At 51.0% G+C, this 121,896-nt stretch overlaps 2 protein-coding genes across 2 annotated transcripts; both read left to right on the top strand.

Annotated features, from left to right (window-relative positions):
- The first annotated feature begins 653 nt into the window (after nt 1-653).
- LOC144179456 (lysM and putative peptidoglycan-binding domain-containing protein 1-like) lies at nt 654-63,959 on the top strand. The gene is made up of 3 exons (XM_077707813.1): nt 654-881; nt 21,463-21,716; nt 61,307-63,959. The coding sequence occupies exons 1-3, from the start codon at nt 708-710 to the stop codon at nt 61,455-61,457; spliced, it is 579 nt and encodes a 192-aa protein (XP_077563939.1). The 5' UTR covers nt 654-707; the 3' UTR covers nt 61,458-63,959.
- Nucleotides 63,960-77,830: 13,871 nt separating this feature from the next.
- LOC144180066 (uncharacterized) lies at nt 77,831-79,482 on the top strand. The gene is made up of 2 exons (XM_077708474.1): nt 77,831-77,839; nt 78,538-79,482. The coding sequence occupies exons 1-2, from the start codon at nt 77,831-77,833 to the stop codon at nt 79,480-79,482; spliced, it is 954 nt and encodes a 317-aa protein (XP_077564600.1).
- The last annotated feature ends 42,414 nt before the right edge of the window (nt 79,483-121,896 follow it).

Genomic DNA, 121,896 nt, shown 5'->3' with positions numbered 1-121,896 from the left:
CAGCGGCGCGCTTTCCCTCTAGAGTCAGTATATTATCTCTATGCCTTCGCATGCTTTGGCTGAAGCCTTGGGTGAAACTAAAGGAAGTGACGGCTACGTTGACAGAAACTCTATCATCAAACAAACGCCAAAACGAACCTACCGCTGCAGTTGGGCGTACTTGCGCAATAGTGATAAAAACACCTTACCGCAGTGCATAGCTTTTTGATGCTACGCGATAAAAGTAAAAACAACAAAAAAAGCCCACGGCTCAGGAAGTGACGAAAATGTCTTTATCACGTGACTTTTGGCTGTGACGTCACGACCTCGATCTGTTGATGGCCGGTCAGAGCGTCCCCCCCCGGGTAGGGTCACTAGCTTATTTAGTGGCTTAACCCCGGGTAGAGTGAACTCCCCCGGGGGAAAGGATCCCCGGGGTGCAGCAGCCTTTGCCAATTTCATCGAAGATAGGCTAGATAGCGCACGCCGTGATCCCCATTCAAAGAGGAGGTCTTTGATCATCATCATCAGCATTATCGTTTAGTGTCGAAGCAAATTGCAGCGCTTGGCAGCAGTTAGCTGCAATTATTTTATTTAGTTGCAAAAGTGCATTCATAAAGTTTTTTAACAGAGTATTCGAATTCCAATGTGTTTTGCGACGTTTTTATTTTGCATTCAAGCCAAGCCAAGCCAGGCTGGCCAAGTGACGGGACGGTGGTCCTGCGGTGATGTCCGCCTCTGGCACTGGGGCAAATGAGACAGCCTTGCTCGGGAGTTTCGCAAGAAAGCAGGTGAAATACGGTAGCACCTGCAAGTATGTTTCGCGTAGTGGCAAGACCATTAAGCACGTCGTGCAGCCGAACGACACGCTCCAAGGCATAGCGCTGCGTTACGGAGTCACGGTAAGCATCGGCCCTGCAGTGTCTGTCTGCTTTGGCCCTGCTGGAATCAGTGCTCCGCAAGAAACTAGACTAGTGCTTCGTGCGCGAACTCGCGGTTTGGGGACTGGCGGCTAGGTCTGGCGAATTGCTAGCGCTGCGTGAAACTCGGGGGCCCGGGGGTTTAAGTTGTGGGCAAGAGGACTGTGATTTGGGCGAGTTGGTGACCGTTCATGATTGACAAACCAGAGCGGGAAAAACACTGCACAAAAAAGGAACGAGAAGTAGACAGGACAGCGCTGCAAGTTGTGGGCTGCAACCCCTTGCGTTCCGGCGAATGAAAAATGCAGATTACAACGGGAACTATCCGGCTGTGTCTAGTGAGAACCAGACTTGGCGCCGAGGCCAGAAGTAGGTCGGCGAAGAAAAGCAGCTGGAAAGCTGCTTATCTGTGCTGACGCCCCGAGCTCGCGGAAGAAGTGCGTGCAAGATGAGCCCAAATCTGCTCGTTCTGGTTTTCATTCGATGAGAGGGGCCCGTCTTGTCAGAGTTCAATGGCGTGCAGTATATCTGCACTGTGTACGCGCACGGTGCTGGTTGGCACCGCAGGGCACCGGACGCTTTGGTATTTTCCGAGCTGGGGCACGAGTGAAGTGCTCACATTGAGAGATAAGTGTGCCGAACTGCAGTTGTTTCCCCTAAGGCACAAAGTTACGGAAATGTTTTTATTCCCCTTTCACGGTTTCGGGAGCAGAGTTTGCGCTACGTGCGACCGTAGCCGCGTGCAAGCGTAACTGACAGATCGTTAGCTGAGCCCCGCCTGTACGGCTTTCCGGCGTGATAGTGACCGTAGGCCCTCGCGTGAACCCGGTGGCCATTGGCACGAGGACAAAGCGGCTAAAAATACGGAATTGGTTGCTTTTACCCGCGCGTGTGTAGTCTGCTTTGAACGCGTGTTATTTACTTTCCAGCCGAACAGGTAGTTGCAGTCAAGGTCTAGCATTTCCAACGTGTCGCACGCATGCATGCTTATCTACACCCTTCTCGGTGCACCTTATCACAACGACCAGAGATAAGCAGGCCGCAATTGTCGCCTGCTGCTGACACAGCTGCCTCCGATGGGCATGGCCAGTGCTGCTAGGGTCACTGTTGTGGCACAAGGGGAAAGCTCGCTCTAGGTTTCCTCACTTTATGGGAGCAGTGGAATGGCTTTTGACGCTGCGACGCTCATCGTTCTGAACGCTTGTATCTGTATTTGGGCTGGTATCCAGTCACTAAAGTTTGGGTTTGGGCTAGTTGGTTCATAATTAAACTGGGAACCAGCGCTTTGAACGAGAACAGCGAGCGAGAGAATAAGACACAGACACTAGCGCTAGTGTCTGTGTCTTCTCTCGCTGTCCGCGTTCAAAGCGCTGGTTCCCAGTTTAATTAAAGTTTAACTGGTATCCAGTGCCATGCAATACTTTTGCTTAACAATTTTATGCCTTTTGTGCCTTCATCTCAAAACTGATGCAAGATGAAGACTTTACTCATCTAACAGTTGTTTTTGGTGATCTTGCACAATCCTTTGGGGAGCTACGGAAGAAAATGTTTACTTGCAAATATGTTTCACCAGAATCACTGCTGCACAGTGTTGCATCCGGGAAGGCCTACCCGAGCCGAGCTCCGTCGCCTCCGACATGCGTGTGGTAGCGTGGTTTGAAGCGAGCGGCCAGCCAATGTTGCTGCCTCAAAGAAGACCAGAAGCCGAAGGCTAACGTAACTCTTTTACTTCATAGGGAGAGATGAGCCGAAGCCAAAGAACAATGCCCCGACATCAGGATTCTCAAGTTGATTCTTTCCCAATGCAATAACCCTTTGGAATTCACTGCCCGACAGTATAGTATCATGCACTGACCGCGCATCTTTTCGTAAAAAATTGGACCACCATTATACCCCTCACTGCCACAACCTTTTTTTTTTACAGCCAGATCTGAGGCCTCTCAGTTGGGAATATTTTTCACGGACACTCAAAAAACTTTTTGCGGACTCGGGCAGAGTGACAGCATTTATTCACTGCCATAACAGGAATGAACTAAGCGCTTGGGGGGGGCCTCATTTATACCCAAAGCGCCAATGGTCAAAACAAGCGTTCCTTCTAGATTCTGCACACGACATGAACGGCACAGACACACACAACACTCTTTCCAGAGTTCGTGAGCAGTCGGTAGTAGCGGCGCACGCTGAGTCCGAGAAAGGGGAGAGAGAAAGTCTCTGCGGCGGCTTCCGCGTCCTTCGGACAGGTTGAAGCCTGCCTCGTCGGCCAACGGCGGTATGAATTGCGCCGATAGCGAGGCGCCTGCGATCCAGACGTGTCGCAGCTTGTTTGAATTGTCGGCTGCAAGTGTGAGTCACCAACAGGGGGGGCCTGCTTGAAAGGCGCACTTAGTGGAGGCTTCGCCGCACAGCCAAGGTGTATTGCGGCGGGCTGATTCGTAACAACAGGTACTGCAGGAAGCATGTCGCTGAGACTAAAAGAACGAAAAACAATGAAATTTGCATCTTGGTACCATGTGCATGATTATTTATCATCTCCATTATCCAGCAGGCCTTGTTACCCCTTGAAAGAGGTGCATTTGTTGCCGCTTTGATGCAGCACTATGACAAGAAGCAGACTGAAATCTAAGGTTTGACAAAAACTCGTCTGGTCGGGGGAAAGTAGAAGAAAATGGATATCGCCGACCAAAGGTTTAGTTAAAAAGGCTAAAAAGACATTAAAAGGCGCGAAGCTCGAAGCTTTTAAGAAGTGCGTCGAAGTAATCACCCCAGGCATCTTGCATACGTAGGCGGGAGATTGCCTGCATTGTGGTTCAGTGTTTTTTCCGTAGTTTGAATCATCAGGGACTCAAGATATCGGCGTGACAGCCATTTGCTTTCTCTGGCGATAACTGACGCTTCGTCCCAGCCTATTTTGTGTGTCGTGGCTTCCACGTGTTCCGCAAGCGCATTCGACGCAATCTTCCTGTTTTTCACGTCATTCTTGTGCTCACGCAATCTTCTTTCAAAGTTGCCGCTCCCGCCAATGTAGCAATAGTCGCAGTCGGCGCAGGGAATTTTGTAGACTACCCCAGGGAACTTCTCTTTCTTGATTCCATCCTTGACAGCCACCAGCTCGTGCCTCAGCTTGCGCGCGGAGACATGAGCGACGTGCACATCGTAGGAGCGTAGAACCCTAGCCAAAGACTCGCTCACGCCCGGCACGTAAGGGATCGCCGCTCGGCTTCGGCAAGGAGGACCAGCGGGTTCTGATGGGCGTGATGACTGTCGTACACGGAGTCCCCGAAATGCTTGGGGTAGCCGCAATTGCCGAGTTCTCTGCGCACTTGGCGTAGATCAGCAGCCTCGTCTTCTGGCCGTGAGCAGAGGTGCTTGGTGCGTTGGGTAAGGGAAGCCCCGACAGAGGGCTTATGACAGGCTGGATGAACAGAATTAAAATGGAGGTAACGTCCAGTGTGGGTTTCTTTTCGGTAAACCTTGAACGAAAGGCGATTGCCACGACGTTCAACCAACTTGTCCAGGAAAGGAAGACGGCCTGCAGCCTCCTCTTCGACAGTGAATTGAATAGATTCCTCCATGCCGTTCATGTGTTCCGTAAAGGCAGTTAGCGAGTCCCTTTTGATGATGCAGAAACAATCGTCGATGTACCGCAGAAAGACCTTGGGTTGTGGTTCGAATGAAGACAGTGCGCGCGTTTCCAATGCTTCCATGGTAAGGTTGGCAGTTGTTACTGAAATAGATGCGCCCATGGCTGTGCCATGGACCTGCTTGTAGATCGCCCCCCGGAAAAGAAAATAAGTGTTCTCGAAACAGAACTGCAACAGCTTCAGGAGATCTGGTTCTTCAAAGGGGGTTGACTTCACACATTCACCGTTATACCGCCTGTCGGACTATTTGCACAAAGATTTTGCAGCACTCGGTGGAAAAGGTTCTACCTTCATACGCAGCTCCTCCGATTTTATTGAAAAGGTGCGCGACGTCACGGTGGACGACGACGAGATAATGGTGTCCTTTGATGTGAAGTGACTGTTTACCAGCATACCCGTGGATTTGGCGGTGGAGGTTTGTCGGACTGCCCTGCAACATGACGATGGTTTGGGTGAAAGAGCCCCCATCGAAGAGCCAGATCTCCTGAAGCTGTGGCAGTTCTGCCTTGAGAACACTTATTTTCTTTTCTGGGGGGCGATCTACAAGCAGAGATACAAGCATGGCGATCTACAAGCATGGCACAGCCATGGGCGCATCTATTTCAGTGACAACCACCAACCTTACCATGGAAGCATTGGAAACGCGCGCACTGTCTTCATTCAAACCACGACCCAAGGTCTTTCTGCGGTACATCGACGATTGTTTCTGCATAATCAAAAGGGACTCGCTAACTGCCTTTACGGAACACATGAACGGCATGGAGGAATCCATTCAATTCACTGTCGAAGAGGAGGCTGCAGGCCGTCTTCCTTTCCTGGACGTGTTGGTTGAACGTCGTGGCAATCGCCTTTCGTTCAAGGTTTACCGAAAAGAAACCCACACTGGACGTTACCTCCATTTTAATTCTGTTCATCCAGCCTGTCATAAGCCCTCTGTCGGGGCTTCCCTTACCCAACGCACCAAGCACCTCTGCTCACGGCCAGAAGACGAGGCTGCTGATCTACGCCAAGTGCGCCGAGAACTCGGCAATTGCGGCTACCCCACGCATTTCGGGGACTCCGTGCTACGACAGTCATCACGCCCATCAGAACCCGCTGGTCCTCCTTGCCGAAGCCGAGCGGCGATCCCTTACGTGCCGGGCGTGAGCGAGTCTTTGGCTAGGGTTCTGCGCTCCTACGATGTGCACGTCGCTCACGTCCCCGCGCGCAAGCTGAGGCACGAGCTGGTGGCTGTCAAGGATGGAATCAAGAAAGAGAAGCTCCCTGGGGTAGTCTACAAAATTCCCTGCGCCGACTGCGACTATTGCTACATTGGCGGGAGCGGCAACTTCGAAAGAAGATTGCGTTGAATGCGCTTGCGGAACACGTGGAAGCCACGACACACAAAATAAACTGGGACGAAGCGTCAGTTATCGCCAGAGAAAGCAAATGGCTGTCACACCGATATCTTGAGTCCCTGATGATTCAAACTACGGAAAAAACACTGAACCACAATGCAGGCAATCTCCCGCCTACGTATGCAAGATGCCTGGGGCGATTACTTCGACGCACTTCTTAAAAGCTTCGAGCTTCGCGCCTTTTAATGTCTTTTTAGCCTTTTTAACTAAACCTTTGGTCGGCGATATCCATTTTCTTCGACTATGTAAGAAACAGACTGACAGAAAATTGCGCGAGACACATGCACGACTTCAGCAAGCGATTGGCATGCAACTGATCGTTAGGACTGGTTTTGGCATTGTACGCTTGTCTGAGCAGGCTCACGACGTGTGACTGGCGCACCAGATGCAATCGTGCCATTGTTGTGACCATCACTGGCCGCAGCCAATGAGAGCCCAAAGGTTGAAGTTTTGTTCAAAGCTTCGAGGAGGAGCTAGTGGCAGTTTCGAGTGTTTCGAGAGGAGCAGTGCGGGACGCGCTTGCAGTCTCGCCTCCGACAATACAGAACCTGGTAGACACATGTTGCCAGCGGTACCAACAGTATGGACGAGCGGAATCGTCGGTGTTTAACGCCCCCACACCACATTACTGAACATGTAAAGTGCAATGTAGTAGCACTATTCATTTTCACTTCAAGTCGATTGTTTTCTTTTCCTGCTCGAATTTCTATTGCACATATCTGAATCAGCCGGAGAGCTCCCCCACAGGGAGGCAACAATGCAGTGGAAACAGTGAGCGGAGTGATGCCAACGACGCATACTGCATGCACGCATGGGGCCATGTGTCCCAAGTTCACACATATGGCTAGCTGTGGCGACTATCGTAACGATCAGTCGCATGCCAATTGTATGCTGTAGTCATACATGTGTCTCGTGCTTTAAGCTCATGAAGGAAGACATGATGGTAGTTAAATCGAATTTAGGCTTAACATTTTTTTGCTGAACTGTTATAAACTACACTGGTGTAGCCAGCGAGAGAAAAAAAAAAAGGCCACCCGTAAACAAAGCTTTCGCATGAAAAGACCAATGATTTCAACTTTACAGTGAAGGAAACTCAGAAAGTTGTTCTCTTACATTGCAATTTTACAAACCGTGTTTTGTTTTCCAACATTTTTTGAAGCAGCACTGACACTAACTTTTGGTGTTCGCTTCCTTCACTCAACAGAGAATACTCTGGCTGAAATATGAGCTGCTTGCGACACGTGGAATGTCCATTAATTTGGCTTCATTAATCGCGCCAGCAGAACAGCTCACGGAGGGGTGCGCAGCAAATTGACATTAGAATGACATCACACTGTGGTAGGGAAAAGAAGACCCTGTAGCCTTGTGCCCCCGGTATTCAGCAGAAACTCGTGACGCCACTGCACACGTGCGGCCCGGCGAGCGGCATCTGGGCGCTGGCGCGTTCACGAACTGGTGCATGTAGCCCGAGCTACGGGCCAGAGCTGCTGCTCAGACAGGCATACTTGCCAACAAGGAGCCGATATTATTGGCTAGAATCACAATAGAAGTTGCCATCAGTACTTCTATTGAAAGCGGTCACCAAACAATGGCCGCATTGGTGGGCCTCAATGTCTTCAGGCAGCTCGCCTGCTCTGTTCCAGCCGTGGGGCGGTCGAAGCACCACCTCACTGGCTGGCCTGGCCAGCATCTGCAGAAAATGGTGAGGATTTTGGCATACGCACTTTCCGGGCTGGAAGCGATGGAAACTGAACCTGACGATTTTCAGGCCGTTGTGTGATGTTAATCATCACGCGCTAAGATATTTAAACTGCTGTTTCGGATTTGCCAGGCATCAATAAAAGCAATAAAAAGGGAACAAAAAATTTGGTGTCAGTACTTCTCTAACGTTTACTATTCCATCAGACGCAAAGTGCTTAGCCTTAAGTCAGGGCTTGTTCTGTTGCATTCTGTGAGCGACAGTGTTTCTTTTTTCAAGCTACTATACCATTTTGACCATGCTTCTGTGTTAGCAGTATTTGTCAATGTAATTAGAGCAGAAGTTCAATGGAAGTTCTCATGGAATGAAGTAACTGGCGTCAATCATTTTTACATATTATGCTGAAATTAGACAGACACTGTTCTAGCCCATTAGTTCGCTATTAAAAATGATTGTATTGTGGAAAATTTTGTGAAGTGTCTGGAAGGTGTGCATCATACTGGAATTTACTGCATTTTTTTCCCCCTGCTGTTGACAACAGTCGACCGCTTTCTAAGTACCCGGCACTGGGCGAGCATGTTGGCAACACTGTGTGACCGCTGACATGTTTGATGATAAGCGGTGGTGCCGCACTGGCAAAGGGAACGTCAGGACACCGCTAAAAACACATCAGGTGCCCCTAGCTGATAGAATTATTTTCCCTGTCGTTGGCTGGAAATCTAATCATTCTGCAATACCGACACTGACAGATAAATCCTAAAATTTGATTCAACCAGGAACGTCAAGAACGTCAAGGCGTTTAAGCAGGGTTTGAACTGAAAAAAAAAAAAAAAAGCTGGCTTGGCTCATGTTTGGGTGAAACCAATTCATTTCGGTTCAGTTCCGCTTTGACTAAGTCATGTACTAAACTGGTTTGCAAACCAGTTCCATGACTTCAATTAGAGCGAAGCGCAAAAAAATGTTGTGTAGTTTAAAGCAACCATAAAAACTAAATGCAATTATGGTTGATTCAAAGTACTGCTTTTCCCATTAAAAGTTGTGCACATCTCTCTCTAAGCAGTTGGACCAGATATTAAAGAAGACAGATGAAGTAGTGATCATTTACAAGCTGCTTTACCACCCAACCCTTATGTTGTTTGCTTGACTGCATAAAGCCACAGCCAAGAGACATGACGGTGGGATATAATTTCTGCCGTTTCCTTCTTCATCTTCGTTTTTTTTTTGTTAAGATAGCAATATCACCTCTTTATCACCTCCCAATACTCCTCCAGTACCAGTGTCACAGCTTTAAAACTGTCCATTTCCCTTCCGTCACATGTATCGTACCGTCATATCGTTTGTGCCTCCTTCAGGAAGCGTTAATATTGTCACGGGACGGGACAATACCCGCGCCGGCATGGCCCACCACTACTGACGATAAGGAAGAAGATGGGTGCGGGGTGCAGCGAGCCCGGGCTCGGAATGGCTGCCTGTAAATAGTCGTGTAAATACATCGCTTCATCGCCCCATGGTTCGTGTCATCTGCCGCCACGTTACATTTGGTGGAGTGTGCGGGTTCGTCATCCTCCTCCTGGCCCCAGCATCGCATCGACGTGGACGCAGCCGCCAAGGACAACGGAGCCGCGCCGGGCCGCCCCAGCCCAGTCGAGACCAGAACAAGACGATGTCCCCCGCCCCGTGTCCTCAGCCCAGCCGAGACCAGCCCACCCTGACGCGCCGACGGTGTGTTCGCCTGCCCTTCCGTCCAACGTGGCTCAGGGACCTTGGGTGCTTCGTCACGGCTGACGCCATTGCTGTTGCTGGGCCAAGCATCGTCGTCGTCATCCTCATCCGTGGTGGCAAGTGATTCGTCACTGCATTTTTCATCTCATCCGCATTCAATCGCCAATTTTCCTCGTCGTCGACCGGGACGGTCTTCATTGACCGGGGAGGTGATGTCACGGGACGGGACAATACCCGCGCCGGCATGGCCCACCACTACTGACGACAAGGAAGAATATGGGTGCGGGGTGCAGCGAGCCCGGGCTCGGAATGGCTGCCTGTAAATACATCGCTTCATTGCCTCATGGTTCGTGTCATCTGCCGCCACGTTACAATATCATCCGAAATCCAGGCACGAACTATTAAAACCATCCTCTGCACATCAGCGCGCCTAAATCACATTCACCCAATAGCACACACACCCGGCCGAACATCAGCATTCTCAAGTTGATTCTTTCCCAATGCAATAACCCTTTGGAATTCGCTGCCCGACAGTATAGTATCATGCACTGACCGTGCATCTTTTCGGAAGAAATTGGACCACCATTATCCCCCTCACTGCCACAACCTTTTTCTTTTACAGCCACATCTGAGGCCCCTGAGTTGGGAATATTTTTCACCGACACTCAGAAAACTGTTTTTACAGATTTTATTGCCCCTTGGAAACTTCTACCCGTGTCATGCGACTTGTCATTTGTTAAAATTGATCAGAACCGAGCCCCTCAGGCCCTCATACAACACTTCCTAAGTCTGCAACACAAATATCAATGCACAGAACTCTACACTGATGCATCCAAAATACGCTCTGCAGTAGAATGTGCGGCACTTGGACCAAACTTCTCCTGCTCAAAAACAATGAACCTAAACGCAAGCATATTCACTGCAGAAGCATACAGTATTACTATGGCTGTTGAACACATAATACAAAGCATAATACCTATGTCAGTTATATACACAGACTCACTTAGTGTTGTAACGGCTTTATCGTCTGGCAAAAGCCACAAAAATACATATTTCAACCAGCTTCTAAAAACTATTATGTGTGCGTGCTCCATGGGGCTCCAAATTACAATCTGCTGGGTCCCCGGCCATTGCGGAATAGTTGGCAAGTAGTCTGCTGACGGACAAGCAGCTGCCGCCACCCACCGTGATGAGATTGACGGGACCTTACGCTGATCTAAGGGCTCTCATCTGGCGCAAACGCCGCAAGCAATGGCAAGAAGAATGGGGCACACAGACAGAGAACAAACCATGTAATTAAGCCAAAAATAGGCAAATACATAACAGACAAACGGAACAGAATCATTGAAGTTACACTTTGCAGATTACGTATAGGACACATTCTTACCTTTTAAATGGCACACAAAGACCACAATGTTCGAGATGCGGACAAGCACTACCGTTATTCACATCCTTGTTGAATGCAAAGAACACAACGCTGACAGACGCAAACACTTTCCAGAACTCTACACGCACCACATCCCAATTCACCCAGCACATTTCCTTGCAGACCATCCCATGTTTTCATGCAGTCGTGTTCTGGAGTATTTTTCTAGCGTCGGATTTTTACAAACAATTTCATATCAACCCTCATTGTTTCACCGCTCTCCCTGTGATGGGAACTGCATAATCACTGAAAGCTGAACTGCATTTAAGAAACAATAGCGCAAAGGACGGGATGAAGGAACAGGTCCTTTGCGCTATTCTTTCTTTAAGTATGTTTAACCAACTCGCCCACATCAAGCTCCTGTTGAACTGCATTTCCATTCACCAATTATAGTTCTTAGCGGTATGGCCCTATACACCAATCATCATCATCGTCATCACCAGCCTACTACGCCCACTGCAGGGCAAAGGCCTCTCCCATTATTCTCCAATTACCCCCGGTTCTATGCTAACTGTGACCAATTTATCCCCGCAAACTTCTTGATCTCATCTGCCCATTGAACTTTTTGCCGCCCCCTGCCACGTTTGCCTTGTCTATACTCGGTTACAACTCAAGAACGGCACCACCTCATGTAGTGTATCACTCCGCCAAAGCGCCGGACCCGTGAAGTCAGTGCGCGCGCGTTTTGAAAGGGGTTTGCTATGAATGCGTGATATCGTCTGCCTTGTCTCACGCAGTTTGTTTGTCGTCACTGGAGTCGTTTATAAGCATATTAGGTCAAAATAATCACGGGGACGGCTCACACCATGCTCAAAATATTCCCAGTAACGCCCTACTTGCGCCGCGCGGAGAAACATCCGGCTACGGTGATAAGGCACAGCGGCAACTTCCGGTGCCGTTCTTGAGTTGTCACCGAGTATAGGGATTGACTCACTTACCCTTAATGACCAACGGTTATCTTGCCTTACATGTCCTGCCCATGTCCATTTCTTCTTAATTTCTACTAATATGTCCTCAACACGCGTTTGTTCCCTGACCCACTCTGCTCTCTTCTTGTCCCTTGATGTTACACCTATCATCTTCCGTTCCATTGCTCGCTGTGTCATCCTGAGTTGAACCCTCTTAGTGAGCCTCCAAGTTTCTGCACCGTAGGTGAGTACCGGTAAGATGCAGCTGTCATACACTTTCTTCTTAAGGGACAATGGTAGGCTGCCATTCATTATCTGAGAATGCTGGCCGAATGCACTCCACCCCATTCTTATCCTTCGAATTATCTCTGCCTCATGGTTGGGATCCGGGGTCACAACTTGGCCTCAGTAGATATATTCATTTACTGCTTCCACGGCCTCTCCTCATATCTCAAACCGCTGTGCTGTCCCGAGGTTATTGATCATTACTTTAGTTTTCTGCATAGTAATTTTCAGGCCCACGGTTCTACTCTGTTCGCCCAGTGCGGAAAGCATGCTTTGCAATTCCTCCCCCAAGTTACTTAACAAGGCAACGTCATCAGCAAATCTGAGGTTACTCAGGTATTCTCCATTAACCCTTACTCCCACCTGTTCCCAATCCAACGTTCTGAATACTTCTTGTAAACCTGCTGTGAATAACATTGGGGAGATAGTGGCTCCTTGTCGGACACCCTTCCTTATAGGTATCTTACTGCTCTCCTTATGGAGGATGATGGTAGCTGTGGACCCATTGTAGATATCCTCGAGTATTCTTGCATGATGCTCATCTACACCCTGTTTCTGTAATGCCTGAATGATTGCTAAAGGTGTCGACCGAGTCAAATGCTTTCTCATAATCTATGAAGGCTACATATAGGGGTTCAGTATACTCCGCGCACTTCTCTATCACCTGATTGATCGTGTAAATATAGTCCATTGTTGAATAACCTTTACGGAACCCTGCTTGTTCTTTAGGTTGACTGAAATATAAGGTTGCAGAAATTCTGTTAGCGATTACCTTGGTAAGTACCTTGTAGACGACTGACAGTAAGCTGATCGGCCTGCAATTTCTCAAGTCCTTCATGTCGCCTTTCTTATGGATTAGGATGATGTTCGCGTTCTTCCAAGATTCCGGTACCATTGCGGTCATTAGGCATTGCGTATACAGGTTTGCCAGTTTTTCAAGTACAATTTCTCCGCCACCCTTCAAGAGGTCTGCTCTAATCTGATCGTCACCAGGTGCTTTGCCCCCTTTCATTTCTTTCAAAGCCTTCCTTACTTCTTCGGTCGTTACTGGTGGGATGTCTATCTCCTCTGAACTACTGTCTCGTTCGGCATTATCCTGTATGTCCCGGCTACTGTACAGATCCCTATAGAACTTTTCGGCCACTGTGACTATTTTATCCCTATTTGTGATGAAATTGCCTTGCTTGTCTTTAAATGCATACATCTGATTTTCCCCATATATATATATATATATATAATATATTATTTTTATTTTTTGTGGGGAAAAGTACACCAATAGGTTGCTTTTAATGAAATGGCCCCCTACACCACTCTTTAACCCTTTTACTTAAAGAAGTATACCCACAAAGAAATATACAAAACCGTGGTATTTGGTGCTCTTTGGCCAAGCTGCCCTTGCGCCAATAAACAGCACATACAAAAACAACAACCACCATCATCACCACTCCGAACGTCAATGCTGATTCATACTCCTTACTAGCTTGAACCTGTGCAATTGCTCTTCCTTGTCATTTCTTTTTCTGCGTTTTTTTTTTAGTCTTGTAACTGAACCTGCGTATTCAGTATTAGTTTTCTCTTATCTGCCTGTTTTTTCAGTTGTGCTGACTGATGCATGTCAGTCACTGTTATTTTGTAGATGCCCAGTTGTATTTATCTTGTACTTATTCATTGTCTTCCAAACATGCATCCTTGTGTAATACCTTTGGGCCCTTAAGGAACTAAGTGAAATGAAATTGTCGGGTACCGCGGGGTCGCAGCGCAGCGCAAGAGAGAAAGTACCAGCGTGGCAGGCTTTCGGAAACGAACTGTCCGTGCTGTGCTGGCGCACCAAGCACGCGCCGCTCGTTTTTTTATTCTCGTCTTTCATAGCCGGCGCCATGGCGCCGGCTAAGAGTGCCAACCAGAGGGCGCTACAGGGCCCCCCGCCCAGACGGAATGTCGAACGTGACGCGATGGCGAGGCAGGCGGGCGTTGGTTTTGGGGGCGAACAGTGGAGTGTGTAGGCCTGCGATGTCTGCGCGGAGTTCGTTGGGTGGCGTCTCGAGGTAGGCTGGTTTGAGGCGGTCCAACGAGACGACTTCTTCGCGGCCATTCAAGAGGATGGTGGCGGACTTCTGGGTCTTGTTAAGGACACGGTACAGCCCATCGTAGGAGGGGGTAAGAGGCGCCTTTACAGCGTCCCGCCTGAGGAAAACGTGTGTCGAAGACGCCAGGTCGGGATGCACAAAGATGCGGTGGTCTGAAGACCGAGGTGGGACCGGTCGCAGGTGCTGCAGGCAGTCCTGCAGGCATTGGAGGTACTCAAGCGGCTGGGGCGAGGAGGCCGTAGGGACGAACAAATCGCCAGGAAGCCGCAGGGGTGCGCCGTAGACAAGTTCAGCAGTAGAACAGCCGAGGTCGCGACGAAGGACGGCACGCAGGCCAAGAAGCACTACAGGCAGGTGATCAACCCAGTGCTCTCTATCCAAGCGCGCATAGAGACCACTTTTTAGCTGGCGATGGAGCCGCTCAACGATGCCGTTGGCACAGAGATGGTATGCCGTGGTGCGGCGGTGTTTAGTGCCAAGCAAGCGGCTGAGGGAAGTGAACAGGGTACATTCAAACTGCCTGCCTCGATTCGTGGTAACAATGCCGGGGCAGCCGAAACGGCAAACCAATGTCGAAACGAAGGCTTTTGCGACCGTTTCTCCATGATCGGAATTGGTACGGCTTCGGGCCAATGGGTGAAGCGGTCAATCATGGTGAGAATGTACCGGCAGTCACGGGAGGGAGGAAATGGTCCGACCAAATCGAGATGCACGTGGTCAAAGCGACAGCTAGGTGGCAAAAAAGGCTGCGTTGGGGTCTTCGTGTGGCGGTTCACCTTGGCTGACTGACAAGCGAGGCACGAACAGGCCCACTGGCGGACATCAGTGTTGATGCTCGGCCAGACGTACCGCTGTGTAATGAGGCGCTGCATGGCTCGGATGCTGGGGTGGCAGATGTCGAAGAGCGAGTGAAACACAACAAGACGAAAGGCAGCCGGAACGAAGGGTCGAGGCGCCGCCGCTGACATGTCACACCACAGTGGGCCAGGCACGAACGGATGAGGCACAAGTTGTAGACGAAGGGAACCCGGGTGGTCCCGCAGTGCTTGCAGCTCAGGGTCTTCAATCTGCGCCTGAGCTAGGCGTTCCCAGTCCACAGCAGACGCAGCACTGCCGATGGAGGTAATGCGTGAAAGCGCGTCAGCAGCCTCGTGTTCGGTACCTTTGATGTGCCGATTGTCCTTCGTGAATTCCGAAATATAGGCGAGCTGACGGAGTTCCCGTGCAACGTACTTGGATGAATTTGTACGGAAAGCGTACGCCAGAGGCTTATGGTCCGTAAGGACGTGAAAGGACTGGCCCTCCAAAAAGTGCCGGAAGTGCTGGATGGTGGCGTAAATGGCGAGCAGCTCACGACCAAAAACGCTGTAGCGCGTCTCGGCAGGTTGGAGCTTCCGAGAGAAGAAACCCAGCGGGTGCCACTCGGAATCGATTATCTGCTGAAGAACAGCGCCGATTGCAAAGCTGGATGCATCCACCATGATGGGAGTGGGGACGTTGGTTCTCGGGTGGATGAGAAGCACCGAATCGGCGACGGCTTGTTTAGCAGCGTTGAAAGCGGCTTGAGCTTCGGGCGACCAGGAAATCGCGGATGAGGAGCTCTTTGTTGTGCGAAGAAGCTCAGTCAGTGGATGCAGAAGTTCGGCGCAGTGGGGTATAAAGCGTCGCGAGAAATTCACCAGGTCCAGGAACTCACGAAGCTGGCAGAGGCTGGTAGTTTCGGGGAAATCCTTCACGGCTTCAACGTGAGAGGGTAAAGGGCGAATTCCCTGCGCCGAAATATGATGGCCCAGGAACTCGAGCTTGGACGACCCGAAGACGCATTTCTGGGCGTTGACAACCAGGCCAAATTGTTGAAGGCGTTCAAAGAGTTCTCGGAGGTGACGCTCGTGATCTTGTGAAGTGGGACTCGCGACGAGGATGTCGTCAATGTACGCAAATACAGCCGGAAGGCCGCGCGTCACCTCGGCAATGAACTTTTGAAATGTTTGAGCGGCGTTGCGTAGCCCAAAGGGCATGCGCACATACTCAAACAAGCTGAAGGGTGTAGTGATGGCCGTCTTCGGGATATTGGCAGGCTCGACGGGGATTTGGTGATATGCCTTGACAAGGTCCACTTTGCTAAAGATAGTGCACCCTTCCAAGTGGCTTGTGAAATCCTGGATGTGGGGTAGGGGATAGCTGTCGTGGACAGTCTGAGCGTTGAGCGCCCGGTAATCGCCGCACGGACACCAGTCTCCACTTTTCTTAGGAACCATATGGAGTGGAGACGCGTGGTTGCTGGATGATGGGCGGATAATACCGAGTTCCAGCATGTGCTCGAATTCGCGTTTAGCAGTCGCCAGACGCTCACCGAAGAGGCGGCGCGGCCGAGCTGCGACTGGGGAACCACGCGTGACGATGTGGTGGGTAACGCTGTGTTTGGGTGGCTGCTTTAAGTTGCAGGGTCTCGTAACCTCAGGGAAGTCTTGGAGGATTCTTGCGTACGGCGACGAGGGGAAGCGTGCAGATACCAGTTGGAGCGACAGTAGACAGTACGCCCAGGATGGAAAGGCGCGTCTTGCTGTCAATCAGGCGATGGTGACGCATGCTGACGTCTAGGTCAAAATGGGTGAGGAAATCGGAGCCGAGGATGGGCTGATTGACGCCGGCTACTACGAAGACCCACCGGAAGGCACGCCGCAAACCAAGGTCGAGGGTGAGGGACCGCAGACCATACGTGGCGATAAGGGTAGAGTTCGCTGCACGAAGCGTAGGCCCAGGTGACCTAGAAGTTCGGTCATCCTTGGTGGCTGGTAATACACTGACCTCAGCACCCGTGTCTACAAGGAAGCGCAAACCAGAAATGCGATCCGTGACCAGGAAAAGGCGGCCGGGTTGTAAGGCGAGGTCACATGCCGCCATCAGTGATCTTGCGTCTCGTTTCCCGACCAGCTGCATGGGGAAGTGCAGTGACGGGCGCGCTGCTGGAAAGTGCGATGGTACCAGCAGATAGACAAGCTTCGAGGCCTGCGCGAGCAAGAACCTCCCGGGGAAGACGAACGACGGCTAGGACGTGGGGAGGAGCCGCATCGGCGATCAGAGGACGTCCTAAGCGCTTCAATGGAAGCGGCGAGTCGATCGATCCGAGCCTCTAAACGGGACACGGCCGATGTCTCTGCTGTCGAAGCGAGGGTAGCGACTGAGGGAGAAGTCGCGTCGTGAACTCTATTGGCAAGCTCGGCGGCGCGGTCGAGGGTCAAGTCCCCTGCAGCAGCTAAAACGATGTGAGTGGACTGCGGCAAGTGCTGCAGAAAGAGCTCCTTTAAAAGTTCACCGTTCGAGTCCACGTTGCTCGCGCCTACGAGCTGTCGCATGGTGTTGAGCAGCTGGGAAGGGCGGCGAACTCCAAGCTCTTCGGGGGTGAGCAGGTGCCGGAGGCGCGCGCTCTCGGACGCCGTGGTTCGGTCCAGAATACTCTGCTTGAGCCGCTGGTACGGAGCATCGTTCAAAGGTGCACCGATGACGTCTGCCACTTCATCAGCTACCTCAGGCGGCAGGTTGCAAAGCAAGTGGCGAAACCGAGTAGTCTTTGAGGTGACGCGGTGCAGATCGAAGACGGCTTCGACCTGGGCGAACCAAACGTGTGGGTTCTTGCGCACGAAGGTGGGCAGACGGAGCTGTATGACTGCGACGTCTGGCGGCCGCGAGGAAACGTCAGGCAAAAGAGGGCCCGAGGGCGCGAGGTTGCTGGGGTTGGTCATGTCTTAGTCCGGAGTCACCAGTGTCGGGTACCGCGGGGTCGCAGCGCAGCGCAAGAGAGAAAGTACCAGCGTGGCTGGCTTTCGGAAACGAACTGCCCGTGCCGTGCTGGCGCACCAAGCACGCGCCGCTCGTTTTTTTATTCTCGTCTTTCATAGCCGGCGCCATGGCGCCGGCGAAGAGCGCTAACCAGAGGGCGCTACAAAATTATCTCAATGGCAATCGGGCCATAACGCTGACTTGTGTTGAAACACCTGGAGTTTGGTCTGCATACGGGTGTATGCGTACATCAGCAGGGGACATGTTTAAATACCAGCGGTGTGCTTTTCTTGGCCAGTTGAGCAGCCAGAAAAATGCGACCTGTGAATTGGATTGTTGGGTCAGCTGGGATAGCAGTGACCTTTTGGAGGGTGCAAGCCCAAGGTGTGGCTAAAGTGGGCCAATGCTCAGCCACTGGTCACATTTTGGGTTAGCTATTCCACTGAAACCCTTCCGCTGTGCAATTAAAAACTGAAGCACGAGACGGGGCCCTCTTTGGGGAGGTGCTCCCCCTCGGGAACGAGTAGAGGCGGCAGCACCAGAGTAGCCAGTAAGGCTGCATCTCCGAGCACATAGGTACCAAGCAGGGCTGAGAGGGACAGTGCGGGACCGGTCTGCAGGTGTCATATACACTGGCACCAGGCACTCGCTGCCTTTGGAGTGATGAATAACTCGAACGCACGAGATGGGTGTTTTCTTTTTGGTTGGCGGCTTTGACGCCCCCAAGCTGCTGCTGTACTGTGAAGCGCACCATATATTGCAGGGTGGCAGAGTAATTGAGACCACCTGATCAGGGCGTCCAGGGTGGGTGATCTTGCGGGCCACACTTGTTGGGCAATGCAACAGGTGTGCACGTTTCGGGTGTGGGCCTTTGATGCTGTGCGCGGTGTTGTGGCCTGATGGCTTCTACACAAGGGGAGGAGAGCAAAGTTGATGTTCTGTGCCACCTTGCAGGCTACCGGGGGTCATTTGCGCAACCGCATTGGTGCGAGCCCCTTTCCCCCAACTGCGACCACGAAGGGTTACGAAGTTGGTGGTGCATGAAAGGCATTCACCGACAAATCAATTATTTCTTTTTTTGGAGTGTGCTAAAAAAATTTATTTATTTATTTATTTATGTGTACTGCAATCCTCTGGAGGGATTTTCGCAGGTGGGTACAAAAGACGGAAACATTAGCATATAACACCAGGCAAACAAATGGAACAGTCACTCACATTTCACATAGTAGGCAGCCATATAACACAAGTAAAAAAAAAGAAACGTCACTTGCGTTTTACAAACGTAATCAAACGTAACAAAAATAGTACAGATGAAACATCAGTCTCATTTTATGAAAAGAAAACCAAGCTAGCACAGAAGTAAAATTATTTTCTCTGCTTTTCTAGACCAGCAGCAAAGGATGCTAAAGATTGTTTTGTAACTTGATGGTTATTTAAATTATTCCAATCCTGCACAGTTTTAGGGAAAAAAGAATATTTGAAGCAATTATTGCGGGTACGGAACGGAGTTATTGTACGAACATGGCGTTGTCTAGTGGCGTAACCTGAAGAAAATGAAATAATTTTTCCAATATCTATCTTGTAATGCCCATTAACTAATTGGTATAAATATTTTAATCGGGATATGCGGTTTCTTTCTGAAATTGAGGGTAAGTTAGCTCTGACTAACAGTTCAGTTACCGAGGTACGTCCATAACTATTATATATGAAGCGAACTGCTCTTCTTTCTATTTTTTCTACTTTATGAATGTTAATTTGAGTAAATGGATCCCAGATCACCGCTGCATAATCAAGTATGGGTAGGACTATTGATTTGTAAGCAAGAATACGGACGGATGGAGGTGAAAGTTTCAAAGTCCTTCGTAAAAAGAAGAGTTTCTGATTAGCCTTGGAAGTTACTATGTCAATGTGTTTTGTCCAATTAAGATCGTTTGTTATCCATAACCCAAGATATTTGTAGGATTGAACCTTGGAAAGAATGGCATTGTTTGCAAAGTATTGAAAATTTAATTGGTTTTTCTTATAAGAAATGGACATGTACACCGTTTTTTCAAAATTGATTGACATTTGCCAAGCCTCGCACCAGGAAACAACCTTGTTTAGCGACTCGTTTAACAAAACTTGGTCCTTTGGGGATTCTATTTCAGAGTAAATAATGCAATCGTCCGCATAGAGCCTAATATTTACAGGGATATCATTTACTATGTCGTTAATATACAAAATAAATAGAAGGGGACCCAGAACCGACCCTTGGGGGACGCCAGAGTCTATAGCAACCCTGTGAGAGGAATGATTTTTAAAAACTACAAATTGTTCCCTATTTTTCAAGTAGGCCGATATCCATTTAATAAGTTGATCATTCCCGAGAATTTTTTCTAATTTGTATACTAATTTATTGTGCGAAACCTTGTCAAAAGCTTTTGAAAAATCCATAAAAATTGCGTCGGTTTGTTTGCCATTAATAATTGAACTAGCGAAGTCGTGTATTGTTGATACCAATTGTGTCGTTGTTGAAAACCCTTCCTGAATCCATGCTGATGGTGGTTTAAGATATTATGTTCATCCAGAAAATGTGAAATACTATTGTGGATAATGTGTTCGAGAAGCTTACAAACGGTTGATGTTAGCGAGACAGGACGATAATTTTTGACACTCTGCTTGTTTCCTGATTTATGGATAGGCTTGACTCTGGCTGTTTTCCAGTCGTCCGGAACCTGGCCCTCGCGCAGCGATTTTGTAAAAAGAACATGGAGGTACTTCGAGATCCATTCAGCGTATCTCTTTAAGAAAGCGTTAGGGATATTGTCGGGTCCACAAGATTTTCTGATATCAAGTTTCACAAGCATGTTCAATATGCCCTGTTCACTAACAACAATATCGGGCATTCGCGGCGAAATAGTTTCAAAGATCGGTAATACAAAATTGTCACAAGAAAAAACGGATTTCAAATGATCGTTTGGTTTGGGCTTTTTCAAAAATACCGGTTCAGTTCTGGTTTTCGGTTTGGTTCCATTTTGAAACACTACATTTAAGTTATGTTGGGGTGTACTGCATTTGGAAGTAATTTTAGCTGAAGGCCTGCTTGAAAGGTACGCTGTTACGGTGTAGTTGTGGCTGTCCTCAGACTGGTAGGTAAGTGCTACGAGTGTCGGGTTCTGCGCAGGGGTGGACTTGCTGTTTCTTGACGTGTGCGGCTTCCTGTTTATATATACGGTTGCAAAAAATGAGTGAAGCAATGAGTAGGGATGTTTTTTTTTTGTTTGTTTGTTTTCACCTGCAGTGGACTTGTTCCCTGTGCATATTGTAGGGGAATTTTCTGGGTCTGCATGAAACAGCAAATATTTATATTTAGCAGTGTGTAACTGCCAGGGTGTATGCAATCAATTAATCCTGTCAGAACAAGTATGCTTGCCACAAAGCTACGTAGTCGTAGTACATGTTACTGATAATACACAAAGGGAAGTGAAATCACTAAAATGAGTTTTGCCTTCACATTTTCACTAGAAACTTGCAGACGATTGCATGAACAAGATGCTTTGTGGCAGCCTGGATTTGACAGCAGGCGTTGACACTAGTGCGAGCAGTGGAAGCAGGGGGTGAAAAGTGCTGGCTGTGCAGACGGAGGAGCTGAAGCGGGCCAACCGCCTGTGGACGAGCGACAGCCTGTTCCTGCGGCCCTGGCTGGCTGTGCCTGTGCTGGAGGCCCATGGGGGCGGCCTGGGCGCTGCACCCCCCGGGGGCGGTGACGGCACCAATGGGCCCCCGAGGGAGCCCCCCTTGCAGCCGGACGAGAGCATGACCGACTTCCTGGGCCGCATCGACAGCTCCATTGCCCGCTCGCGCAACCAGCTGCGCCTCCTCTCCAGCACCAGGTGAATATGTGTTTATCTCGGCATGGTTGCTGATCCCTTAGGCCATCATAGTAACTTGATATCACGCTACAGTATGCGCAGAGATGCTAAAAACGCATTCCAACCAAAAGAAATATCAACATTAGCAAGAGACGTGAGTGCGAATGCCGTGGCTCAGAATTTAAAAATTGCGCGCTTGCGGAGCCCCACCTTCTGAATGCAAAACGAACCTTTTTGCGCCGTAAAAACGTTCCTGCGTGTGAACAAAGCACAAAACGTACTCTGCACTCCTTCCCTGCTCTTTGTTGCTGTGGCTGGTTTTGGCGGCGTGCGAATAAAGCACTAAACGTACTCCGCTTTCCACTGCTCTTGAGGTTCCGCGACTTCGCCATTACGGTCATGGTTTTGTTCAGCTGTGTTCCGACCTTTTTTTTTGTGCTCCCAGTGCGCGCCGTACGATGGGCCGGTACATGAGCTACACAGCCGGATTTAAACTGAAGGTGGTTGAGCGTGCGTTGATGCATATGGAAACCGCGCGGCTGGCCGGCACTTTGTGTACGCTACGGGCGAAAACGAGGTTTTTGGGCGGGGAACAGGGATCGCCATGTGTTTCGTGGGTCCAAAGAAGGGAAGTTTCCTGGTGTAGGAAAAGAAGTTTTGGAATGCCTTGATAGCACGCAAGACGGTGCGCTGTGGGCCGACAGCAAATGTGAGGCGGCAAGCGACTTTACTAAGGAGGATAGCTCCATGGCGAGTAGGAACCCACTAGCATGTTGCGAATAAAAAAGAAATTTGGGCAGGCGCCTCGTAGGCGTTGTGAAATCCCCCCCCCCCTCCCCTCACCCCGAGATGGCTGCCACGAGACCAGTCTGTCTTGATTTTACCTAACCGGCCAAACTGCTTCCGCTCACTGACTAGCCAGAGTCACTGTTAATTATTGATAGTGACGCTGGCTAGTCAGTGAGCGGAAGTGGTTTGGCCGGTTAGGTAAAATCAAGACAGACTGCTCTTGCGGCGGCCATGATGTGACACTAATTACGCTGTCGGGGCACGTTGGCGAGCGAGTACGGCAATTTCACGATGCCTGACGTTGTTACCGAGCTTCACGGATACGGCACGCATACCAATGCATATCGCAGCCGGTCTCGCGAGCGCAATAGCTGCGAAGCGCACTGCACGGAATTACCAGTCTCCGGTAGGTGGGGAGATTTCACAACGCCTACGAGGTACCAGCCGAAATTTGATTACATAGTTACCTACGTGTTTTAATGAAAATGGCAAGGCTCTGACAGTGCTTCTCTTAGCAGCTTTATTGTATGAAATTTCAACCTTTAAAACTGTTGCAATTTTTTCCCGCATAATGAATCCTCCCCCCAAATTCATGCGAATTTTCTGGAAAAAAGGTGGGTTCATTATGCGAGTAAGTACGGTACAGGGCAAAAGACATTTTCATTGATACCCACGATGGCGGCAGCAAAAATCCCCTGTGCTACATAAACTTGCTTATCCACCTTCTGCTGGCATTAAAATTGGATGGGTAACATTTAAAGCATTTGCTTTTTCAATTTTATACGTGCATTCACTGCTGCTTTGTGAATTTCACCAAGGGGTCCCCAAAGCTTCCATGCTTGTGGCTACTTTCCTCGAAGCCGTACAAGAAAATTGGGCACTCCTTTGTTTACACCAGTCGTGTCTTTGGGTGCCGCTTACTTCCCCTCGCTGTCGGCAAGCGAAGTTGCCTTGCGCTTGAAGGGCGCTTCATGGCGGCCCCTCAGTGGAGTCACAACGACCGGAGCAAGGGGAGGCTGGCTGAGGCATGCATCCCATGGGGAATGCTTTAGGAGAGGACACGGCGATGGGGTGCGTGTGGCTGTTAGTCACCATTGCAGGGGGGGCATTTTGAGAGGGTTCCCTGGGTAACATGGATCCTTAACCACGATCAGCCTTGCTCGGGAGGCCACATTCACTCACAAGATATGGATGGATTGCTCTGGACTGGATCAAGTTGCATTTCAGGTGCAGTTAGTGACCATGGCAATGCTTCTGGCTCCTTTCAATTTTGAGCCTGATGGTAATGCGGACACAGATTTGAACTACTTTTGGTGAAAAAAGGTGCGTATTAGAGTCGTGCAAATACAGTACTTGCTCAAAGTGCAACAAGCACTTATCAGCATTTATTCACCAACAAAGTTTGGCATTACAGCACCGTTTTTCGACATTTCCCACACCATTCTGGCTTGCGAAATAGCTCATGGCTATTTACCTATGACGGACACTCCATGCTGCCACACAGCCAGTGAAGAAACTGCAGTTCAAGCTGTTTGAGCTGCAAGCAGAGAGACAGAAACATGTTCTCATCTGAGAAATCTCCCATATTTTACATGGGCACCCAAACGAAGCGGAACAGCTAGATACGGGAAACAAAAACCGCTTCGGTGCTTTGTGCGAGCGACATGCCCAATCACTGGAGTCCTTTTCCCAAAAAGAAACTCGTTGTCGAGCACTGTTTATGGCAGGTCATTTTTACGGTGAACGTGGACCAAAAAGCCTGGCCTTGAAATTCAAAATCAATGTCTGCTACACTGGCCGAGGATACGATGCTTGGTTCATGATCTGGGGCCTCGCCCCTGCAGCTGACGCCTGCCCACTGCTGTGAATTCATCCTGGTATCATCAGTTTTCCCTGAAAGACGCAGCTGCAAAAACAAAAGCAGTGGCCGTTGCTTCTAAATTAGAGGCAGTCATGTCTTGGCAATTTCAGTGGCTGCCAATCGGAGCTAGTGGTGTGGTGCACATCCATGAGTGAAGCTTAGGTGCGCCAACTGACACGGACGAGAAAGGGAAGCGACACCAGCGCGTACTATCAACTGAAAGTTTCATTAACACTGAAAGCACTTAGACCCAGCAAGCAGGCACGTGTGTCCATCGAACATGCCGCACATGAGGACAGCCCCTTCCTCTCCTCTTTTTTTCCTTAAGAAGTAACACTTCTTTATCTAAAATGCCCCGTGACGGGTGAATTATACATTGCGAACCCCTAATCCGAATGTGGAATGCTTTGGCACGCTCCCGGGTAGCACGGTCTCTGTGTTTAGAAAGCGCCTGTGTGTCTGTGAAGCATGGTTCACAGCCACAGCCTGCACAGTGGTGTGCTCCCTTAGAGACATTGAGACAGCGGCCGGTCTGGCCAACGTATACCCGTCCACAGGACATAGAAAGGCCGTACACAACGTCCGTCTTGCGCTGAGCGAACTGGAGTCTGTCTTTAATCAAACAACCATGTGAGGAAACACTGTCTCTGGAATCGAGCCTGTTGCTCACCATACTGCATTATCTACCCAGCTTATCCCCGCCGGGAGAGAAAACCACCTTAACCCCGAATCTTGAGGCGACCGCCACTTTGTTGATCCGGTCGACATTCCGTGTGCTATGAGTGAACCCTTTCACTTGTTTGCCGGCAGGTGACGTGGAGCACAGCGTTCTCCAGCCGAAGTATTTGCGCATTAAAGCTTTGTTGCTCCAAGTGATATCAATACTTGTTGAGAGAGGATTTGAGGCACGTGTGGGCTATCCCATTCTTAACTAGCTTTGAATGAAAAGAAGCGAATGCTGGAACGGGGCACGTACATCCAACATGCATGATGCTCCGGCAAACGCAGCTCGAGGTCAAGAAATTCCAAAGTGCCCTGGACGGGAACCTTGCCAGTGAACTTCAAACCTTCACCATTTGCTTTAAAGACATCAAGAACAGCACATTTAAAGGACTCAAGTTCTACGCCGCTGCCCAGGACCACAAAATCATCCACATACTGAAAAACCTTTCTAGCCATGCCGTGCAATCCAAGCTGCAAATCACGGTCTACCCTGCCCAGAAAACTGGGGAAACCTTTGACCCAACGCGCACTCCTGATTCCTGTAAGGAGGCCTTATCTTTAAAACCCCAACAGTACTGTTAAGGTCAGCAGCTCCAAAGCGCTGGTCTCGTTTCCCTTTCTCGTCCCTGTGTAAGTTTGCGCTTAATCTTCACTCGTGGACACCAATCGAACAAGCAAGATTCTGTGACGTTCTATGAGAACAGTTTCTGCCAAGTGGCTGGGGAGTTTTGTTGGATAAGTTTTCTTTAATATGCATTATTTATTCGAAGTTTGCAATAAAATTGGCATCATTGTTATCGGGACAAAGCAGTCTTCCGAGTGAAGCAGACTTGTCTTCATGGCCCGTTTCCACCTCTTACCACACTTTAACCTCAGCCTGTGTACTCCCACTGGATAGGTCGCCAATTACCCCGCTCCTCCCCGCACGGGGCACCTTGAGTATTCATGGTGACGGTGAGCAGCGACACCGCGGACTCCGAGCTCCCAACATAAACCGTGTCCAACCGTGGCGAGGTGTTTAAAGGTGAAGGGTAGAAGCCGTAAACGGTGGCCGTCGGAGCCTTGGTCAAGCTCCGGCCGATGGGCTCCCTGCCTGTCTACCAGGCAGGGAGCTCCGGGACCTCTTTGACTACCAGGGTAAGGTCAAAGGAGAAAGTACCCCCGTCTCCCTGCTTTTCAATGTATCACATGGCATTTTCCAAACCCCCCCCCAAAACGTGATCGGCCCCCGAAAAGGGGCCGCACCGAAGTTTCCTTTCCTCCGTTGCCGTCGTTAACCTTTCCTGAACCGAACCATTTTTCTCAATTTCTTGTGATGGAATCCCTCAATCCAACCCACCCTCTTGCATCTCAGTCAGTCTTCTTGATCGCCAAGTATCTTGAAGCCATAGTAGGAAAATCGTATAAATGCAAAAAACAAAGGTCTGGTGAACTCCTAATTGAAATAAATGACAAGCAGCAGTCTGCAAAGCTTCTAGCTCAGACTAGACTGGCTGATCTTGACATCCGGGTCACACCCCATCGGAGCCTCAACAGCGCGCAGGGTGTGATATCCGAGACAGACCTCCTGAACGAAACCGATGCGGATCTCCTTGCCGGCTTGAAGGATCAGGGCGTCACTGCCGTGAGACGCATCACTATCTGTAGAGACGACAAGGAGATTCCCACCAAGCACATCATCTTGACCTTTGACCGCGCAGTTCTCCCACAACATATATATGCAGGTTTTATCCGGTGCTCAATACGTCCGTACATCCCGAATGCGCGGCGCTGTTTTAAGTGCCAGCGGTTCGGGCATGGTACGAACTCTTGCCGTGGCCGAACGACGTGTGCGAAATGCGCGGCGCACGATCATCCTAGTGACAACTGCCAATCCGATACCCTCACCTGTGTAAACTGCGGGGGACCGCATGCAGCGTACTCCCGCAAGTGCGAAAAGTTCCAACTCGAAAAAAAGATAATCAACATCAAGGTAACCGAGAACATCACCTTCCCAGAGGCGAGAAAGAGGTTCGCCTCTTTCCCTCTGGGGAGGTACGCTGACGCGGCTCGCCGGGGGGCGGAGCGGCGTCTGGTGTCCACAGGGACCCAGTTCAGCGAGTCTGACCTGGTCCCGCCCCCGCCCCCCGCTGGGTTGCCTCACGCAGCCCAACCCGGCACCACGCCGCTTGCTGAGGCAGCAGCAGTTGTGGCGCAAACCACTCCTGTCGGGACCGGTGCCGCTCCCGCCTCTGTCTCCCCGTCCTCCAGTGCGTTGGAGGGTACCGAGGTGATGGACACCACGGGCCCCGCACCGGTTCCCACCGCCACCGCACCGCCCGTGCCACCTCTGGCACCCCGGACGCCCTCGGCGGTGGCGTCTCAAACGAATGGCTCCCGAGGGGGGGCCAAGTCCGGGGGGCCCGGTCTGTGGGGCACCCCTCGGACATCCGACGATGAGATGGATGTCGGGCCGTTCCTGCTTGCAACGCAGCGCAAGGAGCGGCCACCGACCTCCAAGCCTACAGACAGGCCCAAAAAGCCCAATCCCATAGTAACAGCCCCGAAAGACGACACATGAACACACACGAACACACACACTCCCGTCATTCTTAAATTTAAATAATGGGAACAGAAAACATCATTCAATGGAACTGCAGAGGCCTCCTTAAAAATCTTGACGATGTGTATGAGATTCTGCATGCCAGTCAGCCAAGTATTATGTGTCTCCAGGAAACCCACCTCAACTCTAAACAAACAAATTTCTTAAATAGGTACATGGTATTCAGAAAGGACAGGGTTGGCTGCACCCACTCTTCAGGAGGTGTGGCCATTATCGCCTTGAAATCATTAGCATGCCACCCTCTCTCTTTAAACACTGTCCTCGAGGCTGTAGCGATCCGTACGATAATATTTAACAGGTTGATAACGGTATGCGCCATCTACATTCCTCCTGATCATGCACTTTCGAGCTCTGATTTCGAGGCGCTGGTCGACCAGCTTCCCGAACCATACATACTAACAGGCGACCTTAATGCGCACAACTCTCTTTGGGGCTCCTCCAGAACGGATGCCCGAGGTCGCCTGATAGAGAAGTTTCTTACATCCTCCGGAGCATGCCTTTTCAACAAAAAACAGCCTACATACCATAACTTAGGACACAATACATACTCGCATCTTGACTTGGCTATTGGTTCCGCAGTACTCTTTCCATGTCTTGAGTGGGGTGTGGGCACGGACCCATATGGTAGTGACCATTTCCCCACTTCATTAACGTATGTAGGTACAGGCCCAAGCAGTCCATCTTCCCATAAAAGGTTTAATGAATCAAAAGCAAACTGGAGCACATTCACACAAACATCTCAACTACACCACACATCCATAAAACACCTACACGTTGAGGAAGCCGCCCAACTCGTCACCCGCCGCGGTGGCTCAGTGGCTAAGGCGTTGCGCTGCTGAGCACGAGGTCGCGGGTTCGATTCCCGGCCGCGGCGGCCGCTTTTCTGATGGAGGCGAAAAGCAAAAACGCCCGTGTGTACGAGATTTCGGCGCACGTTAAAGATCCCCAGGTGGTCAAAATTAATCCGGAGCCCTCCACTACGGCGCGCCTCATCGCCTGCGTTGCGTCGGCGCGTTAAACCCCACAATCAATCAATCAATCAATCGCCCAACTCGTCACGGCGCACATCCTCGACGCTGCCGAAAAGTCCATTCCCCAGGCCTCCAGTGGGTCCCGCACCCCAAGGAGGCCCTGGTGGAACGAGGACTGCAGGCGGGCGCGAGAGGCCCAGAACAAGGCGTGGGGTGTCCTTCGCCGGTACCCCACGTCACATAACCTCATTTCTTTTAAACGGGCAAAGGCTTTTGGGAAGCGAGTGCGTCGTGAGGCGAAAAGGGAGAGTTGGCGCACCTTCCTCACTTCCATCAACTCATACACTGACACACACAAAGTCTGGACACGAATACGAAAACTAAAAGGACAACAGACACACAGCCTGCCCCTGGTTAGTACAACAGGGGACACACTGGAAGACCAGGCTAACACACTTGCACAACACTTCGAACACGTGTCCAGTTCAGCAGACTACACCAACACTTTCATTAAACACAAAGCATCATGTGAGAAGAAGTCCTTGCGAGACACTAATAAGTCGAACTCGTCCTATAACACCCCCTTTTCACTTCATGAGCTGAAGGTCGCACTCGGTACTTGTAAACCTTCAGCTCCAGGTGCAGACAGGATTTCATACACAATGATACAACACTTACATGCAGACACACTTGAAACACTTCTTCACCTCTACAATAAAATATTTCTTTCGGGGCACTTCCCACGCTCTTGGAGGGAGGCCATAGTAGTGGCTTTCCTAAAGGAAGGGAAGGACCCTTCCTCTCCCGCCAGTTATCGCCCCATTGCCCTGACAAGCTGCCTGTGTAAGCTCTTCGAGAAGATGATAAACAGGAGACTCGTGTACTTCTTAGAGTACAACGGTCTTCTCGAGAGCTGTCAGGCAGGCTTTAGGGTGGGGCGATCTACGAACGATCAACTCGTTGCGTTAGAGTCATTTATTAAAGATGCTTACCTCCATAAGCAGTACTGTATGACAGTATTCTTTGATCTTGAAAAGGCGTACGACACTGCTTGGCGGTACGGCATCCTCAGCGATTTGAAGTCCTTTGGTATGTAGGGTAACATGTGGAACACGCTTGCCAGTTACCTCTCTGAAAGAACGTTTCGCGTGCGAGTTGGAACTGCACTCTCTAGAGTTCATGTGCAGGGAAACGGTGTTCCGCAAGGTGGAGTTTTGAGTTGCACGTTGTTTATTGTAAAAATGAACTCTCTTTGGAAGGCTCTGCCACCAACCATTTCCTGCTCAATCTATGTAGATGACGTGCAATTATCCTTTAAGTCTTGTAACCTGTCTATCTGCGAGCGCCAAGTCCAGCTTGGTGTTAACAAGCTAGCTGGCTGGGCAGATAGCAACGGTTTTAAATTTAATCCAGTGAAGTGTACTTGTGTTTTGTTTTCGAAAAGGCGCGGCATTCGGCCGGATCCAGATATCAAACTCAATGGTGTCTCAATTCCAGAAAGAAATGAACACAAGTTTTTAGGTGTAGTCCTTGACGAAAAGCTCTCGTTCATTCCACACATAAAACAACTTAAACATAAATGCTTAAAGGCCATGAATATACTCAACGTTCTCTCCCACTCTTCATATGGGGCTGACAAACAACTTCTTTTACGTGTTTTTACCAGCCTGATAGGTTCACGATTAGACTATGGAAGCGTTGTTTATGGGTCAGCAAGTAAGACATCCCTCAAAATGCTGGACCCAGTGCTTCATCTGGGGCTCCGGTTGGCATGTGGCGCCTTCCGGACTAGCCCGGTCGAAAGCCTCTATGTGGAGTGTAATAAGTGGAACCTACAACGTCAGCGAGCATACACAGATCTCCTTTTTGCTTTTAAAATTTCATCTATGCCACACCATCCTTTTAAATCGGCTTTTTATGATACGTCTATGACTGCACTACTCCTAAACCGACCATCGTTCTCTGCGCCCTTCTCTTACAGAGTTAGAGAGGAAGCGTCAGAGCTTTCTGTCTCCTTTTTAGACACCATACAAAGTTCTCAAACAGAATTTATAGCACCATGGCATCTCCGCCCTGTATCATGCGACACATCCTTCACACATGTAGATAAACACAGAGCTCCCACATGTGCAATTCTGCAGCACTTCTTGTATTTGCAGCAGAAGTATCAATTTTCTGAATTTTATACGGACGCCTCTAAAACTGCCATCTCTGTGTCCTGCGCGGCGCTTGGGCCCGGCCTTAATGTCACTAGAACTCTTAACAGTAATACCACTATCTTTACGGCAGAGGCTTATGGTGTACTTCTTGTTGTTAATCATATCCTTCAAAGTCACATCCCACAATCCATTATATATACAGACTCCCTCAGTGTCGTGCGGGCGTTGTCGTCAACAAAGTCTTTAAAAAATCACGTTGTAAATCTAATAGTCAAGGGTATTATGTCTGTGTATGTCCACAAATTTGAACTAGTCGTTTGCTGGGTCCCTGGCCACTGTGGTATAGCCGGGAACGAAGCAGCGGATCGAAGGGCCGCTGCTGCTACACTCTCGAATACAGTAGACATAACCACATTACCCTACACCGACGTGAAACCACACATCAGACAACAACTTCGCAAAACATGGCAAACACACTGGAGTGAACAAACCGACAACAAGTTACACGTACTAAAACCACACTTGGGACCATACACCACCGACACACGCAATAGATACACTGAAGTCGCCTTGGCTAGATTACGGATAGGCCACACTCACGCAACGCACTCGCACCTGCTCACTGGATCTCCAAGACCTCTGTGCAGCAGGTGCGGAGAGGCCCTATCCGTGATCCACATCCTCATAGAATGTAAGGCACTCGACACTACACGACGCAAACACTTCCCTCAACTACACACACGACATATTCCACCACACCCATCATACTTCTTAGGAGATGATGCCATGTTTCCTGTTCAGCGCACCTTTAAGTTCCTATCAGAAGTTCACTTTTTACAACTCATCTCATACTACCCATAGCTTTACCCCTGGTCCTATACACAAGCCACCTTATTTATCTTTTAACCACTCTTGTTCTTCACCCTGGCCCTTTACACCAGCCGTACTCATAGTTTTTAACTGATTTTATTTCGTGTTGTCTCCTCATCAAATAACTTTCTGTTTGGCGCTCTTTGCCCGTGTCGGCCTTGCGCCAATAAAATCAAACCATCATCATCATCAATTACCCCGCTCCTGTGCTAACTGCGACCAATTTATCCTCCCGAACTTGTTGATCTCATCTGCCCATCTAACTTTCTGCCGCCCCCTGCCACGCTTGCCTTCTCTAGGGGATCCACTCTGTTACCCTTAATGACCCACACCCATTTCTTCTTCTTAATTTCCAGTAATATGTCCATAACACGCATTTGTTCCCTGATCCACTCCGCTCTCTTCTTGTCCCTTTATGTTACACCTATCATCTTTTATCCCATTGTCCTCAATTTAAGGGCAACCCTTTCAGTTCCTGCCTCGTAGGTGAGTACCGTTAAGATGCAGCTGTCATGCTGCCACTCCTTATCTGAGAGCAGCTGCTGAATGCAATCCACCCCATTCTTATCCTTCTCTGCCTCGTGGTTGGGATCCGGGGTCACTGCTGCTGGGCCTAAGTAGGTGTGTTCGCTCACACCGCTGTGTTCTCCCGAGGCTATTGCACAGCAGTTGGTAAAGCTCAATAGTTGATTAAACACTGGTCAGCCTAAATTCAGACAGGGACGAGAGACGAAGCACAAGCGCTGACACTACCAACTGAATCTTTATTACATTTACGCCCTCTAGCCACGTGGTCCCGGAGCAACAGTGCGCAGGAATAGTTTTTCTTCATCGGTTAGCGCAACCGACGCAGTACTTACACAATCGTCAGCGCTCTCTTCAATTTCCATAGCTTCGATGATTTCGCGCGCCAGCCTATCGTTGTTTTTATGCATGGCAGGGGTGAGACAGCTGCGCATATTGCGCCTTTCTGATACAATTCCATTTTCCTGCGCCAAGCTGCTCCAAAAGCACGAAAGTGGCGAAAATTGCGCCAAACTGCTCCAGAAGAGCCCCAACGGCACGGATTTTGATGCTCATGTCAGTTTCGGCGGGGACAAAAGCCTCCCGCATCCTGGTCACTGCTTTTATCGTTGGTCAATCGCAAACACAGAAATGGCACAAATAAAAAGACTGAAACGAAGCAAGTGATAGCTTCTAAAACTCGATTCGCTTTCCGTCCGGGTTCGCAGAAACGGCCTTCTCGATTAGGCTTCGCTGTGGCAACAAACATGTCCGCCGCCTGATCTGGCTGCTACCAACGCGCTCAGTGCGTATCGCCGATATTTTCCCTGGTTTATTTTACGCTATCAGCTGAGTTCCAGTCTATTCATTCTATCTGTTGTGGCTCTGAACAGTGACGTTAATGCAAGGATATGGTTTGAGATTGGTGCCAGATTACGGGAAGTTGGGCAGCTCGGAAAAAAGTTAATTGAAATGTGGGGCCTACGACTTTGGCGTGGTTTGTCCTTGAGTGCGAAACGCGGCGCGCGCGTCTATAATCGGGTTCGTGAAGTGAATTTTTTGGCTTGTTGTGCTGTTGTAAAATGTTGAGGTGTTGCTGTGCTTCGAAGCGTGATCGCGAGCCTCGGGGATGGAACGGTCGACACGAAAGTTGCGGGCTTTGCTGCGGCGCCGCGACCTGTTCAGGCAGTGCCCAATAGCTGCAGGACTACACGGTTGCCATAGAACGTGACTATAACACTTGATGTAGGCAAAGTGAAATTTAATGCCAAAATCTAGGTGGCTAAACATTGACGCTACTCAAATGACCATAGGGTGAACCTGTGCCCCGGGGACTGAAACGGGTAGAAAGGTAGTGTTGGGCTATGCGACCGAAAGTGGTTGGGCTATGCGACCGTTAGCTCGAAGCTGCTCAACTGTTGCCGTGACTACAGTCGTTCGTACAACACAGCCTGGGATTACAAAAATAATTTTAGCATTAAAACAGCAAAAAAACGCCACAATTGCGGATCCCTTAAATTTGATAAGAGTTTTAGCAGTCCGTCTGTTCCATCGTGTTACGTAGTTACCGTGCTCATCGGGACTCGTCTGGGCACTTGGGCATTCGTAGCTGTAAGGGGATTAGTTGCCCGCGCCTCCTCGCCCTTCCGCGCGCGCAGGCGCAGACCGGTCCTGGTCAACCCGGTAACAAAGTAAGCAAAAGAACATACGGACTGCTAAAACTATATGTTAACGGCAGTTTTGTTGTCAGTGTTGCGTGCAGGCGCAATACAATATCACCAGTTAGGAAAAAGGCAGTGCAGTTAGTACTTTGTGATACTCTTAAAAACTCTTTCAGGTAAGGCTGTTTGAGTGTTCTGTGTATTCAAAACTGATTGAAATGTGCACTTGACCCTGCAAATTGCTGAAATAATGATTTTTTAAGCTCACAAGACGATGTATTAAATGTCCCTAACTGCTCCAAATCAAGATTCTTCTGCTCCAAAATAGAAATTTTGCTGCTCCGAAAACTGCTCCCAAATCTGTTTGGGCTGTCTCACCCCTGGCATGGTAATGACATCGTGGAAGGCACCTTCACACTTGGGGCAATCTCGGAGGTGCATGGCCAATGTCCTGACGGGACGTTCTTTGTTGAGGCCTTGTGCTCTCGAACTCGATCGTTGACACAACGGCTGTTCTGGCCAATGTAGCTTTTCCCGCACAATAACGGTAGCCTGTACACAACCCCCCGCACACATGCTGTGTACTTGATACGGTGGTTGGTTGTGCACTGGCTCGCTATCATTGGGTGGTTGATGCGGCGGCACATGGCATACCCCTTGTTTGGGGCTGAGCACGCAATCCAATTATGATCCAACTAGCTCAGATTCTGCCTATTCTAAAGCTCATTAGCCTCTTAATGCTCAATAGCCTCTTTAACCTCCATATGTTGCAAATTGCGAGAACATCGTAGATTTTAAATGTGCCATATAATGGCACATTTAAGGGGGCAGATGTTTCTTTGGGGCCTAAAAAGCGGTCAAAAAATCATTTTCTGAAAAGTGGCATTTTCAGCATCCGCAGCCATTTTTCTATTCGTCTGCAAATTTCCTCATCACATGGCACCATATTTTATTGTAAATGGCATTTTAAAGTGCACTTTACAGCTTAGTTCACGCAGAATTCAATGGTGAAATGGCACTTTTCTTGCAAGGCGAAGCTAGCATTTCGCCCTCGGATATCTCAGGACCCAGAGCAGCTACAACTGTAATGTTTTGCTTCTGATACCTAAATCTGTGGAAGGTACAATGTTGGAAGATACAACAAATTTTCCAAATGGAGGTTTTGGAAAATTATAATTGTGTTCAAATGACACCACCTGTGAGCCATTTCTGGCAGAGTGCAGGAGGAGTGAAGTTCACTGTGTTGTCAAATGGCCAAAAAAAGCTAAAGCGAAAAAATTCTTCCAACGTTGTATTCTTTAGTCATTTGTCTGCTGAGCCATGGTGTAATAACCATTCTGTATGGCTTGATTATTTTGTAATTGTGACCCCAAATAATCATAATTATCTTAAAAAATAATCGACTTGCAAAAAATATGCAGATTTGAAATCAGCACAAAAACTCCATAATACTGTGCAGTTTCATTAAAATTGGTTGGTAAATAAGAATGAATAGCTCAAAGACCAGTCTGCCCCCTTAAATGCAAATAACTAGCTTTTCACAAATCAGCATGGATTTGGGCAAGCGGTCATGTCAAACTCAGTTATTCGAACTAGTAACAGACTTTCGCAAAGCCTTTCATACCAAGCATTACATCGATGCAATTTTTATTGACCTGTCAAAAGCTTTTGATCATGTGTGTCACAACCGTCTACTGCTGAAATTAACTGCTCTAGAACTTTATGAAAGTGTAACTAGCTGGGTAAAGAATTTATTAGGGCGGTCATAGTCAGTCACCTTAAACAACTGTGTATCAAATGGCGCATGTAATAAATAAGGTGTTCTGCGGGGCTTTGTTTTGGGCCATTTGCTTTTAGATGCAGAGCATCTGATTGACTCGCCTTGTCCCTCCGGCGTCGGTGGCGGCGGCGGCGTTGTCCGCCCCTCCCCCATTCTCCTCGCAGCGCCAGCTGCGCTCTCCGCCGCTCACCCCCTCTCCTCTCCGATAGCGAACACTCTCTCGCGAGGGGCATTGGATTGGATTCGATTCGATTGGCTTGGCTTGGATTGGATTGGATTAAAGTGGATTGTGTTGCGTCATAGCCGCGGCACGTTGCATCATAGCCGCGGCAGACGCGCTGGGGCCGGCGCATGTGCAGTACTCTCTCTTCCGCGGTTTCCTCTCCTTCGGGCGCGCTGCGCATATAACCGGTGTGCCGTCCTCCGGCGAAGCAACATTCACGCTTGGCTGAAACACCTAGAGTCCACGCCGCTTTACAAGTACGCCAACGTCGTCATCGACTGGGACCGGCTTACGCAGTCCCCTCAACGTTATGAGCGCTATAAAACGCGGTCCCTTCGCCGCTCCGCCTATGCGTTGCATCTACACAGGGGTTCCCGCGAGGGGAGGAGGGAGTTTTTTGTTCTTGGCTTATATAGCTGATACAGTGACTAACATCACTTCAACCACATGGAATTTTGCTGTTGTGTTTTGTACAGGCAGATAGCTACACCGGATGACGTTACTATTCTTCAGGACAACCTCTCTAAGCTCATTGTTTTGTACAGACAGACAGCTACACCAGATGACGTTATCAATCTTCAGGGCAACCTATCTATGCTCGTTGAGTGGTGCAAGATTTGGCAAATGCAGCTGAATACTGAAAAATACAAACACTTTGCATTTTCTATGCTTTCTAGAACACTTATTATTGCTTATGCAGTAAACGGTACTGTAATTGGGAATGTAACGAGATTCAAATACTTGGGTACATCTTTAACTTCTGATCACTCATGGCAAAACTTAACTTTCGTTAAGCTTTCACGAACTGGTTCTGGCCAATGACCTTTTCCAGTTTGTAAACGAACCCACTAGAAAAGGGAAAGAGCAAACTTCTGTTTTAGATTTACTATTTGCAAACAGACAATCACTTATCAAAGATGTTAATATCATCCCAGGCATTAGCGACCATGACTACGTTCATGCCTATTTGTCCCCGCTTAACTGCAAAAGAGTGCACACCAATCCGAGAAAGGTATTTTTCTATAACAGAGGTGATTACGCAGCTTTATCGGAAGAAATTCAGTCTTTCCTCCCAGAATTTAATGAACTGAGCCACTCACTTACTTGCAATTCATTATGGGACGCACTGGAAATTAAATCGGAACACTTAGTAGAAAAATATGTCCCTAGTAAAGTTATCTCCCATAAAAAACGGGCTGATAAGCCATGGATGACTCGAGATACTTTGCTGCTATAAAGAAAAAACGTCGTCTCCTGAACGCGTACAGGAAAAGTAAAAACCCAAGCATTTTAGATGCTATTAGGAAGCTTGGCAACGATATAAAGAGTCGTAACAAAAACTCCAAGGAGAAGTACTTTTGTTCTCTAGGAACGAAGCTTAAAGAAAACCCCAAGGAAATGTGGAAATTTGTTAAATCCCAGGGCAAGGAACCTACAGGGGTACCCAGCCTCCAAGTTGATGGTGAAATACTTACGGACGACTCTGAAAAAGCTACTTGTCTTAATCATTATTTCAAATCAGTCTTTGCACCCCCCTATTCAGGAAACCTCCCTCCTGTGCCTGAAACGATAGACCAACCTATGGGCCCCATAATTATCACTTATAATGGTGTCCTCAATCTGCTTAAAAATGTTAAAGTTAATTCAGCTGGTGGACCGGATGGCATACCGGATTATGTTTTGCATGCTTGTTCTGAAATCATTGCCCACTTTCTGGTTACCTTGTTTACCATAACGCTTGCTACCGGTGAACTTCCTTGTGACTGGAAAACCGCTAATGTGGTCCCCATTCACAAAAGCGGCTCCAAAAGCAACCCCGAAAATTACAGGCCCATTTCCCTTACAAGCGTGTGCGGAAAAATTCTTGAGCACATAATTTATAGTGCAGTAATTAAACATTTAGAAAGCAATAATTATTTTACAAATTATCAACACGGTTTCCGGGCTGGCTTTTCCTGTACGACTCAATTGGTTGAATTTAGTCATGACATTTTCTCCTCACTTGACCAAAACGAACAAAGAGATTGCGTATTTTTAGATTTTAAGAAGGCCTTCGATTGTGTTCCTCACGCCTTGCTTTTACACAAACTATCTTTTCTTGGCTTAGACTGCAGTGTAATGCAATGGATAAGGGTTTATTTGGAAAATCGCACGCAGCGCGTTGTTTTGCATGGGTGCCAATCTGAAGCAGTGAGTGTCTCTTCCGGTGTTCTGCAGGGGTCTGTTCTGGGGCCTCTGCTTTTTCTTGTTTTTATCAATGACATTGTAGCTGATCTTAACTGCAAAGTGCGTCTGTATGCTGACGACTGTGTCATTTATCATCGTATAACTAGTTTGCATGATACATGCCATCTTCAAAACGATCTACATTCAATTCAGCGCTGGTGTAAAAAATGGAAAATGACGTTGAATGCAATGAAATGTCAGCACATTACTTTTTCGCACAGTCGTAAACCCATTATGTCGAAATATGTTCTTGACAATGTGCCCCTTAACACAGTTACAGATTTCAAGTACCGTGGCATTTACTTCTCATCCAACCTCTCCTGGAAAAGACAGGTTGAACATATTTGTTCTTCTGCCTCCCAAACGCTTAACTTTCTTCGCCGCAATTTCAGGGCTGCCCCTCCTAAACTGAAAGAACTTCTTTATTTCACCCACGTAAGGTCCATCATGGAGTATGCGTGCGCCGCTTGGGACCCGCAACTTGCCTACTTATGCGAAATGTTAGAACGTGTACAAAACCGTGCCGCCTGTTTTGTCACGGGTGATTACAATTTCCGATCCAGTGTTACATTACTTAAAAACCAGCTTAATTGGGAAGCCCTAAAAGAACGCAGGCAGCATGTCAAACTTAATTTGCTTTATCGTATCTATTTTAAAAAAACTGGCATTGATCCTGGCGTTTTTCTGTTTCCCCCACATTTTGTATCAAGACGGCGTGACCATAGTTGGAAAATTCGTGACATGCCTTGCCGTACAAATGTTTTCAAAGATTCGTTCTTTCCTCACACCATTAGTTTGTGGAATAAGTTGCCAAGTGCTGTAGTTGATTGTACCACTGACGTGCTTTTAGTAAGTATCTGTTAGACTTGTAGTTCAGTTTTTATTTTTGTATTTGTGACGATGTTCAGCGATGTGTTGTAGCCTGACTACCACATGTATATGACCACATGTTCAATTTTTCAATTTCCCCCCTGCTATAATGCCATCTTGGCGCTGCAGGAAATTAAATAAATAAAAAAATAATAATAATACCGTATTTACTTGCATAATGAAACGACTTTTTCAGAAAAATCCGCATGAATTCGGGGGAGGGTTCATTATGCAGGAAAAGGTTGCAACAGATTTTATAAGGTGAAATTTCATACAATAATGATGCTGAGAAAAGCATTATCGAAACCTTAGCTTTCTAGTAAAATCATCATCCTTATCATGAGACACTAGCTTGGGACACGCACATTCAAGAAGTGGCGAAGCGCTTACAGGTGGTGTGCAGTTACCTTTATTCTTTTCAATTTGCATCAGATAGCGCAATCAGAAAAATGGTGTACAAATCATTGGGAGAATGAATAGTACGATATGGGTTAACTATCTCACAATACCAGCTAAACATGGAACCGTATAGTAAAAAGAATATCTCACAGCATTTCGTATGGAATGCTCCTTCAAGGAGAGGACAAAGATTTAATAATGCATCAACTGAAATGCTGTACGAAGGAATAAGTTTGTGCAAAAGACAAGGACGTAGAGATGTAAGGACAAGACGAGCGCAACTTGCTGCGCTCATCTTGAACCAACTAGCCAGCAATCAAGTTCTACTAGAAATGCTGCTTGTTGACAAACAGTTTGCCTTTGATGCACTTTGCAAACATTATTTCTCAAATACCTTTAAAGTGGACAACAAAAAACAAAGACTTTTGCGCCGTATTGAAAAATATATAATTCCTCGCGTTTTTACCAATTATGGGAAAAGAACACAACCTTCTCTTTTTAATAAAGCCCTTGAAAAGAACGTGCAAAGTTCTGTGCAAAGAACGAAACGTGACCTCGCGCCTTTTACTTGAATCAACTTAATTCACTTGATACACGTTAATTCACTCACTGATCCACTTTAATTTACTTGGATTCAAGTTTGACTCCAATTCCGCTTGAGTCACATTGATTCCTCTCCCTCTGCTTTGTCTTCGTAATTCACTTTGGTCTTTCTGAATTTAGTTGGGTTCATGTTCATTTATTTTATCTAACTCAATTTACTACTTTATTCACTGTTAGTTGCGTTAAATCCTCACAATTTAATTCGCTTCGTGTTCATTTTTAATACGCTTGGGTTCATCTTAGCACACCTTGACATCTGTCAGTTAAGTTTGATTCATCTTTATTAACTTGAAGTTACCTTGATTCACTCAGAAATCCACCTATTTTAATCCCTTTTTAACTCGCACTCATTCTTGTTATTTTCCGTGTCTTCTTAATTCACTTTTGTTCCGGTTATTCAAATTTCATGTTTTTTAATTCACTGGTATTATTCCTAATTTGCTTTTTCATCCTCCTTAATTTGCATTGTCATCGCCTAATTCTAAATCTTCACTCTGATTCGCTCTAACTGCCTTTAATTCCCTGGAGGCATCCAGGGGCTTTTTTATATGATGCCTGATGACTGCCGGTTTTCGCTCAAGGGCTGTGAAGGTCGACGGAATGATTAGACTCATAAGCTTTCTCTTTATCTCATTTACACTGGTCACGTTTATCCATTTTATCGTATAGTGAAGTTATCAATATAACAATGTTGTGCTCCAGCAGCTCTTTTCCCTCTATGCGAGATACGCAACATCATCCCGCATGACCCTCCGCTCACTTTGCTCAGGAGAGAAATGCATCAGTGAGCCTTCGGTGGCATTAACTGATAAAGAGGTAGCGTTTCTTAAAGGAGCACTGACACGAAAATTTTATGTTACTCTTTTATTGCTTTTATCGATGCTTAATGGTCTGGTGAACCTGAAACAGCACTTCAAATACTCCAGTGCGGGGTAGTTACTTACATTGAACGGCCTTAAAATCATTTGTTTCAAATTCCCGCGCTTTCATCCCGAACGGCGCATATGACAGAATCCCGGCCTGACCTTACTGCTTTGTGCGGATGTCACCGGCGCCCGCATGAGAGGATGCAGCGCCCACTCACCGCTCGTGGGGCCGCGCGCGTGAAGTGACGTCACGAGTTTTTGATGAGCGCTGTCGCGTCACTTCTTTTGGCTTCACGGGGTGATGTCACGCTGATGTCCATTTGCTGAGTGCCGCTCCGTGCGCTGCTTCGTCGGGGCGATGAATGAGATCCAATTGAACTATGTTTTTCGCGTCGCAAACCGCTCATATTTCAGCCAGGCTATTCTGTTGAGTGAAGGAAGCGAACTGTGCAATAATATTGATACAGGGTAAAGCTGTGTTTACAATGGTGTATTTACGATACAGTGAAATCTCGATATAACGAACTTCAGGGGACCGTGGAAAATTGCTCGTTATTCTGAAAGGTCGTTATAGTGAAAATCGCAAAATGTAAGAAAACAAATAGTATTTTAATGCCTAAAACGACCTACGTGTACAGCAGTGCATCCTTGGAGTCATTTTTCACAAAAAAAAAATGCACTAGTGATCATGAAACAATGCACGTTTATTTAAAGTGGTTGGCGATTTTCATCTAGCGCGAGTAGCACAAGCTTCCTAGCACGAAGGACTCAAACTCTTACACATTCCTGGGGAGTGAATCAGTGGCCGTGCGATTTTTCCCCGCACATGTGCGGAGTTTTTGTATGCTGTCCACCACATCCGCAGTCGTCGCGTGCTCGTCGTAGTCTTCGAGTGCTGCTGCGGCACCCTCAGAGGTATCGTTGTTCATGCCATCCTCGCAGCCATCCTCACTTCTTCATCCTGAACGCTCACGGTCTGGGCAATGTCCTCTGTTGTCAGCTCCGCTGATGTCCGTGAAGATCCAGCAAGCCACGTGAGCAGCGGCGGAACGTAGAAAAAGTTGGGGTGAGCGCGAATAGCGCGGACGCGGCTTTCGGGACGGAGAAGGCTACCCATGCTTCATTTTTTCTCTTCTCCTTACCTTTTTTCTCCCTCTTGCATCGGCTGCCGCATTCCGCGGAGCAAGTTGCAAGACGTCCTCTTCTTCGCTGCGCTTTGCCGTGTCGTCTACTAGCACACTGCCCCGGTTGCCGCGATTGTTTAACGGACTTCTAAGAGTCTCCGGCCTTGAAAATATGAGTTCGTAGTACTGAGGTGTTGTTAACATGGCACGGAACTAAATAAAACGATCGTTATTTTGAAACGTTCGCTATTCTGAAGTACGTTGTAGTGAAATAATTTTACATTAAAACTATAAGCAGTCGGCGTGGGATTTCTTAAACGCTCGTTAATCTGAAAAGTTCGTTAATGTGGCGTTCGTTGTACCGAGGTTTGACTGTACACATTCAGAGGCTAGTTATAACAAACCACGATGGAAGAGAGCACCGTGTAAGCCAGGGAGCGAATGCGCTTCACCGTCAGCGTCCTCTTCATCTCTCTTCTTGATGATGATGCCCGCTAGCACGGCACTTGAATGCCGTCCTATTTGTGGGGAATCTAATTAATGCCCCGTAACACAACCCCCCGGTGGTAGGAGCGCCGTCTCGGTGCTTGTCAGGGTAAAGCTGTAGGTTGCGAGCGGTATGGCTTAAGACGCGCGACGTGGACGACGTCTGTTTGTGGAGAGCGGGATGAGTCTGACGGAACCAGCGGGGTGATTTCGTAATTGACCTCCGTCACTTGGCGTACGACACGGTAGGGGCCGTAGTACCTGGCTAGAAGCTTTTCCGAACGCCCTACACGGCGTGCAGGACACCAGAGCAGCACCAGGGATCCAGGTGCAAAGTGGCGGGTGCTGTGACGGCAGTCGTAGCGATCCTTTTGAGAGCGCTGGGACGAAGCGAGCCTGACGCGAGCAATATTGCGGGCAAAGTCAGCGCGGGCGATGGCGTCTTGTGCATATACGGAAGGTGGCAGAGGGTGTTGAAATTAGAGTGTCCAGTGGTAACGTCGGCTCTCGGCCGAATAGGAGGTAGAAGGGAGAGAATCCGGCAGTATCAAGGCGCGACGAATTGTAGGCAAACGTTATGTAAGGTAAGGCAAGGCAAGGTCCCAATCACCATGGTCGTCAGAAACGTACATTGACAGCATATCTGTTAAAGTCCAGTTAAGGCGCTCTGTGAGGCCGTTGGTTTGAGGGTGGTAGGCGGTAGTAACCTTGTGAACGGTTGTGAACGGTCGTCGTCTTGTAACAATATTAACGCCGAAAATTGGTGTCAGGGCTCCTTTAATGCCGCCTAAGATGTCAACGGTGTGAGAGAGAGTTCTGTGGCGATGTTGGGTTTTTGAAGAGGTGAGGGGATCACCCATCTGCGGGTGCGTCGTTTTTAAGTATTTGTGGGAGTTCTTCCAATAAAATTTTGTTGTAAGTCCAGTGACTGTCCTTGTCTTGCCTTCCCCTTGTGTAGCGTGTTTTCACTGGTTTGACCTCAAAGCATGACCACTTGAACGATAAAAGCCGCGCTAGGAAATCACGCCGTTGGCCAACTACCAAACCGGCGCATAAACTCGCAGCCCGCAACGTAATGACGGAATCATTACGCAGCCGTTTCTTTCGAGCGCAGACGCACGACAGGAACAATGACGCAGCAGCGATGCGCGCAGAGCGGCGCCGATCGAGTGTTGTAGCTTTTGCGGTCTGTACAACCACATCCCCTCTATGTAATGCCCTGACTAGGGTACTGAAATAAATAAATAAATAGTTTTCAGGTGCAGCACAAAAAGTAAGAGAAGTAAACAAGGGCAACGATGAAATCCATAAGCAAAGCAGGCAGTGTCATGCTCTGTGTCGTTTCTGCGGCTGTGCACAGTGGCAGTTGTGTTTCCACCATAGTCTTTGGTGATCAGTCAGCGGAGCAATGCAAGCAAATGAGCTGTGGCACGGCATCTGCTATTCCTAACTTGTAAGTGCGTGGAACTTTTTCACTTGTAAGCTATTATAACGGGCACTAACGCAAGGGTAACTGCAAAGTTTCATGGGGCTGCAACTGCTTTTTGTGGAGTGCATATCATCTAGCTCACACGAAAGCCAGCATTTTATACAGTGGGTAAGCACAAGGTGTTTCTAAACAAATTGGTGGAAATAATTTTAATTGGGCGCTAATCTTTTTGAAATCAGAAAGGTGGTGCCATGTGGCATCTAAATGGGACACTACTGTTCGTGTGCAACCATTTCCATTTCAGTTTCACTCAGACTATTAATAAAATTATTAATTGGGTGTATTAAAAAACCGTTACGGTTCTTTAAAAATGCTATTTTGTCCCTATAACAAACGCACCAAATACAGGGTTCGTGCGGGTCCTTGAAATCCATGAAAACCCTTGAATTCAGAATCAGGAGTAGCATTTTCAAGGGCCTTAAAAGTTTTTGAATTTTTACAGGTCCGTGAAAACCCTTGATTTTGGAGTGAAATTAAGAAGACCACTCTGCGTACGAAGAAATGTATTCCTACACCGCAAATTTTTGCCACGTTTTTACAAGGAAACGTTTGCGTTTCAAACAGAATACACTTAGCAGATAATTTTAAACGCCTGGCTACGCTGAAATCAGTTTCCGTTTTGAAGGGCCTGGCTACGCTGAGATCAGTTGCGGTTTCAAAGGGTCTAGCCGGATCCATATCCAATCAATCCCTTTGTGTTTTGTTTGGTAGTTGCGTTGTTCTCTCTTGTAGCTCGTACGTTCGGCGTGCTTTGTGTGGCGTGTAATGTGTGCGGTAGAAATTACTGCACGCAGTCACTGTGAGTTAGGATAATGCCTGGTAAATCCAAGTTTCAATGCTCGTGGCTGAACAATGACAGTTATAGGCACTGGCTTACACTGGACCCGGCGAATCCACATCGGGCGAAATGCAAGCCTTGCGCGAAAACATTCAACATCGCTGCTATGGGAGAGTCGGCGCTGAAAAGTCACGCGAAAAGCGCCAAACACAACGGGAAGGGGAAGGCAGCAGTGAGTAGCACCATGCAGAACTTTTGGTGTCCGTGGACCCTACACCATCACAGTCGACGGATTTTGACAGTAGGTCTCTTCGATGTGGCTTGCTCTGGCTGCACTAGTTGCGAAAAGTGCCGGCCGGTGTCGCGCACGTGCAGTGCAGGTGCAGCCATGACACTAGCGCACACCGGACACAACCAAAACGAGGGCACAAGTGTAGGCCTGCAGCAGCTGGGAGGCGCGAATGTGCACTTTGTGCATCGCGAGCATGGATCGGCTGTCAGCCACGGCACTTTTCCAGGCGGCCGCGCAGCTGCTCGACTCCGACAGCGACGACGACACGGAGTACAGTGATCCGTGCAATGACTCTGACGAGTTCGACACCGTGTGCGTTTGTACGCGAAGACGCCGATCGTGTGCCTGGCTACGAGCACATTGTCAGCAGATGCAATGAACAAGAATTCAAGAGGCTGTTCAGGCTGTTGAGGGAGACGTTTGATTGCCTGAACTCCAGGTTCAGCGATTCGGCCTACTATCCGAGCGCAGTGCAAGGCCGGCAACAAATATCAGCTCAGAAGACGTGCCTCATTGCGCTTGTGTACATCGGCTCGAAAGTGTCGATGTATGCGATCGGAGACAAGTTCAACGTGACGGAGTCGTCGGTGCATGCCTGTGTCACACGGGTCATTCACTTCCTCCATGCAATTAGCGCTCAAGTCATCAGCTGGCCAAGTAGCGTGGAGGAAGTGACACGCATCAACACCGGGTTTCCAGCCAAGAGCGGCGGAAACCCGGCAACATAATTTCCATGCAACATAATAGCCATAACGGAAACATGGTTGAAAGAAAAAGAATTTATCAACATGCCTAATTATAACTTCCTTTCACTACCTAGAACAACCGATTCGAGAGGGGGTGGTGTCGCACTTTACTTGTCTACTGCAATAAAATATAAAGAACTAATTGAGATAACGGAAACAAAAAGTGAATATGAAATGATGTTTGTCGAGCTCGATGCAGAGATAACAATCGGGGTGATCTACAGGCCACCTGGCTCTCGAACACAGGTTTTTCTAAAAAGGTTCGAAGAAATATTGCGACACTTTGCTACCATGAACACAAAGGTGATAATTTGTGGTGATTTCAATATTAATACAGCAGATTGTTCAAGTACTGATTATCAAAACTTGCTCTCCTCATATGCCTTTGAAAACCACATTACACGCCCTACTAGAGTGACTGACATCTCTTCCTCGATCATCGATCACATTCTGTCTAATTTTTGTCCGGACTCAACAGAAGCGGGCGTTATTGCGGAAAATGTCGCTGACCATTATCCCACCTACATCATTGCCCCAAACACTCAAATTTCGAAAGTTAAATCTACAATACATAAATCACAACGATGGGACTATGTAAAAACAAGAACAATAATGCAACAAAGAAGCTTTAACGAAGATATCGATACTGATATTAACTTATGCTATGAACGATTTTCTAAAACATTACAACAAAGCTGTATCAAAACAGCGAACAGCTTGCGTAGAGCATTGCACTTCTCAACTCCCATTTGTCCCTGGATGACGACTGACTTAGGTACTTAAAGGAATTAAAAAGAGAGATCACTGGCTGAGTAAAATGAAACAACACAAAGATAATAATTATTATAAAGAACAATATAGAATTCTGCGTAACCTGTCTCTCACTGATACGCAAGCCGAACAAAGGTTATTATAGTAAATTAATACTAAAAAATAGCGGCAACTCAAACGAAATCTGGCGCATCATAAACTCGGTTATAAAGCCTTCGCACAAGCTTAGCACACTTCCTGATTTGAGCGTTTCAAGCTGCGACCATGCTACGCTTGCTGCGCAGTTCAATGATTTCTTTGTTAATATAAGCAACCAGATAAACACCTTCAGGGATGAACAAACCCCCATGCTACCTCCGCCGATTATTAACAGCTTCGCTTTCAGAGAGATAATCGCCTCAGAAATAATCAATCTGAGTAGAAATATGCAATCAAAGAAGGCAATGGGTCATGACGAAATATCGATTAACATATTAGAACATAACATTGACATTTTGTGCTACCCGCTGGAAAAAATATTTAATAAATCTTTTTTGACTGGAGCTTACCCGGAGCAGCTAAAAATTGGGAGAGTATATATAAAGGAGGTGATCCTAATCTAATTGAAAACTACCATCCTATAACAATTTTATCTTGTATTAATATGTTGTTTGAGAAGTTAATAGCAAAGAGGGTAATGGAATTCATTGAAAAATACGATATCTTAACAACAAAACAACATGGCTTCCGAAAAAATTACTCATCCACAACGGGAGTTAGTGAAGTTACAGAAGTAATTAACCAAGCCCTAAATAATAATCGTTTTACAATAGGCATATTTCTTGATATTCGAAAGGCTTTCGATTCCGTTGACCACAACCTTCTGTTGCAAAAACTCGACCGTTATGGGTTTCGAGGGCCAGCTTTAGACTTTTTCCGTAGTTACATGAGGAACTGCAAACAGTTCGTGCAGATAGCTGACAGCAAAGCTGACTTAAAAGCTGTCAAAGCTGGGGTACCCCAGGGGTCTGTACTCGGTCCTATATTATTTTCTCTATTTATCAATGACTTCCCAAATTCGCTAAGACATGCCGAAACCACTATCTACGCCGATGATACAGCTTTACTCATCTCTGATCGCAATTTAAAAGAAGCCAAAACTTTAGCAAACCTAGAATTACGTAATATATTAAAGTGGTTTACCAGTAATAAGTTAGCTCTCAACATTACAAAAACAAATTATATAGTCTTCTGGTCTAATTGAAAAAATGTAACAGTAGATTGCAAATTATTCTTGGGAAATACCGCACTTAGTAAGGTTGAGCAACATAAATATTTAGGAGTAATAATTGACAAGTCGCTAAACTGGGCACCCCATATAGAAGCACCTAGCAAAAAGTTGTCGTTTGGTTGCAACACATTAATTCAAGCACGGAAACACTTTGACAGTAAAACACTACGATAGTATTTTCCACTCTCACCTTACGTACTGTATAGAGTCTTGGGGATTCACATATGCGTCATATAATGACAATTTTGCGAAACTCCAAAAGAGAGCGATTAGAATATTGACGTACGCCCTTACCACTGCACCATCATCCCCGATTTTTTCAAAACTTAAAATCATACCATTTATTGTAGCAAGAGACTTCAAGACAACATTACTGGCCCAAAAAATGCTAAACACACCTAACCGGTCATTCAATTTCATACAACCCAAATTAGATACCAGACACGCCCACCAATGCAACTTAAATTTACCAAAAATACACAATGTATATGGTTGGCGCACCATTTCTTTCTTGGGAGCCAAACTATTAAATAATATTCCAGTCGAATTAAAACAAAACACACATAGCACTCATTCGTTAAAAAAAAATTGGGCCCATCTCCCCACGAGGGGGGACTCGTTAACGTTAGTGTTTGGGGGGTGGTGGTGGGGTGGTAGTGAATGTGTTAACAATTATTGCTTATTACTAATAATTATTATTATTTCTTTGATATATTAATTATTACTTTCGTGATTTTGCGACTCGAGTCCCCCCTCGTGGAAAGATGGGCCCAATTTTTCTTTTTTTTTGTGATGCAAGAAGTGAAGGCAAGGAGTAGGTTGTTGTAAGTCGTTATTTATTTATTTGTTGCTGTTGTCGTTGTATTGGACGCTGAGAATGACGGCTTTGTGGTCGCTAAAGTGTACTGTTAAGGGGTCTTTAATTAAGCAGTGGTCGTGCGTTGCAGCAACTGGTGGAGACGAGATCGATGCAACTGCTGCCGTGTATCAGCAGCTTCTTGACGTAGTTTGAATGAGTCAAGGATATAAGGCGCATTCGTAGCCTTTGATTCTGTGTCGCTTTTGTGGCGCAGTGGGAAGAGCACCATGTACCTCGCTTTCCGCCCACAGGGTCGTGGGATCGAAACCAGGCGCCGATAACTATTATTTTTTTTTATAGTGTAGTGGGAGGGGTGCGGATGGACAACAACGCTGCACCTGTTGTTGAGAGTGAGGAGGGTACGGGGGAGAGACGCGCACCTGTGCCTTGCCGTGACGCGCATGCGCAGTGAGCGTGTGGACGCCGCCGCCAACGGTCGAGGGACATCGTGCGACTAAGAAACGCTCCGCATTTAAAAATACTTCATGTCTGAGCTTTATGCTTCACCGTGTTAAATTTGCACAATATATTTTTCTCGTGCACATTGTATTTTATCTTTGTATTATTGTGTTGGATTGTGTTTTTTGTGTATATTATGTTATGGATCCATTACTAGCCCTGTCGGCTGTGGATCCAGATGACTTCTCACCTATTTTTTGTATCTGATTTTCTTCATGAAATAAAGATTTCTGATTTCTGAAAGGGCCCTCGGAATGCCATTGGCTGCATCGATTGGTCGCATATCGAAATACCGACGCCAAGTGAATCGGCCCACTCGTATTTCAACCGCAAGAAGTGGCCTTCTATCATCTTGCAAGGCATCTGCGACAATAGAAACAAGTTCCGAAACGTTTTCATCAGGTTCCCGGGCTCGGCGCACGACGCCTGCGTCCTGAGAGAGAGCCCCTTCTTTGAACGCGCAGCCGTCGAGTGCGGGGAAAGCTACATTCTTGGGGACAGCGCGTACCCCTTGATGCCATGGCTCATGACCCCATTCAGGGACGAGTGCACATCTCCCACGTGGTAAAGCAACTTTAATAGGCAACATAGCCAGCAGAGAGTGGCCATTGAGAACGCCTTCGGCCTCCTGAAACACGTTTTAGGAGGCTCTACGCCGTAGACGCCAGAACTTTTGAGCAGTCCTGCTGCATTGTAATGGCTGCGTGCGTTCTGCACAACTTCTGAACGACGAGAGAGACTTCCTGCTGGAGCTGACGTCCTTGCGCCATGATGATGATGTGGGCAACGATGCCTCCGAAAGGGACTTTGACTGCAACCAACCAGGCTACGCCCAGGCTTTGAGAGATTTCATTGCCAAAGAGCAGTGCTAATTGTGGACACCCCTGCCCTGCCAACGCAAAGTCGACATGAATATGCCTTGTGTTACCGCAAATCCGACATCACGCAAACTGCTATGTTGTTGAACTGCATCCACTGTGAAAGACTGGGAACTGCATGAGAAAGTGTGGTGTTCACATCATGTGCAAACCATGTGCATAGAGAACATTTGTGTGAAAACAGAGTTGGCAGTGCTGTAATTTGCATGAAATTAAAAAGTGTGCAGTCCTGACAGGCCGTCTTTATTGTTCGTTTCACTTGTCAAGTCCTCATGAGGTCCACCTCCACCCTCAACTGGCACTGGCAAATCTTTGGGGGGGTCCTTCGGCTGCAGTGCTGGCCCTGTTGAAAGTTGTGCACAAACGTCACACCACTCACAGACAGCACTTTGCTTGCACCATGCAATTTTCACTTACCCTGGGTTCCCTCCTGGTAGGATTGTCCTCGCTATGTTCCTTCTCTAGAACTGCGGCAAGCTCCCTGTGTGAACATTTCAATGGTTAAACAGGTTCATGGTGTCCCGAGGTGACTCAGGGTATGAGGGATGCCAGAACTGTTGAATAGTTCAATAAATAATTCCAACTTACTCCTCGTGTGCGCAACTTGTGGGGGAACGGCCAGTGGAAGTGTTATTTTTTTTGCCTTATATGATCGGTCCAAACTCTTCCGTTTACTTTCCACTTGGGTGGCTGTCATATTGCATAGGAACTCTTTCTTAATGAGCTTGGTTATTTTAATCCAGAGCTGTTTTCTTGTCCTAAACACAAAAGAAAAGCACAGCTGAAGTAATGCATGGGTAAAGTAACACTTGACTGACACGAGGCGCATGCTAGGGGTGCACAACGTTTTATTTATAACTTTCTTAGTAAAAATGCGCTGCTATTAGGTGCCGTTCTATCAGAACATTTGTATTTCGGCTGTCACATATTTGAAGCACTTGAAGCAGGAGGAAAAGATGTGTGAACTTTAGCATTCTGCGAATAATTTTAAATTGCTTGGAACTAGGAATTCGAGCGACAATGCCAGCACCCCTGTACAGTTCATTTGCAGCTACTGCGTTCACACAGCGCGGGGGGAAATTATGGCGTCCTGCATGTAATTCTGCACACAAAGGATCATACCGGAGTGTTCTGCTCTTTTCCACCAAGTCCTTGAGCACGGTGTACTGGGCGATGAAGAACTTCGTCCTCCGGGCGCTGCACAGTTCCACCTCATCTTCAGCCAGTGCGGCCGCACCATCATCGCCGTCCCTGCAGGCGCAAGTCGGCGGTTGCGCCGGAGGGGGCAAATTCTCATCGCCCCCTGCCGTGAACCGCAACGTTACGTGCAAGCAAAAGTATACACCAGAATGTATAAAGTCGGCACAGCCTTTGAGAAATCACAAACTGCACCCAAAGCAACGCGATGAGGCCGACATGGCTACGCCCAAAAATAAAACCGCTCTTGAACGCTACATGTGGTTACCGCCGGCATGCAACAACACTTACCGAACGTCTCGTACAGGTAGCAGCCGCTGTCGTCCTGCATGGGTGACCCGTCCGGGTGTGAAGGAGGTGCACGTCCTCCTCCACGCCGTCGTCGGCTGCTCCGCGTTGGGCGGCAGCGGCACGTACGCCATGCTGCACTATTCCGGCACCTCCTTTTTGGCGAGTGCACGGCGGCCGAGAACTAGTGCCGAGGTGGGTCTGCACTGTACCTGCACCTTGGCAAAACGAGGAAGGAAGTGCAGAGGGCACGCACGGCACCGGCAAAACGAGGACGACGGTTCTGCACCCCTTGAACTGGGGCAGCTAGTGCAGCCAAATCGAAGGCACCTAGTGTGTGCAAGAAGCATGAGCTAGTGACTGATGCGGAGATTTTGTGGGCACTAAAGGTAACTAAATCGCACTATTCCTACAGTTCCTGCTCGCAGACAAATGACTGATTCAGAAGAATGGTTCCTCATAGCGAAGTTGCCTGAGCCTTCTCCTGCGGAGAGCAGAAGACTGAGTATGTCGTGTGCCATGACCTCAGACCTTTCTTTTTATGTTCCCTCCGACGAGAGATAGGTTTGCGCGATTACTACGTTGTCCTCTTCGGCAAGTCGCTTAATGACTTCTTGCAACAGAAGCAGATGGACATTTACATAAGATACTGGGATGCATCACATAAGGTTGCCACGCGGTACTTCATGGGCCATTCAAAGGCAGAAGACATTGCAGAGAAGCTGGTGAGTGCCTCGGAGCCTCTCACACTAGAGAAGATCGTTCAGCTGTCGATGGATGGACCAAACGTGAACTTGAAGGCCTTTAGGCTTCTACAAGAACACCTGCAGCAGAATTATCAAGTTCGATGCTTAGATCTGGGAAGTTTTGGCCTTCACACTGTTCACAATGCGTACAAAGCAGGTGTCGCAGCCAGCAAGTGGGGACTCGATTTTGTGCTCTCAAATCTAAGCACGTTGTTCCATGATGCCCCAGCTCGAAGGGAGGATTTTACAACTGTTACTGGGCAGACCAGTAACGACCGAAGAAGTAAGGAAGGCTTTGAAAGAAATGAAAGGGGGCAAATCACCTGGTGAGGATCAGATAACAGCAGACCTCTTGAAGGATGGCGGAGAAATTGTACTTGAAAAACTGGCAAACCTGTATACGCAATGCCTAATGATCGCAATGGTACCGGAATCTTGGAAGAACGCAAACATCATCCTAATCCATAAGAAAGGCGGCATGAAGGACTTGAAAAATTATAGGCCGATCAGCTTACTGTCAGTCGTCTACAAGGTATTTACCAAGGTAATCGCTAACCGAATCTCTGCAACCTTAGATTTCAGTCAACCTAAAGAACAAGCAGGGTTCCGTAAAGGTTATTCAACAATTGACCATATTCACATGATCAATCAGGTGATAGAAAAGTGCGCTGAGTATACTGAACCCCTATATGTAGCCTTCATAGATTATGAGAAAGCATTTGACTCGGTCGAAACCCTAGCAGTCATTCAGGCATTACGGAACCAGGGGGTAGATGAGCATTATGTAAGAATACTAGAGGATATCTACAATGGGTCTACAGCTACCATCATCCTCCATAGGGAGAGCAGTAAAATACCTATAAGGAAGGGTGTCAGACAAGGAGGCACAATCTTTCCAATGTTATTCACAGCATGTTTACAAGAAGTATTTAGAATGTTGGATTGGGAACAGGTGGGAGTAAGGGTTAATGGAGAATACCTCAGTAACCTCAGATTTGCTGATGACGTTGCCTTGCTAAGTAACTCGGGGGACGAATTGCAAAGCATGCTTTCCGCACTGGGCGAACAGAGTAGAACCGTGGGCCTGAAAATTAATGTGCAGAAAACTAAAGTAATGATCAATAACCTCGGGACAGCACAGCAGTTTGAGATAGGTGGCGAGGCAGTGGAAGTGGTAAGCGAATACCGTATTTACTCGCGTAATGATCGCACTCGGGTAATGATCACATCCCTGAAGTTTGTCGTCAAAATACGATTTTTTTTCCGCGCAATGATCGCACCCTGAACTTGCCACAACAATAGGTCATATGTGTGCCAAGTATAGCTGATGATGACTGTGCTCACTTATGTTTTCTCCTCGTTCAAAGCGGACATGGCTACATAATGTTCTGCAGACTTTCCGATATTAGCGACATCGGCTAGCTTGAGTACGTTATTGGTGGGGAAGAAACTCTCACTAAATGCTCATAATGTACTCAAGACACGAAGAAAACCTTACAGTGGCTTAGCTCGGTTATGCAAGGATATACGTAGCATGAGGTAAGGTTCAGTTGGTTTTTCTTGGGTTTTGTGGTGGTCTAGGATTAGCTGATCCTAGCTTACGCTAGAAAAAGCTTCCGGTACAAAAAGCTTACGCTACAAAAAGGCGCTCAGCTTGCTGCGTCGGCAGCCGTGTCTGTTTTAATGTCCCGCACTATGAGAGCAGGAGCCTCGTATTCGTCGACCTGTTCTCACCTCGCCACAAAGTCGTTCCGTAATTTATGAAAACGCTGCATTTTGCGCCACTTAGCAACGCGGCTGGCGGTTGTCAGGGGAGTGTTGATTATGTTTATGGTGTTCGCGACACCTATCGTAAGAATTCTGACCTGCAACTAGTTTGCGTTTTATGCGGGGCATCGTTTTCCGCGAAAAATATTCCTCGCGTAATGAACCCACCCCTAAACTTGCATCATACTTTTGGAATAAAAGTGCGACCATTACGCGAGTAAATACGGTATATCTACTTAGGCCAAGTTGTGACCCCAGATCCCAAGCATGAGGCAGAGATAATTAGAAGGATCAGAATGGGGTGGGGTGCATATGGCAGACATTCTCAGATAATGAATAGCAGCCTACCATTGTCGCTGAAGAAGAAAGTGTATGACAGCTGCATCTTACCGGTACTCACCTACGGGGCAGAAACTTGGAGGCTTACTAAGAGAGTTCAACTTAAATTGAGAACGACTCAGCGGGCAATGGAACGGAAAATGATAGGTGTAACATTCAGGGACAAGAAGAGAGCGGAGTGGGTCAGGGAGCAAACTGGTGTTAAAGACATATTAGTAGAAATTAAGAAGAAGAAATGGACGTGGGCAGGGCATGTAATGTGAAGGCAAGATAACCGCTGGTCATTAACTGGACTGGATCCCTAGAGAAGGCAAGCGTTGCAGGGGGCGGCAGAAAGTTAGATGGGCAGATGAGATCAAGAAGTTTGCGGGGATAAATTGGTCACAGTTGGCACAGGACCGAGATAATTGGAGAATAATGGGAGAGGCCTTTGCCCTGCAGTGGGCGTAGATAGGCTGGTGGTGATGATGATGATGATGATGATGATGACTGGGCAGACACTGTTCTCACACAAGTTTGTTCCGCATCGGTGGGTCGAGAATATCCCAGTTCTTGAACGCGCTTTGCTTCTTTGGCTTGATTTAAGGAAGTACCTGGAATCCGCAAAGAAGAAGGAAGTGAATATTCCAAAATGGGCTTCCTTCCAATGCTTGTCTGACTTTTGTGCTGATTCGTTAGTGCTGGCAAAGCTCAACTTTGCTATTGCGGTTGTCATGATGCTTCAGCCTTTTCTTGTGGAGTACCAGACCGACAAGCCGCTGGTATTCTTCCTGTCAAAAGACCTTGAAGGTGCAGTGAGAAAGCTGGTAACAAGATTCGTTAAGTGCTCAGTACTGTGCTCGTCAAAAGGCATCACCAGCATACTGAAGATTGACATGGACGACCCGAACAACCACATCCCTCTTGAAAAAGTGGACGGTGGCCATGCAGCCGAACAGATTCTGAAAAGTTCCAAAGTAAGTGCGAAAGGTGCATTTACATTTAGGATGCAGTGTAAGCAGATCCTTGTTGCTGTAGCAAAGAAGATTCTTGAGAAGAGCCCACTACGACTTCCGCTAGTAAGAGGCCTTGGTTCACTGGACCCCAGACAAATGTGCTCAAAGCCAGATGAGTGTCTGGAAGGCTTCAAGAAAGTTCTGAACTCGCTTGCTGCAACGAAAAGGTTCAGTGATCATCAGAGAGACACTGTGCTCGCACAATATCCCGAGCTCCTGCAAGAACGAAGGCACAACTTGCAACAGTTTGAAAGGACTTCGGACTCTTTAGACAAGTTTTTTTATGACCTCCTGAAGATCAGTTCGTCATACAGTGACCTCTGGAAAGTTGCTGAGCTTCTGCTTGTCCTGAGTCATGGAGAAGCGAGTGTAGAGAGAGGGTTCAATGTCAGTCGGCAGGTAGCTGTGGAAAACATGAAAGAACTTTCCTACATCTCGCAACGAATTGTATGTGGTGCTGTAAGCCAAGCAGGCGGCATTCTTAATGTACAAATCACAAAGGAACTCGGGGCATCTGTCGCTTCTGCCCGGCAGGCTTTTTTGGAAGCCAAGAAAAAGCGGGATCTTGAAGAATCGATAAAAGTGAGGAAGTGCTGCATTGATGAGGAGGTTGAATGCTTGAAAAAGAAGAAAAAGAAACTGGAGGTAGCGGTCGCTGAATTAACAGCTTCAGAAGACAGTTATGCAGAAAAGGCAGAGACTACGGGTGACCTCACCTGGATTATCAAATCCAACAGCCTAAGGAAGTCTGCCAAAAGCAAGGCGCAGGAAATCATGAACATTGACCTCGAAGTCCAGAAAAAGCAACATGAGCAACTGTGAGCTTTGAACGTGTTGGAAGGAATGCCTGCCCGGCACCACGCGCATGACGTCAAGGGCATGGCGCGAGGCGCGGGGCGGTAGAGTTTTATTCTTTTCACTACACGACACGTGCGGGTGTAGTAGCTTGTCCCACATCCTCCCCTTTCAAGGAAGGTTACAGCTTGGAGTCAGATAGAGCCGCCTCTCTGGACCGGCTCGCCGCTGTACGGTTCCAGCTTGACCGGATCTCCCGCAGCGATGGTATGGACTTGGGGTCGATCCGCTTTTCGTCCGTGTCGCCCTGGTGAAAGCTGTCGCCTCCACTCGCGTGGTCGTTGCTTTTTCTGCGAGCGTCCCCTCGCTTCTGCTTCTTGGCCGTTGCTGTGGGGTCCGGCAGGAGAACCTCGGTCGATGCGGACAGTGACTCGTTGCTCGGGTTGTAGTCTGAAAACTGCCTCATACGCGATGGTCTGTGCTGCTGCTCTGATGGTCTGTGCTGCTGCGCTATGGATGCCCCTCGCACGGCGGCACGGGCCTCTTCACTATTTTCCAGGCAGCCAGGAGACCGAAGGTTCGAGCAGTGATTCACCCTTGTGGGCGAAATTGTTGTACCACGGCTCGCTCGTCTCCCCGCGAGGGTGCCGCGGGCGCCTGTCAGCAGGGCTGCCACGGGGAGTCCAGGGCGGTGCCGATAGCCGGAACAGAATCGGGTCCACGATGTACTCAGGAGGGCGGTGCTCGATGTCCTGCTTCGACGGTTGGTTGTAACCGTAGGTGTAGCTCATTTCTTCGGGACTAAGATAGCGCTCTTGAATCAGCTCTGAGAAGGTTTCCAAGCACATTCGCTGAAGCTCTGCCCTGGTCTGCTCGTACGGTGGAAGTGGTACCGACACATTGTTCACTGACGGGAACAAACCAAGGTTGGTTTGTTCCTGTCAGTGGCTGGTTTTCCAAGTAGGGCTGTGCGTAGACCAGGTAAGATGTAGACGTTTTCCACGCTTTCTCGACCGTTGAGCTTGAAATGAAGCCTTGCCAGTCCCGAGATGCGCAGAGTTTTTCCATCTGGACCCTGAAGCCTCCGGTCGGGGGAAGTCAGAACGACGTGCTTGAAGAGCCGGCGGAATTGTCGTTCCGGGATAACAGTCTCGTCCGCACCCGTGTCAATTTTGAAGACGAGGGTCTGTGACTCGACGAGGGGAGATACTTCCCACTTGGATTAAGCCGTCGTCGCCATGAGGCCCAGGAAACCTGGCTCCTGCTCGATGTTCTAAAGAGCATTTGCTGAGCGGCAGACGGTTTGGAAATGGCCCTTTTTCTCGCACGTCTGGCAGACGCAGTCTGGCTGGACAGATGGCCCTCGCGTGAAGCTCTTTGCCACACCAGCCGCATTTCTTGAAGCCCCTCGAGTGGTGTGTGGTTGGGGGTGGCGTTGCAACTGGGTCTTTAGCGGGTGTACTCGCCGTGCGTCGAGGTTGACTGCTTCCTTTGGCGTGCCCGATAAGAGTTCTGCCTGCTGCTGTTGTACTGCTTCACTCTGACATGGTTAACGCTTTCATTGGGTCTAGGCTGGGGTCAAGCTGCAGAGTTTGCGACAGTTTATGGTTCTTGAGGCCCACGACTAGTTTGTCTCGAATTAACTCTTCGCGGAGCTCCCCGTAGTTACAAGAATCTGCTAGTGCGTGTAGGGCTGTTGCGAAATCTTCGACTGACTCACCATCCAGCTGGACTCGGGTGTTGAATTTCGCCCGCTCGTAGATGATGTTTCGCCGAGGTATGAAGTAGTCCTCGAAGCCCTTAAGCACTGCGTCGAAGTTCTTCTGCTCGTCAGTGGTCAGCCTGAAGGTATTAAAGATGTCCTCTGCCTGGGGTCCCATGAGGTAGACCAGTGCATCCACCTGGCATTCTTTGGGTCGATCGCTGAGCCCTGAAGCAGCCCGGTAGTGGAGGAAACGTCTCTTCCATTGGGGCCAGTCTGACGGTGAGAAGGTGAACGGGTCAGGTGCCGTGATCTGGAATGAGGCAGCGCTGCCGTTCTTGTTGGCCATCGAGGATGAGTCGCTCGCGAAGGTCGCAGGCAGGTCTGCAGTCGAGGAAGTCCCGTAGACGAGGCAGAAGCGGCTTCACAACGAGCGTTGGTTGGGTGTGCTGACGTGTCGTTCAGGGGGAGAGCAGCGGTCAGCACATCCTGCTTCTGACACCATGTTGGAAGGAGTGCCTGCCCGGCACCACGTGATTCGGCCGAGCTGGAACCGTACAGCGGCGAGCCGGTCCAGAGAGGCGGCTCCTTCTGACTCCGAGCTGTAACCTTCCTTGAAAAAGGAGGATGTGGGACAATCTACTACACCCGCGCGTGTAGTGTAGTGAAAAGAATAAAGCTCTCCCGCCCCGCACCTCGCGCCATGCCCTTGACGTCATGCGCGTGGTGCCGGGCAGACATTCCTTCCAACAGAATGAGTGCTTGTTTGCTGTTTATGTAAATATTTTCAGTTTAATAAATACTTTCTCTCTCTCCCGATGCCGCTGCTTTGGCCCCGTCCTCGTGCCTGCTGCTTTTAATTAGACTGGGTGCCTCCTCAACAGGGGTGAGACAGCTGCGCATATTGCGCAGATTTGATACACATTTGTTTTCCTGCGCCAGGCTGCTCCAAAAGCTTGAAAATTCAAAAATTGCGCCAAACTGCTCCAAAATAGTCTGAGAGCCAAGGATTTTAACGCTTCCATCAGTTTCAGTGGGGGAAAATGCTTACTAATGGCATTATTTTCCAGCACTCCCAAGGTGATGGTGTTTGTAAAGGTTCATTTGATTGATCATTCAATAAAACAACTGCATTAAGTTGACCCTGAGGTAGTTTTTTCGAAAGCCGCAATGTCGGGTTGCACATGTTATATTCTGTGCGTTTTTACAGTTTTCCAATCAGAAACCATTGCAACGTCCTGCAGAAAAAATACTTATGTGTACTGAGGCGCCAACCTAATTGTGCAAGTTGATGAAAAAACGGCAATTTTCGGGGCGCCGTATCTCCGGAACGACATTACTGGGCGCCGCCATCTTAGTGTGGTGAAGGTGTGAAAACGTGGCTGCCGGGCGAAGCAGTTGCTTGTGGTTCAGGCAGAGGGCTCTTCGCTGATTTCTACCTTGGTTTTAGCATGGCCGGACTCCACTCGCCTTCTCCCGCGCTGGGAGGAGGAGAGTAGAGTCCGGCCGTGGTTTTAGTTATGGGGGTAGCTGGGTTTACGTTTAGTCGTTTGATCTGATGCGGGTACGTTGCGGCACTCGAAAGACGGGAGTTCATCAAAAACAACATGGCGCCCGCGAATTCGCTGTGTTGCGGCTTTGAGTGTGAGGACTTGAAGTGAAATTTCGGACACATTGCGGGGTTATAAAACGCTGAGTTATTGTTGCCTTTCACAGCGAGCTTGCGATTGGCGTGAATGGGACGATCGACGCTGCAGAAGCAGCGGCGCAGGCTACATCGCCGTAAAATGTTCAAGCAGTGTCAGATAGGGGGACGGGCTAGTAATAATGGTTCATCTATCTGAAGTTAAATTCAGTGCCAAGGGGGAGGAGGCTAAACATACCAACGTTACTCAAATTACGATCGTAGTGAATGTGCACCTTGGGGATTGAAATGGAAGGGCTGGTGGGGTGCGGCGACTGTCACCTCGCTTTGCGCTACTTCTGCCGTGGCTCTATAGTTGTACGTAAAGCCGAGTCTGGGATTACAAAAATAGCTATTTCGGCATTCACATGATAATAAAGATGCCTAACGATTGCTTAGTTTTTCGAATCGATATTTTCGACGGCGCTCCACTATCTATGCATAGAACATAAGAATTTTAAAATGGTTTGTAATTAAAGAAAAGGTGCAGTTCGTACCTTGATATTCTGGTAGAAAAAAACTTTATTGGGAGGCTGTTTCAGTGTTATGTACGTTCAAAACCGATTAAAAAGTGCACTTTTCCCCCGTGAATTGCCAAAAATTGATTTTTTAGGCTACTGAGGTGATATAAATGTCGTTCTTCTGCTCCAATTCAAGGTTCTTCTGCTCCAAAATCAAGATTTCGCTGCTCCAAAAACTACTCCCAAATCTGATTCAGCTGTCTCACCCCTGCCTGAACTATACGTCCATTTTTCCGCGGATCAGACGTCAGGGCCGATGTTTTAGAAACGTCTGAGTGCCTCACTGAAGAGACGATCGCTGCGCGGATATGTGCGGTGGACAGCGGTGGCAGTGACAACTCTGACGACGCGGTTGCACAGCTTACTCGGGTAGCACCTTCGCAGGAGGCCCAACGCATGATAGACTCTCAGGGACTTCGTTTCCACCAAGGCCCCTTCGCTCAGCTAGGTGAAGCACCTATGGATGCTCTTGAAAAAGATGTTCGCCAGCTTCATATGAAGTAAACATGGCTTCTTTTCCACAAATAGATAGCAGTACAACCTTGCTTGCCTGCAAATAAAATGTTTTGAGCTCTGCTCCATCTTTTTATTTAGCAACCCGCATGTAACAATCATCGGTTATAACGATAGGATTTCCTTGGCACTTGGATATTGTTATAAGTGCACTAGACTGGAGCATTGTAATAAGCCGTTGATTTTCCTATGGAAAGCATAGAAAAGTGGACGGTGCCATAGCTGTTCATCGTTATATCTGATATATTGTTATAGACGGTATCATTATAAGGGGACTCGACTGTATTTGTCTTGTTCAAAATTTCAGACATTGAAAAGGTGATGCTAATGTATTTTTACTGTGTAAAGTGAGAAACCTCTTAATATGTTTTCTTGTGCAATAAATAATACATCTCGACGCATTGTAACTTGTGTTTTGTGGAAGTAAGGCCTTCAACATGATCCTTGAAAATATACTGGCTGGGCCTTGAAAGTCCTTGAAAACCCTTGAGTTTTTTTCTTTGATAGCAGCATGAACCCTGAAAATATGAAACAAATAATGGAGATAATAAAGAAAACAGTTGAAGCAGTGGCCACTTTTCAGAAACTTCTCCTCTGTGACGTCACAGAATTTTGTTTGTGCGATTGGTGGCGGCCAACAAACATGACTGGGCACTTGTTGCAGTAGGACCTCTAGTTGTGTTGGATCGTAGCACCTGCAAATGTAATGCTGTCCCATATGACATCACTGTAGCGTTCAAAAGACATCTTTCGCAGTGGGAATGCCAAAAGCTAGTCCTTTGGAATTGAGAAGTTGTATTCGCAGGTTTGGCGACTGCAGCCCCCCCGGGGAGGACGCCCCTGCTGGCGGGGTGGCGGCGCGCGACTCGGTGCCTGCGCCCGTGGTGATGACGCGACAGGTGAAGCACTCCCTGCAGCGGCACGAACGCGACCACGAGGAGATCTTCCAACTATAGCAGCCAGCCACCGACCTGTTGTGCCCCTGTGTCCGTTTCACTTCTGCTGCTGCCGAGTAAATTCTCTCCCGGGCCGAGGCGTTGGCTGCTACTCATCGCTTGGTTTGCCGGGTGCAGGCGGCAGTGCTGTGTCGACCGCCTCAAATTGCAAGTCAGCGCTGCTGCTGTGCTGCATGTGCGTGCAATGTCAAAAAATGCTATAAAATGTGTGCAAACATTGCGAAGTAAGTACACTCTGGCCTGGTGCATCGTAGCTACAGTGGCACTCTCAGCACAGTCAGACTGCATGGAGTCTGAGGACGTAAAGAGGTCCTTTCTCAGTATGCACCAGTGGCTGACTCAAATAAACATGGCACCTCTGAGCCAGCATTGATCAAATTTTTGTCGGCTCGTTTCAGTGTAACCGTGTTAATGTGGCTCGCCTTTTACTCAGACGCATTTAAAAGTGCAAGTCACTAATGCCTAACCAAATTTACTGTACAGTCTCGAAATGCAACGACAGATAGTCAAGTGGCATGTCTACGACCAGTGGCCAACCACGTATGACAATGGGCTCGCCCTGCATATCTGCGACTCAAATGACACGTAGCCTCTGCTGACGGCCCGCTTGACACGACACTTTTTTGGTCACTGAGGCAAGGCAAACAGGAAGGGAGAAACCTGACTGGAGAATTCTCTAAAACTACTTCAGTGGAGTGCTGTTGGAAAAATGAGCACATGGTCAACTGAAAGCCTGGTGCCCACCCTTTTAATGTGTGTAATGTGGTGCATGGTGCAAAATTGTAATTGCACTCGGTGCAACCAAATGCGTCTTAATTTTTTTTTTTCGTTTGTTCAACATTGTTGCACTTGAGACACTGTTTCAACTGCCGTGCAGCTAACTTTGAGGCTTGGAACGTTGTGTAAAGTGTCGTCCCGACGCTTGTGCGATGCTTAAATTTGCATGTGTACGTATAGCTGCAGTGTTGTTGTGGAGATTCGCTGCATCGGCTTGTAGCCTAAGAAATGTACAGTTGTGGTTTAGCCAGTGAATTTAGGTGTGCCTCCGTTGGAAACTTGGCACAGGTGACTGCAGCCAGGGCGAGCCTTTTTGTGTCCCACTGCATCTTGGCTGTGTCACTGCAGTGTGAAACTACAGGTTGGGTTGAACAGCTCAGTGTTAAACGGACCATGAATCAGGCACTGTTTCCATCCCGGTTCTGGGGGAAATTTTTTTTTTTTTCTGAGCTGGGTCGTACTTTTTGCAACCTTTGTGTCTCCACCCCAGGGGCGCTAAACTAAATTCTAAGTGTAGCACTCTTCCACAAAGCGTGCACGTCCCAAGTTCCCCTTTGGGAGGCCTTCTGGGGAGGCATCTGCTATGCAAGGAAGAGTTGAGGCACTGACCTAGGTGGTGTGTTGAACCCCCGCGCTAGTTCTACTTCCATTTCACTGTGACTGGTTTGGTTCCAAAGGGCACTAAGCTGGTTCGTATAAAGCAGTGACGCAGTCGGGTAGTGTTTATGGGTCTCAAAGGCAAGAGAAATCTAATTTTGTTCGTTTGAATTGACAGGAAGTTTCCTGGCTGTGATGTAGTTTTTCTTCTGCTGAACTGAGAAGCGTATGGAGGATTACGTTTGCCACTAGTACGAGGAAACAAAGCCTTGCGAGTGAGGCAGCAGTGCCTGTCCGATCGGATGCAGAGGTGCCGATTGGGATTTGCTGGTCAGCAATAATTTGTTTCAGTCCCATTTCTGGGCTGTCTCCCACATGTGCTTGTTGTTGAGTGTCTAGCTTATGGAATTTAGTCAGGGCTGGCTTGTAGCTGGCGATGTTCAAGTATGCCGGTCTCCGCTGTCAAGGAGTGGGCTTGAAACGTGATAGCAGCTAGCCAGCCTCCGAGTGAGTCGAGAGCGCCAGTTGTCTCGAGTGTTTGTACTTACTATTGTCAGTGTGGTGGGCACCGATGCTTGCCTGGGTGGCTGTAAATACTAGTAGTGTGCGCTTCGAGAGCAATCACCCTCCCAGTTGTGGGCTAACTTGTGGTCGTGTGCAAGGTCGACTACATATCATCATAATAATGACAACATGGAGGATGACAGCTGTGTGGTTTATTTTTCAAAGAGCATTTCTACTGCGTTCCCTTTTTCTTTTTTTCCCTCATGTATAAACTTTTCAAGAGGCCCAAAGTGTTCCTTAGAAGGTTCCAGGGCTGGCATGGATCCAGGGCTGTCAAACTGGTTAGGTCTGACGTCTTGTTCACTGATCTAACAGTCAGCCCTTGAATCCATGTCTGTTCCGGAGTGAAGCAGAGTGACATTGTTGACATTGTAGATAGTTAGCCATTTGATGTATGCGGTTAACAATGCATAACATGCCTATTGTGAATCATATGCCAGTTAATCTTTTTTTTGGACATGCCGTGAGGGCCGTCAAAAGTCAAATGTTTATCAAAGCCTACAAATATACGAAAGCTATGTTCTGTTGACCAAACCGTGCAAAAATAAATTTCTTTCAAGTGTGGGCTGGCTATCTTTAATTTCGTTATCCTGGCCCCTAAAAAAAGGTTGCGGGGGCACCCTACTGCATTTACTCGCATAATAAACCCCTTTCCCACTTTCTTTCTTTAGAATTTACTTGCCACCTTGCATTAAAAAATGCAGCGGGAATGTTTTTCTCTTGGCATGGTTGCGGGTGCCGTATATGATCGCAGTAGCTTGACTTTGCCGCGAACGACGCATTGGATTTGTTTGTTTTTGCTTTTAATGTCCGGCTGCGCCGGGCTGTGTTATCTGTGCCGTGAGTGATGTCGCAATGCATGAGCGTCGTTTCTATTTGCATGGACATACCTCGGCAAAGTTGAAGCTGCTCACTCAACATGCTCACAAATTTATTTTGACATCTCCTCTCACTTAAACTCAGACTCATCGCTGAGCATTCCAACTAAACTCGCAAACGGTGCACCTTGAGTAATTTTGGTGACAGTATTGGCGACACTGCGGATTCAGAGCCCCCATACTCGCGCTGTAATCTACCGTGGATAGGAGTTTTAAGGTGAAGGGCAGAAACTACAAACGGTGGCCTTCGGAGCCCAGGTCAAGCTTTGGCGGATGTGCTCCCTGTCTGTTTACCAGGCAGGGAGCTCCTGGACCTCTACAGCTATCAGGGTAAGGATGTCGAAGGTAGTACCCCCGTTCCCTGCTTTTATACTATGCCAGGGACGATAGGATAATCCCCACCAAACACATCCTGACCTTTGACCGCTCGGCACTTCCACAATATCTTAATGCAGGCTTCATCCGATGTTCCATTCGCCCATACATACCGAACCTGCGCTGCTGCTTCAAGTGCCAGCGGTTCGGGCACAGTACAACCTCTTTCCGCGGCAGAACAACCTGTGCGAAATGCGCCGCACAGGACCACCCCACCGACAATTGCAATTCTGACAACCTTACATATGCAAACTGCAGGGGCCCACATGCGGCGTACTCCAGGAAATGCGAGAAGTTTCAGCAAGAGAAACCAATAATCAACTTGAAGGTCACAGACCCCGCAGGGGCACCTTGTACGTTCAAGGTGACGGTAGTGGCGACACCGCGGACCCTGAGCCCGTTTGGGTTGGACCCACACACGCTTTAGGCTGTGCGTGGCTTAGCCGTGTCCAGGGAAAAGGGAATCCTGGTGGCTACGCCGACACAGAGGTTGTTGTGGACCTTAGGGCCCCTTGGTGGAGGCAACACGCCACTTTGGCCCTAGCTTCTTGTAGACGGCACCCCTGGACTGACCCGGCTAGGGTGCCTGGATGTTCCTCCTCGCCCGCCACGGAGGGGCGGCGAGGAGGAAAATCCAGGCACCCTAGACCCGGCCGAGGGGTAATCAGCCAGTCGCCCTTTCCTGTCCCCCTCTCCACCCTTTCGCTTTCCTGTCTTCTTTCTCCATCTTTCCTGTCCTCTATTTTTTCTGCTTTCCGATCTCCTCTTCCAGGTGGCAAGGGTTAACCCTGTGTGAATGGCCACCCTAGGTTTCTTTATGCAGGGTTATAGTGGCCACGTATGGCTAACGCAAGTTTGCGTTCCCGTGTTGGGCTCCGAGGTGGGTGGCCAGCATGGCTGCTGAATGTTTGTCTGCTAGTTTATGGCTACGACAAAACCTCCTCATGATCGGGCTCGGAAACGAGTTCGCACCGCAGTAAGCTACCCTGTATCAAGGGTCCCATTCCAACTAAAAGAACAAAGCTTTCCAAGATTTCTTGTCATCGAATCCCCCCCCCCCTACGATAGGCCTCGCCATTCATAGTCGCTAAAGAACTGGAAGCTGTCCTCGGCGGTAAATGCAAAGCTACAAAGATGTCCTCTGGAGGTATCCTCATTGAATGCGAAAACAAAGCCCAGGCTGATGCAGTGTTTGCAATGCAAAGGTTAGCAAACCTAACTATAAAAGTATCGGCTCACCGAAGCCTAAACTCATGCCAAGGAGTGATTTCAGATCCTGACCTCGCAGACCTCACGGAGGATGAAATCCTAGAGGGCCTGCAAGAGGAAAATGTTACGGCTGTCAGGCGTATCATGATCCGACATAACGACATTGACATCCCCACTAATCACCTTGTCTTGACTTTCAACTCCACCAAGCTTCCTGAATCCCTGAAACTTGGCTATGTAGTCCATCGAGTCCGTCCATACATCCCAAACCCACACCGGTGCTTTAAGTGCCAGAGGTTTGGTCACACACTGCAGAGCTGTCGGGGCAAAGAGACGTGCGCCAAGTGCGCGAGTACTGATCATCACGCGAACTCCTGCACAGCGCAGGAAGCAAAGTGTGTCGATTGTGCAGGGCCACACCCTGCGTACTTACGGAAATGCCGGAAATTCCAAGATGAAAAAGAAATAATGTCTATCAAGGTAAAAGAAGGTCTGTCAATTCAAGAAGCGCGAAGACGCTTCTTGTTTGTGCAAAAAGGCAATTTCGCCGAGGTGGCGCGCCGGGGGGCCGGGCCGCCTCGGGCATCGGTAGGGACGCAGTTTAGCTCTGCTGACCTTGCCCTTGCCCAGTCTCCCCCCGTGCAGCAGCCAGCACAGCCACAGCCGACTGCACGTGCTCCGGCCCCCGAGGCTGTGCACCCACCGACCCTCTCTGCTCCGGCTGAGGAGGCCATGGAGGCTGTTCCCTCCACCTCGTCCCTTTCAGGGCCCCAAAGGGGCACTGGAAGACACTCAACATCTCTCCTAGACCCTTGCAAGGAGTGAACCTCCTGCAAGGAAACCACCTGACAAAAAGTAAAAAAAAAAAGTAATTGTACTTCATCCAAAAAACTAAAATGCCGGTTCCCTTCATCCACTGGAACTGTAGAGGTTTAATTCACAACATTGACGACATACACAAGTTGATAGATGAATATTAGCCCCAAGTGGTGGTGTTGCAGGAGACAAATTTAACAAAAAGACATGATAAAATTCTCCGCAGTTATCACCAACGTTACTAGATAGGCCTAACCTATCTAGTAACGTTGGTTATCACCTCCTCAGAAAGGACAGAGAAGAGAGCACCCGTGCTTCAGGGGGTGTGGCTTTGGTTGTGGCACAGGGCACAATTCTAAAGTCAATACAACTTGACACTACACTGGAGGCCGTTGCAGCACAAGTTTATGTCAACAAACTGGTCACTGTTGTCTCACTTTATCTGCCACCATCTGATAATGTGTCATTACAGGAACTTAATGATCTTATTGAGCAACTGCGTGCACCATTGGTGTTATGGGGGACTTTAATGTCCATCACTGCCTATGGGGAGGTGACAAAATCGACAGTCGGGGAAAACAAATCGAACAGTAGTTGACGAATAACAGCCTTTTTGTGTTCAGTAATGAAGACAAGACATATTTTTCTGCGGGTACGGGAAACTTTTCTGCGCTAGACCTCTGTGTTGGGTCGCCAGAGCTCGAGATGGACTTTGAGTGGAGTGTAGTGAACGATCCACACGGAAGTGACCACTTTCCCGCTTTGTTACGAGACGTGCAGCCACTTCCAGCCCTCAAAAACTGTCCACCCCGATGGAGGCTCGAGAGAGCAGACTGGGGAAAATTTAATGATCTGGTCAATTTTGAGGGAGGTACATGAGCAGTATGTCCATAGATGAAGCAATTAAATGCCTACCTTTGCGAGGAACTTGTTAAAGCTGCTAAAGTAGCCGTCCCACAATCATCTGGCCGAATTCCTAAGCAGCCAAAGCCGTGGTGGAATGATGCCTGTCGTGAAGTCCGGAAAAAGCAAAACAAGGCCTGGGGTGTGTTCAGACGGTCCCCTACCATGGACAACTGCCTGAGTTTTAAGGCTGCCCGAGCTGCTGCCAGAAAAATCAGAAAAGAAGCAAAAAGAAACTCGTGGCAAAACTTTGTAAGCACAATAAACACTACCATTCCCGCAAAAAAAGTCTGGGACCGTGTACGCAAAGTCAAAGGCATCTACAGACGGTTTACGGTACCACTTTTTTCTACCGACGGTGGGAACGATTTGTTGCAAACGCAAGAGGATGTTTTAGGTGCCCACTTTTCAGATGTTTCTAGCGATACAAATTACACACAAGAGTTCATGAGACATAAGGCTGGTGCTGAAAAGTTCAGGATTAAAAATACTAGCAACAACACTGAAGACTATAACCAAGAATTTACATTGTACGAACTTAAAAGAGCACTAGCTCAGTGCAAGGCTACTTCTGTTGACCCTGGCCTTATTCACTACGCCTTTCTACAACACCTAAATGATAGCTGCTTAGAAGTGCTTCTGAAGTTCTTTAATAAAATCTGGAAAACGGGTAGACTGCCCAAAGCATGGAAAAAGGCTGTCGTAATTCCGTTTCTGAAAGATGACAAGCCACCCGACTGTCCATCAAGCTACCGACCCATAACGTTGACCAGTTGTCTGTGCAAGACATTTGAGCGGATAGTCAATTTTAGATTGGTCTTTGTTCTCGAACGTTCAGGTTACTTAGATAGGTTTCAATGTGGTTTTCGGCAGTTTCGGTCTACAACTGACCACCTTGTTCGGCTTGAAACAATGATACGAGATGCTTTCGTTAACAACCAGTTTTGCCTTGCTGTCTTTTTTGATATGGCTAAGGCTTATGATACCACTTGGCGGTATGGAATTCTGCAGGATATGTCAGCAATAGGAATCAGAGGGCGAATGTTTTCATGTGTACAAGATTTTCTTCAAGAAAATCTTGTACCTCCCCTTTACTGTGAGACTGGGCAATGCAGTCTCCCGTTCTTTCAGCCAGGAAAATGGAGTACCTCAGGACAGTGTGCTAAGTGCGACACTCTTCGCCATTAAAATAAATTCCTTGGCAAAGGTTATTCCTCGACCGGTTATGTACTTCCTTTACCTCGATGACCTGCAGATTGCCTTTTCGTCATGTAACCAATCAGTCTGTGAAAGACAAATACAGACTACGGTCAATCGGTTGCAACGATGGGCGGATGAAAACGGTTTTCGCTTTTCTCCTGAGAAGTGTGCATGTGTGTGTTTCACGCGGAAACGAGGTATTTATGCCAAGCCTGAAATAAAAATCAGGGATATGCTCGCTCCAGTACACAGTGAGCACAAATTCTTGGGCATCATTTATGACTCCAAGTTAACGTTTGGGGCTCACATAAAGACACTCAAAATGACCTGCATGAGGACACTTAACATATTGAAAATTTTGTCGCACAAGTCATGGGGGGCCGACCGCGCATGTTTGCTCAGAATTTATGGCTCACTTGTACGGTCTCGTCTTGATTATGGTTGTATTGTTTATGGGTCAGCTCGCCAATCTGTTCTCACCTCACTCGATCCAGTGCACAACTTGGGCCTCAGACTTGCCTCAGGTGCATATCGTACCTCCCCTGTTGATAGTCTTTACGTTGAGTGCAATGAGTGGCCTCTGCAGTACCGTCGAGCGTACCTAAGTGGAGTATATGCAGCCAAAATAGCATGCATAAATGACCATCCTTGTGCCGGAGAATTGGTTGAAAATAAGTACAAGAAGCTCTATGAGAACAAACCAATAGTGGTCCGCTCTCTTGCCCTCCGTTTGGAGGAGCACATGACTCTGTACTCTTTCAAGATATGCCCGCCAACTCTTCTGAGTTTCTCGGATGCTTTAGCCCTTTGGGACGCTGTCAAATGTGACCTGTCGCTGTTAAAATATGACAAGAAAGCTTTTCCACACCAGTTTTTGCGCCAAGAATTTCTTGCACTTAAGGATAAATACAGTAGCTATTGCCACTACGTTACTGATGGTTTAAAAACTGCTGGTCATACTGGTTATGCTTTTGTAAACTCGTCGGCAGTTACTGTAGCTGAGAGGGTAGCTGATGAGGGGAGTGTCTTCACTGCAGAGGTTTTTGGTGTAACCTCAGCTATTGAAGACGTAATAGCAAATGGACTACAAAAAGAGGCAATTTTTACAGATTCCTTAAGCGCCATACGTGCTTTGACCCCCCTTGTCCCTTCAAAAAATGCGGCTGTAGGTATGCTAAAAAATCGACTGTGCTGCGTTACATCGGCAGGGGTTAGTGTCGTCTTTTGTTGGATACCAAGCCACATTGGCATTCCAGAAAATGAAACTGTCGAAAGAGCAGCATACGATACTAAGCGTTGTGCAATAACGAAGTCCAAGGTTCCTTACCAGGACCTTCGGAACACCATACGAAAGTCCATTACAATGTACTGGCAAACTGAATGGGACAGACAGACTGAAAATAAGTTACACCTAGTGAAACCATACCTATCTGAATGGAAAAGTTGCAGACACAGAAATCGTTTTTATGAGGTTATTTTATGCCGACTGCGAATAGGTCACACTGTGCTCACACACGGCTTCCTGATCTAGAAAGAACAGAAACCCGTGTGTGACCACTGTGGAGATCTTACTGTACTCCATGTTTTAATAAGCTGCCCACACCTTCAAGCAGCACGCATCAGACATTTCAAAGCATTATACACCTTTTGCATCCCTTTACACCCTGCGCTTTTACTTAGTGATGAACCGTTGGTGGATTTTAGTAACGTTTTCAAATTTTTTGAGGACACCGGCCTTCTACACCGGTTTTAGCTATGTGCATCTTTGAGTCCTTTTAAAATGTTTTTAATCTTCACAACACCTTGAATAGCATCGTTTAACCGTTGCATAACTATTCTACCCTGCGTCTGGCGCATTATAACCGAAAGGTTGCTGTGCCAAAAAACCACAACTTCTTTCTTTCTCTTTCTGAAGGTCACAGAGAACGTCACCTTCCCAGAGGCGCGGAAGAGGTTCGCCTCTCCTCCTGGGGAGGGGGCGAAGCAGTGTCAGGTTTCCGCGGAGACCCAGTTCAGCGAGTCTGACTTGGTCCCTCCCCCCATAAAGTTTCTTAGTCCCCCGCCCTCCCGCTGGGTTGCCTCAGGCAGCACACCTCTTGCTGAGGCTGTGGTACCAACTGCTTCCGCCCCCGTCCTCCAGTGCGTGGGAGGGTGCCGAGGGGATGGACACCGGGGGCCCCGCATCGGCTCCCACGAGGGTGCCACCTCTGGCGCCCTCGATGCCCTCGGCCGTGGCGGGTCAAACGCAGGGCCCCCGAAGGGGTGCCAAGTGCGGGGGGCCCGGTCCGTCCTGCCTGCAACGCAGCGCAAAGGAGCGGCCTCCGACGTCCAAGCCAGCAGAAAAGCCCAAGAAACCTGCTCCAAGAATACAAGCCCCGAAAGACAAAACAGACACACACACGTTCCAGTAACGTAATGGGAAGAGAAAATATACAGTGAAACTGTAGAGGCCTCCTTAAAAACCTTGACGTATACGAAATACTGCATTTCAATCTGCCAAGTGTGATGTGTCTCGAAGAAACGCATCTAAACTCAAAACACACAAATTTCTTGACTAGTTACATTGTATTTAGGAAGGACAGGAATGGTGGTGGTACATCTTCTGGGGGTGGGGCCTTAATTGCCTGAAAATAATTGGCATGTCACCCTATCTAATTACAGACTGTCCTTGAGGCTGTTGCTATTAGAATCATAATTTTCAATAGGCTAATAACACTCTGCTCCATCTACATCTCTCCTAATTTCCAGCTTTCAATGAAAGCTCAGATTTCGAGGTCTGCAGCAAAATCTGCAGCAAGTATCTGCAAGTATCTGCAGCAAAAATGCCAGGCTGCAGAATTTTTTAGCGATTCATCCAAAACTTCTATCGCGGTATCTTGTGCTGCGCGCGAACCCAACTTTAAGGCCTCTACATCAATGTATGTAAATATGAGCATCTTCACAGCAGAAGCGTAAGGCATTTTTCTTGTTGCTGGTCATATTGTTCAACATCACATTCAAAAGTCCATCATCTACACAGATTCACTCAGCGTTGTACGTGCATTATCATCCCAAAAGCATTCCAAAAATCACGTCACAAATGTAGTTTTTTAAGACTAATGTCAGCATATGCCAAAAATGTCGAAGTGATTTTATGCTGGGTGCCGGGTCACTGTGGAGATTGCAGGAAATGAGACCGCGGACCAAATGGCCGCCGCTGCGGCACACACAAACACAGTGGACATTACAAATATATCCTACACCGACCTCAAGCCACACGTAAGACAACACCTTCGCAGAACGTGGCAAGCCGACTAGAGTACACAGAAAGACAACAAGCTACACCTAATAAAACCACACCTAGGACCATACACTACTGACTCACACAACAGATTCATCGAAGTTGACCTAGCTAGATTGCGGATAGGCCATACACACGCGACACACTCCCATCTGCTCACTGGATCTCCAAGACCCTTGTGTAGCAGGTGGGGGGAGGGCCTATCCGTAATTCACATTCTCATTACATCCAAAGCACTCCATATAACAAGACGCAAACATTTCCCACAAATGTACAGACAACACATCTCACTACACTTAGCACTGTTTTTAGCGGATGATCCCATGATTCCTCTACTGCGCACTTTTAAGTTTCTCAGCTAAACCAAATGTTTACAGCCCATTTCCTATCACGCGTAGTTTTTAGATGCGACGCATCTCTTGCTCTGAGGCATGTCCCTCCTGCGTCGTTGTCGCGGCGTCCGTCCGCATCCCTCCTCCGTTCTTTTCTCCCACAGCTGTGTGCGACACTCTCACTCCGGTTCATTAGCATACCACAGCTGGCGCGCTTCTTTGGGCGCGCTTCGCTGCGTAACGCTGCATTAACAACTGCTCCGGCTTGCGCAAGTGCGCGCATGCGCGACTCTCCTCCACTGTCTCCTCTCCTTCAGGCGCTGTGAATATAAAGCGGGTAGCGCGCTGCGGCAGTTCAGTCAGCGCTCGCTCTCGTTCGACTCAGCGTGACTTTGCTTGACGACTCCGTGCTTGTCTTGATTCTTCCGATGAAGACGTGATGGAAGCGACGGTCCCTTCAGCGAGTGGGCTGACACAATCCAATACCAGCGTCAGCGCAAACGCTCAAGGCAACGTTACGACCAATTGAACCCCCCGATGCGTCGCATCACATCAGGGTTCCCTCGCGGGAAGATGGGCGTAATTTTTGCACATAATTTCATGCCATGCACTATCACACGCCCGCCTTTTACAATTGTCTTTTACTAATTTTAATTTTGCTTTTGTTCAACAATTTTAGAGTTTGCATCTTCATCCGTCATACATAACCATTATTTTGGCTCTCTTTGCCCTAGTTCGCCTTGCGCCATAAACATCCAACCATCATCATCATCAAACTCGCAAGGGCTTAGAACTCATATGCACTCTCAACTCGTATGAGCTAGGACCTCATCATCACCAGCCCGTTTGTGTTTACTGCAAGTAGCGATGTAGCGGAAGCCGCTCGACTCCGCCGCGCAAGCGGCTCCTGCTGACCGGACTTTTCCTTTGTCTCCGGTCTGCCGCCTGCTTGACGACTGCGCGTTTGTGGAAGACACGTATTGGCGACGCCGCCGCTGTATTACTACGGGGGTCATTCCCACGCCCTCCTACACGGTCGCCTTTCGGGGGAGCGCTTAACTTGTTGTCCGGCCGACTCCTGGGATTAGTCCTGGCGCCGTTGTCGTCTGCTCGCTTGGGGGGCCTTTTTCTCGCTCTTTTGAAGGACGCGGGGGTTCCCCTTCTTTCCCTCGTCGGGAGAAGCTCTCGGCGTGCGCATCTTTCGGAAATAAACAGTTTTGTCTTGAAACTGCAAACCAGCTCTACGTCTGCTTTCTCGCCTCCTTCAGCAGCCGACATTCCGGGCTGCTACAAAATTGGTGACCCGAACAACGTGTCACGATTTAGCCCCGCGTTCGTGAACCTGGGAGGGTAGGGATACCCTCCAGCCGAGAGACGACATGCAGCGTGCTGGTGGTGATGGTGACTGACCGCAAGCAGCCGTGCTTGGCGGTGTTTATTGGTCAGCCGCCCACAATGTTGCCCACCGAGTCCGGTGGGGCCACTGAACTTAGCGGCCAACGAATATGAGGGTTGGGGGGCGCCACACACTTGTCACACCCCTCACCCCCAAGTTTGTTTGTCCTACACAAACACGAAACACTGTCACCCCGGCGAGTAACGGTCCGGTGGTCTCCGCAGTCTCTCACTCCGCCTGAGCACAGGTGTCGAAGCAGTTGTGGCAGCATTGGGTGCCGTCTGTGTCACTCTCGCACCATCCGCCAGTCTTGCAGGTGTTGCAGGACTTGCCCGTGGCGCCACAGTGGCGCGAGTAGCACCAGCCCCTGGTGCTGTGCTGGCAGTGGTCGGTGTAGCTGGCTCCCCTGCCTGCTGGCTTCCTGAAGGGGCGGCTGCGGTTGCCAGGCGAGGCCTCACACGATCAGCATGCCGGTGCCACGTGGTCCCGTCCGACATGCGGACGAGCAACGACGACGCACTGGCAGGAGAGACCACGTGCCCGGCAGACCAGGGTGGACCAGGCCGGAAGTTCCTGGCGAAGACCGGAGCCCCAGACTCCAGCAAGGGCCCAGGAAGGAGTCCAGACTGAGGCAGTGCGGCGGGCCCGTGGCCAGGCAGCCCGGCTGCGCCAGCAGGGGCGCTAGCACCTGCTTGGGCGCGTACGAGTCCCCGCACAGCATGCACAGCATCAGCCGCAGGTCCGGCCGGGGCCCCGCTGCCGCGGGCAGCGCCTGGTAGATGTGCAGCCGGCCCGGCCGCCGCTCGATGCTCTCCACCAGCGCGCACAGCGCCTGCTCCAGCCGCACGGGGTCCAGGCTGCCGCCCACGTCCACGAAGGGGCACTGCAGGCTTTTGGCCCGGTTGATGCCCTCCTCGCGCAGGAAGTCCCCCTGGCCCGCAAACACCATGACCAGGGGCAGGCCGTGGAAGGGCAGCCGGTCCTCCTGCTCCAGGTTGGCCAGCAGGGTCTTCTCTAGGCTCTCGCGGATGTACTCCAGCCCCGGCTGGCTGGCGTACACGCACAGGCAGCCGTGGGGCAGTCGACTCAGGGCACCAGCAGGTGCCAGGTCCTTTCCCGGACGGTAGACCAGCCGGTAGCTGTAGGCCGCGAGCCTAAAGGCCCAGCGCACCACTCGAGGCGATGCCTGCACTGGGACCGCCTTGTCAGGCCCCAGCAGTCCCAGCAGCGGGTTGTGGTCCGTGACCGCCTCGAACTTTCGGCCCCACAGGTACTGGTGGAAGCACTCGACCCCGAACATGAGGGCCAGGCCTTCCTTGTCCAGCTGGCTGTACCGCTGCTCTGCCGCATGAAGCCGACGGGACGCAAACGATACAGGGTGTTCCTGGCCATTCTTCTCCCGGTGGGCCAGGACAGCTCCCACGCCGTACGGCGACGCATCTACAGTCAGGACGACAGGCTTGGCCGGATCGAAGTGCACCAGCACCGGAGCCCTAGTGATGAGCTCCTTGCTGCGCTGGAAGGCCAAGTCCTGCTCATTCTTCCAGGCCTACTGCTGTCCATCTCGAAGCAGAAGATGGAGCGGCTGCAGATGCGACGACAGGTTGGGCAGGAAGCTCCTGTAGAAGTTTACGAGGCCCAAGTAGCTCTGCAGCTCTTTCTTGTTCTGGGGCTTGGGCGCCTTGAGCACAGCCTCAACCTTGCGGGGTGCCGGGGCTAGGCCTTCCTGCGAAATGACGTGGCCTAGGTACTCAACGCTGGGGGCCAAGAAAACGCACGTCTCCAGCTTGAGTTTCAGCCAGGCATCCTGCAATCGTGCCTGGACGTTGTGTAGGTTCTGCAGGTGGTCCTCGTAGTCGGTACCGGTCACCAGGATGTCGTCCAAGTACACTGCCACGTGCCTCATGCCCCTGAACAGGTTGTCCATCTCCCTCTGGAAAATGGCAGGAGCTGAGGCCACGCCGAACGGTAGGGGCGGGTACTGGAAGAGTCCCAACGTTGTTGATATTGTGACATACTTCCGGGACGAATCCTTGAGAACCAGCTGCTGGTACGCATCTCTGAGGTCGAGCTTGGTGAACTTCTGTCTCCGGACAGCGCCTTCCAGAGATCTTCAATGCGGGGCAGCGGGTACTTTTCCACGGTAGCGACGGGGTTGATGGTGACCTTGAAGTCCCCGCAGATCCTTACACTGCCGTCTTGCTTCAGGACTGGCGCAATGGGAGCAGCCCACTCCGAAGATTTGACGGGCACCAGGATCTCGTCTCGCTGCAGCCGTTGCAGCTCCTGGGTGACCCAGTCCTTCAAAGCGAATGGCAGCGGGCGCGGCTTGAAAAACCGGGGCTTGGCTCCCTCTCGCAGGGGAATGCTTGCCTCCGTGCCGGTGAATATGCCCACCCCGGGCTGGAACAGGGCCTTGAACTTGGTCAGGAGGCTCGGGACGTCCTCCACCGCACGCACTGCTTCCTGGTACTCCGGCAGCCGCACACCCAACGCCTGGATCCAGTTCCGGCCCAGCAGCGTCAGTGACGGCCCCATGGTCAAATACAGGGGCAGGGTAGCCTCCCTGCTGCCAAGGCGGACGCTGACCTGGGCTTGACCCTCGACTTGGGCGAGCTGTCCGGAGTAGCTGCGCAGCATGACGCCCGACGCCTCGACGGACACGCCAGGGAAGGTGCTCTGAAGGCTTTCCCGGTCAAGACCGACACGCTGGCCCCTGTGTCCAGCTCCATGGGAATGGGACGCCCGCAGACTTCGCCGGTCAGCATGTATGGTGGCACCGACGGCTGCACTGTGCCCGCGTTCCACATGTCGAAAATCTGCGGGTCTTCGGCCACGACGTGAAGCCTAGCCGTTGCACCCGAAGCTGCTGCCGCACGCCCCCGCCGCCTACCCTTGCGCCGACTTCCTTGACCGTGGGCTGGCGCGGAACATGTGCTCGACGCCGGCTGCTGCTTCAGTCCGTCCGCCGTCGTCCCCCCTCGGCACGCCCGAGCAATGTGCCCAGTTCTTCCGCACGCAAAGCACTCCGCTTGCGGGAACTGGCACTGTGAGGAGGGGTGGCCACCACCGCAGCGACTGCACCTGCCATGCCGTGTCGCCATCTTGTTCACCGCCGCCTCCGCCGACGGTGAGCCGGCCGCACGTGCTATCTCGCCCGCGTCCTTGGCCGCAGCCTCCATCGCCAGCGCTGCCTTGACGGCGTCGTCCAGCGAGGGGTCGGGAAGCTCCAGGAGCCGCGTCTGCATGGCGGGGTCGTTGATGCCGCAGACGAAACGGTCCCGGAGCAGCGAGTCGAGCTGCTCCCCGAAGGCGCAGCCGCTCGCCAACCCTCGCAGCGCTGCGACGAACTGCCCGAGCGTCTCTCCGTCTCCGCGGCTCCGGTTGTGTAAGCGAAAACGCTCCATTAACGTCGATGGAGCCGGGCTGAAGTGTGAGCGCAGCGTGGCGAGCAGCTCACCCAGCGACTTGTCATGCGGCGTGGCCGGCTTGAGCAGGTCGAGCAGGAGAGCGAAGACGCGGGTCCCGCAGCTGTGCAGGAAGATGTCGCGCTGTTTTGCCTCGGGTGTGTCGTTCGCCCGGAAAAACACGCCGACTTGTTCCTCGTAGACCGGCCAGACGGACCCTTCACCGTCGAACGGCTCGAGCCTCCTGTAGAGCGGCATGGCGTCAGGGGTTTTGCCAGGCATCGAATCAAGGGGGGGTGTCTCAATGGCTCTGGGGGGTGTCATAAACTAGAAAAGCAGTTTTTTTATCCCACTAGTTAAATAATAGACGTCTGTTAACCAAACGCTCATCCTCGTGACGTACGTTTTTCATTTTCTATATATATATTGTCACGTGACAACGCGGAGACGGGTAGTCAGGAAGGAGGTGTATTTACAAAGGACACCGTAGCCACCGGGCGAAAGACGGGTTGATGGCGCAAAGCCAGCGGGAGCCCGGTCTTCGTCTACCTCCTCTTCATTCCGTTGGACACCGCCCAGCGTCTTTCCACTGGAGCACATACCCCGATAGGGAGAGATTGGCCACATAGATATGCGGTTATGCCCCGTGTACGTTTCTCGGGAATCTGTCCGAAGTCTGTGACACAACTCCCCCGCCGCAGAAGCACCGTCCCGGTGCCTGTTATGAAGGAGGAGCAGTAGCAGGTAGACTCCGTCGGTGGTACGGCTTGAGGCGGCTCACGTGAACGAGCTGAGGTATTGAGTGCCCAGACGAGGTCAGGTGACGGGGGTGTCGGCACGCTCGACGCGGTAGGGGCCAGTGAAGGGGGACATGAGCTTCTCAGACAGTCCAACTCGGCGAGAAGGGGTCCACAAAAGAACCAAGGAGCCAGGAGCAAAGTGTGCAGGGCGGTGACACTCATCGTATCGAGACTTCTGGGATGCTTGTGAGGCCAATAGTCGTTCTCGGGCAACCTGGCGCGCCAGTTCAGCGTGGGCGATGATGTCACGAGTGTGGCGAAACGGTTCGGCGCCGCTGCTGCGCCTGCGCGTCGCGTCGATACCTCTAAACACGGGCGCCGGCGATAAGAACACTCTCGCCCGAAAGAAGCAAGAAAACGGTGTGTGTGCCCCGATTCGGGGGGCAGTTGTTGTAGAACCTTCAGTGCGGAAACATTAAAGTTATGTTATCCCACATGTGGTGACCCGGAAAACGAACGTACCGCACCGCCATGGCCGACGAGGAAACCCTTGCTGCCCTTCAACAACAAGTACAACAACTGCAACAACAACTGCAGGCCCAATAGCAAGTGATCCAGAACCAAGAGCAACAGCTCCGGGAACAGCAGCAGCGCAATCAAAATGAAGCGCTCTCGTCCGACGACCGTGCACCGCCCCGCTTGGGCCACGCCCCCCAAAACTTCGCTCCAGCGGTCCCTGCCACCTCGGGTGCCTCCATTGCTGCGGGCGCCACCGACACGGACGTCTGTCGCGTCGCCATCAAACTTCCACCGTTTTGGGCAGAGGCGCCTGACGTGTGGTTCGCTCAAGTCGAGGCGCAGTTTTCCACGGCACGCACCACCCAGGACCGGACGCGCTACGACTACGTCGTCGCCCATTTAGACTCTCGCTACGCGACTGAGGTTCGCGATATCCTCGCAAATCCCCCGGCTGATGACCGATACCTACACCTGAAGAGGGAACTGATCCGCCGGCTTTCACCCTCACAAGACGAGAAGGTGCGTCACCTACTCCAGCACGAAGAACTCGGTGACCGCAAGCCATCGCAGCTCCTGCGTTACATGCGTGACCTCTTGGGCAGCACACCGGTCGACGACTCCCTCCTCCGTATCATCTGGCTTCAGCGTCTACCCTCACATGCGCAGGCCATCCTCCAGGTGCAGCCGAATCTGCCGCTGGACCAGCTCTCTCACATCGCCGACCAAGTCGTCGAGATTTTTTTGCCAGCATCGCCTCTCACCGTTAACGCTGTTGACACCCGACAGTCCAGCAGCGAGCTCGCGCGCCGTATCGACGAAATCACCCGTCAGCTGGACTCAATTCAAAGGCGCCTGGATCAAAGCCCGAAGCTGCGTCCACAAAAACGCCCCCAAAGCCAAGACAACAATGCCGCTTCATCGCACAGAGATAACGGCCCCTGCTACTACCATCGCCGCTTCGGGGACAAAGCCCGGAAATGTCAACCACCTTGTTCAGCCGAACGTCAGGGAAACTTCAAAGGCAGCCCGTAGAGACGGCCGCGAGCTGCCAACTCAGAGGTCGTCGCATATTTGTCACCGACCAAGTCACTAAGCGGCGGTTCCTCGTCGACTGCGGCTCCGACATCTGTTGCTTTCCCCGAACCTTCCTGCATGACAAGTGTCCTTGCACGTCCTTTGAGCTCAGTGCGGCGAACCATTCGAGCATCAAGACCTACGGCTCGCTCCGCCTTAACATCAACTTCAAAAACCTGTGTCGGGATTTCCCATGGAATTTCGTCATCGCCGACGTCGCAGAGCCGATCATCGGGTCCGACTTCTTGGCGTACTACAATCTTCTACCTGACTGCCAATATGACCGACTTATCGACGGTACAACAGGCCTCTCCACGCCGGGCCAACGTGCGACCACCCAACAGCCTAACGTCAAGGCACTCACCATGCCATCCTCGCAGAATTTCCCGACCTGACTCGACCTAGCGGGCGTCCGCGAGAGGTGCGCCACTCAACCGTGCACTACATCCGCACTACTCCCGGCCCCCCGGTCTCACCGCGCCCGTCGCCTAGCCCCGGACCGCCTACGAATCGCACAGGCCGAATTCGAAGCCATGCTCCGCGAAGGTACTGCCCGCCGCTCGGAGGGACCTTACGCCTCACCGCTTCATCTGGTACCAAAGAAGACCAATGGCTGGCGCCCCTGCGGAGATTATCGCGCCCTCAACGCCCGCACCGTCCCCGACAGGTACCCCGTCCGTCATATACAAGACTTTGCTCACCGCTTACACGGCAGCACTATCTTCTCAGTGGTGGACCTCGTAAAGGCCTACACACAAATTCCTGTCAACCCGGATGACGTCCCAAAGACCGCAATTATCACGCCCTTCGGCCTATCCCTTTCCTGCCCAGCAAAAAGATTTTAGAAAAAATGGCCACAAGTAATTAAATTTTGTGTATTTACCCCTTCGTAATGATACTTCGGCAAAAGAAAATGGAAAGCTCAGAGTATTTCATACGGAAAACAAACCCGCACATATGTGTGGGCTGGGCTTCTATTCGTATGATCTGCGCGTAGTAAGAAAATCTTAAAAACGGCATCAGGCACAAAAAAAACTGCATTTTTACTTATTATCAGAAGTAATTACGGACTAGTCCAAGGTTAAGCCGCAAGAAAACATTACCAACGAGCCAGCGCAAAACCGCGAATAAATGAGACACCAACGAAGCAAGAAAAAATTATTTATCGCTAGCGCTGCAGTGCACGAGCCCGCCACCCTGTACCGCTAGGGTCCCTAGAAATTGTGCTAGTCTGCCGTCCGCCGGCCGCGAAGGGGGCTCCTCCGTGATGCATGCAGCGGCGGCGCTGCAGTCAATCGGAGCGCGGTGGCCGGCCGGCGCGATGGGCAGCGGCGGACGGCGCTCTGCCGTGCCGCTGCTGCCTTCGTAGTTCTGCCCTATTTCTGGGCGGGTTCAGCCCATTTTAACTGCCGATTTTCGAACCCTATTCGTTTCTGTCGACAAACCAGATTAGCCAAATAAGTTGGTTGTTACCAGTACGAAGTGTTTTAACCGGAGCGTGAAGTGACAGGAGTACGTTTTCGCGTATTATGAAGGATCGGGCCTTGTAAAAACCGCGGAATCGTGTCGCTATGCTAGCCCCCGAGTATGTGTCGAACCGATTTCGACACATACTCGGGGGCTTCGGGAACACTGCCGGCAAGGCATCGTTTTCCAGCTTGGAAATATCATGCGGGACTTCAGCTACCAAACAGCCGTTCTTTGTGAATACCCCCGCCGTTGTTAACTGATGGATTAGTCAGCGCGTGAAAATGTGTGTGGCGGCGCTCCGCTTTTTTCTATGGCTCTTTGGAACCGTCTTTCTTTGCAAGTTTCCCAAGATGTTGTCCCCTGTACGTGTATGTAAATAAAACAGCTCGAACCGGTGCCTCCTGACCTTTCGCATCGTTGATCTGGAGGCCCACGTCTTCGCACGTCTTCGCGGCCCCCTCAGTTACGTCCAGTCAGCTGGGAATCTGTTAAATGTAAATGCCGAATAAAAAAAACAAGACGTGTGCACATGCATACGAAGTTTTATCACCTTCAGTCATCAGATACAGTGATTTCTCCATAACTCGAACTCGGATATCTCGAATATCGGTTAAGTCGAAACCTTTTTTTGCCGTGCATATACCTGCCATAGGCACATTTTCCACCCTTTGTCTCCAAACGTCTTTTCGGGGATCACGGATATCTCGAAATGTTGACAATAGGACGCAATGCAACATCCGCTGCAGGCAGCTGATAAGCTCCCGGTTAAAGCTTAGCTCCCATTACGCGCCGAACACCGTCGCGAACGGCAAATTTGCACGGGGTACGCACTGTGCGCGGCCGATGTCCCGTTAGTGGAGTGCTGTCCGACGCCTACATTGTTGATATAGCTGGGGAAGACGCTTCTGATCATGTGGACGACGACGTGTCTCAAAAAGTCCCAAAAACGGCAGGAACAAGAAAAACATATGCTTTGCCTGCTTCACAGCAAAGATAGAATATAGCCTTGGCGACCAACAGTTGATGCGGCATTGAGAAGCTCGAGAACACTTTTTTCGGACCAGATGCGAACGCGAAACAGGCGAGCATCACGCAGTTCTTTTTCCGCAATACCTAAAAAAATTGTTTTTTCTGCAAATTATTTTTGCCTGTATTCCGGAAGCGTCCCTGTGCATTGGAGCGTTTGTTACCAGCACTAGCTCTTATTCCAGTGATCTGTCCATACATTTTTCGCATTTCGCTTAACCCAACACTCCGCTTACCTCGAAATTTTCAAAAATTTGGGTACTATCAAACCTCTTCTGCGTGCCTGTAATTTTCGTGAATACCACGATTTGAAACATTCGCCAGCATTGGGTACGTGAAACTGATTTTTAATAAAACCAGGCTGCAAATCAGTAACTTCGCTTGCAAGTCATTACACAGGTTCTTTTTGATCACCCACACACTCGGAGAGAATTGCGAGACGCACGCGGTGAAAGCAAAACTGGAGAATATTTGTGTTATGGCCAATCATATAATCGTGGCTGTTTGAAACCAAGGAGTAAAAATAGTGAGGTTTATTTATACTGTCATGACCATATATACCTTGCTTTATCCCCCCTCCCCCCGCACTCTGCCCAAAGTATATAGGAACAAGTTTTTGCTGGCACATTTTACTCAAGCTTTCGCTTTTCTTCTTTTCAGCCTACCAGCCGGCTGCGTGCTTGTCACCGTCAATGACGTTCGGGAATGACCCGGTAGTTTCGATGTGGAACAAACACAGCTTCTGGTGCCGCAGGGAGTTCTTTTTGAACGGTATCTCACTGTCTGAACATTGGTGGTTGAACGCGAAGCTTTCTTGTGAGCGCTTCCTTGTCGTTTGAGTTTTGACTTTGACTCATTGAGCTTTCACTTTGACTCGCACGCATTTTGGACTTATGATCGCGCCGGATTTGAAATCGACCCTTTGCCATTTGATTTCACGCGAAGAAAGCTTCGAGTTCAACCATCGTTGCGGAGTGGAGGAGTGGATAATTTTTCTGACTAATTACATGCGCACGTCCATGCACTCCTCTCCAAATCCAAATTGCTTTGAACATGTTGGAATTGCGCATTGAGATAGACGTCGGCTTCAAAACGCGATGGAGCCAGCTTCAATTCTGATCACGGGAAGCGTTTTTTTTTCCCTCTCACTTTACTCACAAACATCACCGTCGTCAGAGACAGTTGGCTTTCCCGCAGTGCTTTTTCGAGGCGACATAGTCCACCAGTGAGACATAGAAAGCTTTACTTTAATAATGGTCCAAGCGGTGGTAGTGAAACGGCTACGCTGGTTGCTGCGGTTTCAACCTTCGGTCTCACTCGCGAAATTCAACGGCTGCAAAGAGGCTCCGTAGCCCAATTCGCGAAAAACTCGGGGCGTGAAACTAAAAGGTCTTATAGTACTATCGTACCTTCAATTGTGAGCTGATGTACCTCGTACCATTAAATTTCACCGCTCTAAGTGGCCGACAAACCTCGATTTGCGCTCGCGTTCCGCGGCAGAGCGGCAGTATAGCGCGCGGCACAGGCCGGCCTGCGGCCGCTCTTGCTCCGGCCGCTCGGGCGCTCCGATTGCTCGCAGCGCCCTCTGCGCAGCGCTGTGCGTGCATCAGCGGCGCGGACACGGCTTCCCATAGAGAAAGCGCGCGGACGGCAGACTAGCACAATTTCTAGGGACCCTAGTACCGCCCAGCAAAATTTTCGTTACGACGAAAGCCCAGCCAACACATCTGTGTGGGTGCATTTTTCAAGCGTGATGACGGAACGCATACGAAGGGAACGGGTGTATTTTTTAGCCGATCATGTTTTTCCAAGTCCTGCAAGTCGTGTCTTGCGCTTGTTATTCAGAAAATACGAGAATAGCAAGAAGAAATACCAGTTTTCATCTTGAAGGCGGCTAACGTTATTGCTCCGGCTTGAGCGCCGTTTTTAATCTGCGGTTTCGCGCCCCCTGGTGGCGAAATGAGTGAACTACCGAAACCAATAAAGTCTCGGAAGCGTTCGCAGCGACTACCCAGGGCTGTGAAACCGAAACCGAAAAAGGTGCCACTTAGTAAACGAACTTGTTGACCCACACGTTTGTGTGGGCTGGGCCGTAAAGGGCTATTCGAATTCCCTTTCATGAGTTTTGGTCTCCGCAACGCGGGACAAACCTTTCAACGCTTCATCGACAACGTCGTCCGCGGCCTGGACTTCTGTTTCGTCTACCTAGACGACATCTTGATCTTCTCCCGCAACGAAACGGAACATCGCCAACACCTTCGTCAACTGTTCCAGCGTCTCGAAGAACGCGGCTTACTCATAAACGTTCAGAAGAGCACGCTCGGCGCCCCCGTCGTCACGTTTCTTGGCCATGAAATCTCTTCAGAAGGAACTAGACCCTTGCCTGACCGCATCCTGGCCCTTCAAAACTACGCGCTGCCTGCCACGGCGAAAGACCTCCGCCGTTTCCTGGGCATGTTCAACTTTTACAGGTGCTTCGTGCCTAAAGCGGCCACATATCAGGCCCCTCTCCATGATGCGTTGGCCGGCCAACGCGGCAACCATCCTGTCACTTGGACCCCAGCCTTAAAGGAGTACTGACACGAAATTTTGATGTTACGTTTTTTTCGCTGCTATGCGTGCCTACCAGCCCACTAATCATAGAATGACAGATTAGGCGGTCGAGCGCAGCGTAAACATTCATTTACGGCGTCGTTTATTCGTGCCAGTTTCGGTGTCGACAAAAAAAACGCCGAGCGACCGCCATGACAGCATGTATCACATGGCGTCACCATTCTTGCCGTATCGCTGCCTCTCTGGAAGCGCGCGCGAGCGAGCGCACGCGCGCGCCCAGACCGGCCGAGGTCTTCGCCGTCCCCACAGGCCCTGGCAGCATGACGTCAGTCCCAAAACCATGACGTGTACACACGCCCGAGCAGCGCGCGCCAACCACACCCAGCGCATCGGCTTCGTCACGGGAGCCCCGACGTCGACAGTTTGGGGCACGTAGCAGATGATGTCACGTCGACCCGCTCTGGCCTTTCTCGTGCGGGCGAAGATTAAAATGGATTTTAAATATGTTTCGCTGAACGGTTGCTGTTGAAACTTGCTGGGAGATATCTCCTGATAAAAAGGAAGCGTTTTACATAGTTATCTCAGCTTTGAAATTTCGTGTCAGTACTCCTTTAACGCAAGCGTTCGAAGACTGCAAAACTGCCCTCTGCAACGCTACGCTGCTATCCCATCCCAAGCCAGAGGCGCCCCTGGGTCTTTTCACAGATGCCTCTAGCACCGCCGTCGGAGCCTCTCTCATGCAGCGCGTGGGAAACAACTGGCGCCCCTTGGCGTTCTTCTCGAAGAAACTCTCTTCTCCGAAGCCGCCCCCGCCTTCCGGCAGCATCGTCAATGCAACCTCGCCCCTGCGGAGACGACCTGGCCAGCCTACTACAGAGAGCTTCTTGCCATCTACGAAGCAGTCCAACACTTTCGCCACATCCTCGAGGCACAGCACTGCACCATATACACCGACCATAAACCTATCACTTACGCCTTCTCCCAACGCCGCGAAAAGCTTCCACCGGTCCAGCAGAACCAACTGTCCTTCATCGCTCAGTTCACCACAGATATCCAACACATCAGCGGAAAGGAAAACGTGGTCGCCGACGCACTTTCCCGCGTCTCGGCTGTCGAGCTGCCAACCGTTACGACCGATGCCCTCGCCGAAGCTCAGAAAACGGACACCGAACTCCAGCAGCTCCTCGAGAATGGCTCCTCCCTTCAAATTCAAAAAGTTACCATCCCTGGGTCGACGGACGCTCTCTACTGTGACATATCAATAGGATGAGTGAGACCATACGTCCCTTCTTTGCATCGCCAAAGCATCTTCAACCAGTTACACAGCCTCAGTCATTCCGGCATCCGAGCTTCTACACGCCTTGTGACTGACCGGTACGCGTGGCCCTCAATGCAACGGGACTGCCAGCCAACGGGAATGCCAGCGCGCCAAAATCACCCGGCACGTCACCTCGCCACTCGGAGAATTCCCCCTCCCGCCGGAACGGTTTCAGCACGTCCACATCGACATCATTGGACCCCTTCCACCAGCCGGCCCTTACCGTTTTGCCTCACCGCCATTGATCGTTACACTCGTTGGCCCGAGGTGTGGCCGCTCGAAAGGATCACCGCAGAAGACGTCGCATCAGCCTTCTTCTCCGGCTGGATTTCACGCTTCGGCACTCCTCGTCGAGTCACAACCGATCAAGGAAGGCAATTCGAATCACAATTCTTCAGGCTCCTCGGGCTCTCCACCGGGTTCGAACGTTCACGGACAACTAGCTACCACCCTTGCGCCAACGGGATGATTGAACGGTTTCACCGGCAGTTCAAGGCAGCCATCATGTGTCACCCTCACTCAACCTGGTTCGAAGCTCTCCCCGCCGTCGCTCTTGGTCTGCGCGCAACTTTCAAGCCGGACATTCAAGCCATGCCCGCGGAACTTGTCTACGGGGAGCCGCTTCGCCTACCTGGAGAACTCCTCTCCACTCCGACTACTGACGTAACCAGCTCGGACCCTGCAGACTTCATCGCTCGGCTCCGTCGCACAATGGGCGCGCGGCGCCCGTCACCAGCGGCACGCCACACCAAGCCGACCCCGTTTGTGTTTAAGGACTTGGCAACATGCTCGCATGCCTTCCTCCGCGACGACACTGTACGCGCACCTTTCCGACCACCTTACTCTGGACCATATAAAGTCATTCGTCGTGACGACAAAACATTCACCCTGCAAATCAGTGGAAAGGACGTTCGTGTTTCCATCGACCGCCTAAAGCCATCATACATCCTTTCCCAGGAGACCACCAACTCCCACACGCCTCCCGTAATTCGCCCACAACAGCCCGCAACGCCTAGGCCCACACCTTAGACCACCCGCTTTGGACGCCAGGTGCGGGTCCCCAAACCTCTTCAACCCTGACGGCTCCTATCTGCGTGGGGGGGTGGTGTGGCGAAACGGTTCGGCGCCGCTTCTGCGCCTGCGCGTCGCGTCGATACCTCTAAACACGGGCGCCGGCGATAAGAACACTCTCGCCCGAAAGAAGCAAGAAAACTGTGTGTGTGCCCCGATTCGGGGGGCAGTTGTTGTAGAACCTTCAGTGCGGAAACATTAAAGTTATGTTATCCCACACGAGCATATGCAGTGGTCGGCTCACTTGAAGTCGGTAGGGTGGTGTCGAACGGTAAAGTAGGCTCACGACCAGAAATAAGGAAGAAAGGAGAATATCCAGCCGTGTCGTGCCGGGAGGAATTATAAGCAAATGTGACATAAGGTAATGTAACGTCCCAATCTCGATGGTCTGTGGAAACGTACATTGCAAGCATGTTAGTGAGCGTTTTGTTGAGCCGCTCAGTAAGGCCATTTGTTTGAGGATGGTATGCAGTCGTCAGTTTGTGCTTTGTTTCACAAGAGCGGAGAAGGTCCTCGACAACCTGTGACAAAAAGTACCGGCCACGGTCCGTGAGCAACTGTCGCGGGGCACCATGACGCAGGATGACGTCCTCTAGGAGGAAATCGGCGACATCTGTAGCACAACTCGTTGGGAGCGCACGGGTGATAGCGTAGCGGGTAGTACACACTACACTTTTTTACACCCTTTTTGGCCGAAAAGGGTGTAAAAATCTTGTCCCATGGCTAACACCTTTAAAAGGTGTTTTGGCAAAAAAAGGGTGTATGGATGAAAAAAGGGTGTTGAGCTCAACATCTTTAAAAAAGGGTGTTGAGGATGCTCAACACCCTAAAAAAAGGGTGATGAGTCTCAGACCCTTTTTTTGAGGTGATGGCATGCGCATAGGCAATGTCAAACGGCGGAGCGCGCAGCATTCAACACAAACAGCCAATACGTACAAGTTACAGTTGGAACACGGGATGCAAGCGGTACAGGGAGTGCATACTTACTTAGAAATACATGTGCTGTTCTTGCTTTTACACCCAGCAGAGGAAAGCCCCCAGATGGAGTCGGTGGGCTTGTCGCAAAAAACTAATATTTTAGCGATAATTTTGGAAGTATGGATTTTACTACGAGAATATACAAATCAACACGCGGATTTGCAAAAACTTTTTAATTACGCGTTAGTTTTTTTGATCCGTAACTTATAGAATTTTATTAAATACCATACAAATCTTCCCTGCCACCTCAACACCCTTCAAAAAGGGTGTTCATTATTTCAACACCCTTTTTCCCAGTAGCGTGTAGAGCTACAAATTAGGGTGTTCGAAACTAAGAAAAAGGGCGTAAAAAAATTCCCCCGCATTTCCCCGAGGGGGAGAATGTGAAAGTGCGAATGCACGGTTGTCGGCCCGCTTGCGGCGCTTGCGCTCGGCCCCCGCAGCCCACCGCCTCGCCGCCTTCTCTTCCATCTCTTCCATCGGGTTTGTAGTATCACGTGTACACCACGCAGTTATCAAGCCGCTATAACGCCGCTGAGTCGCCAACGCACGCCGCTGACGACGTAGTTTGAATGCGTTAGAGATATAAGGCGCGTCACTAACACTGATATCACCGTCGCCTCCGTGGCTTGGTCGGTAGAGCGTCGCGCTGCGGCCGCAAAGTCCTCAGATCGAAACCTGGCGCCGGATGCTGTTTCTTTTTTAAATATAGAGGAGCACTGCGAACGCCGCCGCCGCCGCCGCCGCCGGCGGCGGTGGATGGTTTGGGGTCGCTTATAAAGTGCATTCGCACTTAAAAAAGGGTGTAAGAAAAGACCGCCAACGAAGAAAAAAGATGGAGAGACTTCCAATTTTGGAGGCATTTTGTACCTGTTTACACGGGTGGACTAAACATTCTCTACAAGCGGGTTGGGGGGGGTTGTACCTCACGATGTTTACACCAATATGAATTGGCATAATTTATTACCAGTGAAGCTCTTTAAGCTTCAGGAGGTAGTTTCGGAGCAATTAGCAAAAAAATACAAAGAAAAATTACTGGGGCACCTGTAAAGGGTGCACCACCGCAGATAGGGTATTATAACAGTGAAGTCGGCTTTCGAGCTTGTTAGAGTGTGAGCACAAGGGGCGTATGCGTGTCCGCACCTCTTACTGTACCATTTCAAAGGTGCTAATCTTTTTTGGATTCTAAAAGGTAAAAAAATTCGCGCACCTTGCAATAGTGGTGCAAGGCTGGAGAAACAGCAACGCGGGGGGCCGACCTACCTTGTTTCCCTCTTGGATCTCCTGGAAATGGGGAGGGGGGGGAGGGGGCACACTGGAACAACCTTCTAAAATCCGGTTAAATTTGGCCTCATCCCTGAGCGGTCATCCTGGCTTAGCAAGAACATTGTAAAGCTTAGCAAACATAACAAAACTTAGCAACACCGGAAGAAACTAGGTCGACCCCCAGCTCCGCTGTTATTTTTTTGCAACTGAACACCTATTTCACACCGTTTCAACAACCTACAGAAAGCCAAGCGTGTTGCAGTTGGTAAACATCCTTTTCGCCACACGACTACAGTCTTCTTAATTTTGAAGGTTCAAACTGGTGTTTCACGTGCCAAAGCTAAAGTTGGGGCATGTGGTGCACCGAATAAGGAAACGAGCGATCATTGCATAAGAGCAATTTTTTTTTTGCGTTTGGAAATTTCTTGCGAGTGGAGGAGTATACGAGGAAATGTCTTCTTCTTTACAGTGCTATTATGCATCCGAACACGGCCTTATTAAATGAACAGCTGAACACCTTTTCCACACCCTTTCAACACCCTAAGAAAAACCAAGGGTGTGGAAGTTGATCAACACCCTTTTTTTCAAAAAAAGGGCGTAGAGCTAGGAAAAGGGTGTTGAGACTCAAGAAAAAGGGTGTAAGGCCTCCCAACACCCTTTTCACACTTATGCTACACCCTTTTTGGCTAAAAGGGTGTAAAAAAGTTTAGTGTGTATGGTCTGTGGCTACCGCAATCCAACGATTTCCGGAGGAGGACAACGGAAAGGGGCCTAAAAGGTCTAAACCAACACGATAAAATGGTTCGGTGGGAATGTCCAAAGGTTGCAACTGGCCGGCGGGACGTAATGGAGGCGTTTTTCGACGTTGGCAAGGATCGCACGCCGCGACATAGCGACGCACAGTCCGGTAGAGCCCTGGCCAGTAAAATCGTCGGCGGACGTGGTCATAAGTGCGAGCGGCGCCAAGGTGGCCAGCCATCAGGACGTCGTGGAGCTGGCGGAGGACATCCGAGCGAAGTTGCTCGGGTACCGCCAGAAGCAGGTCAGGTCCATCAGCCCGGTAGTTGCGGCGGTATAGGATACCATCCCGCAGCACGAACGCGTTCAGAGAAGGGTGCGTTGGCTGTGATTGGAGACGGTCGATAATAGGCCGAAACGTCGGATCACGGCGCTGGGGGTCCCCGATGTCTTTGAAGTCCGACAAAGAATAGACACAAATATCTGTGTCGAGCTCATCAGTGCGAGGCTCGCCGACGGGATAACGAGATAAACAGTCGGCATCTCTGTGCAGTTTACCGGACTTGTACACAACTGAATAATCAAAGTCTTGGAGGTATAGAGCCCAGCGAGCAAGCCGACCTGTGGGATCTTTCAAAGAAGAAAGCCAGCATAAGGCGTGGTGGTCGGTTACAACGGTAAACGGCCTGCCGTACAGATATGGTCTAAATTTGCCGACGGCCCACACCAGAGCAAGGCATTCACGCTCGGTTATTGAGTAGTTGCGCTCGGATGGAGACAATAGGCGGCTTGCGTAAGCTATCACCCGGTCGAGGACCACCTTTGTTTGGGCTAGCACCGCCCCTATTCCATGGCCGCTGGTGTCCGTGCGGATTTCCGTCGGAGCAGAGCTGTGAAAGTGAGCCAGGACGGGCGGGTTCGATAGGTGGCCGATGAGCGCGGAAATAGCCGACTCGTGCGCTTGGCCCCAAGAGAACGCTGCATCCTTCTTAAGAAGATCAGTGAGGGGGCGAGCGATGGCAGCGAAATCCTTGACAAAACGGCGGAAGTACGAGCACAGCCCTAGAAAGCTGCGCACGTCGTGCACTGAACGCGGAATGGGGAAGTCTTTAACGGCGCGTATCTTCTCAGAATCGGGTTGAACACCGGCGGAGTCGACTAGGTGGCCGAGAATCGTGATTTGGCGGCAACCGAAATGACACTTTTTGGAGTTCAGTTGCAGACCGGCTCTACGAAAAACACCCAGAATGTCCGAGAGTCGTTGCAGGTGAGTCTCAAATGTGGGTCGTCCACAAACGACGTCGTCCAGGTAACAAAGGCAAGCTGTCCACTTGAACCCGCGAAGAAGAGAGTCCATCATCCTTTCGAATGTGGCCGGCGCGTTACACAGTCCGAATGGCATGACTGTTAATTGGTACAAACCGTCAGGCGTTACGAAAGCGGTTTTTTCTCTGTCTTTTTCGTCAACAGCTATTTGCCAGTATCCGGACCGCAAATCGATGGATGAAATGTAGGAGGCACCATGTAGGCAGTCGAGGGCGTCATCAATTCGAGGGAGCGGGTATACATCTTTCTTGGTAATTTTGTTCAAGTGCCTGTAATCAACACAGAAGCGCCATGAGCCGTCCTTCTTTTTCACCAAAACAACCGGTGATGCCCATGGGCTAGAGGAGGGTTCAATAACATCCCTTCTGAGCATTTCGTCAACTTCCCGCTGAATGACACCTCGCTCGGTCTGAGACACGCGATATGGGCGTCGACGTATCGGACTTGCATCCCCGGTGTTTATGTGATGCGTCACAACGGACGTCTGACCTAAGGGCCGGCCGTCGAAGTCAAAAGTGTCACTATGGCTGGCAAGAAGGCAGCGAAGCTCGTGAGCATGGTGCGCTGAAGGTCCGGGGAAATCATTCGTACAAACTCCTCTGATTTTGCGAGGTTGTGGTAGTGTTCTTTGTCAACTTGGGCTGAGTCAAAGGCCATGGCAGAAATCTCGCAGTTATCCAATGGTGAAAGCTGGGCAAGCGCTATTCCTTGAGGAAGGACTTGTGTCGAAAGACCGAAATTCAGTAACGGCAGTGTGATCCGATTCTGGGCAACTGTTACGACCGAAAATGAGAGAGCCACGTGTCGGTCGAGCAACACGGCTGTAACCGGAGAAACGACGTAATCACCATCCGGCACGGGCGGAGACGAGGTCAGCGGAAGGTAGGTCACTGCCTTTGGGGCCAGGCGAATGTGCTCAGTGGAACGAAGCCGGGACTGAGGTTCGACATCAGTAGCAAGGGGGCTCGGTAGCTCGAGCCGAAGAACACCTGAGGCACAATTGATTAAGGCTGCGTGGTCCGCGAGAAAGCCCAGGCCGATAATAACATCATGAGGGCACGTGTCCAGGACAACAAACATAACAGGGATTTGGTGGCCGGCCAGTCCAACACACGCAGTACACATTCCGGCTACGGTGGTCATCCCACCATCGGCAACTCTCAAAACACGGGACGGGGCAGACGTGAGGACTTTCCGTAGGCAGCGGCGAAGGGACGAGCTCATGACGGACAACTGCGCACCTGTATCGACTAAAGCAGTTGCCGATACATCATCGACGTGAAGGGCTAATAAGTTGTGCTTTCCAGAACGAGGAGGTAGAGGATTTTCCGGCCGGGTCGGGAATGCAGCATCACCTCTGGGAGCTGCACTGCCTAGTTTTCCGGAGAGTATCGGGCGGCACGGTGGGGAATCGGAGACGAGAGGCGAGGTTGCGGCGATCGGGACTGGCGGCGTTGGGGCGAGGGTGAGCGGTTGAACCGGGTGTGCACAGGGTCTGCATTCAAGTGTTGGGTATCCGAGGTTGGGGAAGTACGGTGCTGCGCATCGGGAGTGTAGCCGTAGAAGAAAGGCCGAGAGCCGTAACGAGGTGACGCATTGGGCGGGGGTGGAGTCCAGCGGCTCCTACAGTAACGAGCGATGTGGCCAATACGGGAGCAGTTGAAGCATATTGGTCTGTCGTCAGGCGTTCGCCATTGAGCTGGATTGCGGCGGCGGTTACCAAAGGGCGCCTGGGGGCCCATGTGTGTGGTCGGCGAAAACTGTTGGGTAAAAGGAGGATGGGGATGCCCGATACTGCACACTTGATGGATGCCCATGCTTGCCATTTCATTGCGAACGACGGCCTGGATTGTAGCGATCGTAGGGAGTTGGCAGCGATCATCTGCATATGGCAGTGTGGGGGTCGGGACCATAGCTTCGATTTCGCGGGGCACGATTCTGGTAATATCCGCAGACGGGGCGACAGGGTCCGGCCTGCGTGGAGCAGGAGCGGGTAGATGGACGTCATCACAGGAAGATGTCGCAGCAGTGTGCGGGAGCCGGGCAACTTGGTGAGCTATACGGCGTACCTTGGCCTGCTCAAATCGCCGGCACTCTTTGATGATGGAATCAACGGTGGCGCAGTCCTTACAAATGAGCAGGTGAAAGGCGTCGTCGGCGATGCCCTTAAGGATATGACCAACCTTGTCCATTTCTGACATTCCTGGGTCAACTTTGGAGCATAGGGCCAGAACGTCGTAAATGTAGGCGACGTAACTTTCAGTAGATGTTTGAGCCCGTGTTGAGAGCTCTTGCTTTGCCGCAAGCAGGCGACCCACGGGCTTCCCGAACACCTTTCGAAGCTCTTTGAAAACATCCCAACTGGTTAGCCGTGCTTCATTAGTGTCAAACCATGTCTCAGCCGTTTTCTTGAGGCACAAAGCAGCGTTGGCGAGCTTAAGGGTGTCGTCCCATCTATTGTGAGCACTCACACGTTCGAACCTACGGAGCCAATCTTCTACATCAATGTCGTCCGTCCCAGTGAAGTCGCCGGGGTCCCGAGGGTGGGACACAACGATGAACGGTGAAGACGATCCAGGCTCATTGGTTGGCATCGCGGGGCCGCGAGCGATGCGCCCACTCCGAAGTTCCGTGTTGTTAAGAAGGCGCACTGGCGAGAGGTACAGGAAACCGGAAGTCCAGCACATCAACCAAAGATGTCACGTAACAACGCGGAGACGGGTAGTCAGGAAGGAGGTGTATTTACAAAGGACACCGTAGCCACCGGGCGAAAGACGGGTTGATGGCGCAAAGCCAGCGGGAGCCCGGTCTTCGTCTACCTCCTCTTGATTCCGTTGGACACCGCCCAGCGTCTTTCCACTGGAGCACATACCCCGATAGGGAGAGATTGGCCACATGGATATGCGGTTATGCCCCGTGTATGTTTCTCGGGAATCTGTCCGAAGTCTGTGACAATATATATATATATATATATATATATATATATATATATATATATATATATATATACATATATATATATATATATATATATATATATATATATATATATATATATATACACCTGAGAGGCGGTACTTTCTATTCAATCAAGAAAGAAACAAATTTAGAGAAATTCATGTTTTACGATGAAAGGTGTCCGCATTCAGTTTTTTTTAAATTTCTCGCCAATTTTCAACGTATAAGGACATTTTCGAACTCGTTACCAGGGCAGAGACGAAATTTGAGTTCTTGAAACAATGTTTAGGTACTACACGAATCAGGCACCGATTATACGCTCCCGATTTATTAAAACGCCAGGATTAGCTTTCGTAGCACTTCGCCTCGCCAAATTGCCCATTTTAAATGTACATGCTGAAAGAGCTTCTGCAAAGATTACGGTTGTAAACAAAGAACGGCATCGAATCAATGAAGAAAGTAAATTATATGTGTGTTTACTGCACTTAGTTCAAGTCAAAGGCGGCCTCAGTCGAAGTAATTTTGGGTGAGTGCTTGTCGATATATGCTTTGCTCGTACGTCCTGACGGGCTTGTTCTTGCTCTGTACCAGTGGCCTCTGACGAATCGATGTTATTTATTGGCAGTTCTTATAATTAAACTTGCACACGTCTTACTTGACGCAGCGTGAAAGCAGCGCTAATCATCCAGGGTCCATAAAAACAAAAGCAATTGATGACCGGGCAAATGGTACTAGGCCAAATAAAGACGCTGAAAAAAATCTTGGAATATCGAAAGCATGAAATTTTATTTATACATTTACAGAAACACAGAACGTTTTTATTGCGAATGAAAGAACCAAGCAATAAATTCCGAAATAAAAATTGGAGAAGTACGCATTTTTGAAGACTAGAACTTCATAACGACGCACCTTATTTACAACCGTCTAGGCTTCTTGCTGTAGCACTGCACCGCGTTTGCGATGAAATGATTAAAAACATGTCGGTCAACGTCAATAGCATCTCGCGCATCGGGTACCTCCGGACCTTCGATAGTTATGCTCATCAGCTCATTCACATGGTTGGGAAGAAGACGGCTTCTTTCTGATGACAAAACCCTGTTGAGGGCCTTTTTTGTGTGCACATACGAACTTGCCATGAGCTGTCGAAGAAAGGAAATAAATACGTGCAACGCTAACAGCAAGCTCGGGGGGCGCACTTTTGTTTATTTTGCCCGAGGCTACTGCCTAGAATAGCAGACAGGCAGCCCGCGCATGCGCAGATCGATATTGAAAAAGGTCCATACAGGGACTGACAACAGTGAAATTTGGGGATTCAAGGGGGGTGTCCAGAAAAACTAGGGGGGGTCTACACACCCCCTAGGGGGGTGTAGGGAAATCACTGCATGGCGTAATGGCGGCTGGCTTGAGGGGGCAGTGTCTCGGCGTTCTCGGTGGCGGCGCTCTCAGTGGCCTCGGCCGCTCCGCGGGCTTCTTCCCTCGTCGCCAGTGTCACGATTTAGCACCGCGTTCGTGAACCTGGCAGGGTAGGGATACCCTCCAGCCGAGAGACGACATGCAGCGTGCTGGTGGTGACGGTGACTGACCGCAAACAGCCGTGCTCGGCGGTGTTCTTTCCTCCATGGCGGTAGGGTGGCTAGAATGGGAAGGTGTGATGACCGGCGAGGAAGAGCTGGCCCCCGTTTGCGTGAATGCCGCGCGGCGGTACTGTCGTCAGGGGCGACGTCAGCTCGCGCCGCCGTTCCCCCATTCTCCGTGCTACGCGTCTCGGCCACGACCCGGCGGGAACGCGTTACCGAGCTCTACAAATTTTAGCTGATACCATAGTTCTTTAGACAAGGCAAAGCTATTGTTACGCTACTGCTAACATGGGGTTTGCGACACGGCTAAACACAGCCGAGTTTTACGCTGCCAGAAAGCAAGTAGGCGTTTGAGAAATGCCACATTGAAGCCGCTGAGCGGGAGCTTATCTATGGTACAGTGCTTTTTGTGGGGTTCATGTGAAAATATTGTTTTTTTTTCCAGCGAGGTGAGCGTTATACTATCTTCTAGAATCACGCGGCATGTTTATTCTTGCCACTCGTTTTTTTGTTGTTGTTGTTGCTGTTGGTGGTGGGCGTAGTTACGTACGGAAGCAGAAGACTAAATTCGTTTACACCTGCCAAATCAACATGAAATTATGGCATACGTTGAAATGCAACGTCCTGGAGTCATTTCATTTTCAATGTAGTTCGAAAACCAAACAAACAGCTGCAACATGTTCCTGGCCGAGTAAACTTTATTGCGTGAAGCAGAATGCAGTTCAGTTCTGCTGCTTCTTTGACGTTACGCAAGCCTGTTTTTTGCCTTTGCTCTCATTCGTTCTATAATCAAAATGCAAATAAAAATTAAAGGTGTGTAGCATGCAATAAGCGGTGCTACAATACTACAAAACTCGGTCTAAGAAAACCCGATCTAAAAGCAAATTCTAATTCCCCCGCAGGTGCTTGTACGGTTCAATGCTTTTATGAACTCGAGCTAACGAAATAGATTCCCCGCCACTCCCGATTTGACAAAGTATTTCGAGCTACAGATAGATCTAATAATGAGAAATTTTGAATGTGTTTTGACAGAACCCCACGAAGATTATTGCCCCACGTCAAAAAAAAAAAACAAAAAAAAACGACGCATATAGTTTTGTTTTCACGGAACTTTAAGTGATAAATTACTCAACAATCCCTTAGTGCCCGGCGTCCTGGCCAGCACCCTTTCCACAATCTTTTAGGGAAATGACGCCATCATCCGTGCCACTACTTCTGTAATTGCTTCGAAGAAAAATAACCTCAAGGAGGCGTATATCCTGCACAAGAAGCTGGAGGAAGCCCTGTTTACGTGGTTCAAGGATATGAGAGCCAAGAACGTTTCGCTCAGCGGGGTGGCACAACAGAAAGCGCTGTTTCGCGTTCCCCTTGAAAATAAAAAGAGCATGTCTAGCAAGAAATCATAATTGCCGGCTTCATTCCTGACTAGATTATTCGACAGCTTCTCACTCGAAAAATTCTTAGCCTAGCTAGAACGATTATTTACAACTTGCGGGTTTTTTTCTTCTAGCTGGCCTGACAAATGCTAGTTGGAAGTAAATGTCAATCCAGCTAGAAATGAACCGGAAACTCAATTTTTAGCTATAAACCTATTTCTAGCTAGAATAGCGAGCGAAATTTCTGGTTCAATAATCCAGCTAGGAAAAACATTTTTACCTGGGGCGACTTCAAGGCAAGACTTATCTGGCTCATTATTTTCACCGAGCACTTTTAGTGCATCGCCTAATTATCGTCAGGCAAGCGCCGTGGCCGCGCAGTTACGATGTCATGGTAGCTGCTACACGCAACACGCAATATTCTGCAGCAAAACACACCGCGAATAGTCCGCGTCCAGTCGCTGCCGGGAAGGCTGGCCGCTGGACTGGCTTTCCCCCGTGGAAACGCTGACGGCGCCCCTGATGACAGCGCCCTGTTTTGCCCTAGCGGCAGGCACGCACCGGGGCAACACCCTCTCCGCGGGAAAGGCGCCGCGGTCATCACACCTTTTCATTCTAGCCACCCTAATGGCGGTGTTTATTGGTCAGCCGCCCACAATGTTGCCCACCGAGCCTGGTGGGGCCACTGAACTTAGCAGCCAACGAATATCAGGGTTGGGGGGCGCCACACACTTGTCACACAACGCTCTAACGAAGACGCCGCCCTCCGACGACAACACTGCTGCCTACACGCCTGCAGTCTTCACCACAGAACTGAAGCTACCAAAATTTGTGGCCTAAATATCCAAGAGTTTGGTTCAGCCAAGTGGAGGCCCGTTTTCACCTCCGTCACATCACCTCGCAGTCGACGAAGTACCTTCACGTCGTCGCAGCCCTGCCCACAGAAATCGCCGACGCTATCGACGGCATTTTGGTTTCACCCCCCACACAAGCGGAATACGACACCCTCAAAAAGACGGTGCTGGACCACCTCGAGGCGCCTGAAGAAAGCAGACTTCAGCAGCTCTTACGTCGGAAAGAGCTGGGCGACCGACGGCCTTCCCAACTGCTGCACCGGATGCGGCAACTACTAGGTGTGCACGCGCTTCAGGACGGCCACTTCGTGAACTTTTTCTGCAACGGCTGCCCCAGTCGGTGCACGTGGTTCTCGCGGGTTATTCAGATGAGACGTCCCTTGATCGACTGGCGCAACCGGCCGATGGCATCACGGAATACTCTACTCCAAACTTCGCGCCCATTGCTGCAAGAACACGCGAATAACCAGATCGACTGTCGTGCCTTGAGGAGAAAGTGCAACAACTTACCAGGACCATGCAGCAACGTTTGCTGTCTGGCGCTCTCCAACAGGGCCAGCAACGACGCAACCGATCCCCTTCAAGACAGCCAAGCTCTTCCCAGAGAAGCCTGTCACGAGATAGACAGGACGGAGTTTGCTGGTACCACCATCGTTTCGGCACGGGTGCTAACCGCTGCACTCAACCTTGCTCGTTTCCGGGAAGCGCTCGGGCCAGTCGTTAACGGCGGCTTACGACATCGGCCCTCCACCCAGCCGCCTGTTCTTCGTAGTCGACTGCGTAAGCAACTCGCGCCTGCTAGTCGACACGGGAGCCGAAATCTCTAGTGTCCCAGCCACCCCCGAGGATCGCCGACGTAGCGAATAAGAATGTATCGTAGCTGCAGGCAGGTGAACAACACTGCCATCGCTACATACGGCTTCCGCTCCCTGACAATAGACGTCGGACTCGGGCGCCTGTTTCGCTGGGTCTTCGTGGTAACGAATGTTAATTTTGCCATACTCGGAGCAGCCTTTCTGAGCCAGTTCAACCGGGATGTGAGCGTACGTGACCGTTGCCTCAAGGATAACAACACATCCCTCAAAGTACGTGGTTTGGAGTCAAACATCTGCTGATCTGGCATCTGCACCTTCCAGCCAGTATCTGCCTACCACCACGTCCTGGCCGAATTCCTTTCTCTCAGCAAGCCCCGCAACACGGAACAGCTGGTGAAACATAACGTGACTCACCACATCGTCACCACAGGGCTCTTTTAAGTAACAAGTGCGGGCTCTTTTAAAAAACAACTCACATTGGCTAACATGATCGTCTGGTCCCACCTGTTGTGGAGGCAGGCGCGTTCATACATCCTCAGCCAGTCGTCAACGTCGACGTTACCGGTGCCAGAGAACTTACCGGGGTCCCGCGGCTGGGAGATGACGATGGGAGGAAGAGCCATTGGCGGGGATGTTTGCGTGCCTTGCTGCATGGTTGTTACAGAATATGTGCGCCCACTGCGTAGCTCCGTAATGGTTGGTAGAGCTTGGAACCCCAACTGGTTCTTGGGTCCAAGGAGAGATGATGCAGAGCAGGGGCACCGGAGGGGAACGAGTCCGCACACTCCACCAAAAGATGTTACGAAGAGGGAACACAACGTATTCACACTATTCCAATGTTTACTGCAGATAGCAGAGCAAGCCGGAATCTGACGGGATCCTCGTCTTCTTTTCCGAGCACAAAAACGTCCCTCGTCGTCGTCGTCGTCATTCACGACACCAACGGGTAACAATATTCTATCACGTCGGCAATATCCTGGTCGAACTCATTGCCTTCGAGTGCCTCCCCGATCTTCTCATCCAGTTCTTTCAGTGAGCGCTCTTTACTTGCCAGCTGGTCTATGGCCTCTTGCAGGTCATGCAAAGACGGCGAGGGGCTTTCGTAGATCTCTGTGGCTGCCTTCGGCAGCCTCGTGACGGCTCCACGGAGAGCGCCTCGCTGACTGCGGAGCTTGTCCATCGGTCAGAACACGATGCCGGTCTTCTCCCGGGTTTCACGGCACCAGAAATGTAAACTCGAGAAGACCCGACGCCACGCTACTGTTCGGAACGCCTTGAACTTTTATTTCTTCCGATTAAGCACGAGCGCCCGCACACAACCGCGCTCTTTCTTCCCTTCTTCCAAGTGACCGTGCACGCGCTTTCCCCTGCAATCGAGAATCAACACGCGCTGCTGCTTAGCGTATCAGGTGGTCTCTACAGCTGTGCGCAGGGTTGATTGCAGAAACGAGTAGAGAACCGCGAGGTGCTGCTCTAACTTTTTTTTTCACCGCTGCGAAATCCCTATGACAGCCAAGCCAGCAGTAGTTCCTCTATAGCTTGGTGGTGGCGCGTCACTAAAGCAGGGGCTGGAGACCACGAACGCCGCTGACACAAACCGCCCCTAGTCCTGGGCGTCCGTTATCGTTTCCCGCCCGAGAAAGCGCACTGCTGCTTAGCGTATCGCGTGGTCTCTACAGCTGTGCGCAGGGTTGATTTGCAGAAGCGAGCAGAGAAGCTTGAGGTGCTGCTCGCGCTTTGTTGTCGCCGCTGCCAAATGCCTATGACAGCCAGCAATAGTTCATCTATAGCTTTGTGGTGGCGCGTCACTGCAGCAGATCTGCAGACCACGAATGCCGCTGACACAAACCGCCTCCTGGTTCTGGGTGTCCGTTGTCGTTGCGCGTCTGCGAAAGCGGGCTGCTTCTTAGCGTATCGGATGGTCTCTACAGCTGTGCGCAGGGTTGACTTGTAGAAGCGAGCAGAGAAGCGTGATTCGCTGCTCGCGCTTTGTTGTCTTCGCTGCCAAATGCCTAGGAAAGCCAGCAGTAGTTTCTCTATAACTTGGTGGTGGCGCGTCACTAAAGCAGCGGCTGCAGACCACGAACGCCGCTGACACAAACCACCTCCTGGTCCTGGGTGTCCGTTATCGTTTCCCGTCCGAGAAAGCGCGCTGCTTCTTAGCGTATCGGGTGGTCTCTACAGCTGTACGCAGGGTTTATTTGCAGAAGCGAGCAAAGAAGCGTGAGTTGCTGCTCGCACTTTGTTGTCACCGCAGCCAAATGCCTATGACCGCGAGCAATAGTTCCAATATAGCTTGGTGGTGGCGCGTCACTGCAGCAGGGGCTGCAGACCACGAACACCGCTGAAACAAACCGCCTCCTGCTGCTCGGTGTCCGCTATCGTTGCACGTCCGAGAAAGCGCGCTGCTGCTTAGCGTATCGGGTGGTCTCTACAGCTGTGCGCAGGGTTGATTTGCAGAAGCGAGCAGAGAAGCGTGAGGTGCTGCTCGCGCTTTGTTGTCGCCGCTGCCAAATGCCTATGACAGCCAGCAATAGTTCCTCTATAGCTTTGTGGTGGCGCGTCACTGCAGCAGATCTGCAGACGACGAATGCCGCTGACACAAACCGCCTCCTGGTTCTGGGTGTCCGTTGTCGTTGCGCGTCTGCGAAAGCGGGCTGCTTCTTAGCGTATCGGATGGTCTCTACAGCTGTGCGCAGGGTTGACTTGTAGAAGCGAGCAGAGAAGCGTGATTCGCTGCTCGCGCTTTGTTGTCTCTGCTGCCAAATGCCTATGACCGCCAGCAATAGTTCCTTTATAGCTTGGTGGTGGCGCGTCACTGCAGCAGGGGCTGCAGACCACGAACACCGCTGACACAAACCGCCTCCTGGTGCTCGGTGTCCGCTACCGTTGCGCGTCCGAGAAAGCGCGCTGCTGCTTAGCGTATCAGGTGGTCTCTACAGCTGTGCGCAGGGTTGATTTGCAGAAGCGAGCAGAGAAGCGTGAGGTGCTGCTCGCGCTTTGTTGTCGCCGCTGCCAAATGCCTATGACAGCCAGCAATAGTTCCTCTATAGCTTTGTGGTGGCGCGTCACTGCAGCAGATCTGCAGACCACGAATGCCGCTGACACAAACCGCCTCCTGGTTCTGGGTGTCCGTTGTCGTTGCGCGTCTGCGAAAGCGGGCTGCTTCTTAGCGTATCGGATGGTCTCTACAGCTGTGCGCAGGGTTGACTTGTAGAAGCGAGCAGAGAAGCGTGATTTGCTGCTCGCGCTTTGTTGTCTCTGCTGCCAAATGCCTATGACCGCCAGCAATAGTTCCTTTATAGCTTGGTGGTGGCGCGTCACTGCAGCAGGGGCTGCAGACCACGAACACCGCTGACACAAACCGCCTCCTGCTGCTCGGTGTCCGCTATCGTTGCACGTCCGAGAAAGCGCGCTGCTGCTTAGCGTATCGGGTGGTCTCTATAGCTGTGCGGAGGGTTGATTTGCAGAAGCGAGCAGAGAAGCGTGAGGTGCTGCTCGCGCTTTGTTGTCGCCGCTGCCAAATGCCTATGACAGCCAGAAATAGTTCCTCTATAGCTTTGTGGTGGCGCGTCACTGCAGCAGATCTGCAGACCACGAATGCCGCTGACACAAACCGCCTCCTGGTTCTGGGTGTCCGTTGTCGTTGCGCGTCTGCGAAAGCGGGCTGCTTCTTAGCGTATCGGATGGTCTCTACAGCTGTGCGCAGGGTTGACTTGTAGAAGCGAGCAGAGAAGCGTGATTCGCTGCTCGCGCTTTGTTGTCTTCGCTGCCAAATGCCTAGGAAAGCCAGCAGTAGTTTCTCTATAACTTGGTGGTGGCGCGTCACTAAAGCAGCGGCTGCAGACCACGAACGCCGCTGACACAAACCACCTCCTGGTCCTGGGTGTCCGTTATCGTTTCCCGTCCGAGAAAGCGCGCTGCTTCTCAGCGTATCGGGTGGTCTCTACAGCTGTACGCAGGGTTTATTTGCAGAAGCGAGCAGAGAAGCGTGAGTTGCTGCTCGCACTTTGTTGTCACCGCAGCCAAATGCCTATGACCGCGAGCAATAGTTCCAATATAGCTTGGTGGTGGCGCGTCACTGCAGCAGGGGCTGCAGACCACGAACACCGCTGAAACAAACCGCCTCCTGCTGCTCGGTGTCTGCTATCGTTGCGCGTCCGAGAAAGCGCGCTGCTGCTTAGCGTATCAGGTGGTCTCTACAGCTGTGCGCAGGGTTGATTTGCAGAAACGTGCAGAGAAGGGCGAGGTGCTGCTCGCACTTTTTTATCGCCGCTGCCAAATGCCTATGACAGCAAGCAGTAGTTCCTCTATAGCTGGGTGGTGGCGCGTTACTAAAGCAGGGGCTGCACACCACGAACGTCGCTGACACAAACAGCCTCCCGGTGCTTGGTGACCGTTATCCTTGCGGGACCGAGAAGCCGCGCTGCTCCTTAGCGTATAGGGTGGTCTCTACAGCTGTGCGCAGGCTTGATTTGCAGAAACGAGCAGAGAAGCGTGAGGTGCTGCCCGCACTTTGTTGTCGCCGCTGCCAAATACTTTGACAGCCACCAGAAGTTCGTATATAGCTTGAGGTGGCGCGTCACTAAAGAAGTGGTTGCAGAGCACGAACGCCGCTGACACAAACTGCCTCCTGGTTCTGGGTGTCCCTACCGTTGCGCGTCCGAGAAAGCGCGCTGCTGCTTAGCGTATCAGGTGGTCTCTACAGCTGTGCGCAGGGTTGACTTAAAGAAGCGAGCAGAAAAGCGTGATTTGCTGCTCGCGCTTTGTTGTCTCTGCTGCCAAATGCCTATGACCGCCAGCAATAGTTCCTTTATAGCTTGGTGGTGGCGCGTCACTGCAGCAGGGGCTGCAGACCACGAACACCGCTGACACAAACCGCCTCCTGGTGCTCGGTGTCCGCTATCGTTGCACGTCCGAGAAAGCGCGCTGCTGCTTAGCGTATCGGGTGGTCTCTACAGCTGTGCGCAGGGTTGATTTACAGAAACGTGCAGAGAAGGGCGAGGTGCTGCTCGCACTTTTTTATCGCCGCTGCCAAATGCCTATGACAGCAAGCAGTAGTTCCTCTATAGCTGGGTGGTGGCGCGTTACTAAAGCAGGGGCTGCAGACCACGAACGCCACTGACACAAACCGCCTCCTGGTCGTGGGTGTCCATTATCGTTTCCCGTCCGAGAAGTCGCGTTGCTTCTTAGCGTATCGGGTAGTCTCTACAGCTGTAGGCAGGGTTTATTTGCAGAAGCGAGCAGAGAAGCGTGAGCTGCTGCTCGCACTTTTTTGTCGCCGCTTCCAAATGCCTATGACCGCCAGCAATAGTTCCTTTATAGCTTGGTGGTGGCGCGTCACTGCAGCAGGGGCTGCAGACCACGAACACCGCTGAAACAAACCGCCTCCTGCTGCTCGGTGTCTGCTATCGTTGCGCGTCCGAGAAAGCGCGCTGCTGCTTAGCGTATCAGGTGGTCTCTACAGCTGTGCGCAGGGTTGATTTGCAGAAACGTGCAGAGAAGGGCGAGGTGCTGCTCGCACTTTTTTATCGCCGCTGCCAAATGCCTATGACAGCAACCAGTAGTTCGTATATAGCTTGAGGTGGCGCGTCACTAAAGAAGTGGTTGCAGAGCACGAACGCCGCTGACACAAACTGCCTCCTGGTTCTGGGTGTCCCTACCGTTGCGCGTCCGAGAAAGCGCGCTGCTGCTTAGCGTATCAGGTGGTCTCTACAGCTGTGCGCAGGGTTGACTTAAAGAAGCGAGCAGAGAAGAGTGAGCTGCTGCTCGCACTTTGTTGTCGCCGCTTCCAAATGCCTATGACCGCCAGCAATAGGTCCTTTATAGCTTGGTGGTGGCGCGTCACTGCAGCAGGGGCTGCAGACCACGAACACCGCTGACACAAACCGCCTCCTGGTGCTCGGTGTCCGCTATCGTTTCCCGTCCGAGAAGTCGCGTTGCTTCTTAGCGTATCGGGTAGTCTCTACAGCTGTAGGCAGGGTTTATTTGCAGAAGCGAGCAGAGAAGCGTGAGCTGCTGCTCGCACTTTGTTGTCGCCGCTTCCAAATGCCTATGACCGCCAGCAATAGGTCCTTTATAGCTTGGTGGTGGCGCGTCACTGCAGCAGGGGCTGCAGACCACGAACACCGCTGACACAAACCGCCTCCTGGTGCTCGGTGTCCGCTATCGTTTCCCGTCTGAGAAAGCGCGCTGCTTCTTAGCGTATCGGGTGGTCTCTATAGCTGTGCGCAGGGTTGATTTGCAGAAGCGAGCAGAGAAGCGTGAGCTGCTGCTCGCACTTTGTTGTCGCCGCTTCCAAATGCCTATGACCGCCAGCAATAGGTCCTTTATAGCTTGGTGGTGGCGCGTCACTGCAGCAGGGGCTGCAGACCACGAACACCGCTGACACAAACCGCCTCCTGGTGCTCGGTGTCCGCTATCGTTTCCCGTCCGAGAAGTCGCGTTGCTTCTTAGCGTATCGGGTAGTCTCTACAGCTGTAGGCAGGGTTTATTTGCAGAAGCGAGCAGAGAAGCGTGAGCTGCTGCTCGCACTTTGTTGTCGCCGCTTCCAAATGCCTATGACCGCCAGCAATAGGTCCTTTATAGCTTGGTGGTGGCGCGTCACTGCAGCAGGGGCTGCAGACCACGAACACCGCTGACACAAACCGCCTCCTGCTGCTCGGTGTCCGCTATCGTTTCCCGTCTGAGAAAGCGCGCTGCTTCTTAGCGTATCGGGTGGTCTCTACAGCTGTGCGCAGGGTTGATTTGCAGAAGCGAGCAGAGAAGAGTGAGCTGCTGCTCGCACTTTGTTGTCGCCGCTTCCAAATGCCTATGACCGCCAGCAATAGGTCCTTTATAGCTTGGTGGTGGCGCGTCACTGCAGCAGGGGCTGCAGACCACGAACACCGCTGACACAAACCGCCTCCTGGTGCTCGGTGTCCGCTATCGTTTCCCGTCTGAGAAAGCGCGCTGCTTCTTAGCGTATCGGGTGGTCTCTATAGCTGTGCGCAGGGTTGATTTGCAGAAGCGAGCAGAGAAGAGTGAGCTGCTGCTCGCACTTTGTTGTCGCCGCTTCCAAATGCCTATGACCGCCAGCAATAGGTCCTTTATAGCTTGGTGGTGGCGCGTCACTGCAGCAGGGGCTGCAGACCACGAACACCGCTGACACAAACCGCCTCCTGGTGCTCGGTGTCCGCTATCGTTGCACGTCCGAGAAAGCGCGCTGCTGCTTAGCGTATCGGGTGGTCTCTACAGCTGTGCGCAGGGTTGATTTGCAGAAGCGAGCAGAGAAGCGTGAGCTGCTGCTCGCACTTTGTTGTCGCCGCTTCCAAATGCCTATGACCGCCAGCAATAGGTCCTTTATAGCTTGGTGGTGGCGCGTCACTGCAGCAGGGGCTGCAGACCACGAACACCGCTGACACAAACCGCCTCCTGGTGCTCGGTGTCCGCTATCGTTGCACGTCCGAGAAAGCGCGCTGCTGCTTAGCGTATCGGGTGGTCTCTACAGCTGTGCGCAGGGTTGATTTGCAGAAGCGAGCAGAGAAGCGTGAGCTGCTGCTCGCGCTTTGTTGTCGCCGCTTCCAAATGCCTATGACCGCCACCAATAGGTCCTTTATAGCTTGGTGGTGGCGCATCACTGCAGCAGGGGCTGCAGACCACGAACACCGCTGACACAAACCGCCTCCTGGTGCTCGGTGTCCGCTATCGTTTCCCGTCTGAGAAAGCGCGCTGCTTCTTAGCGTATCGGGTGGTCTCTACAGCTGTGCGCAGGGTTGATTTGCAGAAACGTGCAGAGAAGGGCGAGGTGCTGCTCGCACTTTTTTATCGCCGCTTCCAAATGCCTATGACCGCCAGCAATAGTTCCTTTATAGCTTGGTGGTGGCGCGTCACTGCAGCAGGGGCTGCAGACCACGAACACCGCTGACACAAACCGCCTCCTGGTGCTCGGTGTCCGCTATCGTTGCACGTCCGAGAAAGCGCGCTGCTGCTTAGCGTATCGGGTGGTCTCTACAGCTGTGCGCAGGGTTGATTTGCAGAAGCGAGCAGAGAAGCGTGAGCTGCTGCTCGCACTTTGTTGTCGCCGCTTCCAAATGCCTATGACCGCCAGCAATAGGTCCTTTATAGCTTGGTGGTGGCGCGTCACTGCAGCAGGGGCTGCAGACCACGAACACCGCTGACACAAACCGCCTCCTGGTGCTCGGTGTCCGCTATCGTTTCCCGTCTGAGAAAGCGCGCTGCTTCTTAGCGTATCGGGTGGTCTCTACAGCTGTGCGCAGGGTTGATTTGCAGAAACGTGCAGAGAAGGGCGAGGTGCTGCTCGCACTTTTTTATCGCCGCTTCCAAATGCCTATGACCGCCAGCAATAGTTCCTTTATAGCTTGGTGGTGGCGCGTCACTGCAGCAGGGGCTGCAGACCACGAACACCGCTGACACAAACCGCCTCCCGGTGCTCGGTGTCCGCTATCGTTGCACGTCCGAGAAAGCGCGCCGCTGCTTAGCGTATCGGGTGGTCTCTACAGCTGTGCGCAGGGTTGATTTGCAGAAGCGAGCAGAGAAGCGTGAGCTGCTGCTCGCACTTTGTTGTCGCCGCTTCCAAATGCCTATGACCGCCACCAATAGGTCCTTTATAGCTTGGTGGTGGCGCATCACTGCAGCAGGGGCTGCAGACCACGAACACCGCTGACACAAACCGCCTCCTGGTGCTCGGTGTCCGCTATCGTTTCCCGTCTGAGAAAGCGCGCTGCTTCTTAGCGTATCGGGTGGTCTCTACAGCTGTGCGCAGGGTTGATTTACAGAAACGTGCAGAGAAGGGCGAGGTGCTGCTCGCACTTTTTTATCGCCGCTTCCAAATGCCTATGACCGCCAGCAATAGTTCCTTTATAGCTTGGTGGTGGCGCGTCACTGCAGCAGGGGCTGCAGACCACGAACACCGCTGACACAAACCGCCTCCTGGTGCTCGGTGTCCGCTATCGTTGCACGTCCGAGAAAGCGCGCTGCTGCTTAGCGTATCGGGTGGTCTCTACAGCTGTGCGCAGGGTTGATTTGCAGAAGCGAGCAGAGAAGCGTGAGCTGCTGCTCGCACTTTGTTGTCGCCGCTTCCAAATGCCTATGACCGCCACCAATAGGTCCTTTATAGCTTGGTGGTGGCGCGTCACTGCAGCAGGGGCTGCAGACCACGAACACCGCTGACACAAACCGCCTCCTGGTGCTCGGTGTCCGCTATCGTTTCCCGTCTGAGAAAGCGCGCTGCTTCTTAGCGTATCGGGTGGTCTCTACAGCTGTGCGCAGGGTTGATTTGCAGAAACGAGCAGAGAAGAGTGAGCTGCTGCTCGCACTTTGTTGTCGCCGCTTCCAAATGCCTATGACCGCCAGCAATAGGTCCTTTATAGCTTGGTGGTGGCGCGTCACTGCAGCAGGGGCTGCAGACCACGAACACCGCTGACACAAACCGCCTCCTGGTGCTCGGTGTCCGCTATCGTTGCACGTCCGAGAAAGCGCGCTGCTGCTTAGCGTATCGGGTGGTCTCTACAGCTGTGCGCAGGGTTGATTTGCAGAAGCGAGCAGAGAAGCGTGAGCTGTGCTCGCACTTTGTTGTCGCCGCTTCCAAATGCCTATGACCGCCAGCAATAGGTCCTTTATAGCTTGGTGGTGGCGCGTCACTGCAGCAGGGGCTGCAGACCACGAACACCGCTGACACAAACCGCCTCCTGGTGCTCGGTGTCCGCTATCGTTGCACGTCCGAGAAAGCGCGCTGCTGCTTAGCGTATCGGGTGGTCTCTACAGCTGTGCGCCGGGTTGATTTGCAGAAGCGAGCAGAGAAGCGTGAGCTGCTGCTCGCACTTTGTTGTCGCCGCTTCCAAATGCCTATGACCGCCAGCAATAGTTCCTTTATAGCTTGGTGGTGGCGCGTCACTGCAGCAGGGCTGCAGACCACGAACACCGCTGACACAAACCGCCTCCTGGTGCTCGGTGTCCGCTATCGTTTCCCGTCTGAGAAAGCGCGCTGCTCCTTAGCGTATAGGGTGGTCTCTACAGCTGTGCGCAGGCTTGATTTGCAGAAACGAGCAGAGAAGCGTGATTTGCTGCTCGCGCTTTGTTGTCTCTGCTGCCAAATGCCTATGAAAGCCAGCAATAGTTCCTCTATAACTTGGTGGTGGCGCGTCACTAACGCCGGGGCTGCAGACCACGAACGCCGCTTACACAAACCGCCTCCTGGTCGTGGGTGTCCATTATCGTTTCCCGTCCGAGAAAGCGCACTGCTGCTTAGCGTATCGGGTGGTCTCTACAGCTGTGCGCAGGGTTGATTTGCAGAAGCGAGCAGAGAAGCGTGAGCTGCTGCTCGCACTTTGTTGTCGCCGCTTCCAAATGCCTATGACCGCCAGCAATAGTTCCTTTATAGCTTGGTGGTGGCGCGTCACTGCAGCAGGGGCTGCAGACCACGAACACCGCTGACACAAACCGCCTCCTGGTGCTCGGTGTCCGCTATCGTTGCACGTCCGAGAAAGCGCGCTGCTGCTTAGCGTATCGGGTGGTCTCTACAGCTGTGCGCAGGGTTGATTTACAGAAACGTGCAGAGAAGGGCGAGGTGCTGCTCGCACTTTTTTATCGCCGCTGCCAAATGCCTATGAAAGCCAGCAATAGTTCCTCTATAACTTGGTGGTGGCGCGTCACTAAAGCAGGGGCTGCAGACCACGAACGCCGCTGACACAAACCGCCTCCTGGTCGTGGGTGTCCATTATCGCTTCCCGTCCGAGAAAGCGCGCTGCTTCTTAGCGTATCGGGTGGTCTCTACAGCTGTGCGCAGAGTTGATTTGCAGAAGCGAGCAGAGAAGCGTGAGCTGCTGCTCGCACTTTGTTGTCGCCGCTTCCAAATGCCTATGATCGCCAGCAATAGGTCCTTTATAGCTTGGTGGTGGCGCGTCACTGCAGCAGGGGCTGCAGACCACGAACACCGCTGACACAAACCGCCTCCTGGTGCTCGGTGTCCGCTATCGTTGCACGTCCGAGAAAGCGCGCTGCTGCGTAGCGTATCGGGTGGTATCTACAGCTGTGCGCAGGGTGGATTTACAGAAACGTGCAGAGAAGGGCGAGGTGCTGCTCGCACTTTTTTATCGCCGCTGCCAAATGCCTATGACAGCAAGCAGTAGTTCCTCTATAGCTGGGTGGTGGCGCGTTACTAAAGCAGGGGCTGCAGACCACGAACGCCGCTGACACAAACCGCCTCCTGGTCGTGGGTGTACATTGTCGCTTCCCGTCCGAGAAAGCGCACTGCTGCTTAGCGTATCGGGTGGTCTCTACAGCTGTGCGCAGGGTTGATTTGCAGAAGCGAGCAGAGAAGCGTGAGCCGCTGCTCGCACTTTGTTGTCGCCGCTTCCAAATGCCTATGACCGCCAGCAATAGTTCCTTTATAGCTTGGTGGTGGCGCGTCACTGCAGCAGGGGCTGCAGACCACGAAAACCGCTGACACAAACCGCCTCCTGGTGCTCGGTGTCCGCTATCGTTTCCCGTCCGAGAAGTCGCGCTGCTTCTTAGCGTATCGGGTAGTCTCTACAGCTGTGCGGAGGGTTGATTTGCAGAAGCGAGCAGAGAAGCGTGAGTTGCTGCTCGCACTTTGTTGTCTCTGCTGCCAAATGCCTATGAAAGCCAGCAATAGTTCCTCTATAACTTGGTGGTGGCGCGTCACTAACGCAGGGGCTGCAGACCACGAATGCCGCTGACACAAACCGCCTCCTGGTCGTGGGTGTCCATTATCGTTTCCCGTCCGAGAAAGCGCACTGCTGCTTAGCGTATCGGGTGGTCTCTACAGCTGTGCGCAGGGTTGATTTGCAGAAGCGAGCAGAGAAGTGTGAGCTGCTGCTCGCACTTTGTTGTCGCCGCTTCCAAATGCCTATGACCGCCAGCAATAGTTCCTTTATAGCTTGGTGGTAGCGCGTCACTGCAGCAGGGGCTGCAGACCACGAACACCGCTGACACAAACCGCCTCCTGGTGCTCGGTGTCCGCTATCGTTGCACGTCCGAGAAAGCGCGCTGCTGCTTAGCGTATCGGGTGGTCTCTACAGCTGTGCGCAGGGTTGATTTACAGAAACGTGCAGAGAAGGGCGAGGTGCTGCTCGCACTTTTTTATCGCCGCTGCCAAATGCCTATGACAGCAAGCAGTAGTTCCTCTATAGCTGGGTGGTGGCGCGTTACTAAAGCAGGGGCTGCAGACCACGAACGCCGCTGACACAAACCGCCTCCTGGTCGTGGGTGTACATTGTCGCTTCCCGTCCGAGAAAGCGCACTGCTGCTTAGCGTATCGGGTGGTCTCTACAGCTGTGCGCAGGGTTGATTTGCAGAAGCGAGCAGAGAAGCGTGAGCTGCTCCTCGCACTTTGTTGTCGCCGCTTCCAAATGCCTATGACCGCCAGCAATAGTTCTTTTATAGCTTGGTGGTGGCGCGTCACTGCAGCAGGAGCTGCAGACCACGAACACCGCTGACACAAACCGCCTCCTGGTGCTCGGTGTCCGCTATCGTTGCACGTCCGAGAAAGCGCGCTGCTGCTTAGCGTATCGGGTGGTCTCTACAGCTGTGCGCAGGGTTGATTTACAGAAGCGAGCAGAGAAGCGTGAGCTGCTGCTCGCACTTTGTTGTCGCCGCTTCCAAATGCCTATGACCGCCAGCAATAGTTCCTTTATAGCTTGGTGGTGGCGCGTCACTGCAGCAGGGGCTGCAGACCACGAACACCGCTGACACAAACCGCCTCCTGGTGCTCGGTGTCCGCTATCGTTGCACGTCCGAGAAAGCGCGCTGCTGCTTAGCGTATCGGGTGGTCTCTACAGCTGTGCGCAGGGTTGATTTACAGAAGCGAGCAGAGAAGCGTGAGCTGCTGCTCGCACTTTGTTGTCGCCGCTTCCAAATGCCTATGACCGCCAGCAATAGTTCCTTTATAGCTTGGTGGTGGCGCGTCACTGCAGCAGGGGCTGCAGACCACGAACACCGCTGACACAAACCGCCTCCTGGTGCTCGGTGTCCGCTATCGTTTCCCGTCTGAGAAAGCGCGCTGCTTCTTAGCGTATCGGGTGGTCTCTATAGCTGTGCGCAGGGTTGATTTGCAGAAGCGAGCAGAGAAGCGTGAGCTGCTGCTCGCACTTTGTTGTCGCCGCTTCCAAATGCCTATGACCGCCAGCAATAGGTCCTTTATAGCTTGGTGGTGGCGCGTCACTGCAGCAGGGGCTGCAGACCACGAACACCGCTGACACAAACCGCCTCCTGCTGCTCGGTGTCCGCTATCGTTTCCCGTCTGAGAAAGCGCGCTGCTTCTTAGCGTATCGGGTGGTCTCTACAGCTGTGCGCAGGGTTGATTTGCAGAAGCGAGCAGAGAAGAGTGAGCTGCTGCTCGCACTTTGTTGTCGCCGCTTCCAAATGCCTATGACCGCCAGCAATAGGTCCTTTATAGCTTGGTGGTGGCGCGTCACTGCAGCAGGGGCTGCAGACCACGAACACCGCTGACACAAACCGCCTCCTGGTGCTCGGTGTCCGCTATCGTTGCACGTCCGAGAAAGCGCGCTGCTGCTTAGCGTATCGGGTGGTCTCTACAGCTGTGCGCAGGGTTGATTTACAGAAACGTGCAGAGAAGGGCGAGGTGCTGCTCGCACTTTTTTATCGCCGCTGCCAAATGCCTATGAAAGCCAGCAATAGTTCCTCTATAACTTGGTGGTGGCGCGTCACTAAAGCAGGGGCTGCAGACCACGAACGCCGCTGACACAAACCGCCTCCTGGTCGTGGGTGTCCATTATCGCTTCCCGTCCGAGAAAGCGCGCTGCTTCTTAGCGTATCGGGTGGTCTCTACAGCTGTGCGCAGAGTTGATTTGCAGAAGCGAGCAGAGAAGCGTGAGCTGCTGCTCGCACTTTGTTGTCGCCGCTTCCAAATGCCTATGATCGCCAGCAATAGGTCCTTTATAGCTTGGTGGTGGCGCGTCACTGCAGCAGGGGCTGCAGACCACGAACACCGCTGACACAAACCGCCTCCTGGTGCTCGGTGTCCGCTATCGTTGCACGTCCGAGAAAGCGCGCTGCTGCGTAGCGTATCGGGTGGTCTCTACAGCTGTGCGCAGGGTGGATTTACAGAAACGTGCAGAGAAGGGCGAGGTGCTGCTCGCACTTTTTTATCGCCGCTGACAAATGCCTATGACAGCAAGCAGTAGTTCCTCTATAGCTGGGTGGTGGCGCGTTACTAAAGCAGGGGCTGCAGACCACGAACGCCGCTGACACAAACCGCCTCCTGGTCGTGGGTGTACATTGTCGCTTCCCGTCCGAGAAAGCGCACTGCTGCTTAGCGTATCGGGTGGTCTCTACAGCTGTGCGCAGGGTTGATTTGCAGAAGCGAGCAGAGAAGCGTGAGCCGCTGCTCGCTCTTTCTTGTCGCCGCTTCCAAATGCCTATGACCGCCAGCAATAGTTCCTTTATAGCTTGGTGGTGGCGCGTCACTGCAGCAGGGGCTGCAGACCACGAAAACCGCTGACACAAACCGCCTCCTGGTGCTCGGTGTCCGCTATCGTTTCCCGTCCGAGAAGTCGCGCTGCTTCTTAGCGTATCGGGTAGTCTCTACAGCTGTGCGGAGGGTTGATTTGCAGAAGCGAGCAGAGAAGCGTGAGTTGCTGCTCGCACTTTGTTGTCTCTGCTGCCAAATGCCTATGAAAGCCAGCAATAGTTCCTCTATAACTTGGTGGTGGCGCGTCACTAACGCAGGGGCTGCAGACCACGAATGCCGCTGACACAAACCGCCTCCTGGTCGTGGGTGTCCATTATCGTTTCCCGTCCGAGAAAGCGCACTGCTGCTTAGCGTATCGGGTGGTCTCTACAGCTGTGCGCAGGGTTGATTTGCAGAAGCGAGAAGAGAAGTGTGAGCTGCTGCTCGCACTTTGTTGTCGCCGCTTCCAAATGCCTATGACCGCCAGCAATAGTTCCTTTATAGCTTGGTGGTGGCGCGTCACTGCAGCAGGGGCTGCAGACCACGAACACCGCTGACACAAACCGCCTCCTGGTGCTCGGTGTCCGCTATCGTTGCACGTCCGAGAAAGCGCGCTGCTGCTTAGCGTATCGGGTGGTCTCTACAGCTGTGCGCAGGGTTGATTTACAGAAACGTGCAGAGAAGGGCGAGGTGCTGCTCGCACTTTTTTATCGCCGCTGCCAAATGCCTATGACAGCAAGCAGTAGTTCCTCTATAGCTGGGTGGTGGCGCGTTACTAAAGCAGGGGCTGCAGACCACGAACGCCGCTGACACAAACCGCCTCCTGGTCGTGGGTGTACATTGTCGCTTCCCGTCCGAGAAAGCGCACTGCTGCTTAGCGTATCGGGTGGTCTCTACAGCTGTGCGCAGGGTTGATTTGCAGAAGCGAGCAGAGAAGCGTGAGCTGCTCCTCGCACTTTGTTGTCGCCGCTTCCAAATGCCTATGACCGCCAGCAATAGTTCTTTTATAGCTTGGTGGTGGCGCGTCACTGCAGCAGGAGCTGCAGACCACGAACACCGCTGACACAAACCGCCTCCTGGTGCTCGGTGTCCGCTATCGTTGCACGTCCGAGAAAGCGCGCTGCTGCTTAGCGTATCGGGTGGTCTCTACAGCTGTGCGCAGGGTTGATTTACAGAAGCGAGCAGAGAAGCGTGAGCTGCTGCTCGCACTTTGTTGTCGCCGCTTCCAAATGCCTATGACCGCCAGCAATAGTTCCTTTATAGCTTGGTGGTGGCGCGTCACTGCAGCAGGGGCTGCAGACCACGAACACCGCTGACACAAACCGCCTCCTGGTGCTCGGTGTCCGCTATCGTTGCACGTCCGAGAAAGCGCGCTGCTGCTTAGCGTATCGGGTGGTCTCTACAGCTGTGCGCAGGGTTGATTTACAGAAGCGAGCAGAGAAGCGTGAGCTGCTGCTCGCACTTTGTTGTCGCCGCTTCCAAATGCCTATGACCGCCAGCAATAGTTCCTTTATAGCTTGGTGGTGGCGCGTCACTGCAGCAGGGGCTGCAGACCACGAACACCGCTGACACAAACCGCCTCCTGGTGCTCGGTGTCCGCTATCGTTTCCCGTCTGAGAAAGCGCGCTGCTTCTTAGCGTATCGGGTGGTCTCTATAGCTGTGCGCAGGGTTGATTTGCAGAAGCGAGCAGAGAAGCGTGAGCTGCTGCTCGCACTTTGTTGTCGCCGCTTCCAAATGCCTATGACCGCCAGCAATAGGTCCTTTATAGCTTGGTGGTGGCGCGTCACTGCAGCAGGGGCTGCAGACCACGAACACCGCTGACACAAACCGCCTCCTGGTGCTCGGTGTCCGCTATCGTTTCCCGTCCGAGAAGTCGCGTTGCTTCTTAGCGTATCGGGTAGTCTCTACAGCTGTAGGCAGGGTTTATTTGCAGAAGCGAGCAGAGAAGCGTGAGCTGCTGCTCGCACTTTGTTGTCGCCGCTTCCAAATGCCTATGACCGCCAGCAATAGGTCCTTTATAGCTTGGTGGTGGCGCGTCACTGCAGCAGGGGCTGCAGACCACGAACACCGCTGACACAAACCGCCTCCTGCTGCTCGGTGTCCGCTATCGTTTCCCGTCTGAGAAAGCGCGCTGCTTCTTAGCGTATCGGGTGGTCTCTACAGCTGTGCGCAGGGTTGATTTGCAGAAGCGAGCAGAGAAGAGTGAGCTGCTGCTCGCACTTTGTTGTCGCCGCTTCCAAATGCCTATGACCGCCAGCAATAGGTCCTTTATAGCTTGGTGGTGGCGCGTCACTGCAGCAGGGGCTGCAGACCACGAACACCGCTGACACAAACCGCCTCCTGGTGCTCGGTGTCCGCTATCGTTTCCCGTCTGAGAAAGCGCGCTGCTTCTTAGCGTATCGGGTGGTCTCTATAGCTGTGCGCAGGGTTGATTTGCAGAAGCGAGCAGAGAAGAGTGAGCTGCTGCTCGCACTTTGTTGTCGCCGCTTCCAAATGCCTATGACCGCCAGCAATAGGTCCTTTATAGCTTGGTGGTGGCGCGTCACTGCAGCAGGGGCTGCAGACCACGAACACCGCTGACACAAACCGCCTCCTGGTGCTCGGTGTCCGCTATCGTTGCACGTCCGAGAAAGCGCGCTGCTGCTTAGCGTATCGGGTGGTCTCTACAGCTGTGCGCAGGGTTGATTTGCAGAAGCGAGCAGAGAAGCGTGAGCTGCTGCTCGCACTTTGTTGTCGCCGCTTCCAAATGCCTATGACCGCCAGCAATAGGTCCTTTATAGCTTGGTGGTGGCGCGTCACTGCAGCAGGGGCTGCAGACCACGAACACCGCTGACACAAACCGCCTCCTGGTGCTCGGTGTCCGCTATCGTTGCACGTCCGAGAAAGCGCGCTGCTGCTTAGCGTATCGGGTGGTCTCTACAGCTGTGCGCAGGGTTGATTTGCAGAAGCGAGCAGAGAAGCGTGAGCTGCTGCTCGCGCTTTGTTGTCGCCGCTTCCAAATGCCTATGACCGCCACCAATAGGTCCTTTATAGCTTGGTGGTGGCGCATCACTGCAGCAGGGGCTGCAGACCACGAACACCGCTGACACAAACCGCCTCCTGGTGCTCGGTGTCCGCTATCGTTTCCCGTCTGAGAAAGCGCGCTGCTTCTTAGCGTATCGGGTGGTCTCTACAGCTGTGCGCAGGGTTGATTTGCAGAAACGTGCAGAGAAGGGCGAGGTGCTGCTCGCACTTTTTTATCGCCGCTTCCAAATGCCTATGACCGCCAGCAATAGTTCCTTTATAGCTTGGTGGTGGCGCGTCACTGCAGCAGGGGCTGCAGACCACGAACACCGCTGACACAAACCGCCTCCTGGTGCTCGGTGTCCGCTATCGTTGCACGTCCGAGAAAGCGCGCTGCTGCTTAGCGTGTCGGGTGGTCTCTACAGCTGTGCGCAGGGTTGATTTGCAGAAGCGAGCAGAGAAGCGTTAGCTGCTGCTCGCACTTTGTTGTCGCCGCTTCCAAATGCCTATGACCGCCAGCAATAGGTCCTTTATAGCTTGGTGGTGGCGCGTCACTGCAGCAGGGGCTGCAGACCACGAACACCGCTGACACAAACCGCCTCCTGGTGCTCGGTGTCCGCTATCGTTTCCCGTCTGAGAAAGCGCGCTGCTTCTTAGCGTATCGGGTGGTCTCTACAGCTGTGCGCAGGGTTGATTTGCAGAAACGTGCAGAGAAGGGCGAGGTGCTGCTCGCACTTTTTTATCGCCGCTGCCAAATGCCTATGACAGCAAGCAGTAGTTCCTCTATAACTTGGTGGTGGCGCGTTACTAAAGCAGGGGCTGCAGACCACGAACGCCACTGACACAAGCCGCCTCCTGGTCGTGGGTGTCCATTATCGTTTCCCGTCCGAGAAGTCGCGCTGCTTCTTAGCGTATCGGGTAGTCTCTACAGCTGTGCGCAGGGTTGATTTGCAGAAGCGAGCAGAGAAGCGTGAGTTGCTGCTCGCACTTTTTTGTCGCCGCTTCCAAATGCCTATGACCGCCAGCAATAGGTCCTTTATAGCTTGGTGGTGGCGCGTCACTGCAGCAGGGGCTGCAGACCACGAACACCGCTGACACAAACCGCCTCCTGGTGCTCGGTGTCCGCTATCGTTGCACGTCCGAGAAAGCGCGCTGCTGCTTAGCGTATCGGGTGGTCTCTACAGCTGTGCGCAGGGTTGATTTACAGAAACGTGCAGAGAAGGGCGAGGTGCTGCTCGCACTTTTTTATCGCCGCTGCCAAATGCCTATGAAAGCCAGCAATAGTTCCTCTATAACTTGGTGGTGGCGCGTCACTAAAGCAGGGGCTGCAGACCACGAACGCCGCTGACACAAACCGCCTCCTGGTCGTGGGTGTCCATTATCGCTTCCCGTCCGAGAAAGCGCGCTGCTTCTTAGCGTATCGGGTGGTCTCTACAGCTGTGCGCAGAGTTGATTTGCAGAAGCGAGCAGAGAAGCGTGAGCTGCTGCTCGCACTTTGTTGTCGCCTCTTCCAAATGCCTATGATCGCCAGCAATAGGTCCTTTATAGCTTGGTGGTGGCGCGTCACTGCAGCAGGGGCTGCAGACCACGAACACCGCTGACACAAACCGCCTCCTGGTGCTCGGTGTCCGCTATCGTTGCACGTCCGAGAAAGCGCGCTGCTGCGTAGCGTATCGGGTGGTCTCTACAGCTGTGCGCAGGGTGGATTTACAGAAACGTGCAGAGAAGGGCGAGGTGCTGCTCGCACTTTTTTATCGCCGCTGCCAAATGCCTATGACAGCAAGCAGTAGTTCCTCTATAGCTGGGTGGTGGCGCGTTACTAAAGCAGGGGCTGCAGACCACGAACGCCGCTGACACAAACCGCCTCCTGGTCGTGGGTGTACATTGTCGCTTCCCGTCCGAGAAAGCGCACTGCTGCTTAGCGTATCGGGTGGTCTCTACAGCTGTGCGCAGGGTTGATTTGCAGAAGCGAGCAGAGAAGCGTGAGCCGCTGCTCGCACTTTGTTGTCGCCGCTTCCAAATGCCTATGACCGCCAGCAATAGTTCCTTTATAGCTTGGTGGTGGCGCGTCACTGCAGCAGGGGCTGCAGACCACGAAAACCGCTGACACAAACCGCCTCCTGGTGCTCGGTGTCCGCTATCGTTTCCCGTCCGAGAAGTCGCGCTGCTTCTTAGCGTATCGGGTAGTCTCTACAGCTGTGCGGAGGGTTGATTTGCAGAAGCGAGCAGAGAAGCGTGAGTTGCTGCTCGCACTTTGTTGTCTCTGCTGCCAAATGCCTATGAAAGCCAGCAATAGTTCCTCTATAACTTGGTGGTGGCGCGTCACTAACGCAGGGGCTGCAGACCACGAACGCCGCTGACACAAACCGCCTCCTGGTGCTCGGTGTCCGCTATCGTTTCCCGTCTGAGAAAGCGCGCTGCTTCTTAGCGTATCGGGTGGTCTCTATAGCTGTGCGCAGGGTTGATTTGCAGAAGCGAGCAGAGAAGCGTGAGCTGCTGCTCGCACTTTGTTGTCGCCGCTTCCAAATGCCTATGACCGCCAGCAATAGGTCCTTTATAGCTTGGTGGTGGCGCGTCACTGCAGCAGGGGCTGCAGACCACGAACACCGCTGACACAAACCGCCTCCTGGTGCTCGGTGTCCGCTATCGTTTCCCGTCCGAGAAGTCGCGTTGTTTCTTAGCGTATCGGGTAGTCTCTACAGCTGTAGGCAGGGTTTATTTGCAGAAGCGAGCAGAGAAGCGTGAGCTGCTGCTCGCACTTTGTTGTCGCCGCTTCCAAATGCCTATGACCGCCAGCAATAGGTCCTTTATAGCTTGGTGGTGGCGCGTCACTGCAGCAGGGGCTGCAGACCACGAACACCGCTGACACAAACCGCCTCCTGCTGCTCGGTGTCCGCTATCGTTTCCCGTCTGAGAAAGCGCGCTGCTTCTTAGCGTATCGGGTGGTCTCTACAGCTGTGCGCAGGGTTGATTTGCAGAAGCGAGCAGAGAAGAGTGAGCTGCTGCTCGCACTTTGTTGTCGCCGCTTCCAAATGCCTATGACCGCCAGCAATAGGTCCTTTATAGCTTGGTGGTGGCGCGTCACTGCAGCAGGGGCTGCAGACCACGAACACCGCTGACACAAACCGCCTCCTGGTGCTCGGTGTCCGCTATCGTTTCCCGTCTGAGAAAGCGCGCTGCTTCTTAGCGTATCGGGTGGTCTCTATAGCTGTGCGCAGGGTTGATTTGCAGAAGCGAGCAGAGAAGAGTGAGCTGCTGCTCGCACTTTGTTGTCGCCGCTTCCAAATGCCTATGACCGCCAGCAATAGGTCCTTTATAGCTTGGTGGTGGCGCGTCACTGCAGCAGGGGCTGCAGACCACGAACACCGCTGACACAAACCGCCTCCTGGTGCTCGGTGTCCGCTATCGTTGCACGTCCGAGAAAGCGCGCTGCTGCTTAGCGTATCGGGTGGTCTCTACAGCTGTGCGCAGGGTTGATTTGCAGAAGCGAGCAGAGAAGCGTGAGCTGCTGCTCGCACTTTGTTGTCGCCGCTTCCAAATGCCTATGACCGCCAGCAATAGGTCCTTTATAGCTTGGTGGTGGCGCGTCACTGCAGCAGGGGCTGCAGACCACGAACACCGCTGACACAAACCGCCTCCTGGTGCTCGGTGTCCGCTATCGTTGCACGTCCGAGAAAGCGCGCTGCTGCTTAGCGTATCGGGTGGTCTCTACAGCTGTGCGCAGGGTTGATTTGCAGAAGCGAGCAGAGAAGCGTGAGCTGCTGCTCGCGCTTTGTTGTCGCCGCTTCCAAATGCCTATGACCGCCACCAATAGGTCCTTTATAGCTTGGTGGTGGCGCATCACTGCAGCAGGGGCTGCAGACCACGAACACCGCTGACACAAACCGCCTCCTGGTGCTCGGTGTCCGCTATCGTTTCCCGTCTGAGAAAGCGCGCTGCTTCTTAGCGTATCGGGTGGTCTCTACAGCTGTGCGCAGGGTTGATTTGCAGAAACGTGCAGAGAAGGGCGAGGTGCTGCTCGCACTTTTTTATCGCCGCTTCCAAATGCCTATGACCGCCAGCAATAGTTCCTTTATAGCTTGGTGGTGGCGCGTCACTGCAGCAGGGGCTGCAGACCACGAACACCGCTGACACAAACCGCCTCCCGGTGCTCGGTGTCCGCTATCGTTGCACGTCCGAGAAAGCGCGCTGCTGCTTAGCGTATCGGGTGGTCTCTACAGCTGTGCGCAGGGTTGATTTGCAGAAGCGAGCAGAGAAGCGTGAGCTGCAGCTCGCACTTTGTTGTCGCCGCTTCCAAATGCCTATGACCGCCACCAATAGGTCCTTTATAGCTTGGTGGTGGCGCATCACTGCAGCAGGGGCTGCAGACCACGAACACCGCTGACACAAACCGCCTCCTGGTGCTCGGTGTCCGCTATCGTTTCCCGTCTGAGAAAGCGCGCTGCTTCTTAGCGTATCGGGTAGTCTCTACAGCTGTGCGCAGGGTTGATTTACAGAAACGTGCAGAGAAGGGCGAGGTGCTGCTCGCACTTTTTTATCGCCGCTTCCAAATGCCTATGACCGCCAGCAATAGTTCCTTTATAGCTTGGTGGTGGCGCGTCACTGCAGCAGGGGCTGCAGACCACGAACACCGCTGACACAAACCGCCTCCTGGTGCTCGGTGTCCGCTATCGTTGCACGTCCTAGAAAGCGCGCTGCTGCTTAGCGTATCGGGTGGTCTCTACAGCTGTGCGCAGGGTTGATTTGCAGAAGCGAGCAGAGAAGCGTGAGCTGCTGCTCGCACTTTGTTGTCGCCGCTTCCAAATGCCTATGACCGTCAGCAATATGTCCTTTATAGCTTGGTGGTGGCGCGTCACTGCAGCAGGGGCTGCAGACCACGAACACCGCTGACATAAACCGCCTCCTGGTGCTCGGTGTCCGCTATCGTTTCCCGTCTGAGAAAGCGCGCTGCTTCTTAGCGTATCGGGTGGTCTCTACAGCTGTGCGCAGGGTTGATTTGCAGAAACGAGCAGAGAAGAGTGAGCTGCTGCTCGCACTTTGTTGTCGCCGCTTCCAAATGCCTATGACCGCCAGCAATAGGTCCTTTATAGCTTGGTGGTGGCGCGTCACTGCAGCAGGGGCTGCAGACCACGAACACCGCTGACACAAACCGCCTCCTGGTGCTCGGTGTCCGCTATCGTTGCACGTCCGAGAAAGCGCGCTGCTGCTTAGCGTATCGGGTGGTCTCTACAGCTGTGCGCAGGGTTGATTTGCAGAAGCGAGCAGAGAAGCGTGAGCTGCTGCTCGCACTTTGTTGTCGCCGCTTCCAAATGCCTATGACCGCCAGCAATAGGTCCTTTATAGCTTGGTGGTGGCGCGTCACTGCAGCAGGGGCTGCAGACCACGAACACCGCTGACACAAACCGCCTCCTGGTGCTCGGTGTCCGCTATCGTTGCACGTCCGAGAAAGCGCGCTGCTGCTTAGCGTATCGGGTGGTCTCTACAGCTGTGCGCAGGGTTGATTTACAGAAACGTGCAGAGAAGGGCGAGGTGCTGCTCGCACTTTTTTATCGCCGCTGCCAAATGCCTATGACAGCAAGCAGTAGTTCCTCTATAACTTGGTGGTGGCGCG

The sequence above is a fragment of the Haemaphysalis longicornis genome, unplaced genomic scaffold (genome assembly GCF_048455015.1).
Source record: "Haemaphysalis longicornis isolate Haplotype H1 unplaced genomic scaffold, Haemaphysalis longicornis Haplotype H1 scaffold_4, whole genome shotgun sequence".
Taxonomy (NCBI): domain Eukaryota; kingdom Metazoa; phylum Arthropoda; class Arachnida; order Ixodida; family Ixodidae; genus Haemaphysalis; species Haemaphysalis longicornis.
The sequence above is the reverse complement of the archived record's forward strand: the minus strand, read 5'-3'. Positions and strand labels throughout refer to the sequence as shown.

Coding starts and splice junctions, on each gene's coding strand:
- LOC144179456 (XM_077707813.1), top strand. CDS start 708: ATGTCCGCCTCTGGCACTGGGGCAAATGAGACAGCCTTGCTCGGGAGT. Junction 882..21,462: donor CGCTGCGTTACGGAGTCACG/GTAAGCATCGGC, acceptor CTGGCTGTGCAG/ACGGAGGAGCTGAAGCGGGC. Junction 21,717..61,306: donor CGCCTCCTCTCCAGCACCAG/GTGAATATGTGT, acceptor TTGTATTCGCAG/GTTTGGCGACTGCAGCCCCC.